We start from the raw sequence: 144,179 nt of genomic DNA, 5'->3' as shown, positions 1-144,179 counted from the left end.
AAATGAGACACGCACAAAAGTCAAGCAATCCAGAGATTAATATCCTGCAGTTGCATTAGTAGTTTGATAGATTTTAAACCCAAAAGGGACCATTAGAATTTATAATCTGACCTCCTGTATATCAAAGGCAATAAAATTCTCTGCTAGATTGAAGAGCATAAATTTAGACATATTTCACATACATAGTATTTTGGATGGCAGCCTAAATTATTAAATCTATGTCTAGGTATACAGTGTGTTCAAATGCACACCCAATAGCATAGAAAGTTGCCCTTTGTTTGCATAATGTACTAAAAAATCATTCTACCAGATGAATAGGGCGGTAGAAATAAGTGAGGTTCTAACTGCTAAAGAGCCCCTGACATAATCTCGAGAGGAGAATAATTACACATCTAAGTTAAAAAAAAATCAGATTGCAGAATCTATTGGTCCTTTGAAAAGTAACTGTAAATGGTCCTCATTTATCCCAGAGATCTGTTCCTTGGGTGTGTTAAATACACAGCTGTGGGAGAAGGAACTTGCCGAAGGTGGGTGAATGCGTAAAACTTTCCATTCCACCTCATGCATCATTATCACAGTCATTAACTGCATTCTGATTGCAGAATCTTTTTTGTTGATGCTGCATGAGCCAAATATTGACTTCTCTTCCTTTTGTAGTGCATATTCATTGATTACCGATAAAGTAGTAATAGGCCCTGACCTGTGACTGTGAGCTATACAGAGGCTGTCCAGATAGGCTACATAACCCCTTCACAGTGAAGTGATCATGGGTCACGAACGTTACTATGCCCTTCTTCCCTCTCCCCTTCCCACCACTACCCACAGCTGTTTCCTGGTCCACCCTTGTTGAAAACAGAAGTTAAACACAGGGAAAACCCACACTGTCTTCATATTAAAGCCAGACTTTGATCTCATTACTCTGCAGTAAATCTAGAGAAATTCTATCATCTTCAGTGTAACTACTTGAGATTTACAGAGGAATGACTAATATCAGAACCTGTCCATAGGACCGGATCCAAAGCCACCTCAAGTCAATGGAAAGACCCCTAATGAAGTGATAGTATATATTTCCACCATGCAGTGTGTTTTCTATGGGACTACAGTGTATTATAATACAATAAAGGGTTACATATTTTGAAAAGCCTTATCACACATTATGAGATCATCTTCTCTGTTTCCTATTTGTTGAAAATGAGATGATGTGACTTTTCATTGAATAACTGTTAGCCACAGAGAAGTGGCACTGCATATGGCAATAGCCTAACAGCTCTGTCCTATGGAATTTCTATATCTCTTTTCTTTCATCCAGTCTGAGCACAAAATTCTGTTCTCAGGGCCACTAGCAGATCTGAACGCCAATGTTCTCGTACATGTGCAAGTCTGCCATTGAGGTCAATGGAAGTTCCATCCGGGAACACAGTATCACAGTTCTGATCTTTTCTGTGTAACTGACAACAGAGTTTTGCTTTATAAACAATCAAATAAAGAGTGAAACTGCAGTACATTTTATTAGTTTTATTTTAAAATATTTATATATTTAAAATATTTTGATGAAAAATCCCTCTCACACAATCAAACTGCAGCTGGATTTTTTTAAAACAACTGGGTTAAGTTTATGACCAATAATAATTTGTAGTTATTCAGTCTATATTATGATAAGCGTAATTAAATCTCATATTCAAGGTATAAGTTGCCATCAGGTCTGGAAGCAATTTTTCTCCTATGTGCCTTATTGTACAACTGACTGGTGCACGATGAGTTATTTTTGCCATGCTCTGAAGCTTCAGGCACTGAACAGTGCTGGAGGCAGGATAACAGATTTGAGATCAATTTTTGACACATTTGCTAAGTCTTAATTCACACTCATGCATTTTTATTGGCGACTGGCTAAATAAAAATAATTTTCACAGCCTGAAGGCCTGATATGCCCTCCAGTCATCCACCTGCACAAGTCAGTAGATTCACTTTTGTGTTCCCTTAAAGAGGGAGCAGAATAGCAAGTTGCAGAACTGACAGGGTGTTCTTGAAACATTACTTTATTACTGCTGTGAGTTTTCTTGTGAAAAACCATCAGAACTGCACAAGAATAATGGGGGGGGGGAGTAATTAGTATCTATAGCAGAGGTGGGCAAACTACAGCCCACAGGACCGTCCTGCCTGGTCCTTGAGCTCCTGGCCGGGCGGCAGAGCTGCGAGCTCCTGCTGCTCTGAGCTGCATGGTAAGGGGATGGGCGAGGGGGGTTGGATAAGGGGCAGAGGGTCCCGGGGGGCAGTAACGGGACAGGGAGCAGGGGATGGTTGGATGGGGTGGAGGTTCTGGGGGGGGCAGTCAGGGGGAAAGGGAGCGGGGGGGCGGTTGGATACGCGTGGGAGTCCCGGGGTGGGGGGGCTGTCAGGAGGAAGGGGTGTGGATAGGGGTCGGAGCAGTCAGGGGACGGGGGGGGTTGGAGAGGGGGTGGGATCCCAGGGGGGCTGTAGGCGCGGGGGTGTAAATAGGGGTTGGGGCAGTCAGGTGACAGGGAGCAGGGAGGGTTGGATAAGGGGTAGGGTTCCGGGGGGGGCAGTTAGGAGACAAAGAGCAGGGGGGGTTGGATGGCTTAAGGGTTCTGAGGGGGGCAGTCAGAGGGCAGGAAGTGGGAGGGGGAGGATAGGGGGCGGGGGCCAGGCTGTTTGGGGGGGCACAGCCTTCCCCACCCGGGCCTCCATACAGTTTTGCACCCCGATGTGGCCCTCAGGCCAAAAAGTTTGCCTACCCCTGGTCTATAGTGCTTTGCACATGTAAAGAAAGAAGCTGGGTTAGAACACTCAGTCCTTGGTCCAGCAGCTGATAATACAGGAGGCTGGAATTACATAAATAGAAGAAGTTAAGTCTCCACAAACATCCTTAGATTGGTCTCATGTTCTGATCACTCGAAAAAGTGTGCTGCCCCTACGTTTTTGCCCTGAGTAGAGAAGAGCTCAAGTTTAAACACCTGGGGTCTTTGTCACAAAAAGGGGTTTTGCAGCCTTCTGTAATAGAATGTTACGTATTTTTTTCCAAGGACAATAGGGTGTTTTTCACACCTGATTCAGTATTTAAAACAGGGGATAGGTATGGATGTGGGTTACCTTTGGGGACACAGTGCCATAGCTGCATATTATAATGGAAGTACTAGCAGCCACCCATGCAGTTCCCTTAGGTTAACATTCAAGATTCATAGATTCCAATGCCAGAAGAGACCACTGTGATCATCTAGTCTCATAGGTGCCAAGTTTCTAATCTGCCAGGGAATGCTCTCCCCTGGCTCTGCCCAAGCCCCACCCTCACTCCACCCTTTTAATCAAGGCCTCACCCCCACCACGCTTCTTCCAACCCCCGCTCCTCCCTCACTTCTTCCTGCCCCATCAAGTTCTGCCCCCTCCGCCAAGTGCGCTGCGCCCTCGCTCCTTCTCCCTCCCCCAGTGCCTTCTGAAGCCACAAAACAGCTGATCCGCGGCAAGCGATAGGCACTGGGAGGGAAGGGGATGTGCTGATGGGCAGGGCCCGTGGGTGGGCAGGAGGCGTTGGGGAGAGGGGGAGGTTCTGGTAGGGAGGCTGCCGGTGGGTGCTCAGCACCCACCATTTTTTTCCTGTGAGTGCTCAAGCCCCGGAGCACCCACAGGGTTGGTGCCTATATCGAGTCTGACCTCCAGTATTGTACAGGCCATAAACTTCTCTAAAATAATTCCTCTAGCATATCTTTTAGAAAAACATCCAATCTTGATTTTAAAATTGTGAGTGATGGAGAATCCACCATGACCCTTAGTAGTGTTCCAATAATTAATTACTCTCACTGTTAAAAATGTATGCCTTATTTCCAGGCTGAATTTCTCTAGCTTTAACGTCCAGCCATTGCTTTGTGTTATAGCTATCTCTGCTAGACTGAGGAGCCCATTCTTAAATATTTGTTCCCCATGTAGATACTTGGAGACTGTAATTACCTCACCCCTTAACCTTCTCTTTGTTAAATTCAATAGATTAAGCTCCATGAGTCTATCATTATAAGGCACGTTTTCTAATCCTTTAATGATTTTCATGTCTCTTCTCACCAATTTATCCATTTCCTTCTTGAGTTGTACCAGAACTGGACACAGTATTCCTGCAGCAGATACACCAGTGCCAAATACAGAGGTAAAATAACCGCTTTGCTACTGTACTCCAGATTCCCCTGTTTATGCTGTTTTATGCTGTTTATGCTGATCACATTAGCTGTTTTGGCCACAGTATCACACTGGGAGCTCATGTTCAGCTGATTATCCACCACAGCCCCAAATCTTTTTCAGAGTGACTCCTTTCCAGGATAAAGTCTCCCATCCTGTAAATATGGCCTAAATTCTTCATTCATACTTTTATATTTAGTCATATTAAAACCATATTGCTTGCTTGCGGCTCAGTTTACCAAATGATCTAGATCACTCTGAATCAGTAATCTGTCCTTTTCGCTAGTTACCATTCCCCCAATTTATGTCATCTGCAAACTTCATCAGTGATGATTTTATGTTCTCTTTCAGGTCACTGATCAAAATGGCAAATAGTATAGGGCCAAGAACGGATCCCTGTGAGACTCCAAAGAGGACATAATCACACTGTTCCTTGAACCAGGTTTCAGACAGCAAATTTCAAAGGGATTCTTCCATTCACAGGAGCTTTGACTAAGCCAAAAATGAAGTGTATATCTCATGTGGTGCAAATGCTGTAGCAATGCACTTTCCAAATCAGGGGCTGTAAAGGGCGAGGGACCTGCTTTCACAGACCTCCATCTGATGGCTGTTCAGGGGGGACTATGTGAAATGAGTTCGGTGATCTCAGTCTAGTTCCGTCTGGATGAATGTTGACAGAATAAGTCCCATCCACTACCACTCTGTTGGCAGTATCAGGATAGAGGCCAATGATTGAACGAGTGTAAAGAATTCACTACCCTCTTCCCCTCAGGGGCAGATCCTCTGGTTCAGGACTAAGGCACGCCGGTGCAGCAGTCTGCACTGCTATTGTTTGGGCATTAGTTGTTAGGAGGCTAGACAGAGAACGTCAATCTAGCATCAATCCCGAGCCCTGAATTCACATGAAAAGACTAATTTAAATTAATTTATATAATTTTTTCTTTGGAGCCTCCTGCCACTAAATAATAAATTATTTTAAAGTGCTCTGGAGATGAAAAGAAATCTCTAAATGTCACATACTATTTGTCATCATAAATATTAAATCATTAAATATAGTAAAGGTACATTCCACCTCTGTTTTTATTTTGATATACTTTGATTTATTCAGTCTGGGCCCATCCATTGTTCTGGCTGATATACAATTAATACAAAACACAAACATTCACTTTAACAAATATTGGCAGGGGCAGGAAGGAAAAGGTGCCATTCCTCACACATTCAACCCACACCATTAGTAAAGACTGGAGGCAAATCAATAGGAAATGCAGCAGGTCAACAGACTTGAGATTCCATAGTGGGGAATCAAATTCAGTACCAAGGATCCTTCAGTGAAAATACTCTGGCAGCACCTTTCCTCATTATTAACTCCTCCCATGCTTTAGTCAGATACAACACCTCAGCTGATCTCAGCTGAATGGGCTTAATTCTGATCTCCCCTTTACCCATGTGAATTAGGAGTAATTTAACTGAAGTCAATGGAATTACATCAGTATGTGAGCTCAGAATTGAATCTAATACATTTCTGACTGTTTCATTAAGAAGATGCCAGCACCATTGTGCTATACCACTGTTTACATATGAATGGCATTTCTCAATGAAAATTTTCTTTTTATATAATTGATTTCAAAACAGAAAGTCCAGTTTCATACAGCAACTGTAATATGGTTTTCTCTCAGCTAACTATCTATAGCACTGTTGCTGATTTAAGAGCCATGGCTATGCTTTTAATGCACATTTTTGATCATGTCTTGTGAAGAGTAGTACATACATAAAACATAATGTGAGTGTCTCTGGCTATTTACTATGCTTACTATGCTAAAAGTATATTATGGATATACTTTTAATGAGCTAGTCCCTAAAGTGAGTGCTGTCTATCATGGCAGCTGCAGCCTTATGTAGGACAGGATCTAATTTTAATGTTATATTTTTCATATGAATTTAGTTCTTGTGGTAGGTGCCAGCTGACAACTACGTTGGCTGAAATCCTCTGTTTATCCTTAGAACAGATACAGTACAGATAATGGCAATGCAAGCTTCTGCCCACCACCAGGCCTATGAATGACCTGGAAGAGCCATTCCTAATGCTGAAACTTTATTCAAGCTCTGTGCCCATTTAATCCATGACTCTGATGGGGTTTCCAAACAGAATGCCAGTTGTTACTGCTGACTTTTCTGATATGAACACCTGCCTCTGAGGAAACAAAATGAAACAACCTGATACATTTCACAAAGGATATCCAGGGCCTGATCCAAAGCCCACTGGAAGGACCTCCATTGACTTCAGTGAGCTGTGGAGCAGGCCCCAAGTGATAACACACTAGATGCTCACATCATTCAGAGAATTATGGCCAAAATTTTCTAACTTGATGACCAAAGTTAGAAATCCAAATCCATGGCAGTATTGCCAATCCTAAGCATTTCAAAATCATGAGTCTGGCCCCCAAAATAATGACATTCCAATAAAACTAGTACATGTGGCATTCTTTTTCTTTTCTTTTTGGTTCTGAGCCTTTAGGTCAGTGGTGGGCAAACATTTTGGCCTGAGGGCTGCATCTGGGTATGGAAATTGTATGGCGGGTCATGAATGCCCAGTGGGGGAGGGAGACTCTATGGGGTATAGCAGGAGGGGCTCTATAAGGGATGTTACCGAGGTGGGGGGACAGGGGACTCATGGGGTGTGGTGGGATGTGGTTTGGGGGGGGCAGGGGGGTTCTACAGGGGCAGTACCAGGGACTTCTAGAGACCCTGCTGGCAGGCACACCAAGGCAGCCATACCAGGCACCGCCACGGGCAGAGGCACCCTAGCTGGGACGGGTACGGCCCCTGGGCGGTTTCAAGGCTCTTGAGGGTGGGGCCGGGAGGGGATTGGGAACACTACTGCGTGGGGGAGAAGCTGCCGTGAAGTCGCACCTGCGCAGTGTGGCTCTGCGTGCTGGAAGATGGTGCTCATCAAGGGAACTGTGAGGCAGGGGCTGGGGAGCACGGGTGGGCTGAGCGGAGCAGAGCAACCCTCTGACCCCACTCCCTGGTGGGAGCTCGAGGGCCAGATAAAAACGTCTGATGGCCCGGAAGCGGCCCGCGGGCCGTAATTTGCCCACCCTTGCTTTAAGTTGAACTTGGGTCAGATTTTCAAACTTTCCTCTGCAACCATGAGGGCTATAAACTTACTTTAAAAAAAAGCTGAGATTCTCACATACTCAGATGCCTCCAGAAGCTGAGGCTTTAAGAAACACACCAAATACTGCAAGACTCATGATAAAATCACAAGAGTAAGCAACACTATAAAAATAACCATGAAAAAATTCATAAACTTGAACTGTAAAATATCTCTGGAACTTTGCAAAAACTTGATCTCCTTGAAGCTCACCTGTTCCTATTGTTAACATTGTATTTAGTGCATTAGCCCTGCTCCTCCACTTTCATTTCTAAAAGACAGTGAGACCGTTTGGTATACTTCAGATGTCAGTGTGGATTAAGCTGTGCCAGGAAAGATGTACATCTGAACTGGCAGAGATTAAATAATTGACACAGACATAAAAGCTTTCTGTGTGAATGCTTTCACATGACATTTTTTAGAAATCCAGTCCTGTTTAATGCTTTCCAGTACTACCATATGTGCCCATTAGGAACATGCCAGATCCTTGCTTGAATACTATTTCATGCTGATTTTTGGCAGGTTAATGGAGAAACAGTGAATTCAGTAGTGTACTTCATCATGGGCACAATCATACCATTGCACCTACCATGTATACTAAAGAGGGTTTTCCACTGACCTTTTTATTAGTGCAATATAGTGCAGGCTTCTTGAAACCTTTACTCACTTGCTGTCATGTATCTCTGCAACTCTCCTTCTTCCTGTTTCACTTGTGAGGACACTGTGGTTTCTTAACTTGAAAGCAGAAGATCTGCTGGAAATGCCATTGATTTTTTACTTTTAATGATTTAAACATCTTAACAGCTGTTTTGCCTGAAAGTTAATTGCTTTCCATATCAGCCCAGGAGTTTTTGCAAGCAAATTACTAAATGCATTTTAATAATAAAGATTTCTTCAGGAATTACTGTTCAAATGCAGGATAATTTATCCTTCAATACTGATTAATTAATGAAAATTTCTTAAACAACTGCATAAAAAAGAGAAAAGTCTAACTATCATTATATAATCTATTTGGATCTAATCCTGAGCCTAAGAAAGTAAATCAAATTATTTTAATTGGTCACATTCTGCCACTCCTGTAGCAGGTTGCACCTTGAGTAAGTGTATCAGAGTCTGGCTCTACATTATTAACAACGATTATTATTCAGTATTGATATAGTAGAGGTCCCATCATTGTAGGTGCACTAAAAACACATAGGAAGACACTGGCCCTGCTCTGATGACCTTAAAATCTAAGAGGACAAGAGACATACATTTAGTAGGAGAGATATAGTCAACAGATATACAAGTTTTTATATACATTTAGTTTTGTTTTTGTAAGTATACAGATATAAATATTCAACTGCCCTTCAACCTGCCTAATTTCTTAAAAGAGTGGTTGCAGAAGTGGGTCTGGAGGATGAATTTGAAGAAGATGGTAGTGGCCTTCTCGATGAGTTCAGGTTGGACATAAGAGGTAGTATGGAAGAACATCCTGAGCCAGTTACTGAGAAGTGTACACAAGAAGGCCTTCAAGGTTGGCACTGGAGTGAAAGGATGAAGGAAATAAACAAGAGATAAATCAGGAAACGTGAGTTGTGGAGAGTCTCAAAAGTGAAAACACACAAGTTTAAATTTGAAAAGTGGAAAAGGAGTCATTCAAAGAGCAAGGGTGATGCGGTGAGAATAACAGGCAAGGAAAATTATTTTAGCAGCTGTGTTTTGAATGGACTGGCAGGAGGCAGTGTGTATGCATGTGCAGTAGTAGGAAGGACAGAGAGAAGACGGGTGAAGTAATCAAGATGGGAGATGAAGAAGATGAGAGCTTTAGATGTCTAGTCAGAGAGAAAGAAAGGAACAGATGTCAGAAATGTCATATAATTTATAAATGCATGATAAATACTCTTGGGTTGTTTATTAACATTAAACATTTTATGCTAGCATTATAATAAATATATTTGATTGGGCTGAGCAAATGTTATGTTGAAAAGACATATACAAAGCTCTACAGTTCCAGGATACATTAGTATCTTCTAATAACACAGCATCTATAATGGTGAAGGATTTCTTCAGAAACTGTTTCATAGAAGACACAGATATGTATAAGTACATTTCCTTCTGCTGTCCCCTTTTGAAAAGACATTGTAAAGGTTGACATGCCCCAAATTTTGCCTAGTTTTTAAATGCAATATTCTCCCTTATGCTGCCTTCTTTATCCATGAATTGTAGTAATATCAAAACAAAAGGGTTGAAGAAATCCTTAATCCACAGTTACACAAGTAGGGGACCACACAACCCCTTCTCCCCTTCCCTTTCCCCACAAAACAACAACAAAAGCCAGGCATTGGTATTCTCTGCCACTATGAGCCCCAAGAACAGAAGCAACATTTCCACTCCATACCACCTCCTGTTCTATCTGCCCTGTCCTTATGAGCATATAGGGCTTTCACATTGTCTAGAAACTTGCTCTCTCAAGCAGAAGTCTTCCAGTTTCCTACTGTAACCACTAGACCACATCCCACCTGCATACTCTACTCACTTTCTTGACACAGACACTCTACACTACACTGAGACTGGGGTTTTTATGCTTATCTATTTACATGATGCACTTTTTCCTGGAATATAACTACAGCAGAACCTCAGAGTTACAAACACCAGAGTTACAAACTGATCAGTCAACCACACACCTCATGTGGAACCAGAAGTATGCAATCAGGCAGCAGCAGAGACAAAAAAAAAAGAAAAGGCAAATACAGTATTTGTACTGTATTAAATGTGAACTAAATGTGAACTAAAATAATAAAGGGAAAGCAGAATTTTTTTTCTACACAGTAAAGTTTCAAAGTTGTATTAAGTCAGTGGTCAGTTGTAAACTTTTGAAAGAACAACCACAACGTTTTGTTCACAGTTATGAACATTTCAGAGTTACGTAAAACCTCCACTCCCAAGGTGTTCGTAACTTTGAGGTTCTCCCATACATGCAATCTGTCAGTCAAATGCACACCAACCTGTAGGACAAAAATCATACTGAGATTTGTAATTATACTGTCCAAAGTAAATAATACATCAATCAAATGAAATTTGTTCAGAGAAAAATTTACCTATGTTTAAATCTGAGGGAAGGAGATAACAAATACCTTGCAGTAACTGGTTTCAGAGTAGCAGCCGTGTTAGTCTGTATTAGCAAAAAGAAAAGGAGTACTTGTGGCACCTTAGAGACTAACAAATTTATTTGAGCATAAGCTTTCATGAGCTACAGCTCACTTCATCGGATGCATTCAGATGCATTTTCCACCGAATGCTGTAGCTCACGAAAGCTTATGCTCTAATACATTTGTTAGTCTCTAAGGTGCCACAAGTACTCCTTTTCTTTCTTGCAGTAACTGTGGACTTTCTAAATATTTTGTCTGTGTGGAGCCCACTCTAGGTACGCATGCGCATCATGCACACAAGAGCAGAATCTTTGAACAGCAGGTTCTATTGTCCTGCACCCAGGGGCAGATTAGGGTTTTGTGGGGCCCCTGGGCCAGAGGAAGTGGGGACCCCTCTCCACCCCTTCGGCCTGCAGTCCCCCGCGGCCCCCTTCCCAGCACCCCTGCCAGGGAAATGGGATTGGGGCATGGGGGCTTGCCTCACTCCAACTGTCTGGCGCTCCAGCCGGGGAGCGGGGTCAGGGCACAGGGAGCAGCTAGAGTGCTGAGCAAGCGGAACAGGGTAGGCCCCTGAACTCCGACCCCACTTCCCAGCTGAAGCGCTAGGCAGGAGAAGCGAGGCAAGCCCCCGCGCCACAACCCTTTTCCCCAGCTGAAGTGCTGGGCGGGCAGGCAGAGCAAGGCAAGCCCCCGTACTCCGACCTCACTCCTCAGCAGGAACACTGGGTGGGTGGAGCAGGTCGGAGTCTGGGGACGCCCATTTTTTCGGGGCCCCCCAAATTGATCGGCGCTCGTGGGCACGCCCCATTGGCCCAGTGGCTGATCCGCCATTGCCTGCACCCTGCATGCCACCATGTGTTAGTATACAGGCTTGTTTGTTAGCCTGAGATAGAATTCTGCAATGTATACTGCAGTGGTTAAGGGGGCACAGACCCACAAAGCACAGCCACTAATTGTCACATGTAAGTAATGTAGGCCCTCCACTACAGTGTGACAGTAACCCGTACCCAACCTTATTGGGCGCACCATTTTGGGGAGTCTCACATACTAATTAAAATATACATGCAGTATGTCCGTACGAGGAAAGGTGCAGGACACTGTACAGGGCAATAGGGCAAATGAATTATTGACACATTCCATCTTGATACCTGGCCATATCAGGAAATGTCCTGCCATATGTTCTATGCTTTTCCCGGGATACCAGAAAAAAAGGGGTGGAGTGTTAGTATACAGGCTTGTCTGTCAGCCTGAGATAGAATTTTGAGTTTGACTTTTTGATACTCTTATATCTTATACTAATGTGTAAACAAAGGAAAAAGACACTGTGTGTTACATCTGCCCACAGCAGATGGGGTGAAGGGAGATAAGAGATGGAACTAAAGTGTTACAGGGTATGGTGGGAGTATAATATATGAGCATACACTGGAAGACTGCCTCACTCGTCTCTCAAAACAAGGTCAAGCAACCAGTCAGGAGGGACAAGAGGGAATTGGGGGGAAGGTATAAAACATTAAAAGGCTAAAGAAATGGCTGTCCCTCACCGTAGCACTCCTCACCCCGCCCATGGGATACAACAGAGGTGGGACTCAAGACCCTCCAAAATGGAAAATGACCATAAGTTGTAAGGGGTGGGACCGAGGGCTGCATTGCAGGTATATTTGGGCTGGCTAAGAAAGAGGAAAAGGGAAATGGAAATGGGGGGTGGAATGGAGACACAGGACAAGGCTCTGCAGTGTCAGAGCTGGGAAGGGGGGATACCGGTTAAACGCTCTGCGGAATTAGAGCTGGGAATAGGACACTGGGAAACAAGACTCTGCGGCGTCAGAGTTATGAGACACATGTTTGCTGGAAATTAATTCCAATAAACATCACACTGCCCGTACTTCAGACTTCTGGTCTTCTGTTTTCTGTCTGCGTGACAAGAACCAGGGGAGAAGATGAAGGGAAAGCCCTCTAACACCATGCCCTCCCACCCAAGGGTATAAAGGGTGGAGCAACGACAACCTTCCCTCAGTTCCCTCACTAATTCAAAATCTCAGAAAATGAAGACTCAACAAGAGACTCTAGAGATCCAAGGACCAGATACCTGTAAAACTGGTCTCTGGTTTCTTGCTAATTGGGGCAAGTACAGCAGTGGTCTGCCAGAGGTCTTTCAATGGCTCTAAAATGCCTTTCTTTACAGATATTGCTAACCGGCTTGGAGTAGAGGATATTGAATAATTGATGTGTCTTTTCCTCGTCACTGAAGACTCCATCTTTGGAGTGTTAGCAATTTGAGACAGCAGCTCCTGAAAGAACTGATATAGGGTGGAAGAGTCTGCCTTGTCAGAAAATGATGATGAGTTTTAGGAAGAAGGGTACTAGTCCAGTGGTTTGGGACCCATCTGTTCTAAATCCCCATCCCTAAAAGCTTTTGTGGGATGTCTTGAAACTGAGACTTGTGTTTTTCTAGGTAGCATAAGATGGCTTATTATTTATTTGTATTGCAACCGTACCGAGGATCCCAATTACAGGCCAGGGCCCACTGTGCTAGGTGCTGTACAAATACAGAACACAAAGACAGTCCTTGTCTGTACCATACAGTGTGTGTATGTGTACACTCAGAGGTTTATTTTACATGTCCTGTACCTGAATGGCGATTGCAACAGTACTTTCCTCATCTACGGCTATTCTACACTACATCTTATGTCTGCAGAACTTATGTCACTTAGGGATGTGAATAAACCACCCCCCTGCATGACATAAGTTACACAGACCTAAGCACCAGTGTGGACAGCGCTATGTTGGCAGGATAGTTTTATTATGCCGATGCAGCGCTGTACATGTAGACATGCCCTAAACTACCCAAGAGACACAGCTTTTGTGTAATTCTTTGTGCTGCTACCAATCTCTCCTAGAAGAAACCACTGTTATTTGAAGTCAATGAAAGCCAAAGGCATTGAAAAATAAGTGACAAACACATAAAGTTGCACTCAGCCAATTCACAGTTCTGAATAAACATGATGAAACATCTGATTCAAAACAGAGAGGGCTGTTTGCCCCCAGGTGCCTCCACTGCCAGTAGTCCTGGATTTTTAATATAACATTATAGTGTTCTGTGTTGAATATTGTTGAATAAGTAAAAAAAAAGCAAAAAAAACCCCCAAAGGGAATCACCAAATACAAAGGAACAGTAAGATAAATATGGCAGGGGAAGTTAATAAAACGAATAAATAATAGGCAAGAATGCTAAACAGTAAAAGAAAGTTTGGATTGCTCAAACATAGTAATTCCTGAGTCTACAAAAATCACACTTCCTAAATTTCTACTCTGCGAGACACCAGAAATGCAAATCAGCAGCTGCATCACATCCTCTATCTTTACATAAACCGCATGAGAGCAACTACTCAAATCAGTCTGTGAGAAGGCTCTTCCACAGCTGCCTAGCCCAAGGCGAGTAGGTGAAAATAATATTGAGACAGGCATTACATATTTTTAATGTACTGCAAAGCTGCAAGGAGTTTATTGTATGTCTCCACAGCCACAGAGGTCCCCAAATACTGTATATGGAACCACATACCAGTAAAGGAGTCAGCAATCTTTAGCAATTAAATATTTGTCATTGTGCACTGGCAATGAAATGCAAGATAGATATACTGGGAAGATTAGACTGGATAAGAGTGAAGTATTTCATATATTATTCCTAAAATATAACATATTATAGTAACATACTTTTTCAACCAAACTTGACAAAGCACCTTACAAACTCTAAGGAATTATGCTTCTGAACATTCCTGAAAGGACATTATTAGCCCTGTTTTACAGGTGGGAAAACAGGCAAAGAGAAATTAAATGATCTGCCTGTGATCATAAAGTATCTCTGGCTAAGATGGGAGCACAATCTAGCTCTGACTCCCAACTCTGTGCTTTAATCACGGTACTATATGTTTCCTCTCTACTTATCTTATCTATCTTAATTTAATGCTGCTGCCCTTAGTATTACACTAGTTTTGGACCCTATGTATTCATATCATAACAAAATAGATGTTTTCCCTGTATCAATCTCTACTAAAAAAAACCCACAATAATTCTGTTTTCTGGTATTAACTATTCATTTTCTCTGTCTTAATTGTACAATATTCTGAATTACAATTAACATAGCCATGCAATCAACAACCCTTTTTGTTGCTCTTCTATCAATCTTAAAATATTTTTTAAATCTCCATTTGTGGTATTCTGTGTTATAATATCATTGGAGGAGGAGCTGGGTCCCGTATTAGACTGATTCAGAATCTAGAAGACTGTGTAGATCAGCAATCTTATTATTATGAATATATTATCATCATCTATTGAAGTATGTCTTTGGGGAAAAAACCGTAAGCCAGTGTAGAAATACTGGCTGAACAGAAATAATAATAAGCTTGTTTGTCTAAGTAGTTGAATAAACTTCTTTGCTTACATGGAAAATCAAACACTCATGATTTGGAGAAAGAGTGCGTTCTCTCAGGAGAGGGTGAAAGGAATACTGTGTCCAGTGTAACCATTATATATGTTGGCACAAATGGGTCACATTTAGCCTCAGTCCACCCTCACTGAGTTCTAAAATCAGTATTGCCACATTGTGTTCTAAAGTGTACTAAAATCTCCTTCAATGACACTTGTAATACCCAAACTAACTGCAGGCCAGATCCTGCTTGCCCCCCTGAAAACAATGGAACTTCTGCCATGAGAAAGGCAAACAGGATGGCTGTGCCCTCTCCCCCAATCTTTATTCTAAAGTAGGCATGTGACATTCACTCTGACACAGGCATAAAATTTTCAAAAGAAAGCCATGCAACAATGAATAAAAGAACATAAAGGTTGTAAATCCCTGGTCAGACCTAGTTTAATGATGGAATCCTATGAAGTCAGCAGCATCCATTGGAATAACTAGACTTCATAGTAAGGTAGTATTTAAATCAGTGGTTTTCAAACTTTTTTTCTGGGGACCCAGCTGAAGAAAATTGTTGATGCCCATGACCCAACAGAGCTGGGGATGAGGGGAGGGGCTCAGGGCTGGGCCAGAGGGTTGGGGTGCAGGGGTGAGGGCTGTGGGGGCGGGGCCGGGAATGAGGGGTTTAGGATGTGCGAGGGGCCTCTGAGCTGGGGCACGGGGTTGGGGTGCAGGAGGGGGCCATGGCTCTGGGCTGGGAGTTCAGGCTCTGGGGTGGGGCTGGGATCAGGAGTTTGGGGTGCAGGAAGGGGTTCTGGGTTTGGGGGGGCTCAGGGCTGGGGCAGGGGATTGGTGCATGGTGTTTGGGCACTGACTTACCTCTGGCGGCTCCTGGTCAGTGGCACAGCCAGGGTGGAAAGGCAGGCTTCCCACCTGTCCTCGCACTGCAGACCATGCTGCACCTGAAGCAGCCAGCAGCAGGTCCAGCTCCTAAGCGGACCGCTCCGCGCAGCTCTCACCCGCAGGCACCGCCCCCCCCCAGCTCCCATTGGCTGGCAACCGGACAATGGGAGTGCGGATCTGATGCTCAGGGTGGGAGCAGTGTGCACAGAGACCCATGGCCCCCCGCCTAGAAGCTGGACCCGCTGCAGACCGCTTCCGGGACGCAGCGCGGTGATGGAGCAGGTAGGCTCTAGCCTGCCTTAGCTGGGCAGCACCGTCGACAGGACTTTCAAAATCCCCGTCGGCGGTGCTGACCAGAGCAACCCAGTGCCTTACATGCTGCAACCCAGTACTGGGTTGTGACCCACACTTTGAAAAATGCTGTACTAGGTCATTTGATAATAGTTGTCACAGTTCAGGGCAACTGCACCTCCATTTCCCTAAGAGGTCTGTTCTCAGGCTTCCTGCTCCCCTGGCTGTCACCTCTCTTGGGTGGAAACATGCTTCTCTCTCCCTTCTTACCATAATATCTACAGGCTGAACAGTTCCCTGCCTTCACTGTGTTATTCTCAGCAGAGACAGACTACCCAAGCAGACAAGGCTTGCTTTCTCTTCAGAGGCAGTTAAACAGTGTGACTGCTCAGTTATAGTTACTACACAGTTCATTTTATGCAAGCCTATTTTATTTTTAAGGTAAAAAGCACTGCAGAGAACACATATTTAAAACAATAAAAGAACCTACATGCATGCTAATAAGCTTACCAGAGATCATCCCAACCTTAACTTGGACTTTGGCCAGAGCATGGGGCTTCAAGTTCATCACAGCCTCAGTGCAGAACCAGACATCTCATGGGGCCTTGATAGGTAAGTCCTTCCAAACTAAGAACTTGGCCCTCCATGGATCCTATGGAGGTCCTGTCCTGGAGTCTACAGGAATGGGGTTCTGTCCATTTACTGGATCAGGAAAGAGGCCATAAGCCTATTTAAAACCAGGCTATTTATCCAAAAATCCTTTCTTTGTCTGTAGGTCCCTGAAGAAACCAATCTGAACTAGTACATGCAACCCTCATCACGGGGTGGCTTAAAAGGGGCTGACAACCAGAGGAATTACATTAGCATCCCCCTCCTCCTATAGAAATTTCATACAATTACACAATAACACATAAATAATTACATTTTAATAAAATGTATCCCAAAGGTATTAAAACTAGTTCAATAATATTTAACTGAATCAGTAAATTTTCCCTTAATTTCATAAGGTTTGTTCAGGAGCAAGACACTGTCAGTCTGTCACAACAATATCTTGAACTGGATCTGCCACACTCCTGTATGATACAATTTTTATTAGATTTCACCAGTAACTGTAAGTAAATCTAAGAGAATTTCACATATTTTGTAACTAGTGAAAATAATGCAAATAATATCACAAATAGTTCTACTCTTCACATATAACATACATTAAAACTGTCAAGACTTCAGTTTCTGGGACTTTCCGGGCTTTTCACAGCTTTTTTTTTTCCTTCCTTTCTTTAGAGCAGAACTTTTGTTCTGCCTTTATTTAGAAGACAAGTTGACAAAGACAAACCAACAATAACTTGTGTCTGAAAAATTAATTATATTCTATTTTTCATTAGAAGATACTGATTTGAATTACATTTGTATCAAGGTGGGTTTAAAAATTATATTCCAGTCAACAAGACCAAATGCCTAATGAAAATGTATGGTTATTTCTTTACATCATAAATTAAAAGCTCAATCATGTAAGTCCTGCTCCATGAAAAATCATTACTTTCAAAAGTAGTCTCTTTGAAGATAATAATATGGCTTATATGAGGACCGATTACTCTCCCATCTAAATCAATGGGAAGGTTCAATTAAGCATTACGTTAGTGAAACATACGAACCTCCTACTGAAATCTATCTAAGTTCGGTCCACAGAGGGCTTGCAGGATTCAGCTTTAACATCTTATAGATCAGGAGTTCTCAACCTTTTTTCTTTCTGAAGCCCCTCCAAACATGCTATCAAAACTCCATGGCCCAGTTGTGCCACAACTGTTTTTCTGCATATAAAAGCCAGGGCCGCCATTAAGGGGTAGCAAGCAGGGTAATTGCCAGAGCTCCATGCCACAGGGGAGACCACAAAGCTAAGTTTCTCAGGCTTCGGCTTCAGCCCTGGATGGTGGGACTCGGGACCCCTGGCGCAACAGGGCTTTAGCTTTCTGCCCTGGGCCGTAGCAAATCTAACACTCGCCATGCTTGATGGACCCCCTGAAACTTGTCAACTCCAGTTGAGGCCTAATCGGAGCGGAGTAGAGTGGAAGAATTACTTCTCCTGTCTTGTTTACAACAATCCTGCTAATAAATCCCAGAAAGATGTTCGCTTTTTTTGCAACAGTGTTACATTGTTGACTCATATTTAGCTTGTGATCCACTATGACCCCCAGATCCCTTTCCACAGCACTCCTTCCTAGGCAGCCATTTCCCATTTTGTATGTGTGCAACTGATTGTTCCTTCCTACGTGGAGTACTTTGCATTTGTCCTTATTGAATTTCATCCTATTTACTTCAGACCTTTTCTCCAGTTTGTCCAGATCATTTTGAATTATAATCCTATCCTCCAAAGCATTTGCAACCCCTCCCAGCTTGGTATCATCTGCAAACTTTATAAGTGTACTCTCTATGCCATTATCTAAATCACTGATGAAGATAGTGAACAGAACCAGACCCAGAACTGATCCTGTGGGACCCCACTCGCTATGCCCTTCCAGCATGACTGTGAACTACTGATAACTACTCTCTGGGAACAGTTTTCCAACCAGTTATGCACCCGCCTTATAGTAGCTCCATTTAGGTTGCATTTCCCTAGTTTGTTTATGAGAAGGTCATGCCAGACAGTATCAAAAGCTTTACTAAAGTCAAAATATACCACGTCTACTGCTTTCCCCCTATCCACAAGGCTTGTTACCCTGTCAAAGAAAGCTATCAGGTTGGTTTGACATGATTTGTTCTTGACAAATAAATCCTGACCGTTACTTATCACCTTATTAACTTCAAGATGTTTGCAAATGCTTGATGTCTAGTTGGCAGCTGGTATCAAGCAGAGTGCCCCAGGGGTCTTTCCTGGGGCTGGTTTTGTTCAACATCTTCATTAGTGATCTGGATGATGGGATGGATTGCACACTCAGCAAGTTTGAGGATGACACTAAACTGGGGAGAGAGGTAGATAAGCTGGAGGATAGGGATAGGGTCTACAGTGACTTAGACAAATTGAAGGATTGGGCCAAAAGCAATCTGATGAGGTTCAACAAGGACAAGTGCAGAGTCCTGCACTTAGGACAGAAGAACCATAGAATATCAGGGTTAGAAGGGACCTCAGGAGGTCATCCATTCCAACCCCCTGCTCAAAGCAGGACCAATCCCCAATTTTTGCTCCAGACCCCTAAATGGCCCCCTCAAGGATTGAACTCACAACCCTTGGTTTAGCAGGCCAATACTCGAACCTTTGAGCTATTCCTCCCTACAGGCTGGGGATCAACTGGCTAAGCAGCAGTTCTGCAGAAAAGGATATGGGGATTAGAGTGGATGAGAAACTGGATATGAGCCAACAGTGTGCCCTTGTTGCCAAGAAGCCTAACAGTATATTGGGCTGCATTAGTAGAAGCATTGCCAGCAGATCGAGGGAAGTGATTATTCCCCTCTATTTGGCACTGGTGACGCCATATCTGGAGTACTGCGTCCAGTTTTGGACCCCCACTACAGAAAGGATGAGGACAAATTGGAGAGTCCAGCGGAGGGCAACGAAAATGATCAGGGGGCTGGGGCACATGACTTATGAGGAGAGGCTGAGGGAACTGGGCTTGTTTAGTCTGCAGAAGAGAAGAGTGAGGAGGGATTTGATAGCAGCCTTCAACTACCTGAAGGGGGGTTCCAAAGAGGATGGAGCTAGGCTGTTCTCAGTGGTGGCAGGTGACAGAACAAGGAGCAATGGTCTCAAGTTGCAGTGGGGGAGGTCTAGGTTGGATATTAGGAAACACTATTTCACTAGGAGGGTGGTGAAGCACTGGAATGGGTTACCTAGGGGAGTAGTGGAATCTCCATCCTTAGAGGTTTTTAAGGCCCAGCTTGACAAAAGCCCTGGCTGGGATGATTTAGTTGGGGTTGGTGCTTCTTTGAGCAGGGAGTTGGACTAGATGACATCCTGAGGTCTCTTCCAACCCTAATCTTCTATGATTCTATGAAACTGATTGCTTAATTATTTGCCCCAAATGTGACCCCTAGTACTTTGCAACTTCCACACCTCCAAATTGTTCAATGCGGAAACCACCGATACTTTGCAGATCCCCACAATGTTAAATTTATTTTTCTGAATAATGTGACACTAACAAAAGCAAAATCTTCCACTTGGGAAAGGAGAAACACAAGACTGCAAAGATACTGCATGTGCATCTGCATCAACAACAATCATATCAGATGAAATAATCAATTGTGTGTTGACTTTATTTTCTTATTTATTATGTGTGGCTTTTCTCTCCTTTTAAAAGTGTATTTAAGTTAGACATCTAGGCCCTGATCCTGCAAGCTGCTCTGCATGGGCAGACTCCTGCACTTATGTGGAGCCCCACTGAATTCAACAAAACTTTGCAGAGGCTAAGTGGTCCACCTGCAAGGAACAGCTCACAGGATAGGATCCCTATATAGCTGCCCAACACTAAGCACCTGCCTGTTTTATATTTATAAGAACCATATTTGTTTAGTGATTTCTGATATTTTTTCTGAACTTGCTGTCTTTCTTTTTGAACCAGAAAAGGACTGAGTTTCACTCGAAAATGGGTAGAATTTCAATTGAAATGAAGTTCATTTCCAAGCCAAGATACATATGCAACATAAATATGTGAAGCTGCATTTCTTGATGCAGCAACATTGAAGAGTAAAACAGAATTACAGGAAATTGTCAAGAAAAATACAGCAAAACAAACTCACTCTTTTCCTGAGACCTAGTAGTTGCGTTTCTGCTGCATGTTACATCAAATAAACAGCCAGGAGAGAACACACACATGAAGAGAAAGACAGAATGAAAAAGCTACTGAGAACTGTAGAAAAGTTACCCTGAGTGGAAACTGAAAAAGACAGAAAAAAAAGATACAGAGGTAGAAGGAGAAACTGGAGCAAAGGAAACAGTGAAAGATCAATAGCCATAGGTGAAGCCTGAAATAATTAATTCTGTTCTTTCACACATCATACATAACATTTGTTTTGCACCTTTTTTCTGTTTATCTACAGAACAGATTCAGTGTAAGCTATCTCTTCTATATAGATTTTTATACTGAGCTCATCACAGTAGTATCTGAGTGCTTTCCCTGTACTGCATTAGGTAACATGATTAACATCTGTCATGTGCTATTTGTTGTTTCACTCTCTCCCCAGAGAAAGAAGCTTGTGCAGCGGAGTGTCTTTGTTTTAGTAGTTTGTCTTTTTTTTAAATATAAATATACCTGTTGCTATGTGTTTTTTTTAAGAAGGCAAGGTTAAAGAAATGTGCCTCACACTTCAAGCAGAAGGGGGTGATGTTTGTGATGGTCCTTATTCCTGGAGGAGTTCATTCCAGTCTTAGACCTCCCTCAGAGAAAGTTCTGTCCCCCACACAGACGAAATTCACTGTTGAAAGTTCCACTGTGCCATAGGAGTGCAGTTGTCAGCCACAGTCTTAATCTAAGAGCTTTAGATGGTCTGTTAGATATGCTGGGCCCAGGCCCTCAACCACTTTGAAGATAACTATTGAGACCTTTAACTTAATTTGAAATACTTTGGGAAGCCAGTGCAGTGAGCAGAAGACAGATTTGATATGTTTGTGGTAGCCTTTGTTGCTGAGGAGATGCAGTGCAGCATTCTCAATAAACTGGAGTTTCCTAAGTGCTGAAGGCTTCATGCCCATATACACTGAATTCCTGTAATCCATCTGAGAGGTGACAAAGGCCTGAATAACTGAGGCCAGGTCTTCATTTGCCAGGATGAGACAGAGTTGCTAGCCAAGCAGAGATGGTAGGAAGCTTTTCTATACTGTCCACAAAAGTAGCTCATGTCTAGAACTTAGGGTATAGTTCAGTCTTCCTGTTCACTTAAACCTTGACCTCTTTGCTGAGATTGCCAAATATGGTGGTAGTTTTTATGGTGCAGACACCTGTCGCTTAGAGGTTAGGCTGAGATCAATAACATATTTCACTTGAAAGGAGTATGGGACAGTACCAACTGTAAGCCGATTGCAATCTGGGCTGGATTCATACCAGCAACCCAGAAGTAAAGGACTCATTGGACCAGATCCTTAAGTGATGTAAATTGTTGCAGTGCCATTGAAGTCAATGAAATGACACAGTTATACACCAGCTGAGAATCTGGGTCCATATCCTATTCCACATCCACTGAGACATCCAAGCCCAGATCTTCCAAGGTATTTAGGCACCTAGCTCCTATTGAAATCAATGTAGTTAGGCACCTAAATACCTTTGAGGATCTGGGCCCCAGTCTAGCACATTTATGTCTTTTATCCTCAATTAATATGTCAGGTGTGAGGGAAACTTGTAAACCTGTCCCAAACTGAATGTCCCTTTTAGAATGGTTTGCTATACAATTCAAATTACATTAGGAAACATATGGAGCTGGATCCTGACAGTTTCAACAGAGTCCTGAGTTTGTTTTCTCTGTTTCACAATAGAGAAAAAGAAACATTATTCTTCAGTGCTGGATACAAAAGCTTTGTTGGAAGACTCAGCCATGCTTACTTTTCATGTATTCCATCGAGCCATATGGCTCTCAAATAAGAAAAATGTGCTCCTCTGCTGAGAAATGGAAGAAAGAAAATCATAAGCCACCGTTGTTGTGGTAAAACTTCAGAAACAAGATGTTATTTCAGGTTATTTGGTTCTCACAAATTTTTGGGTGGCCTCGAAGTGCGACCACACACTCTTGCTGGTGGCCACTCTGAGGAACCCATCTCTTTATTCCTGCCTCCTGCAGCCCTTCAGTAAGAGCCTGGGGAAGATGGGTCAGGAACTCATCAGCTGCCTGCAGAGTTCCAGGTTCCCCATTCCCCAGCCAGGTGGAAGCGGGGGAGCTGCCCAGGGGAGTGCCCCAGTGACTGAATGCTGCAGCTGCCTCCATTGACAAGAGCTGCCTCCGGCACCACACACACCAGCCCCACATGTCTGTAGAGATGCTGCCTGGAGCCTCCAAGGAGGCTGCATGGTGCAGGGCGCTGACCTCTGTTGGCGCTGCCAGCACAAACACCAAGGTGACACATCTCTCTGCACGTGGTAACAGTTATTCAGGAGCAACAGCTGAGCGCAGCAGGAGGAGCTGTTGCTTTGCCCCCCACTTTCCCAATCTCTGCCCTTGCTTTGGAGGCTTTCATGGCCACAAAAAAATGTGCTGGTGGCCCTATGTGACCACGGTGGCTACATTTGAGAAACACTGATCTACTGGAATGCAAACCAGAGAATTAAAGAAAATTTGATTCCTATTCATAAACTGATAGGCAATAATTTCACCCCCAAGCACCATATTTGTGTTATGTCATAACACATTTCCAGGAACTGTCTAACTTTTTAGAACAGTGTGGGTAAGGAAGATCCTTTTTCTCATCATTTACAAATCCAGCCCTCAAAACTAAACTTATGCCTTTTTTCTTTGGTTTCTTATATAAGGGTTTTTAAAAATACTATTTTTGTTTCTTTTTCAATGCTTGAATGTATTGCTTTATTGACACCAGTGTAATCAAGAGCAGGATTTGGTCCTGTCTGCTTTGCTCACTGGATTGTTATAGCTTAATATCTATGTGCTAAACACAGAATGATCACATCTCACATCCTATTAAAATTGTATCTTTTTTTAATAATGTATTCAACCCTCTAAAATATGGGTATCTACATTTGGGGTCTTACTTCATGAGAATGTTTGTAACCATCAATCTGGCTTCATAGCTTTTCTTTTGCCTGATGAAATGACCACTTGTGGCCAAGACATATATTAGTATATATTTAATATATGTGATTTTAGATTATAAGCTCTTGAAACTGGGACAGTGTTTTTCCTTTTTGGGGTGCTACTGTAATAAAAATAATATATTATTAATATATACAAATAAAATATAATACATTAATAATATGAGGATTGCAAAAATGTTTATAGCCATTCACTAAGCAAACTCACAGAACAGCCAAAGGAAGTAGAATTATTCCCATTTTACCTATGGCTAAACCAAGGCATAAAGAGGCTAAGTGATTCTCCAAGATCACAGTACAAATGGCTGGCAGAACTAGGAATAGAGCCCAGAACTTCTACCTCTGACTATGGTGCTCTAGCTATTAGACCACACTTAACATAAGCAAACCAAGTAATACAGACTGTTCTGCTAAAAGAGACAATTACATGTACAAAAAATGGAGACCAAGAATGTGGCAAAAATGCATTTCCAGAGCAGGGTATGCACTGCACTGCTCTTCAGCACCCTTTACTGGCTGATTCATGAATTATCAAGATAGTACATTCAAAGCCAGCCAAGCACTGTTTTCTACTACATAAGAAGCTGTAAAATGCAATTACGGTAACTAAATGCAGGTAGCTGGACGTGAAAAATAGAGCAAATGGTTGTTTAGAATAAAAAGATCAGTTAGACCATCTGAGCCTGATTGCTAGGACCTATAAAGGAAAATACTATTCTGGTTCCTAGTTCATTTAGAACGTTTAGGTCCTCATATTGGATTTTTTTTTAAATATAAGACTGTAATAGATTCATTATAGTAATTATGTACAATATATGTATATATTTCACATATATACATACTTTGTATTGTATAATATATATATATATATATAACTTGTACATATTCTTAATATTGTATATTGCACTTTTCTTCAACAAGCACATAAACTAACCAAGAAATTATTTAATAATAATAACATCATTTTTCATTCTTCGTTGTTTCCAAGTTCTTTACAAACTGATAAATTCTATATAGGCATCACCACTGAAATTCTGCCAGCTCTGGGATTAATGTGGCAGCTGCTTAACACAGAACAGCAAAACAGCACAAATTAGGACAGGATGCGAAGAAATATATCAGGCCAGATTTGCATTGGATGTAAACTGGCATAACCAATGGAGTTATGGTGCTTCACACCAGTTCAGAATGTGACCCATTATATTTACTTTAAACTATTTTAGGATTTTATATGGCAGGAGAAATTTGGATAGGCAGAATGTAACTACCAAAATAGGAATTTTGACAGGACTTTGGAGTTAATGTCCCTATTCTTATTAAAAGTGCCCAGGGATTGTTAACAACCACAAGTGGTTAGGACCTCAGTTTCATTTTTCATCTGAAAGATAGATTCATTACAGGATTCATGTATGTGGGACACTTCTTTCAAATAGTCATTTAAGAAAAAGGTTGCTACAGCCCTTTGTAATTGCAAATGTATCAATACCATTAATGATGTTATTCTCTAAGAAATATTAAAGATATTTTTGTAGATCTTTATTGAATTAATAGAAAAAATCCTCTCAGGAATTTTAGGGGAAGTGTATTAACTTGCAAGATATATTCAATTTTACCAAAAACCTAAAGTCTTGGTTTTTTTTAAATGTAACTACATGCTGGGTTGGGGAGGAATTTTATGTAGATGCCTAGCTAAGAAAGAAAGTGATGCTCTTTAAGACAGAGGTGTGCAATAAGTGAAGACTCTTTACAAACTTATATATAGGTCATATACAATACATTACATAAGCTACACAACAGCAGTAGCAACATATCTTAAGCCTGCTGGAGAGCATGTTGCATAACAGGAAATTTGGAGAGTTTCTAAGGAAAGTCTTCGTGCCCAGTGTCTAGGCTGTTGTAGCCAGTCTTCTTAGGCAGATCCAACATAAAAGGTTTCTTTTGCTGGCTGAGAGACTCACATAAGCCGCTCACTCAGCACAAGAATTGTGCCAGATCCACCCTTCTCAGCGCTGTCGGTTGAGAAAACACTGGAACATGCCATCATATGGAGAGTGTAGCCTTCAACCCAAGCGTCAGAAGGCTTTTGCATAGATATTGGATATTTTAGTAAGCATTGAGAAAAGTCTGTATAATAATCACTGCAAGGACAGTTGCATTGATCATGCCACCTGGGCTTCTTTACTAGACTTTACTAAACTGTCTTTGGCAGCCAGACCAGCATTCTATTAAGTCTTTTTTTCCCCTGTATAAGAACTTAAACTTTCAATATATTGCATTTTATTTCACTAGTAACCCCCAGCATTTAATCTTATACTGCAACATCCAAACATACTGCAACATTACCTTAGAGAGGAAGGATGGTCTCACAGTTAAGGCATTGGACTGGGACTCGGAAGATCTGGAGTTTACACCTAGGTCTGCCACAGACTTCCTTTGTGACTTGGGCAAATTACTTAATCCCTCTGGGCCAGGTTCCAGCTCTTTTGTGCTGCTAAAAGGACCACAATGGCCTTATGGGGAATACTCCCAGTGCAGGAGCAGCATAGGACTGGCATATGCAGCCTTTTCCGGGCAGGAAGGGTATTTGCTAAACATGACCTGTGCTTTGGTAATGCTGTGCTGTGCAGCAGTCTGGGTCAGGCTGTTGTCAGTTAGGGCAGTGCCTTGGAGTTTTATATTATGTGTCACTCCTTTAGGTATAATTCATGTTAATGTACAAAGTTCATTGTTGTATGTTTACATTTTGTTTGTATTAGAAATAACATTTTAACTAAAAATAATCCACTGAATCATTACTACTATCCTAACACAGAACAAACAACTGAAAGGACTGGAACTTCTATGTTGTGTATTCCTATTTAGTACTGCTTTCCTTCATGTCAGAATGGCTAAGAGCATGATTTTCCTGCAGGGAAAGTCCCTGTGAGACCTGAGGCTGACAAGAAGGAAGCTGAGCCTCCTTTCCATGTGGGAAGGAGAGGATCACACACAGAGTGTACCTTCCATGCACAGATCTCTATGGTATAATCAAGACCTAAGTGTTTTGTGCAAAGCTCCCCTTGAAATTAATGGTGGTTACGTACACAGAACCTGAGAAGACCAGACCTCTACATGTAATTGAACAAAATACTGTTCTTTTCAATCAAGAGAAACATATTATTTTTTGTTGAGGAATTACACATACAAGAAGTGTGGAAAAGGAATGCCATAAGCAAGCACTTATTGTCTACATCACAGGTTCTTGAACTGTGATCAGCAGACCACCAGTGGTCCATGAGCTCCATTCAAGTGGTCTGTGGAAAGTTCCTTCCAAGGTGCGCACCTGGGCGGCCACACAAGAGAATGAAGGGCCGTCCACCTAATTAGTGGAGCCACGCAGGCGAGAAGATGCACATGTAAAGTGAGGTGGTGGCCTTGGGGAGAATAGAGGGTATGTGGGAGGGGGAAGTGGGGTGAAGTGGGGGAAATAGGAGGTAGGGAGGGTAAGAAGAGGGTAGGGGGAATTTGGGACATGCAAGGTTGCGGCAGCCAGAGAAAGAGGCAACTTTTTCCAGCGCCGGGGCTGTGGCTTCCGGGAAGAGAACCCCCTCCTTCCCAGCCCTGGCTCAGTAGCTGCTACGGCGGGGGAGAGAGGACGAGACCCCGCCATCCTTCCCAGCCCAGCTCAGTGGCTTGCATGGTTGGGGAGAGACTACTGATATTAAAATATGAGCTGTGTGCTTTTATTTGTAGAACAAAAACACATTAATTATTATTTGGGTTTTTTTATATAGCACTTTTATCCAAAGCGCTTTACAATAGTTAGCTAATGGTACAAACTACATTTAGAAAGATCATTAAGTGGTCTGCCAAGACCCTCAGCAATTTTCAAGCGGTCCATGGAAAAAAAAGTTTGAGAACCACTGGTCTACATTATCTGCCATGGCAATTGGCACAGCTCCATCTAATGAGAAATCTCACGCATTATTACTGAAGACAACATTATAACTTAATTTCACCACGCAGAGAACATGAAAAGCCTAATAAATGCTTTTCACACTCATTCATATTTCCAAAACCTGTTTCACTTCTATGTGAGAAAAAGTCTCCCAACTAAATTAAAACCACAGCCCACAACCTTAATGACTAGCCAAAAAGCGGAAAATACACAGTAAAACTGGAAACTTATACAGTATTTGTATTGTAGCAAAGCTAGTCTCTAGATATACCACAAGCATATTATGGGAAATTAGATGTCAATTAAAATCAGACAAACCTGGAAATTCAATATAAAACTCTTGATTCATTCTGCTCCCATTGAAATCAATAACAAAACTCCCATTGACATCATTGAAGACAATATTGGACCAAAAATTCTTCAAACCCAAGAGATTATAAAGCTATGATTTTAACCTACATATTGGTAGTGCGACATATATATAATATAATCTAATATTAAAACATTATGTGACCATACAAGCTATAAAAGCAGCTTCCAGATGTGCTTTATCATGGGCCATGACACCATATCGCTGTAAGTTTCCAGAGCTTTTGGTAATAAAAACAAAATTGAAAAAAGAAAAAGATTGGTATCTGTACATTTTAATTGGATATTTTATTCCTCCTCCATTACATTTTTGAAATGAAAAATTATACCAAGCTGCAGCCATGAATTTTGGGTAAGTGCTAAGAAAACAAGAAGGCTGGTGTTGGAAACTCCAGCTGGTCGCCAAGCTGTAGATTTCTGTAGTACCTGCCTGCTGTGATGCCTGCTTTTGTCTTATCATTTAACAAATTGTTGCAGGGGGGGAGAGGGGGAGGAAGAGAGATTGTTGTTGTTTTGAAAAAGCAGCCACTAGTTCTTGGCTATTCCTCATATCTCCACTGGCTGGGGTAAAATTCATTACAAACCCAGTTTCTTCTCTACAAACCCAAGTAAATGGGTTTTGTGAAGAGAACTACTTAGAGGCTGGAGGGGACTGGAATACATTCCCCAATCTGAAAGCAGAGCACAAAACATCTCTGCAATCTTTACACTGACTTTATTCCAACATCTGGGTTGTGATAGGGCCTATAATCCCCACACAACCACTACTCAAGGGTTCATGGAAATCAGGGGTCACATCCTTCACTGCCTTGTAGCTTGCACCTTGTACCCACTTGCACCTGGTTAAATTGGGGAAAAACATATATTCTGGTTTGGTATCATTTTACTCCCTCGCTTTACACAGGTATATATGACTGTCCAAAGGTAGTAGAGCAGTGGTTCCCAAACTTGTTCTGCCACTTGTGCAGGGAAAGCCCCTGGCTGCTCCAGGCCAATTGGAGCTGCTGGAAGTGGTGTGGGCTAAGGGACGTACTGGCCACCGCTTCCAGCAGCTCCCATTGGCCTGGAGCACCAAACTGCAGCCAGTGGGAGCCACAATCGGCCAAACCTGCGGACACCACAGGTAAACAAACCAGCCCGGCCCGCTAGGGGCTTTTCTTGCACAAGCAGCAGAACAAGTTTGGGAACCACTGCAGTAGAGAATAGCTGTCCAGATTTCCTTGTGGTGGCTTCTGTGAAGTTGGCACAGAGCCTCATTCTGCTGCAACCAGGGAACAAAAGGTCCCTTGGCTAATCCACTGTGCAGCAGTCCAACATCTGTAGTAGGTGCTCTCCAGCCCTGGCCATTTCCGATGCTTCATAGCACTGGTTTTCAATCTTTTTTTATTTGCGGACCCCTAAAAAATTTCGAATGGAGATGCAGAACCCTTTGGAAATCTTAGACACAGTCTGAGGACCCCCAGGTGTCCACAGACGACAGGTTGAAAAAAGCTGTTCTACAACCTTTCCCGGACCCTTCAGACATAGTCTGCAGACCCCGAGGGGTCCACGAACTAAAGGTTGAAAATCACTGCTCCAGAAGAAAGAAAAGAAAAACAAAATATATCGGGGGGGAAAATTCCTTCCTGACCCCTACAAGTGACTGGCTGAAGCCCTGCAGCATGATATTTTAGGACCTTAAGATATGAGACTAAGAATAAACAGTTTATCAGGGCATTACATTAAACAGGATTTCAGCATGAACCTGGAACTTTCCAGGCAAAGATGCTCTGAGGCCTATCATCTAAGGCCTAGCTCTAAGGGCTTTTCCAGTTTCATACCCCCAAATCAATATAATCGAGAAAATACTCTCTAAGTAAATCTACAGAGCCTGTTACAATACTATAAGGACCTCTAAGAATTTTATTTGCTTGCTCCTGGAACTTTTTAAATCAAAAGATGATCCCATACCTAAAGTGATTCAATTGCATGATCTATTGTTAGACCAGTGCCCCGAAACTATTGCATATAATTGTTTTTGCTCCATTTAGATACAAAATTAATAATTTTAGATTGCTTTTTGAGAATAAATTTGCTTAATCTCTTTTTTAGACCTACACATTATATTTGGCAATTAATCATTAGTATTTGGCTTGTGTAGATTCCCCAAAAATACCAGTAATGTTTGTCCTTTGCATATAGTACATTATAGTTTTAGAGAGTGATGCTCTCCCAATTGCAGCCGGTGGGAATGGGACCCTTTTTAGTTTCTAATTTGTTTGCTAGTTTTCCCCTTTAATATGACAGCCATTACTGAATGCCATTATATAAGACAATGCAATGAAAGTATAAAAAAAGGATCCAATCCAAAGATTTCAAAGTGCTTTCCAAAGGTTAATGTTTTAAGTGTCAAAGCACCCATAGAATGAAGGGAAGTATTATCTCTATTTTAAAGATGAGGAAATTGAGTCACAAAGACGTTAAGTGACTTGCCAAGGCTTCGTAGCATGTAAATGGCAGTGCAAGACATAGCAACAAGATCTCCTGAATTCCAATACTGTACATACATTAATTATTAGATATGCTTTCTATCTACAACAAAAAGGAAGCTTGCTTATCATACTTGTTTGTTCCTCCTTACATACTAATGATATCATCATCCTGCACCATAATGACATTTGAACAAATTCATGACACCACTCTTTGATGCCATAATGCAAGCAGCTTGGTCCCCACACAACCTTTTTCCAGATACTACAGTGACTGGCGTTGATCCAACTCCTAAAATTGATTTCAATTATTTTTTAAAAAAAATATGTATCACTAAATGCTCCAACATCTGGATACAGGGCTGGGGACTGAGTGGTAACCAGCAAAAAAAAGGGGGGGGGGCAGAAATGCTTCACCATTGCTTACCGTTAACAAGGTGGTCATATCATAACAGTAAAGGCTATTTAGAACTAGGTAGGAAGATTACACAGTAATGCATTACAGGGAGTTAAAATATGTTCAGCTTCAACCCATCTTTTTGCTTTGCTGCTTGTGGAATGCAACAAAGAAAAGGAAGGCCTAGTGTATTTCTTGCTGATCCCATTTCTTCATTAAAATCCTGATTTAACTTCAAGACATATTTTTGAAAACCATACTAACCTGTACATGCTGAGGCAAACTTTATTCACTCATGTGTTGCAACACTGTCACACTAATTCTCTTGCAAGGCTGGCGGGATAAACTCCTTCTGTATGAGGCTGTGTCTGCATGTCACATCACAAGGTGAGGAACTAGTGTCAGATTAGCAAATTTCATCAAAGTCACATCATATTCTAATAATCCTTTGGATTTCTACAGCACCTTTACCGCAAGGATCTCAGAGCATTTCATAATGGTAGATGCACTGAGTCCCCTAGCACCAGTGTGAGGAGGGGGGGGACTATTATCGTCCCCACTTTTCAGTTAGGGAAACTGAGGCAGGGGGCAGCGACGTGATTCAGCCAGGGTTACCCAGAGCTGGGCACTGACCTGCTGTCCCCCAGGCCTGGGAGTTGCTCACTAGAAGCCGGCACGCGGTTCACTCAGCCCAAGCTTGGTTTTGAGGCTACAAAGCAGTGCTGGGGCCAGGACAGGAGCCCACCCAGGCAAAGGAGGCCGGGCGGGGGCGTGGCAAAGTCGCCCTCGGCCCCTCTCCTGGTGCCGGGGCCCCAGCTCGCCCCTGGCGCGGCGCCGGACTCCCGCGCGCCCCTCGGGATTCCCTGCGTGCCCGCGAGGCCAGGCCCGTGCGCTCTCTCGGGATGACTAGCCGGGGGCCGCTGCCTCCCGGAGGGAAGCCGAGAGCCCGCCGGCCGCATCGCAGGGTTTCAGCTCTGACCAAGCAGCTGATGTAGAGAAAGAGAGAGGAGGGAAAGTCCTGGCCACACGGTGCGCCTCCGGCTATAAAAGCCGCTGCCGCCAGCCGGCCCCAGCAGCGCTCCAGCACCACCTCAGCCAGTCCGCATGGCGAAGCGCGCCGGCCCCGACTGCCCCCGTGAGTGACCCGTGCCCCGCAGCGGCCGGGCCTGGGAGCGCAAGGACCCCGCCAGCAGGGGGCGCACGCCGAGGCCTCGCGCGCTCTGCGCTGCGAAGGGCTACGGGTCGGGGGCCGGGTCGCGGCGAAGGGGGGGGCGGGCAGCGCGCAGGGAAGGGGGCGCGGAGGGGGCACGCGCAGCCCCTTGCCCGGGGGTAGCGGGCTCCCGGGCTAACGCGCGGCCCTTGTCTGTCGCAGGTGGCTGGCTCCTGGTGACTCTCCTCTGCCTCGGCCTGCCAGACCTGGCAGCGACCTCGCCGCTGCCCTCCTCGTGGCCCACTCTGAGTGACCGCCTCAGTGTTTCTAAATCCCTGGTCACCGCCGCGAGGGAAGCGCTGCGCCAGCTGAAGGTTTGTCTTTCGTGCTCCGCGCCTCCCGTCGCTTCTGGTGACGAGGTGTCACTCGTTAAGCAAAGCTGCTTGTCTTCAATATTTATAGCTAAATAAGCCCCAGTAAAACAAGGCCTGCAAGGGGTAAGTCAGTTCCTGGGACTAGCTCCTGAGCAAGAAGTGGAAGCGGTGTCCAATATACAAACTAACGGCACCAGGAGTTGCTATGAAATGTTTCTTTTCCAAAGGGGAGGCAAATGTAGCTTCTTTGCCGCTCTTTCTGCATTTGTTTGGCCACATTCACAGTTTTGCGCAGGGGAGGAAGAATGGGACTTGTAGGGGTGCATAATCCAACCCTAGATAGAAGGGATGGGAGTTCAGGAAATGCAGGTTCTGCTGGCAGCTAGATGCGCTCAATTTGACTTGGGCAAATTGCTCAGGCACCATTTATAGTACAAATCTAACTGTGCCATTGCACATTTGTCTGATGTGGCTAGGTTAAGGAGTCCCATCTACACAACAAATAACAAAGCAGGCTAGAACATGGATTATGTCCCTGACCACGAGTTGGGAGTTTTTGATATGTAGTGCACAGAAGGATCAAGGACTCATCTTCATGTTGTCTCATTTTTAAAACAGGGAAAGTAATACATACCTACCTCCTAGGGGTGTTGTGTTTATCAATGTGTGTAAGAGAGTGTCTGAGATATTCAGATGGAAGGAGCTGTGGGAGGTTTTATTTCTATGAGAGAAGGCATCCTTTTTCTAAAGCAGCCAGATGGTGCCCATTCCCAAACTGTGTGTAGCCTTACATCTCTGGCTTTTCAGAAATGCATGCATATTTGTTTTTCTTTTCTTTTCTTTTCTTTTCTTTTCTTTTCTTTTCTTTTCTTTTGCTTCAGCTAATCAAATTTCTGTGTCTCTGTTTTTACCCATATTAATCGTTTGGTATTTCCAGAGAATGGTAGTAATTTGTCCTTAATTTCCATACCTTTTTTTCTTGCTTGTTATTTCATACTTACCTTTCATTTGTGCGTCCAATCCTTTTTATTAATTATTAGTATTGTTCTATCTAATTGTTGCCTGAAATGAAGCTTCATCTGTCATCTTCCACTGGTGCAGGATTTAAATCAACTGGGACAAATTCGGGGGTGATAGATATGGTAGTATAAATTACTTGTTGGTAAGCAGAACACAATACAGGGATTGACTCCAGCCATCCTCCTTCAGTACTTCTTGGTGGTTTCTTTATTTTTTCTTTTCTGGGACAGTTTATTTGGGAATTTCACACAACAGCCTAAGATTCTGGGGTTGTTTTTTTTTAAAAGAACAAATAGATTCAGGTTAAGGCAAAGAGATGGTCTGCATCACATATCCAGTATTATGCTCAGTATAATGCATCCGATGAAGTGAGCTGTAGCTCACGAAAGCTTATGCTCTAATAAATTTGTTAGTCTGTAAGGTGCCACAAGTACTCCTTTTCTTTTTGCGAATACAGACTAACACGGCTGCTACTCTGAAACCAGTATTATGCTCAGTAAAAGTTAACCTAAATAGGTACTTTAAGCTTAGTTACAATTAATAAAGAAAATACCTTTCATTTTCTCATGAGAACTTTCTACCCTTAAATTCTTTGTCTTCCAGGTTGAGTGACCCTCTGTCACAGAGAATTTCCCTCTGATCTGTGTCCTGCTAGTGTTTGCTTTTACTTTTTCCTTACCTGTACTGTTTGAGATATTTTTTCCAACCCCTGTTCAATTTGGTTAATTCATATATAGTCACTAAGTCCTGTAAAACATGCCATCAACTAGGCAATTAGGTAGTGTGTTGGCTGCTGGTTAAAGAATTCAAACAGCCCAGCATGAAAGTATCCTCTCACATTATCTCTTTCTAAGAATTGTATGGGTTCTGGAGGAATCCTTTTCTCTGCCATGTCTTTTAGTTATATCTGTCTCTCTTCTTTTTATTGTCTCTCACTGGCACAGTTGAACTGGTAGTAGTGCTAAGGGGAATCTGTTTCTAAAATTCCCCATAGGGAATATGCATAGGCATAGCCTTAGGGTGAGAGAGGAGAAGAAACTAAATAGTTCCATCACCTCAGTGAGACAAAGTGCCACTGATGTTTGGCCACAAGACAATGCCACTTGTCCATTTGAATGTTATTTGTCTTTCTCTTTTTTAAAAAAGTAATCATGTTTTAAATTGTAAGTTTGTGGTATATAATGTTCCGAGTGCAGATTCATCCTCTTAAAATGATGTAGAATGTTAACATAATGGAGACAATGTAATCCAGTGTGACACATACAAAATATAAATCTAAACAACCCTTTCTCCCAGTGAAAATGATGGCAAAATTTCCTTTGACATTAGCTTCATAACTTGGATATTTGCTTGTTGGTTAAAGGCATAAAGATATATAAAGAGGATGTTGAAGCACCTTCAGTTGCCATAAATCACCTACTATCCAATATATTTCTGCTTATAAACATGCCCTGCAGCATTATGGGCAATGATTCAAACAATGTCCCCTTTGTTTACATAGGAGCGTGGCATGCTAGGATTTGAATGTACCCTTGAAGAGGTTGATCTTGAAGATATCACTAAGAATAAAATCAACACAATTAAGGCTTGTATGCCAGAAGAGTCTAAGGTATTGCAATAAATAAAAAATCAAGTTTCATCACCTTTATATGGAACCATCATGTAATTCATCATATTGATACAGAATGATCACATTCATGTCTGGTGTCTTTGATTTTCAGACTGAAAATTGTCCTGCACTGGAAAGATCTGATTTTGATAAGGTAAATTGCCAGTCTCTCAAAAGAGCAAATCATGTGCTTTTTGTTTGTCTGTAAGCATCTAACAGCACTCTCCAATATTTCTTAATCCTTGTACCTTCTACAGATTGAGTGCATGCAAGGTATCAATGAAGACCTGAAGGCTTACAAGGCAGAGTTCAAGAATTTCAGTAACCAGGAGATGCTGGCCAACGTTATTGACAAAATGATACAGGTCTGTTTTCCTTTCAGTTGCCTAAAAGATTATATGATTTCTATCATAAATGGAGCCCTGTTCTATGTGTTTCTTTCTGTAGTTAGCCAAATAATAAGTTACTCTTGAATCTGATCATTTAAAATCTTGATTATGATTTTTTCTTAACATTTTTTCTTAAATTCTTAAAATTTCTCATCTCTGTATAAATGAGGTCTTACTTTGATACTGTATATTACTGTATTAAAAAGTGATTCCCTTTCAGTGATGTAGTAAACATACCAGTAGTTAATTTTCTGTCTTTTTAATAGGTTTCAGAGTAGCAGCCGTGTTAGTCTGTATTCGCAAAAAGAAAAGGAGTACTTGTGGCACCTTAGAGACTAACAAATTTATTAGAGCATAAGCTTTCGTGAGCTACAGCTCACTTCATCGGATGCATTTGGTGGACCACTTCATGCATCCGATGAAGTGAGCTGTAGCTCACGAAAGCTTATGCTCTAATAAATTTGTTAGTCTCTAAGGTGCCACAAGTACTCCTTTTCTTTTTGTCTTTTTAATGGTATCCTACTTTGTCTCCCATTCCTACCATGAAATGTAGTGTAGGTGAGAGATAAGACTGTATTTTGGTAAATAATTAATATGTATTGATAAGAAATAGGGAACACATGTAACATGGTTCTTAACAAATTCTAATAGCTGGTAGCAATCGTGTCCCTACTTTAAAATAATTGCCTTTTTATTAACATAGTGTATCTAGGTACACTGGAGATTCTAAAGTTGTCAAATGCAATGGATTTAATTATTTGTAAACCACAGCTCCCCCTGATTATCCTTTAAGGCCCAAACCTGTATTCCTTGGCAGGGAAAAACTATTTACATCATTGGGAATGTTTGCTTGCATAAGAAATACAGGTTTGGGCCCTAACTATATGAAAGATATTATTACTATCATAGTTTACCTTTTCATAAAAGATTTTATTTTTAATAATTTAAATTAAAAAAATTAAGCTAATTTTTTGCATATTCAAAGACTGATGTATATTTCTACCTTAAACATGGTTAAATTGTCTGACCAACCCACTTTTTTTTTTTTTTAAAGGCTGTGAAAATTAACAATGTAAGTGTGGAGCAACCATCTACAAACAGAGGATCAGCCTCTTTCAAAGAGAGAATGAGGTTATGTAGTGTTCTCCATGCTTTCACAATTCGCACTGTGACCATAGCCAAGATGCTGAACTACCTGAATTCTCCTGGAAGCTCATCATAGTCACTGAAATCTGGAATCACTTTCTATAAAACATTGAATTAAAGCTATTTTAAGTATCAGGAAAATATATATTAGGTTCTACTTACTGCAAGACCTCTGTGTGTAGAATTCTCACTGGAGTCATAGAAACTTGTACACACAGAGGGCTTCCAGGATTTGGACCTGAATTTAAGAATACAGTAATACTTCTACAAAAACGTTTCTAAGCACAATAATATTCTACAATATTTTTCATTACCCAAGTTGTCTTGAGCAAATTACTATCAGTGTCTCTTAAGCTAAGATGTTACATTTCTACATTTCTAGAAAAAATAAGCTATATCAACATGTTCTCAACCTACCAAACACTCAGGTGTAATTTATTTATCTTAAATTATTTATTTATACATTTGTAAGTTTTTATAAAATTATTATATAAATTGAAACCTATTTATAACATTCCTGACTTATTTATTACTTATTGTTTAATAAATTTATAATCTCTATAATTAACTTTGGTCTTTTTCTTATTTGTGAATTAAAATCAATCTAAAAGGGATACTGTCACATTAGCAATTGTTTTTTAAAATATATTTATATATTTGCTTGTAAACAGTACATCACTGGTAACACCCAAGTACTGGGGAAAAAAATCTAATTTCGTTTTCTCGATATTGGATGTATATTCTCAGAGAAGACAATGAAAGTAGGATATTCTGTCTACTTCATAAATCGTTTCCAGTCACTATAATAGATTCACAGGGTGAAATCCTGGTCTCACTGAAGTCAATGGCAAAAATATTCTATATAATTTATATTATTTCACCATGATTCAACAATTTCCATCCCACCATCAACCTCAGCCTAGACCAATCCACACAAGCGGTCCATTTCCTGGACACTACTGTGCTAATAAGCGATGGTAACATAAACACCATCCTATACCGGAAACCTACTGACCGCATACTTACCTATATGCCTCCAGCTTCCATCCAGGACACACCACACGATCCATTGTCTACAGCCAAGCTCTACAATACAACCGCATTTAATCCAATTCCTCAGACAGAGACAAACACCTACAAGCATTCTTACAACTGTAATACCCATCTGCTAAAGTGAAGAAACAGATTGACAGAGCCAGAAGAGTACCCAGAAGTCACCTACTACAGGACAGGCCCAACAAAGAAAATAACAGAACTCCACTAGCCTTCAACCCCCAACTCCACCTTCAGCCCCCAACTAAAACCTCTCCAGCGCATCATCAAAGATTTACAACCTATCCTGAACAATGATCCCTCACTCTCACAGACCTTGGGAGACAGACCAGTCCCCGCTTACAGACAGCCCCCCAACCTGAAGCAAATACTCTCTAGCAACCACATAACAAAAACACTAACCCACAAACCTATCCTTGCAACAAAGCCCAATGCCAACTCTGTCCACATATTTATTCAAGTGACACCATCATAGGACCTAATCACATTAGCCACGCCATCAGGGGCTCGTTCACCTGCACATCTACCAATGTGATATATGCCATCATGTGCCAGCAATGCCCCTCTGAAATGTACATTGGCCAAACCAGAGAGTCTCTACGCAAAAGAATAAATAGACACAAATCTGACATCAGGAATCATAACATTCAAAAACCAGTAGGAGAATACTTCAACCTCTCTGGCCATTCAGTAAAAGATTTAAGGGTGGCAATTTTGCAACAGAAAAGCTTCAAAAACAGATTCCAGTGAGAAACTGCTAAGTCTGAATTAATATGCAAACTAGATACCATTAACTTGGGTTTGAATAGAGACTGAGAGTGGCTGGGTCATTACACATATTGAATCTATTTCCCTTTGTTAAGTATCTTCACTCCTTCTTGTCAACTGTCTAAATGGGCCATCTTGATTATCACTACAAAAGTTTTTTTCTCCTGATAATAGCTCATCTTAACTAATTAGCCTCTCAAAGTTTGTATGGTAACTTCCAACTTATCTGTATGTATATATATATATCTTCTTACTATATGTTCCATTCTATGCATCCGATGAAGTGGGCTATAGCCCATGAAAGCTTATGCTCTAATAAATTTGTTAGTCTCTAAGGTGCCACAAGTACTCCTGTTCTTTTTATTATATAGTAAATATTTAAGAGCAGAAGGGACCATTGTGATGTAGTTTAACCTGCATAATAGAAGAGGGCATAGAATTTAGCCTAGTAAGTCATGTAATTTGCCAATGGAACTAAAGTGTATTTTTTTTTAAAAAGGCATTGGTTTGGATTTAAAGAATCCAAGTGATGGAGAATTGACCACATCTCTGGGTAATCTGTTCCAATGGTTCTTTATAGTCACTGTTTAAAATGCACATTTGATTTCCTGTTTGAACTTCAGATATTGTCAAGCTCTCAGGCCCTAGTACAGTGCCCCAATGTTTAGGCTGCAAATGCCATTGGGGAATTTTAATTCATTTTGGGGGGCGGGGAGGGGAAGGAACTAAATAATATTAATAATAATAATAATAGAAGCATTTATGTTGAACTTAGTTATGGTATCAACTTGTTTTTGATTTTAATCAAACCTAAAGTTTGAGTCAGTTTTCAGCTGACAATGTTTCATTACAGAATTGCAATCAAGGATTTACCTCTCTCTCTGAAGAGGTCTAATTCTTGTTCCCTCTGCATCTGAGTCTGGCCATTTACTGCTCTTCCCTGTCAGGGGGAAGGTAGAAGGGGACACGCATTGATGCCACAGAAAAGACATTCTTATTGATCTAAGTTTCAGGGAATTGAAGTTGCAGAGAAACTCCTGCTTGGCTCCAAGGTGGAGCATGTTCAGTGCAGATGGATTCTTCCAAGAATTTAGCAGCCAAACTCTAAGTCTGTACTGAGCATGTGTGAAATGTGCTATTTCAAATGCTTATAAGTAGGCCAAATTTGAGGTGTTTTTTGTTCACAGAACTGCAACAGGCCCATCCCTGACACCATATTGACACCACTTGCCAAATTTCAAGTCCCCGCTCCACAGCATGGTGATGCTACAGCTTGTAAATGAAATGATTATAAGAATTTTTCTAATGTGGGCAAAACAACATATTTTCTCCTACTGTCGTTCTTGGAAAAGGATGAGCCATTTTTGCTGCAACCTTCCAAAAAACAACAAAAAAATTATTCTTACAGACACCTGGCATGACATGTTTCAGCTGAAACAATTACAGTTTGGCAAGATTATGAACATCTGAAAACAGTCTCATAATGGCAAGTGTCAGACAACCTTGGCAATCCTGAGCCCCCATGATGCTCCAACTTGTGCCAGAGCCGAAGCAGAGAATCAGGGATGCACACCCAGTTCCCTGGCAGTCCTCACACTTTGTGGCACCCAGCAGAAGATGGACACAGTATAGAATATGCCCCAATATTTGTTATAAGAAAAGGAGTACTTGTGGCACCTTAGAGACTAACAAATTTATCTGAGCATAAGTGAGCTGTAGCTCACGAAAGCTTATGCTCAAATAAATTTGTTAGTCTCTAAGGTGCCACAAGTACTCCTTTTCTTTTGGCGAATACAGACTAACATGGCTGCTACTCTGAAACCTGTCAATATTTGTTATGTGTTTCAATCCTAGAGGGACTCTTTTTGCTTAGACACCCAAATGATGGGTAAAATAGTCTTTCATCTAAATTTTTTTAAAAAAATGTGTTTGTTTGGACTAGTCAAATTGTTCAGCATTAGTATAACAGGGGGTCCAAATCTGATTTTTGTCATGCTGCTATGATGGAAATGAAGGTCCTTTCTATGACTAACTCACTAGGTACATAGTGTTTACTTACTAATGGTTTTACGTATTCCTTTAGTATCACATGAATATTAAATAGATAAAATATGTTGTATTGTATTTCCAGTGTTTTTCTTCATATGACACTTATGTATGCCATAGCTACTCAAAATACACATACTATGGGTGGGAGGAAAAGCCCATTGTCTTCAATGTGGCCAGGATTTCACCCTGTGTATTTAATACTTAAATACATATTTAATACTATAACGAAGTCTGAAAGGCATGTTATTTAATTAGGCACATTTAGCTAATTAATTAGCTAATTAGTCTAATTAAAAGCTGATACCAGGTAATCCCCTCTGAGTGGGATGTAGCCTGCTGTGTTACTAATCTTAAATATGGAGAAAGACAATACCCTTCTTTTAACCACTGAAAGAGATCCCCTAATACCAGAGATGGACAGATTATTCTTTACACCTACCTACAAAAAGCTTCTTCCGACATTCATCAGTCAGGAACAGAGTTGGCTTCATGATACAGTGTGAAGGAAATTTTTGGATACATTACTACCAGTGCCCCAGTGCTGCCACTATTATAGTCCCCAAAGTTACAGTGTTTACAGCACTTGCTGCTGGCGCTACTGCATAATTTTGGTGCATAAGGCTCCCGATGACATGATCACGCTATGGCTGGATATGGTATAAAGATGGGAGGAAGTCAAAGTTTTGTACCTTCACAGTCTCCCTGAGAACTTGATATTTAACATAATAATTGAAAAGCAGATCTGATTTATTTATAACCAGAAATCCAGTACCTACTTTCCATTTTTATATCAACATTTTAATATCATTTCATGAAAGAAATTAACTGTTTTTATAAAATCTTAGAATGCTCAATAAACATTTATAAATAATAAATATTTTTATAAAAAAATTCACGAGAAATGTCTGTTACTGTCACACTCTCTCTCTCATATAAATGAAGGAATCTCCTCTCTGATTCTAATTAGGTAGCACTTGGCCAAACAGATAGCCCCACTGGAGCCATCTTAAATGATCCAGTGTGGTAACATTTGGAGGTTAAATATACACAGATTAGATTTTTCAAAATAATTTCAGTTAACAGCTGGTTTAAAAAACTTAATTAAAAAAACATTAAAAAAAATATGAATATACCTTAGAGCAACTTTGAAACTGCTTTTTCCACCAATTTCTAGGGGGACTTAAATTGTCTCAGCCCTAATTTGCCTCAGAAGAATAAGGAATCCTTCATGTTTGACTCATTTTTTCTTCTTATAGTTTAGATTCTGATCCTGCAATGAGATGCACACAGGCATACTCCCTGTACACACGCTGTGCTCCATTGTAGGATCGGGGCCTGAACCATCTTTGCAATTAGATGGAGTAGGTCCATATTTTTGAGGGTGTGTTACATTCATCAATAAGGTAGGAAGCACACAATGACCCAAGAAAATAAAGTATAATATTTCCCAAATAAAACAATTTTCTAAAGTGCCTTCCCAAAATGTTATGGCTTTATGTAATCACAGAAAAACAGACAATAAGTGGTAATTTAACGCACTGCAAAAATTAAATATATTAGCTGTGATATCAGTGGCTGCAGAATTTCCTGAAGTGTGTTTTCTGATTGGTCTCATATATGTGGAGGCACAGAGTCAAGAGTGATTTATCACTACAGAGCCAGATGAAGACAAGCCCTTAAAAAGCAACTTTGGAACATATAAACAGCAGCTTAACCAACAATAAGGACATGCATTGTCAGGTGAAAATCTGATCAAAATGACTCTCCTTCATGTGGGCTCATCAGTGCTCAGCCATTGATCTTGGCTGTAACCAAGAAAACAGAGAAATCTACCACCATCCAAAAAGCTCAAAGAAGAGAACCAAAAGTAATGTACATGATTTAAGGAACTCCCATTGAACAGAGAGACAGCAAGGTCTAAAGGTGGGAGGGCTTGAAGTTCCCCTCATGTATCTCTCTCCTCACTCATTCCACTGGAGGGAACAGGGTTTCTCCACACACACAGAAGAGGCTACAGGACAAGTCTTTGAGCCCCATGTATTTCAAAGAGGTCCAGGGGAGGGTGACCACTGCCACACAGTTGCTGAACTCCATTCATGCATGGCATGATTAACACTGTGGTTCCTGTCTGTGCATGGATATTGGGGGCATAACCTCTATTGATCATGTCTATTCTATATGAATATTCAGTGCATCCTGACTAGACTTTGACTGCTGTGTCCTAGTATTCATTGGATTAGGTATAAAACCTGGGCTGATTCTACACAATTGATGGTTTCAAAGTCCTGGTCTAGAATGTGGAGGGGATATTCCAGGACTTTACAGAAAGTTCTTCAGAAAACTGGAACAAGGCACACAGTAAACTAACACACCTAACACAAAAAAAGGTTATGGGCAAGATCCAGAAAAACTCATAGTTAGTGGACATAGCACTATAGAGATACATATTTTCAGAAGGCTGAGAACAGATTTATAAGATCAGCATGAATACGAAGACCCCTAAACAGAAGAATGTATATAAGCGTAAGTAGGATTTCATCTAACAGTGAACTGGTAGAGGGCTGAAAAGATGAACGCTGATATAAGATCAGATTGTGATATAATTTAAATTATATTTTATTTGTGGAATAAAATATTAAAAACTCAAAATTTCATTGCAGATATAGGTATTTCTCAGTTTTTATTCCTATTTTAAAAAGCACACATAACAGTACACATTCAAAGGCAGACAATACAGAGATATCCACAGGAGCCCTTAAAACTAGACCACAATCTTGCCTGCAAGGAAGCATTTCTGTATTATAGATAACAGTATTTTTAAAACTTAAGAACCTATAAATGTGTTTCCTGTTTGCTGAGTTATCTATTGGCCTTTTGCTTTTCTGCATCCTTTAGTAAATTTTTTATATCTAGCCTATACACCTGTCATTTTAACGTTCAATTTAAGTTAAAAACAGTAAAAAAAAACATTTAATTTTACACTGATTATAATACAACAAAAATCTATACAACATACAAACTCAACTTATAAGAAATGTGTGAACACCTAGACACGTGGAGCCAACACGGCCCTGAGAGACAAAAGTTAAAACTGCCTTTAGTATGTATTGGTGCTACATTGAAACTAATGTTTCACCTTTGAATAAACATAAGACCAGCCTAGCAAAGAGGCGGTATACACAAACACACAAAATGATCATGTAATTGCATTACCATGAAGGGTTTATGCACCATGTACATGGCAACCCATCCTGAGCCTCTGAATGTATGTATAGAGAAATGTTTTGTACCCAGTGAAATTGGCACTATTGTTTTATAGGTGAAGATGAGAGGTACATTAATGAGTCCCCCAAGCCATATCTAATCTCTGTGGAAATCACCCATGGAACTGGATAAAAGTGCTTAATATTGTCAAATAGTTGGAAAGGGTGAGCTGTTTTCAAGGGTGGGTTAATATAGCTCTGCAATTCACATAAGTTGCTCAGCACCTAGCAGGAATGGTTCAAAGGAGACAGGAAGTCAGTGGGAGATTCAAATTGCATTAGGATTGCTGCTTCAGTGTCAACTATATTGTTAATTGACTGGTATCCAAACATTTGAATAATTACTCCTGAAAACGTTAAATTCATTTACATTGGCGCAAAATTCAATTTACACTCTTTCCCAAAATAATGTTTTGTCTAATCTTTTCCAAAGATTGTTTATGGCTTGTGTCTTCATAACTGGTCTCCTGAATTCCAAACTGTAGAAAGAGTCCACAATTAAATCACATTTAAACAGTATGAAAAGTTTAAACCATATGCAGCTGAATGTCCCTGAGAGTTCTCCTTTTAGCTGTTTCTCCATGAACTCATGTCTGCTCCAAAAAACCTGAAGAAATGAATACACATATGTATATATTAGTTGGCCTCTAGGTGCTACTGCAGTAGAATTGTTAAATAATAAAATAAAATAATAATAGTAATAAATGTACATATAAATCTTATATGACACTGTACAGATATAATTTTAAGCTAATTTTACCCTTCAGAAAGACTTTCCCTGGATCAGTTTAGGCCCCAATTTTCCAAACAGCCCTGCACATGCTTGACTTTACAAACATGAGTAGTCCCATTGAAATCAAAGTGCATAAAGTTAAGTACATACAAAAGTGTTTGCACGATCAAGGCCGCTATAAGCCTTGAGTAAAGGTGCACCTTCAATGTTACTAAAATATCTAGGAACAAAGGTACAGGCATTTCTGCAATGAGCTCCATAATAAAAAAAAAAGATTTTGCTTGGGTTTATAAGGGTGGTTGATTTTAACTGACATGGAGCTATACCAACTGTTCTAAGTATTAGTCACTCCAAAATATTTTTTCGAAAAGCAAGTATAAAATACTATAAATATAAAGTAGAATGAAAAACACTTGAATCAACATTAAGGGGGGAAAACTTCATGTTTTATTTACACAATAAAAATATATATTAGGATGTCTAGTGAATTCTCTGATACTGAAACCAGAAGCATGTCTGAAACACAACCACATAATGAAGCATAAAGAAAAGTTGATGTGTACCTTCCAGTATCTGTATTATTTCATATGACACATGATCCTTGAGACTGTCATACAAATTTTGCGCAGTTCCATTACTCTTTTCACCTTTCCTCCACTTCTCCAACATCAGGAATTTATGAACATTAACCTCTTCTTCTTTTGCCTGAATCTGCTGAATATCTTTCATTTCTAACTTAAGACATTCAATGGCAATTTCTTTCCAGTCTTTACCCATCTTCTTTGCAAGAGTCATCAGTTGCTGATCAGTTAACGTAGTTTTAGCTTTAGTTCCATCTAAAAAACACACAGGATACAAATCAGCTGCAACAAAGAGACATACGACGAAGGTGATCATATTAGTTAGTGAGCGGAAGCTGCATCTTCACTTCATTTATTGATGCTGCTATAATGCTGACTAATGAAAACTGTACTGACTTACTAGCTTACCAGGCAGTACAGGAACTGACAAGACAAGCAAAATAAGCGTCAGGAGTGATGAAAAGTCACCTGAAGAAGAAGTGCAAAATGTCCTAGGTTGCAAACATATCTTAAATTTAGTCTTTGTGCCCAGGACTTGAAAATTTTTTCTGATCGTAAACAGCTACTTGTCTAGTGGAAAAAATCCACAAGTCTGAAACATCTAGATATGCTGTTATACAGAATACCCAGATACTTCAGATGCATATGCAGCATTAAACTGAAAGCCAAATTCCTTCAATCACCTGAAAAATGCAGGTATCTAACATAACAGTCTATCTTAAAGTGTGCTACTCCTTACAGATAACAATGATTATTATACCCTTGTAATAATTACTTTAGTAAGAAGTCACAACTTGCATGATTATATCTGTCTAGTCAGAACCTCAATGGTCTAATTAGATTTCTCTTTCAATGGATCTTTTTATAAAATACTGTAAATGAAGTTTTGAAATGACTAAATAGCACCTTCTAGTGGCTAAAAGCCACCACAGAGAAATACAGAGAGAGCCTATCATTGACATGCAAATGAAACACTAACCCAGGAACCTATCCTTGCAACAAAGCCTGTTGCCAACTCTGTCCACATATCAATTCAAGGGACATCATAGGACCTAATCACATCAGCCACACCATCAGAGGCTCATTCACCTGCACATCTACCAATGTGATATATGCCATCATGTGCCAGCAATGCCCCTCTGCCATGTACATTGGCCAAACCGGACAATCTCTATGCAAAAGAATAAATGGACACAAATCAGACGTCAAGAATTATAACATTCAAAAAACAGTCAGAGAACACTTCAACCTCCCTGGTCACTCAATTTCAGACCTAAAAGTCGCAATTCTCCAACAAAAAAACTTCAGAAACAGACTCCAACGAGAAACTGCAGAATTGGAATTAATTTGCAAACTGGACACCATTAAATTAGGCTTGAATAAAGACTGTGAGTGGATGGGTCATTACACAAAGTAAAAACTATTTCTCCATGCTAATTTTTCCCCTACTGTTACTCAGACCTTCTTGCCAACTGTTTGAAATGGGACATCCTGATTATCACTACAAAAGGTTTTTTTTCCTCCTGCTGATAAGAGCCCAACTTGATTAGTCTCGTTACAGTTGGTATGGCAACACTCATTTTTTCATGTTCTCTGTGTGTACATATCTTCCTACTGTATTTTCCACTGCATGCATCCAATAAAATGGGTTTTAGCTCACAAAAGCTTAAATAAATAAGCTTAAATAAAACCCAAATAAATTTGTTAGTCTCTAAGGTGCCACAAGTACTCCTCGGTTTTTTTGCTGATTCTTTCTGCATTTCTTGAATATCACCTTATTCAGACATTACCATTATTTTCTTTGGATGAGCTGACCATGCAAAAATAGGTACTGGAAGCAAAAGATGTATCCCTTTCCTGGATAGAATTCAAACACTGTAAAGCAGGGGTTAAAAATGTAATGTAAAGTTCTGGGCTAAAACTTTATATATATGAAATTGTAAACAGAAACTGTATCCAAATGTACAATTTTAAATATTGTAAGTCTACTGTAATATGATACTCCTCTGTATGACATTTTGGTGATTAACCCCAGCATGTCTATAATTTCTCAGAGTAACCATTAGGAAAGCCAGCAAGGCTGAACTTTTAGCAATATGTTTGGAAGAAAAATAAAGCAAAGGTTCTTAGAGGCATCTAGAATTATCTGTGCAACCTGTTATCTGTTAGCATATCCAGTAGCAGCAGGTACATCTGATATTGGAACGTATTGAATTAAGGCCCTAATTCAGCAAAGTACATAAGCATGTGCTTGAGTCCCATTGACTTCTCAATAATTGCTGCTGGGTGCTGAGCACTTCCCAGAATGGGAGCTGAACTTTGAGAAGATCCAGTCCCAGTCATCAGGTGGAGAGTTCTTCTGGAAAAAAAATCCAGCACTATAGCAAAAATTCTTCAAAAGCAGCTCTTTTGTCTTGATGTATGCACTCACCTAATTTATATCATCAACCTGTGGTCATACAAGCAAACATTTGTTCCTACAAATGAGGTATATTGATGCCTTCTGCATCCACAAATGCAGGTTTCTGTCCCCATAAATTCTGTGGTCAGATTTGTGGAGGCCAATTTAACATTTAGCCCTAAGAAATAAATAAACAGTATAAAATGAACCATAAACAAATATTTTTGAATCACACAAAAATTCTCTACCTGAAATATCTCTACCCTTTAGCCTTTTATTATAAAATTCTTCATCAGAAAGGCTGTTGCTTGATTTCCGTCTTCTGTTTCCTAAGGAGTAGATGACAACTGATTTTACTTTTTTGTACCATATATTCTTCTCCTGTGCTAAATCAGCATGTACTGAAACAGAGTGGCCTCTCTCCAGTGCAGAGGGGGTTTACTTCCCTTGAAAGGCAGAGCTAGGGTTGCCAATTTTGGTTGGACATATTCCTTGAGGCTTCATCACATGACATAATCTTTAATTTGCTAGGCGCAGCTCACTGTGTCCCACCCTCCCTGGAAGTGCAGGAGCAGGGCAGGAAGTATAAGAGTAGGGCCCTGCAGCTCAGTTCGGCTGGACCAGAGAACGAGGCAGACAGCTCTCTCAGAGAGCTGAGCCCCTCCGTGAGGTCCAGGACCAGTTGCAACCTACTGCCCCAGAAGATAGAAGATACTGGGGAGAGACTGGAGCAAGGGGGTTGGACTAGATGATCTCCTGAGGTCCCTTCCAACCCTGATATTCTATGATTCTAAGGGCCTCCCAACTGCAAGCCTGCAAGCCACAGCTGGGCTGCAACCAAGTGACACCCACAGGAACTGGTAGGAAGTTGCCCAGCGAAACCAGACATTGGTCCAGTTGGGCTGCTGGACTGCAAAGCAGCAACCGCCCGCTTCCCTGCTGAGCCCCTGGTGGGATTGCCTTTCACTGCTAGGCTCCTGGGCTGGGACCTGGTGGATCAGGATGGGCATGGGTCCCCTTTCCCCACCCCACTCTCGGGAGCTGGCTGGGCATGAAACCTTAGGCCTGAGCCAGTAACTGTTGCTCAGAACACATCCTAAAGGGACCTGAGACCAGAGACTGTTTGGTGGTTGCCTGCCCCAGCCAGGAGGCCGAGGGCGATAGACTTTTTCATTGATCAACCCCCACACTCCAATTGGGGTTGCCAACTTTGTAATATTTAAAAAACAGACACTCCAGCAGGAGGGCCAGAACTGCCCCTCCTCTTCCCCCTGAGGCCCCACCCCTGCCCCGAGGCCCGCCTCATTCGCTTCTCTTCCCTCCATTGCTCACTGCTGTTTCCCTCTTCCGCACACTCCCCTCTGTCCAGGTCAGGAGGACTTGCCTGTGGAGCCAGGGCTGGGAGCTGCAGTCTCCCAGCATAGGTAGGAGGCAGCCCCAGCTGAGTAGGAACTGGCACAGGCATAGGCGCTGACTCTGTAAGTGCTCCGGGGCTGGAGCCACCCAGCGGCAGCCAAGTTCCCCTCTCCCCCGCCCTTCCGCCTCCCACGCTCCCCAGTGTGCCATATCCCCTCCCACTCCCTCCCAGCGCTTCCCACCCCTCCGCCCCTGCCGCCTAACAGGCAGAGGGGAAGTCGGCGCCTATGGGCGCAGGTGATGACCCAGCACCTCCCCACCTCTCCTGCCCACAGTAACCAGACTTTGGGTGTCTAGTCAGTACATTTGAACAGACATTGTCAGGTCCTTTTTTCTACCAAACTTTCTGATTAAAACTGGACACCTGGCAACCCTAACTCCGCAGGGCCGGAGTCACAGACTGTTGCTGTGCACTCCAACCAGGGACTGGGGACCCCTGCTAATGGGCAGTGTGCTGGGCCCCCCAGTAGAGATGGGAAGTGCTAATAGGGCAGTTACATGGTTGCAAGTCAGGCCATCCTGACAAACATACTGACTCCCCAACGCTGCTGGAAGGGGGTGCAATAACCCCAAGAGGGAGGAAGTTTACACAGCACAACCAAGTTGTAAAGAATAGAAATAATGTAGTACCCACTTTTCATTTAAATAACTTACTGACTGTTTTTCTTTTCTGCTCATTCTTGTTCTGGTCATGTAGGATCCAGTCACCTGTTAAAATATAAATGTTTTCTGGAGTAAATGAAAGGCACTACAATAATTCTCACTGCTAATCCACAAATCCAATAATTCTCACACAGAAAAATTATTAGTCTCTTCCGCTGCTCAGCAAAGATTTAACAGTAGGGTACTGTAATGAGATATCATTTTGCTATGATTTTGTTACTTTTATCAAATATTTCACAGCATGTATAATATGATGTATTATCTTTAATAATTAGAACTCCAAAATAAATTAAAACAGTCTACTCTGCAATGTGAAATTCTTTCAATTTTTACTGTTTGGTCAGTTGATAAACAGCCTGATCCAAATCCATGGAAGTTAAGATTTAACTCTTGGCTAATTCTGACCATCTTCTAACAGGTTCTCAGTCATTAGTGTAAATAAGTAAGGTTCTACTATAGTGTTATGTCATTCTAAATCATCACAACATGATATTTACATAACATTCATGAACCAAATCTTTTTTGAAACACAGTTCCCAAATATCCTAGTATCTATTCCTTTCTGTATTGATTTCATTACCGAGATTCATTCACATCCCTACAGACTTTCATAATGAATAGCAGTTTCTTAGAAAATCTATCTACTTGGGTAAAACAGGGAACAAACATTTTGGAAAATGATGAAGTACAATATTACTATCATTATTGTTATATCACTAGATCTAAAGTCATAAAACTCTGTATTGTATAAATATTTATTTTACATTGATTGTTGGGCATCTTTCAGTCGTGGTTATCTGAAAATTTGGGTAATATTAGCTATACAAATAAACAAATAAATAAATATTTTGCAGGGTAAAGTTTCACCATGTACCATAAATTAAATCAGAGTACTCAATGCTCTACTTCTAGTGTTTTAGGTAAATTCATATTTATACTATGCTCATGTAAATATATATTCAGGCCTTTGCTCTTTTTCAAATGTATATTATACATATATTATTAACCAAATGGAAAATATATTTTGCCGTTCTCATTTCTGAGGTTGTAATGATGTTACGCTCTCATAACTGCACTTCTACTGCAGCACATGCGTAAACCCACAAATAAAAGTTATAAAATGTTGAGATATTTTATATTATATATAATATTTAAATTAATATAAATTACATTACATTTTCCACTATTCCCTGCCTCTGTCCTAGCCACAAGGATCGCAGCTGCCTTCTCCTAGTGTTTTGGCACTTTCAGCTCCAGATCTGGTGACCTCAATGGAAGCAGAATTTGACCCAAACTTGCACAAGTTTTCAACAGAAACAAACTATAGCTCAGTCAAACACAAAAAATACTCACATTCTCTTAGTTTTGCTTTCCAGACAATTTCTTCAGACTCAAGTTCAATCAAAGATAATGTAAACTCCATAGGTTGCTCCAAGTAGACTTCAATATAACTTTTTAATTTTAAGAGAGAGCCATCAACAAATTCAATTTCCTAAAAATGTAAATCAGTTTTTTAAAAAAGCTGAAACATGTACTGTAAGCATTAAAATAGCTTAAATATAAAAAGGCAGCTTTCGGAAAAGCTGTGGCATAGATCTGGAGTGTAATCCTGGCAGCAATGAAGCCAACAGGAAGTTTGCCAGTGATTTCATGTGGGGCCCGGATTCACCCCTATAGTTTTAGAGTTTCTAAAGGTATAGCTTTCCTGTAATGATAACAAACAAATGTGCTAGAATTCATTTACACTGATGCATGCCATGAATTTATGAGGAGTATAAATGATAAAACCTGTATTTTTCACAAAATGTTTGCAGCTGAGCTGTGATATGCACATTGACAGTCCAATTATGTATTCATATTGAACATACCTCAGGAGTTATTTCAGCTTCTGACTCACTAATTAATCTGTATCTCTTTCCATTTTGTAGGCGTTTTAGACAAACCGGGGGCTTGTCAATTTTGATGAATTTCTTATCAGAATGTTTTACTGATTTCGAGATATCCTAAAATTTAAAAATACATTTACTTGATACTCATCCTGGTCTACAAATTAAAGAATTTCATAAACAGTGATGTGCTTCTAAACTTCTTTCTGGTTTTCTCTATCCCCAGTTTTATTAATGGATGGTGATGCTTTTCCTTGGAAAGTAAGTGGTAAAATCAAACATTTACAGATCATGGGATATATTCTCACTCATAGCTGGACAGGTTTATGTGCCCAAGGCACCCAGATCCCTCCCCAATCAGATTTTGCTGGAGCCTTACCCTGTGCAGATCAGTAAGCCACTGCATTCGGATTCTCAAATAAATTTGTTAGTCTCTAAGGTGCCACAAGTACTCCTTTTCTTTTTGCATTCAGATGATATCTCATTATGCAAATAATGACTGTGATTGTCTACAGGGCTTTTTTTAAAGTGCTACTCACAACTTTTATTTCTGCTCATTACTAATAATCCTTTTTACCACATACGTGCCTTTCCACACAACAAGCCTTACAAAAAGCAATATACAAATTTACAAAAGCATTCATTAGCAAAAAACCACCAGAGAAACATTCTTCTACCTTCTCTAGTTTCATTGAACTCTATCCTCTGAGGTGCTGACCACTTTCCACTGCCCATGAGAAAACTTCCCCATGGGAAATGAGGGTGCACAATTCTTTGCAGGACTGAGTTCTAATTGTCGACATGTTGACTTCATATTTAGCCTCCTCTGAATAAAGCAAGGAGCAGACCTATTGTTAGCCCCCTGCAAACAGCATCACAATGCCGACTGGATCAGAGTGAGTCCTGCCCAGTATCTATTCTTCAGTAACTTTCAAATATCATTCTCTCACTATTATGTTACACAGGGCAGCTTAAAAGTCAATTTGGTCACAAACAATGAAAATGAATGACGGAGTATGAGCTAATCTGGGAGTTGAACCATTCTGGTCCTCATCCTGATCCTGCACGCCCTCCATGCATGGAATTCCCAATGACTCCTAGACCCCTGCATGTGAGATACTCTATTAGAAGATCAGGTTTCAGAGTAGCAGCCGTGTTAGTCTGTATCCACAAAAAGAAAAGGAGTACTTGTGGCACCTTAGAGATTAACAAATTTATTTGAGCATAAGCTTTCATGAGCTGCATGCATCCGATAAAGTGAGCTGTAGCTCAAGAAAGCTTATGCTCAAATAAATTTGTTAGTCTCTAAGGTGCCACAAGTACTCCTTTTGTTTTTTAGTGGAAGATAGACTCTCTATGTCTACAACATCATGGCCACATTATAAATTTAATGTACATCAGATATGAGGCCTAAACTACTTGATAATGTCAACATTTTAATGATCAACATTTGGGCATATTTATATTGAATTTGAGTACTTTCCACTGGTAAGTTAAAAAAACATACTGTACCTTTATAAATGAATCATTATTTGTTGCTACATACACACGAAATGATAAGGAAGGGTGATTATTGACAACTTTGTATAAAATTACAGCCCCATTGTACTGTACTGGCTCTTGCGTTTGAATAACCGGTCCTACTGGAGAGAAAGAACTCACATGCCATTTGACATGCGTCACTGAATGATCAACGGAAGGCTCAAATGCTGGACCAGTACTTTTGATATGTAAAACTTTGAACGTCATGTCAGACTCATGATCTGCAAAGAGATACCAAAACATTAGCATTTCTTATAATGAATAGTAATAGATAGCTACATTTGTTAAACTCAATATACAGTACTTACCATTTAGGCTGAGGGAATGTGGGAATTGAATGGAAGTAAGAACAGAGGCTGAGTCACAACTGACATCAAATATAGGGCCACCGACTATCCATGGTTTTTTAACATAATCAGCATATTTGCTCCAAGACAACACAGAATATTTGATTACAGCAGCCTTGGTTACATCGAAAATCAAGCCTGTAACAGTACATTGGTAAGTTCCCTCTGCCTCCAGCTTCAACCTGTATTGGACAAATGTGACAAATACAGTTTAACTTTCATTATATATTAAATATCACATAATGTGATTTGTTTAAAGGTGGTTCATATGAGATAAATTATTTTTTAAAAATGACTCTTTCTTTGAGGTTTTCTCCCCACCAAGAACAGCATGGAAAATAGCATATAAAATCTTTTTATTTAATTTTTTTTTTAAATTAAGCCTAGGCTTCTTTGTTTGTTTTTTTAGCGTGTCAGCTAAATGAATGCAGGAATGGAGGAAGTCCAAACCAGTGCAGAGCTTGATACACAGGTAAAGTGGAGAGCTGCTACCTGCACTAGGGGCTCAAACCAACTCCTATTGACTTCAGTGGATGTTGGACCAGACCTTAGCTGAAGTTTCTCAGGGTCACAGCAGCTCGGAGGGTGATTCCCCATGCAGGCAGGCAGACACATACTAGTTCTGTTCAAGCTATTGTGCTAAAATAGAAGTGTGGACAGGGTGGCACAGACAGCTAGCTCGAGCTGCCACTCTTGCCACCGCATTTTTAGCACGCTAGCTCAAGCAGACCTAGCACATCTGTCTGCCCATGCTGGGAAACGCCCTCCCAGCTGCTATATAGATATAACCTGAGTGATATTCAGAACTAATCCAAAGTAAAGCACATTACAGTAATCCAATCCAGAGGTGAGAAATGCATGAATAACTGTGGCAGACATTCAAATGGAAAGTACACAACCGTCTAGACAAGTTCAGGTGGAAAAAAGGGAATTACAGAACAAGACACCTTACAGAAGCCTCGGACTTAAGCACATGCTTAACTTTAATTACTTCAATGAGACTGCTCACATACTTCAAGTTAAATTTTGCTGGATTGGTCCCAGAAGCTAGTGCTGATGAGAGTAATGAACTGTTTATTTTTAATGGATTTTGAGACGTCTTCACTTACAATTATAAACATGTTACTGAGCAGGACACATACAATAAATTAATCGCTTATGTAATTCAGATGAAGATAGAAGCACTCTGAGCTGGACAATGTAAACATCCACCAATTACATTAAACAATACCTACCAAAATTGTCCTCTGGAAAGTCTTCTGGGGGTCACTTGCTCTTTCTGGTTCTATATTTATAAATGAATAAATTTGGTGAAGCACAAATTTTGCAGAATTACAATTTGCAAAATACTAACACAAATTCTCATGTGGATTTTAAAAACGTACGTGTTCAGTCTTGACATGTTCACAGCGAAATTGACTATTAGCCTCTAAATGAAAAAAATAGAGGTAAAAATCAACTCTTTAAAATGAAAAATTATTAAAAATTGTAAGATGAACAATTTCAACAAGATCCATTCATATCTGATTCAACAGGTGGCAGCAATTCATTCTTTTCCAATTTTTCATCTATAAAAAAGATTACTTCTATAAAATACACATTTCATACACAATTATTTATAATGAACTATACTCAAGTTGAAACAGGCCTCAGTCAAAGCTTTTGCATAAAATAAAGCTGAGGATGATCTTTTTTAATAACCTTCCATCAGCTCTAAACATTCTAACCTCCCTTTCATTCTAGTTTTTTCCACTGCTTAATCCAGTGATATTTTGCAGAAATACGCCATATATCAAATCCGTCAAACCTCTGGGCAAATTTCTGCTCACAGGTGCACTGGCACAACCCCACTGACTTCAACTGCCTACACAAAAGAAATGAAGCTACTATTCCCTTCCTTCATCAGCAACCTCATCTCCTTTATTTCAATTCACATAATAGAATCAGACCCATGAGATTCATAAAGTCTGATTTAAATGTAAATAAAAATAAAAACTCTTTCATCAATACTGTATTTCTGTCTTCACTGTCCAAGGCACATGGTAACCTATGTTTAAGTGTTGTCTTTCCGTTAACTCTTGTGGTTCAACCTCAAATTGTTAGCATAGATGCAGAAATCACTGGGTTAAATATATGGTCTGTGTCATGCAAGAGGAGAGATTAGATGATCAAAATGGTCCCTTATGGCCTTCATATTTAAGAATGTATGAAATAATGGATAAATTTCAGGGTTCTATGAAGGTAAGCACAAAGACTCTTATCATAATGTGTATGCATAAGAGGGCATGGTCCGCCTTAATTCTAACATCTCCTAATTTTCCAGTGTTTGCCTTTACAAACTTAATATTCTTTTCACATAGGTTTTTTGTGTGTAATATTTTTAGATTTTCAAGAACAGAAATTGGAATCAGCAGGTGGAATCATACTGACCCCTACATGTTCATCAGTAGGATAGGAACCTTTAGATCTACAGCACAGACCCTTGCCATTGAGTTAACAGAGTAACAGATAGCTGTAGTAGGCTGTCATCTTTTAGGGATCAGCAGCAGATGGGGATCAGACACACACTTTGTCAACGGGTTTCCCAGGTATTTCCTGACAGCAGAGAAATGCTATGAGGAGTCACAGAAGTCATAGATCCTTTCGCTCTTGTTCCCCACAAACGTGACCCCTTCTGCCCATGCCCCCTCCAGTCTGTCCCTATGCCAGTTCTGCTTCTCCCCTCAGCTCCCCACCCCAGTTTCCTACATACCCCACACAGCTCTTCACCCCAATTCCATTGCCTTGTCTATCCAGTCCCAGTCTCCACCCCTCTAGGCTCCTCATCCCAGTTCCAGTCACCTTGTCCAGCCAGCCCCAATCTTCCAACCCTGGTCTTCTTTTCCCACTACCCTTGCCCAGCTATTCCAATTCCCACCACTACTGGCTCTTTGTCTGACCTCAATCCCCCATCCCCTTTCAGGAAACCCATTGGAAAAGTGTGTGAACCCATGAACGCAGCCAGCTGCTCTGGCACCACAGCAGCCTCTGGTAGGCAAAAGGCAGAACTGCAGCACTTCTGGGGTGAATGTATTTTCTGTGGGGGAAAAAAAATTGATGCCCAGTGCTTTAGAACTCCCCCAGAAGTAGAAGTTTATCACAGCACCATGCCGCAGAGCCAGGTTCAGACAGAGTAGGGCATGCTAGAGGGTCATAGATTGGGGCATTGGCTCAGGAGCTAGTGGAGTGACAACATTGAGCCTGGGGATGGAGGAGAGGGGCTACAGAGACCCATGGGGATGGGGAGTGCAGGGACGGGGGCAGATGTGACTGACTGAATGGGAGAGGCTTGGGATCAGTCAGGGTCTGCATGGGGGAGGCTTCCCAACTCCCTAACAATCCCCCTTCCCCCCAAAAAGCTTCTCACACCTACACCCAACATCCTTCAGGTTCACTCCTAGGCTCCTTCCCCCTCCCTCAGCTCCTTGGATACCCCTGACTCCCCCAAGCCTTTGCACTACTTCTGACAGTGCAGGAAATACAGTTCTGTATTGTAATTTAAATGAATTACTCAAAGTTCTGCATTAATATGCATAGTAAGAAATCTATGTAAAAAAAAATTACCAGAATCTTTTTTTTTGGTCGTATTGTTACAGACATACTCACTGACAGATATTTTGAAATTAAATACCGAAATAATTGGAACTGACATGATTATATTGTGTTATTTTGACAAATACAATATGCAAAATTTTGCAGAATTTTCAAATATTGTGTGCAGAATTTTTTGTGTGTGTGCAGAATTCCCCCAGGAGGAGGAGATGGAATCTTCAGAGAATTTAATTGCCAAATTTTAACAAATCTCTACTGAGCATGTGTGAAGTGAGATTTTTAAAGGCTTATAACTTGGCCAAATTCAGACACTCTTTTAAATAGATGACAAAAATCATATCCCTGACACCAGGGTAATTCTCCCATGCCAAATTTCAAGTCCCAGCTCCAAACCATACATGCATTAGAGCAGTGGTTCTCAAACTTTATTTATTGCCGACCACTTGAGAATTGCTGCAGTTCTCGGAGGACCACTTAATGATCTTTCCAAATGTTGTTTGTACCGTTAGCTAACTATTGTAAAGCACTTTGGATAAAAGCTCTATATAAAAAAACCCTTAATAATAATAATTTTTTTGTTCTACAATAAAAGCACACAACTCATATTTTAATATCAGTAGTCTTACCTTTCTAATGGGATGGATGTGCCTTCTCTCCCCTGCCGCAGCAGCCCCCAAGCTGGAGCTGGGAAGGAGGGCTGTCTCTCCCTGGCAGCTGTTGCTCTGGAGCTGGAGAAAGTCACCTCTTTCTCTGGCTGCCACAGCCCTGCACGTCCCAAATGCCCCCCAACCCCTCTTCTCACTCCACTGCCCCCTCCCACCTACCCCCTTATATCCCCCAAGGCCACCACCTCACCTCACATTTGTGTCTTCTCCAGGGTTCAGGCACCTAATCAGAAGTTCTCAAACTGTGGTCCATGGACCACCAGTAGTCCGCAAACTCCTTTCAGGTCGTCCGCGGATAGTTCCCTCTAAGGTACGTGCCTGGGCGGCCACACATGAGAGAATGAAGAGCGTGCAAATAATTAGTGGAGCCACGCCTGCACAGCTCCACTAATTAGTTGCCTGGACCCTGGAGAGACGCACATGTGAGGTGAGGTGGTGGCCTTGGGGGGAATAGGGGATAGGTGGAAGGGGGCAGTGGGGTGAGAAGAGGGAGTGGGGTGAATTTGGGACGTGCAGGGCTATGGCGGCCAGAGAAAGAGGTGACTTTCCCCAGCTCCTGGGCTATGGCTGCCAAGGAGAGATGGCCCTCCTTCCCAGCCCTAGCTCAGGGGCTGCTACGGTGGAGAAGAGAGGGAGAGACCCCACTCCTTCCTAGCCCCAGCTAAGGGGCTGCCGCAGCAGGGGAGAGAGGGCACATCCATCGCATTAGAAAGGTAAGACTACTGATATTAAAATATGAGTGGTATGTTTTTATTTGTAGAACAAAAAAAAATTAATTATTATTAAAGTTTTTTTGTATATAGTGCTTTTATCCAAAGCGCTTTACAATAGTTAGCTAACAGTACAAACAACATTTGGAAAGATCATTAAGTGGTCTGCTGAGACCCTCAGCAATTTTGAAGTGGTCTGCAAAAAAAAAACTTTGGGAACCACTGCAGTAGAGCTTCTCAATGAAATGGATGTAAGAATTTTTCTCTTTAAATATGGGGAAAACAATGTATTTTTCCCTAATATTGTTTTTGGAAATGGATGGACCATTTTTGCTGAAACTTTGCAAAAAGCTTCAACACTCAGCATGGAACATATCAGTCTGAATCATTAAAGTTTGGCAATGTCATAAGCAACTGAAAACAGGGTTTTTTAATGGGAAGTGTCAGGCTACCTTAACTATAGGTGGCACTACCAGCTCTACCTATAATATGCACCACTGACCTGATTCTGCAGCCTTTAATCATGGTGAGTAATGTATACTCACATTAGTAGTGCCAGCAGAAAAGGTTGCAGAATCAGGCTGTGAGAGTCTTTAATTACATGGGTTTCAGAGTAGCAGCCGTGTTAGTCTGTATTCGCAAAAAGAAAAGGAGTACTTGTGGCACCTTAGAGACTAACAAATTTATTAGAGCATAAGCTTTCGTGAGCTACAGCTCACTTCATCGGATGCATTTGGTGGAAAAAACAGAGGAGAGATTTATATACACACACACAGAGAACATGAAACAATGGGTTTATCATACACACTGTAAGGAGAGTGATCACTTAAGATAAGCCTTCACCAACAGCAGGGGGGGGAAGGAGGAAAACCTTTCATGGTGACAAGCAGGTAGGCTAATTCCAGCAGTTAACAAGAATATCAGAGGAACAGTGGGGGGTGGGGTGGGAGGGAGAAATACCATGGGGAAATAGTTTTACTTTGTGTAATGACTCATCCATTCCCAGTCTCTATTCAAGCCTAAGTTAATTGTATCCAGTTTGCAAATTAATTCCAATTCAGCAGTCTCTCGTTGGAGTCTGTTTTTGAAGCTTTTTTGTTGAAGTATAGCCACTCTTAGGTCTGTGATCGAGTGACCAGAGAGATTGAAGTGTTCTCCAACTGGTTTTTGAATGTTATAATTCTTGACGTCTGATTTGTGTCCATTCATTCTTTTACGTAGAGACTGTCCAGTTTGGCCAATGTACATGGCAGAGGGGCATTGCTGGCACATGATGGCATATATCACATTGGTAGATGCACAGGTGAACGAGCCTCTGATGGTGTGGCTGATGTGATTAGGCCCTATGATGGTATCCCCTGAATAGATATGTGGACAGAGTTGGCAACGGGCTTTGTTGCAAGGATAGGTTCCTGGGTTAGTGGTTCTGTTGTGTGGTGTGTGGTTGCTGGTGAGTATTTGCTTCAGATTGGGGGGCTGTCTGTAAGCAAGGACTGGTCTGTCTCCCAAGATCTGAGAGAGCGATGGCTCGTCCTTCAGGATAGGTTGTAGATCCTTGATGATGCGTTGGAGGGGTTTTAGTTGGGGGCTGAAGGTGATGGCTAGTGGCGTTCTGTTGTTTTCTTTGTTGGGCCTGTCCTGTAGTAGGTGACTTCTGGGTACTCTTCTGGCTCTGTCAATCTGTTTCTTCACTTCAGCAGGTGGGTACTGTAGTTGTAGGAATGCATGATAGAGATCTTGTAGGTGTTTGTCTCTGTCTGAGGGGTTGGAGCAAATGCGGTTATATCGTAGCGCTTGGCTGTAGACAATGGATCGAGTGGTATGATCTGGATGAAAGCTAGAGGCATGTAGGTAGGAATAGCGGTCAGTAGGTTTCCGATATAGGGTGGTGTTTATGTGACCATCACTTATTAGCACCGTAGTGTCCAGGAAGTGGATCTCTTGTGTGGACTGGTCCAGGCTGAGGTTGATGGTGGGATGGAAATTGTTGAAATCATGGTGGAATTCCTCAAGAGCTTCTTTTCCATGGGTCCAGATGATGAAGATGTCATCAATGTAGCGCAAGTAGAGTAGGGGCATTAGGGAACGAGAGCTGAGGAAGCGTTGTTCTAAGTCAGCCATAAAAATGTTGGCATACTGTGGGGCCATGCGGGTACCCATCGTAGTGCCGCTGATTTGAAGGTATACATTGTCACCAAATGTGAAATAGTTATGGGTCAGGACAAAGTCACAAAGTTCTGCCACCAGGTTAGCCGTGACAGTATCGGGGATACTGTTCCTGATGGCTTGTAGTCCATCTTTGTGTGGAATGTTGGTGTAGAGGGCTTCTACATCCATAGTGGCTAGGATGGTGTTTTTAGGAAGATCACCAATGGACTGTAGTTTCCTCAGGAAATCGGTGGTGTCTCGAAGATAGCTGGGAGTGCTGGTAACGAAGGGCCTGAGGAGGGAGTCTACATAGCCAGACAATCCTGCTGTCAGGGTGCCAATGCCTGAGATGATGGGGCGTCCAGGATTTCCAGGTTTATGGATCTTGGGTAGCAGATAGAATACCCCAGGTCCTGGCTCCAGGGGTGTGTCTGTGCGGATTTGTTCTTGTGCTTTTTCAGGGAGTTTCTTGAGCAAATGCTGTAGTTTCTTTTGGTAACTCTCAGTAACTCTCAGCAAATACTCACCAGCAACCACACACCACACAACAGAACCACTAACCCAGGAACCTATCCTTGCAACAAAGCCCGTTGCCAACTCTGTCCACATATCTATTCAGGGGATACCATCATAGGGCCTAATCACATCAGCCACACCATCAGAGGCTCGTTCACCTGTGCATCTACCAATGTGATATATGCCATCATGTGCCAGCAATGCCCCTCTGCCATGTACATTGGCCAAACTGGACAGTCTCTACGTAAAAGAATGAATGGACACAAATCAGACGTCAAGAATTATAACATTCAAAAACCAGTTGGAGAACACTTCAATCTCTCTGGTCACTCGATCACAGACCTAAGAGTGGCTATACTTCAACAAAAAAGCTTCAAAAACAGACTCCAACGAGAGACTGCTGAATTGGAATTAATTTGCAAACTGGATACAATTAACTTAGGCTTGAATAGAGACTGGGAATGGATGAGTCATTACACAAAGTAAAACTATTTCCCCATGGTATTTCTCCCTCCCACCCCACCCCCCACTGTTCCTCTGATATTCTTGTTAACTGCTGGAATTAGCCTACCTGCTTGTCACCATGAAAGGTTTTCCTCCTTCCCCCCCCTGCTGTTGGTGATGGCTTATCTTAAGTGATCACTCTCCTTACAGTGTGTATGATAAACCCATTGTTTCATGTTCTCTGTGTGTGTGTATATAAATCTCTCCTCTGTTTTTTCCACCAAATGCATCCGATGAAGTGAGCTGTAGCTCACGAAAGCTTATGCTCTAATAAATTTGTTAGTCTCTAAGGTGCCACAAGTACTCCTTTAATTACATGATCACACTATCTTAAGGGAGGTGTGTGTGACATGCTGTTATACTATGTTATCTGAAAAACAATATGTGAACACATAATTCAAGGCTGTGAGTTGTATCCATTCTTGAGTAAACTCTATTTTACCTGAGATTAGTTTTCCCCATAGCTATTTGCAATGCTTACATGCAAGGGAGTACAGTAACTTTGGTATTTCCTGAATTTAGGGTTCATAACTCTGCAACTTTAAAATTGCATTAAGAAAGTATTTTTGAATGTACTTATTTATAAATACACGGTATGAGTGCGTAAGACCATATAATATAAATTCTTAACTGGGCTCTTTATTAATTTGGGGAGGGATTAACAGGAATAAATTCTTGACAAATAGACTATGCTACACATTGTATCAACACTCATTCATTTGGTTGCTCTTGCATCCCATTTCCCCCTATAAATTATTGTAAGAATCACTTATGGAACTTGTCCTTTTATGGAAACAGAAATAAGAACAAATATATATATATATATAACAAATATATATATACTCACCTGTTTTTCTTATATCTGCCTCCTCAGTATCTGCAGACAAAAAGCCTTCTAATTATTTAAATACAAATTAAATTATCAACATTTATGAAATATAAATAGACTGCTGGTAATATAACACACATACTTCAAAACATGCATGCCTTTCACTAATAGCAATCACTTCCTGCAATTCTTTTTCTGTTCATCCTGTTTTGCCACTTTTGCTGCCAATTTTTAAGTGTATTTATGACCTCTTGTTGCTAAGGACAACTACTGTGATACAAAAAATGATTTCAACAAGTATTGTGTCTAGAATAAAAGAACTTTAGCCTTTTTTTATTACTTCTCTGTGTAAATCCTTACTCATGAATGACCATGAGAATAATTTGAGCACATAAAATATTATTCAGCTTCTCAGTATCTAATCACTGAACTGATCATGGTAAACAACTGGTTTGAAATTATTTACATAAACAGTAGTGTTTTAATCATTTAAAATCAACCTAAAAGCTTAAATGAGTGCAATGAAATACAGATATTGCAACATAATACTCACCTGACTCACTTTCAGAGCTACTTTCAGAGTTATTTTCAGAACTGTCATCTCCTTAATAAAATTACATCCCATTAGCCATGGTAATAATTAAGTAACTTCATGGATAAGCAAAACGTAAATTTAGATATGCAAGCAGATTAGCTGGGCAACAAGTTATACACATAAGAGAGAGAGAGAGAAATACAGCGACCCTTATTGAGGGGGCTTTTTTGCTGGAAGTATACAACACCAATGCTCCAGAATCTGCACGGGCTTCCTATTGGTTTATGAGTAGAGTTTAAGATGTTGGTTATGACATATAAAGCCCTGAATGGTTTGGGACCTTCCTACCTGAGAGACCACCTCTAGCCCCATAACATAAAGCCCCCATGTCAGCAATCTAAGCTATGGCTGGCCCACAGCAGGCATAGTGGGGAAAGATTTCCATGAATCCTCTCCCCACGCTAGCATATCTGCACAGACCAGCCATGATTTGATCCATAGACAGTGAATGTGTTGCAAAAAGGTTTCATTACCTTACATTTAAAAGTGTAAGCTGAAAAGAAAACACTGGTAAGAAAAAAACACAATTTGAGGAGTTAGCATAAAAATGATACCACAAGCTTACTCTATCAAAACATCATAAATTCCTCCCTTTATTTACATAACACCTCAGTGACATGACAGACCTTATTTAGGTGCCTTTAAAAAGGATCAGAACGGTAGGTCAAGCCTGTTCTATGAAGTTTGGTGTTGACCAAAATGTAAAATATCCCAGATTCAAAGAAGAGAGTATTATTTGGATTATCTGCTTGCAGTTTTCAATGGATTCTTCAATAAGACTTAAAGCTTTAGTAAGAATAGTACTTTTCTGCTTACCTGATTTACACTCTTGAGCTGAGTCATCCTCTTTAGTACCGTAACTTTCTACTTTAGAAAAAGAAATACAGCAGGGGATTAAACATGTATGTTTCACAAGAAAAATGAAAGAATGGATAATGTTTTCAAATACATACAAACAGTTAAAGTCCATAAGCCTAGACCAGTGGATCTCAACCTATTCTTATGCAGCCCATAGTGTTGGGAACCAAAGCGCCCCCCCACCAAAAATGCCCCCAGACCCCTATGCGCAGCGCCTCCTGCACAGAGCCCCCTCCACAGAGTGCGGCCAGGTGTGGAGCTCAGGCTGAGGGACCAGGCGGCAGCCCCAGACCACGGATCCTGCGGGGCTGGCTGGCAGCCCTGACCTCCTCACCACGTCAGGCTGGGCAGCCTGGACACCGCTGTGCTGGTCAGCCAGGCGGCCAGGAACCCAGACCCCGCTGCACAGGCCCGGTGGCCTTTAGCACACAGCTAAAAACATACATATAAGAACATAAGAACGGTCATACTGGGTCAGAACAAAAATCCGTCTAGCCCAGTATCCTGTCTTCCAACAGTGGCCAATGCCAGGTGCCCCAGAGGGAATGAACAGAACATGTAATCATCAAGTGATCGAACCCCTGTCGCCCATTTCTAGCTTCTGGCAAACGGAGGCTAGGGACACCATCCCTACCCATCCTGGCTAATAGCCATTGATGGACCTATCCTCCATGAACTTATCTAGTTCTTTTTTGAATCCTGTTAGTCTTGGCCTTCATAACTCCTCTGGCAGAGTTCCACAGGGTGACTTTGCACTGTGTGAAGGAATACTTCCTTTTGTTTGTTTTAAACATGCTTCCTATAAATTTCATTTGGTGATCCCTAGTTCTTGTGTTATGAGAAGGAGAAATTTAATTATATTATGGTCACTATTACCAAGCAGTCCAGCTATATTCACCTCTTGGACCAGATCCTGTGCTCCACTTAGGACCTAATCAAGAATTACCTCGCCTCTTGTGGGTTCCAGGACTAGCTGCTCCAAGAAGCAGTCATTTAAGGTGTCAAGAAACTATCTCTGCATCCCATCCAGAGATGACATGTACCCAGTCAATATGTTTGAGCATAAGCTTTCGTGAGCTACAGCTCTCTTCATAGGATGCATTCAGTGGAAAATACAGTGTACATAATACATAAATACATAAAGCTTATGCTCAAATAAATTTGTTAGTCTCTAAGGTGCCACAAGTACTCCTTTTCTTTTTTGCGAATACAGACTAATACGGCTGCTACTCTGAAACCAGTCAATATGGGGATAGTTGAAATCCCCCATTATTGTTGAGTTTTTTATTTTAATAGCCTCCCTAATCTCCCTGAGCATTTAACAGTCACTATCACTATTCGTTGTCAGGTGGGTGGTAATATATACCTACTGCTATATTCTTATTATTCGAGCATGGAGTTACCATCCACAGAGATTCTATGGTACAGTTTGGATCATTTAAGACCTTTACTTCATTTGATTCTATGTTTTCTTTCACATATAATGCCACACGCCCCACCAGCACAACCTATTCTGTCCTTCCGATATATTTTGTACCCTGGTATTACTGTGTTCCATTGATTATCCTCACTCCACCAAGTTTCTGTGATGCCTATTATATCAATATCCTCATTTAATATGAGGCACTCTAGTTCACCCATCTTATTATTTAGACTCCTAGCATTTGTATATAAGAACTTTTAAAAAAAGATGAAATGGAATGGGACTCTTTTTCATTTGACTGTTTCTTATCAGATCCTACCCATATTTTATTTTCTTCCATCCTCTCCTCCTTACTAGGACATAGAGAATCTCCATTAATAGATCCTCCTCTAAGGGATGTCTCTGTCCAAACCACATGCACCTTCACACCTGTCGGCTTTCCACGAGCCCTTAATTTAAAAACTGCTCTACGACCATTTAAATTTTAAGTGCCAGCAATCTGATTCCATTTTGGTTTAGGTAGAGCCCATCCTTCCTGTATAGGTTCCCCCTTTCCCCAAAGTTTCCCCAGTTCCTAATACATCTAAACCCCTCCTCCCTACACCATCGTCTCATCCATATATTGAGACACTGCAGTTCTGCCTGTCTAACTGTCCCTGCGTGTGGAACTGAAAGCATTTCAGAGAATGCTACCATGGAAGTCTTGGACTTTAACCTCTTACCTAGCAGCCTAAATTTGGCCTCCAGGACCTCTCTCCTATCCTTCCCTATGTCATTGGTACCTGCATGTACCACGTCCCCCAGCTCCTCCCCAGCACTACACATAAGTCTATCTAGATGTTTTGAGAGATCTGCCACCTCGGCACCCGGCAGGCAAGTCACCATGTGGTTCTCCCAGTCATCGCAAACCCAGCTATTTATGTTTCTAATGTCGAATCCCCCATAACCATTACCTGTCTCTTCCTAATAACTGGAGTTCCCTCCCCTGGAGACATGTCATCAGTGTGAGAGGATACGCCACAACGTCATATGGAAGGAGGGTCCCTCCCAACTATGGGATCATTTCCCTCTGCTCCAGTTGGATGTTCTCCTTCCCTGAGACTTTCATCCTCCTCAACAGCACGGAAGCTGTCAGACGGGGGTGGGATCGTTCTACTGTGTCCCAGAAAGTCTCAGCTATGTACCTCTGTCTCCCTTAGCTCCTCCAGTTCAGCCACTCTGGTCTCCAAAGCCCATACTCGGTCTCCAAGGACCAGGAGCTCCTTGAACCAAACACACACATATGCCATCTGCCTATAGGGCACGTAATCATACATGCTGCATTGGGTGCAATAAACTGGATACCCCCACTCTGTTGCTGGACTTCTGCCTGCATTCTCTTTTTACTCCTGCAGCTTGTTCCTTTGTTGATATTTTGTTTTTATCAGGGGGTGTTTTTGGCTTTAAGTTTAAAGAATGTTAAGTGTATCTAGTCCCGTCCCCCTCCCCCGACTCTCCCTCTAAACTTCCTCACAAAACTCCCGTTAGCCGCTCCTGTTCGCTAGCTAGGTCGCAGCTGTGTGCTAATTGGGCTGCACTAGCGGGCTGCATACTCAATAGCTTCTGCAGGCCAAACTCACTGCACACACCATGGGCTTCTTGCACCCCTTTTCTTGCACCCTCCCATCCCCTTCTATTTCAGGGAGTCCTTACCACTCTCCCCACTTATTCCAAGGACTTTGTGTCCCCATTCCTCCTTCCCCAATGGGCCAGAGGCTGTGTGACCCCCATTGCCTCCTCCCTCATGCCATGGCTACCAAGTTGAGTGTAGGATTTGCTTAGCTAGTCCAGTTATATTGGTCTTATTTTTTTTAGATGTCTTTTTTGCCATTATCTGGCAAAAACTTAAACCTCATGAATGTTTCTGTCAACTTTATTATAAAGTAGCACTACGTTGCTCAGTTATTATAATTATTATAATTTATCATTTGTATTGTGGTAGCACCCAGGAGCACCAGTCATGGACCAGGACCATGGACAGCTAGGTGAAAAATTAAATCCACGTAAATTTAAGATTCTTTAGTCTAAACACAAACTGTTTCCTCTTCAAAGATTTTATATATATCAGAGAGAGAGAGAACTTGTCCATTTCTAAATGTGAATGGAAGTGTAAAAGTAGTGATTTCTTTATTTAGAAAATTATTATTACTCTACATAATTCTCTGATTAACTTAGATCAAAACAAAACAAAACACCTCCACAACTTTGGTAAGATAGAGCTGTAAATATATTTACAAATATATTATGAGAAGAAAGCCTGATTAGAATGTTATAGTTATAAAAATAACCAGTGTTTGAAAACCTGAATATGCTAAATTAAAGTTCCATAAATAATTTTAACTCGGATCCTATATCATATATGTATGATTTGCCAAAAGATGGGAATACATGATAGCATAATCTTACATAAAGTAGCCAAATATCCTGTTTTACCAAGACAGTCCTGGTTTTTCAAATTATATCCTAGTGTCCCAAGAACTTCTTCTGGGCCACCCAAAATGTTCTGGCTTTTCATTTCATCAGTCAAAATGCTTTGTTTTTTTTAATAACTACAAAATGTTTCTTCAATAATAAGCTCTGTGTTTACCAGGAACAGTATTCATTGTGATGAACAGTTTGGAGTTCAGACAAATGTTAACTGACTTTATGAAAATCAATCTTTTGCTCAAAATGGTTATTAATGACACTAGTCCATTGTTTAATGACAAACTTATTCATAACACTGGATTACTGAAAAACAACCTCCCACTTGAGAAATACATGTTGCTGCTGAGTTAAGAGCTGGCAGTAGCAACATCAGCACACATTAAAAAAGAGTGCACTTTTATAGGAGTTTTTTAACCCTAAAAAATTGGTCACAAAAGTGTCCCAGTTTTTGTTTTGGAAAGTATGGCATCTTTCATCCTATGGATTGGTGTGTGTTTAAAGGAGGGAATGTGGGCACACATCATGCCTCTTTTGTTACAGCATCTAACCATAACGGGATCAGCTGGCTCATGATATTTGGGAAGAGTAAACCTATGGCTGAATTACTGACATGATTTGACAGTAAATTCCTATTTCCTTCTCTCCCAGACTCCATAACTTAGTAATTAATTATGCTGCTGTCCTTGTTATTATAACTCTACCTATTACTTTTTCCTCTCATAAAGATAATTAGTCTCAAGGAACAACTAAAAACAATCAAGAAGTTAAAAGCTTCCATTTGTGACTTCAGTTATTTTGAGACTTTCTCTTAGTTCTCCAGGAAGCAGAGAATTTGGCTGTTGCCTTCAATTTACCCTTGTAAATTGATACTTATTGAACTAACTTCACTCTCCTTTTAAAGACTTCTTCACTATTGAATATACCCTTCAAAATTCTGCCTATCCAGTGGCTTAAGGAAAGCATAACATTATGCTACCAGAAAATCCAAGGTTTGTAACCAGTAGCAAATTTGGGGCTCTCAATTCTAGGTGCTGAAGATCAGTGAGAAGCAGCTGTGACATATTACAGCTGCAGGAGAGAGAGGAAAGGTTGTGGTCATCCACTCTGTCACCATGCCTGCCACTAGTGAACAGGGAAGGTGATGCATAATCACCTAGAATCATTCTGGAGGAGGTCACTCACTCTTCTTTCATAGCCAGACAACTTGTGCCATGACAACAGAATTACTGATTCCCCTATTCATAACCATAGTACATCCAAAAAAGAGAGGAAGCTATTCAGAGATTCCAAGCCCAGAAGGGACCATTGTGATCATCTAGTCTGACTTCTTGTATAACATAGGCCATAGAACTGGGCTATAGGGGGGTAAAATGAAGATGTGCATTAAACAAAGGAACTTAGTTGACACTGGGGTTATTAAGAGCATACAAGAATTTAGATGTATAAGAGCATCTGTATAGATCATCCTGTCTTTATTGTAGCTATCATAATTTCAAGCAATATCTGTCATAGTTTCTTTTTACACATTTACTGTAACTGAAATTGTAAGGGCACTACAGGTCAAATTCAGTCATACCTTATCTCACACAAAACACCCATTAACTGCAGTATTTGGCATTATATGAATAATCCATGCTTTAAATGTGATACACAGAAGTTAGACAAAGCCATCATACTGAATTATAAATGCATGATTACCTTTCCTCTAATCATGATATTTTTATACATTTATAAATAACATGAAAGGAATACATGATGGATCTGAGAAAAATATAAATGATAGAAAACAAACAAAACCCCACAAATTTGTATTCATGAGACTAATGGGATACAAAATAAACGTAGTTTGGTTAATCAGATTGACATTCAAGTTCAACAGATTTGATAATCCACTAACAAATCCATTTGAAACTACTGTATATTTTGAAAAGTTACTGTACCTTTTGCTTCTATAGAGGAAACATCATCACCACTGGAAGACAAAATGATTGGTACGTCAGTAATATATGTTAACATTTTGCCATATTCTGTTACTACAACCAACAAGTGACCAGTCTACAACATGGTATTTAAGAAGAAATATTTTTTAAATATAAACCAAAAATCAAAATGAAAAATAACTAGCTAAATACCCTGAAAATCTGAAGAGTAATTCTGATGTAGGGCTTGATCCTACACACCCTCACAGAATAGTTTAGCCTCCTCTGGGCTGTAAAACTTTGTTCTAATTCTGGTCGTGGGCTTGGTGTCGGGTGGCTGGGTAGTGTTTAGTACCCTGTGACATCAGATTCGATGATCTGGTGGTCCCATCTGGCCTTACATGTAATGACTCTGTGCATAGTCTCACTGGGGAAATGCTTTCATAAGTAAGGTCTATTCTTGTGAGAAAGGATTTGCAGGATCAGACATAAAGACAATAGAAAGAACTACTAGTTTAGGTGTTGACTATTATGAAGAGAAAAAAGTATAAAGGATTATTAAGTAATCCAATCCATGTCAAAAATACTTCAGTGCTTTAATAATAACTTTCATAGTATAAAAATTTTCTTTAAAAATTTATTTTTACTGAAACATTATGAATCTGCGTAGAAAATGGCAGAATGTAGCTATCTTATAATATAATCGGAAAAGCCAACTCAGAACACAATATCATTATTTGTTGGGGTATCCAAAGGACAGCAAATGTATTATAAACTAAGACCCCCAATCCTGCAAACACTCAAACATATGTTTAACCTTAAGCACGTGAGTAGACCCATTAACTTCAACAGAACGACTCACTTACCTTCAATTAAACTATTTAAGCATGAGCACAAGAGTTTGCAGGTCCAGGGTTTAAGACACATGAGTAACTTTATGCATGTGAGTAGACTCACTAAACTCACTATAAGAACTCTCACATATAAAGTTAGAGAGACAAGGTGGCTGAGATAATATCTTTTATTGGACCAACTTCTCTTGGTAAAAGAGACAAGCTTTCAAGCTTACACAGAGATGTTATCTCACCAACCTTGTCTCTGTAATATCCTGGAACCAACAGGGCTACAACACTGCAAGCAACATATCAAGCTATTCATATAGATGAGTGTTTGCAGTATCAGAGTCTAAAGCTATGTTACCTTTACAATGCTTTATTTGGTATCCATATTTCTACACCCCAGTAAGTTCAAAATACATTAAAATCACATGAAATGTAATGAAATGATGAAGACCATTTAAAAGTACAAACATTTTTAAAGTGTTTGTTTCAAGCTCCTTAAGAGTCGAACAAGTAGCACTTCCCCATTAAGCAACTCCATGCACTATAATCCTGACTTTCAATGTGTATCCTATCAAAAACCTGGGGTGAAATTCTGGCTCCACTGAAATTAGTGGCAAAACTCTCACAAGGCCTTTTTGCTCAGACTTCCAATTATATGAAAATACGTAATATGGACGTATTAGATGGGGATTAAAAACTCAATTTTATGTATAACCTAAGAAACGAAGGCAAAAAAATTTTTAAGTGACTAGTGATGTAAAGTGTCTGAATTTGTGTATGTTCAATCCAAGATACCGCAAAGGGGCATGATTTTGCACTTTCTGAAAACCAGGACCATTTATGGTGTCTCAAGTTGAGTTGGGCCAGGTCTCTGAAGATGAAAAGCCAGTGAATGAATTTATTGTGTGACACAGCGATTCAAAATGTAAGAAAATACAAGGCAATACTAATATCTGGCAACCCAGTGCCAAACTATATAATCATCATCAAATTCTCCTCCCAGTAACACTAGTACAATGCCCCTAGTACTGTGAGGAAAACCTTTCATCTAGGCATAAAGTAAATCCTCACTGTAATCAGACAGATTGATGGTCTGAAGTTCATTTTTCTTTTCTTTTTCTTTATACTTAACACATTTTCTTTCCTTTAATTTCAACCATTAATTAGAACTTCTTGATCTATTATATATTATCAAACAACAGGTGTTTTAATTTCCATATTCACATCTAATTAACTTGACAATCTGCCTTTTTCCTATTGTTTTCTTATACTATTAATCAATAACATATGAATTATCATTAACACTATTTAATACCTTGTTCATAAACCTACTCTACTGTATAATTTCTTCTCATTAATTCCTTGTATTACTTCAGTCCAAGCTATGTTAGTATCTCTTCCTCAGTTTCTGGAGTGGTAAGGAAATAAAGGAAGGGAAGGCAATATAGAGAGAGACTTGATGTCTTGAACTGTTGTTTCCTTTGATAGCACTTACCTAAGTCTTGTAATGTGGTGCCATTTTATTTTTGTCTTTTTACAATCACTGCTTGCAACATAGCTCAGTAACAGAACCGGTCAATTTTTTAAATTTGAAAATAGCTTTGAAGAATGGCCTATTTTTCAAAAAGAAAATTTTCATGGAAAATTTGCATTTTGTTTGAAATTTTTCAGGTTTTGATTTTTCATTTTCCTTCTTTCCCCCTTCTCTTCCTGTTGTGTTCCTTATTCTAATTTTTTCACTATAAATAAAAATGGGGAGTAGAAGAAAAACGGGGAAAAGAAGAAGGAGAGAAATAGGTTCGGGGAAACAAGAAACCAAACCCCAAATTTTTTCTGGGAAAATGTCAAAACAAAGGATTTTTTAAAAATTGCAAAAACAATTAATATTTTTGACCTGCTTTACCCAGTATATATTTAAAAGAGTAAGACACACAAAAGCAAACTGATGTATTAACACTATGAAAACAGTACTGTATGGGCACTGGTTTGTTCACAGTGTGCCTCACAGTGAATTTTGTGTTCAAATATCAGAGAAACATACAATCACACTGGCTCCCTTATAGATAGTGCTACAGCATGAAACAACTCTCTGATTATGCAAATTTAAGGCTGAAAAACCTCAACAGTGTTCCGTTAATTCTGAGAGTTTAATTAAAGTAGAGTATACACGGATTTCCCTGCCCCAATGTGTTCATTAAGCTCTCTGCATTCTGCTAATCAATACCTGCCATTGTTGATTTTTAGGCTTGGCTCATTAAGATATTTTGGAAGAACAACTGTGTTGCTTTTGTTATTGCACCAAATGACAAATATTATCAACAATTGTTAAGAAACCCCAAACTCACATGTGGGCCTGATTCCATGCTGCAAATCACAAGGAGAAAACCAATGAACAAGTGCTTGCACAAGGCTATCATGCCTGTGTGTGTGATTGGGATGTTTCAAGGTTCAAGCAGAGAGACTCCATTTATGGGCTACCCAAAAATTATCTATCACACATCAGTTTCTTACCCTCCAGACCAAGAGTACTTGCCCTGACGCAGGGAAGTCTGAAACTCCTGCATTTCCCTCCACAACTGCTTGAGATAAACCAAATCTTCAGTTATAGGGGACCTGGCGAAGGATGTGTCCAATCCTTGCAGTTGTTCTAAGTATTTTTACAGCTACAGAGTCATCAATCTTATAGTTTTGCACGGTTGTCTTAACAGCTTGTACTGGTCTTGGGATCCCTCTATAGCTTCAATATCAATTTGTCTAACTGCCAAATACACTTGATGGACCTTGACATAGGATTCCCTAACACTACAGACTTGGCAGCCTTGCTCAGCTGATCTTGTGACATAGGTAGAGCCTTGTGAAACTATTTTTATTTTTTTTATAAATTTTTATTTTGGGGGGATTTTTTTGTCCTTGTGTAACCCACACACCTCCTGGCGTGGTGTTCTGTCCCATCTAGTGGCACCAAGACTACTTAAAAAGAGAGATAAAACAAGTCTGCTGTACAGGCTTAGCTAACAAGCATTGGCTTTTAGCTAATGAGGTAGATGCTCATGCACTAAGCTCCAGAGATCCCTGGTTCAATCCTGCCTGCCAATGACTGGGGTCTGTCGGTGTTACACTTACGTTTTACAAATTTTATCCACTCAGGAGCTCATCCTGCTGCGGGGTGACTTTTTTTCCTTTTATAGGTTGTTTTTTGTTTTATTTAGCATTATTGAATATTTGCAAAAAACATGGAGCTCTAGACATGGGTGTACATCACAAAGCTTTCTTTGAATTTGTTTTTTAAGCTGCTATAGTTGGAAGATCAATTTTCCAGCATTTGGGGTCTGATCCAATTCTTAGTAAAGTCAATGGGAGTTTCAAAACTCCCAACACAGTCAATATGAGTCTCTCCATTGACTTCAGGGGGAGTTGGATCAGGACCTTGGTAAATTTTTTTAAACTAAGTACTGATAAAGTAACTAGAGCTGGGTGGGAAATGGTTTTGTCAAGCTGTGAGAATTTTCTAGATTTTGAAAAAAATTTGTCTCACAAATCAGAATGAAATGTCACAATCTCAAAAATTTTTACAAACCAATAGTCCAAAAATAAATTTCTGATCAGGTCAAATCAAAATGTTTCATTTCAGTTCTAACCTTTCTCTATTTTTAACCTTTTTTAAAAAAAATATAAATGTAAAATCAAGTCACTTCAAAGGAAAAAATGAAACTTTTCAAAAATGTCAAAACAAGATGTTTCAACAATTCCAAATGTTTGATATTCAATTTTTTTTAAATTGGGTGATTTGTCAAAACCAACCCTTTCCCAGAAACAGTTTTGGTTTCAATGAATTAGCATTTTCCTACAAAAAATGTTACTGCTGAAAATTCCTTACTACCTGTAAAAGTAAGCTCCTAAGTATAACAGTCAAAGTGCTTTTTCAGGCACAAGAGCTATGCACAGACTTATATCTTAAGTTGCAGAGCACAATACCCCTTTTACTAATTATTCCACTTGAACTCTACTGGGAATCCATGCAAATCAACTACAGAAGAAGACAAAAAGCACAAAAATTCATGCAGAGCAACTAGAGGAGTCAGAAAGCATAAGACAACGGAAGGAATTAAGATTTTGGTTTCAAGGAGAAAGACCTCAAGGTAAAACTGGCCTGCCAAATTTGTTCCATCTTCTCCCTTGTGCGTCACTACCCTGCACTTTATAGATATGCCCACTGAAAGCAATCAACATACTCTCTTCTTGTAATAATATCATGTGGTATGTGGGTAGGTTGAAACATCATTATTTGCTGGATCTGTAATAAAACAATGCCAGTTTACCTACCAAAAAACCCACCAACTCAACCCAGCTAATTTAAGAATATAACTACAGGTAAGTTCCTTAACCAGTCAACTTATAATGTGTCAAGACAGAATTTACCTCTTATATGATTAATTTATTCCCAGCAGTAATAACATGAAATTTAAATATGTTGCTATATATCTGATTACTTGCAGGATCTATTTTTTATTAATTACACAAATGTGTTTAGATTACTTTCATGTTCCTTTTACACGCTTCACATACTAAAGAGGGATGACAGATTTAAAGCTGCTGATCACAATATCACAATCACAATATATAACTAATCAGACCAATTCTTAAACAATTTTTGTCTAAGTAAGGAATAAAAATTAGGCTCTTGTAATTAAGTTACACATATCCCTTAATGTTGTAGAGATAAGACTAAAAATTAACAAGGTCTGTTAATGTACAACCAGATAGTACAATATGCCTTTATGCCACTTTCTGTTTGCAGCCAATCTTGGTATATGCCAGTTACTATTTATAGTTAATGGTAGGCATTAAAAACAGTGCATCGCTATATATACAATTGCTAGCTGTTCCTTCCCAATTGTAACCTGTCTCCTCAAAAAAACAAATGTAGGCTTCTTCCAGTCATTGAGGTTTTTGGAAAATTGCATCAACATACAAAATTTAATTCTTATTACTCAAAGCATGCCTGATACATATATGTCTGATATGCCTCTGTAATGCAAATGTGTGCAATATTTTGTGTTATACTCAGAGTGCAAGAAACTGAGAAACTAAAATGATTGACCAACTATTTTTAAGATAACTATAAGTAAAGAGAAGTTCAATTTGTGCTGAACTTATTAAAAATCCACATCCTATCCAATATAATCAATATCATAATGGATACTGGTTTCTTTAAAAAGCAAGGGACAATCTAAACCACAGGCTCTCCTCCTTCCTCAGTTACTGCTGCCAGGGACTTTCTGCTTTGTTGCAGTGGTCGTCCATGAAAGAGAATACTGTTTTCCATGGGCCGTTCTTTTTCTAAGTATTTAGACAGTGCAATAGGAACCATACTTGCAATGCTGTCTTTTAATTGTTAGTTAAGAAGATAATCAAAATGCCACACTATATGTCACTAAAACTACTATTTTACTGGTGCAGAAAAAACAAAGACAGTTCCTAAGAAGCACAAAAAGAGTGTTATCCCAAGAGAGCAAAAAGCCTGAGGAAGCAGCTGGAATGGAGTAGGCAATTCAGATTTTCAATTCAATTTTCCAAGGAATTACCATTGTTTAAAAAAACCACACTATTATTAATTAATTATTAATTATTATTAAATATTTGTTTATTGGTAGTAATAGCAGCTGAAGTAGTGAGCATTTATACAGCACCACAAAAAGAGGTGGTAACTGAAGCCACGGAAGGAGAGAAGGCTTTGGGAAAAAACAAAGGGAAAGAGGAGAAGGGGACTCAGAACAAAGCCTGGGCGTGTTAATGTCCGCAGATTTCTCTGACCCTTTTCAACCTGTGTTTAAGCCAAGGTATGGCTCAGAGATTGTGCACCACTGAAACCAGCACAATCTCCTTCCAGCAATGCACAAAGATGAGACACCCACATGACTTTTCCAATCTATTCGCTGACTTAATACTTCTAACCATGAGGTAGTGTTGATGCATTTGCAGATGTTAGCAGGGCTAAATGGAGTTGCTTTTAAGGGACTCTATTCATTTCTCTTTGCAACGACCTTGCTGTTTTTACAAGATGACTGTTCATCAGCCTCAGGTACTCTCATTTATAGGGTTCAACAAAGGTCTATGTTGTCATCTCTTCATTCTACTATTCACCCTAAAATGCTGCTGGGGAAAGAGTGAGATATTTAGGTTGCTGTATCCATCAATACACAGATGACACAGAGCTCCATGTTTCAGAGTAGCAGCCGTGTTAGTCTGTATTCGCAAAAAGAAAAGGAGTATTTGTGGCACCTTAGAGACTAACAAATTTATTAGAGCATAAGCTTTCGTGAGCTACAGCTCACTTCATCGGATGCAAGTGAGCTGTAGCTCACGAAAGCTTATGCTCTAATAAATTTGTTAGTCTCTAAGGTGCCACAAGAGCTCCATGTGTCTCTCTTGTCAAAACCAGGTCTTTTAGTAGTAACTCAGCTTTCCCAGTGTCCAGTTGAGATGAGAGCACAAGCCTGTTCTGGAGAACTCAGGAAACATTTAGAGAAAATGGCAGATTGACTATTAATGTGTCACTTCTACTATCACTGAAGTTCACAGTTCAGAAGTTTTATTGGATTTTGAGAGGCTTTTGGACATCCAAATAACAATGGTAGTCCTGTTGTTTTTTTCCATTGACTTCACTTGCCAAGGAATTCCTCCTGGAACTAGCTAGCCATTATCTACCTAGCCACTAACACCCATGTTTTTGTCTCACAGAGATTGCATTATTGCAAAGCACTCTACAGAGGACTCCACATGAATAACATTTGGAAAACTGAGGTAGTGCAGAATGCAGTGGCTTGCTTACTCAGAGGTGTTTCATGTAAAGAGATCACACCTTTGCTCTGGATATTTCACTGGCTCCCAACTCATTTCTGGGTACAATTTAAGGTGTTGGTATTGACCTATGAGTCTTTTATGGTTTCATTTCTAAGTATCTAATAGGAATAAGTTGCTTTAACTTGCAGCTGAGATCAACTGGGCATCATTTGCTGAAGATCTCTAGAATTACTAGCTTAAATTGGTGACAGGGTATTCTCAACAGAGGGCCCTCATCTCTGTAATTCACTTCCCCCTTTGGTCTGGCAAAGCCCACATTTTTTAACCTGCCAGACAAACTGCAAGGATCATCTAATCACTCAAGGCTTTCCTGAAAAGAGTAGGTTAAGCAGGGAAAGATAGTCTTTTACTAAAAAGAAAAGGAGTAGTTGTGGCACCTTAGAGACTAACAAATTTATTTGAGCATAAGCTTTCGTGAGCTACAGCACACGGCTGCTTCTCTGAAAACAGTCTTTTAATGTAATTTTTTGACATTTTCTTAATATAGATTACTATTGTTATTAATCTCATATAGTAAGGGTGTTTATGTTACGTGCCAGGTTAGCCACACAGAGACAGAGGCCAAATGGACACTAGCAACAACAAATTAATTGTTAAAAAAAAAAAGAAAGGTACATTGTCTCCAGCACTAGGGAAAGATGTGCTACAGTATTCTTCACACAAAGCCACCTATTGACTAAACATTGTAATGCAATTTCAACTTTCCAACTCTCTCCCTTTTAATTTTTCTTTTCTGCATTTTAACAATTTTAAAACGAGAAAACTATTTTTCTAAAATAACTTTAAATCTAAACAAATTTTGGTCTGTTACTCATCCCTAAATCATACTGTTTGTTTAACTATGCAGCCAGAACAGGTAACAAGGTGGTGACTAGTCTGCCTTTTGTTTGCAACAGCTTTCTCTGGGAGGTGTGGAACAGGTGAATCTTCTGCTCCTGGTTCTGCATCTGCAATTTGTAGTTTGCTCAGTTTTGACTGTTGAATCAACAAACTGAAGATATTGACGGTTTTGTTGAAAGCCCCACTGTCTATCTCAACAGTGTACGATTTGGTTGTAATGCTTCCAGACCAGGTCCCAGCTCATGCCAAGACTCACTGAACACTGACAAATGCATAGCTGAAAACCAGTCTGGCTTAGCTGTAGGTTAATATGGTTAAAACAGATATTAGTGTTATAAGAATGTGTTTAGACTTTATGAAATGCTTGGAGGATGCTGCAGGCATTAATCTGACTTATAATATCAGTATCCCACAGTATAAAGTTATATTAAGTGTCTGTATTGTAAACCTCTGTAATTGTAATAATGACAGGTTTCAGAGTAGCAGCCGTGTTAGTCTGTATTCGCAAAAAGAAAAGGAGTACTTGTGGCACCTTAGAGACTAACAAATTTATTAGAGCATAAGCTTTCGTGAGCTACAGCTCATCCGATGAAGTGAGCTGTAGCTCACGAAAGCTTATGCTCTAATAAATTTGTTAGTCTCTAAGATGCCACAAGTACTCCTTTTCTCTGTAATTGTGTAACTCACCAAACAGGAAACGAAGCATTAATTAAAGTGCTCATCCTGCACACAAGATGGCCCACTGAAGGCTAATGAGACATTGCATAGCATCAAAGGACAGAGACCTACTCGATGGCATTCCTAACTCAGTCCAGGAAGGGGGGGCATTTGCATAAACTCATCCCAGCAGCTTGGATTTTGAGGTGAAGGGGATAAAGATCCATGACAAGGAGAAACGGGGTCTCTTTATGCTGTCTCGACTCTGAGGGCAAAGATTCCTAAACATAAGCAAGAGATCCCCATGCTGCTTGGCAGGGGTCAGCCCTAGGACATATAGAGCCGCTTATTATAGAAGTTTATATTACCTTTTAAAATCTGAGACTGCAACTCATTTGTGTGTATGTTTCCTGTTTTAATCCTGTAAACAACTCATTTCCTTTTCCTAGTTAATAAACTTTAGATTATTACAGGACTGGCTACAGGCATTGTAATTGGTTTGAGATATGAGTATAATTGATCTGGGATAAGTGACTGGCTCTTTCTGTTGATAAGGGTAGAAGTTTCCTGTCAGTTATCAGTTTAAAGGAACTCAATCCACAAAGATATCTGTAGAAGTTCTTATATGCCCATACATTTGCCAGGCACTCCTTTTAAAACTGTGCATATTCTTTTTCTGTTTGTAAGTGCATAAGAACAGAATGCACCACCAAGGCCATAGCTACTGGAACCAGTACAAACCATTGAGAGTTTGTTTACATCGTAGAACATTAAAAGTAGACCAGTTGAAATCACTTCTTTTACCTTTTTGAAGGAAGTCTCTGGATTTTGTACCCAAAGCCAGGATGTACTGGACCTTAATATTTTATCAGAGGTTTTGTCACTGTAGAAAGATCTTGCAGGTATCAGGCAAGATAATTTACCATCCCCAGTATGTATCTCACTTCTGGTACATTCAATTCTCTAACTGCTTTTACTTTCTCAAGGGTAGGACTAATTCCATCTTTGGTTACTGTTTGTCCCAAAAATTCAATTTGACATAGGTGGAAAACAAACTTATCTTTATTTAGCTTGAGTACAGACTCACTGATTAAGCTCAGAACTTTATTGAGGGTTTTGTTATGTTCTCCCATTGATGACCTGTATACTAAAATGTCATCCCTAAAAATGACAACCCCATTTATGTTCTTAAGTAGCTCTGCCATCTTTCTTTGCAAAATTTCAGAAGCGCTGGTAATCACAAAAGGTAATCTTTGAAAGCAAAATCTCCCAAACAGCATAATGAATGTAGTCAGTTTAGCACTCTCTTTGGCTAAAGGAATTTGCCAGAAACCACTTGAGGCATCTAGCTTGAAGAATACAGTAGCTCCTGCCACTTAGGGAGGAATTCTTCTAGTTTTGGGAGGATATATTTTTCTATCACTACTGATTCATTAAGTCTTTTATGATCCACACAGATTTGTATATTCCCATTTAAACTCAGAACAGGTACTATCGTATACTATGTAGTGGGCTCAGCAATTTTCTCAATTATATCATTCTTTTCCATTCTCTTTAACTAGTTTCTACTTTATGAAGTAATGGGATAGAAATGATGCAGGGCATATGTATGCTATATGGTTCAGCACTGTCTCTTAAGATGCTTTCTACTGGATCTCCTTTTAAAAGTCCAATATCACCGAATATTCCATCAACTTCTTCCACTTTTCTCACTAGACCCATCATGGCAACCACACTAAGAGTATGCAAAAAGGAAAGGAGTACTTAAGAGACTAACAAATTTATTTGAGCATAAGCTTTTGTGAGCTACAGCTCACTTCACGATGAAGTGAGCTGTAGCTCACGAAAGCTTATGCTCAAATAAATTTGTTAGTCTCTAAGGTGCCACAAGTACTCCTTTCCTTTTTGTGGATACAGACTAACACGGCTGCTACTCTGAAACCTGTCACTAAGAGTATGGAGATAGTCAGCCTCCAATACTCTAATCACATATACATTAAAATTAAAGCTTTTGTCTTTGTCTATTGTTTCTGAGGAAAATTGTCCAATGCAATTCAAAATACCTCTGGGGCAATTTAGGCCAGTATCTGTTCTTTTCAGCTCCATGACTGTAAGTCCCTTCTGATATGACTGTTACATCTGCATCCGAATCTATTTGAAAATGAAGAGTCTTTCCACAAATATTCAGTTTCACCCTCCAGGCAGGCTCATTACATGTGATTGATCCAAGACAAAATCGCTCTTGATTCACAAGATATGTCTACACAGCACAGTGAGTCTCAAAGCCTGGGTTGACAGACTCAGGTTTGTAGACTCACACTACCGCAGTAAAAACAGCTATGCAGAAGTTCTGGCTCAGACTGAAGCTTGGGCTCTGAAACCCACCCTCTAGGCTTCAGCCCAAGCCCAAACATCTACATGGGCAATTCTCAAACTGTGGGTCAGGTCCTCAAAGTGGGTCATGACCCCATTTAATGGGGTCGCCAGGGCCAGCATTAGACTTGCTGGGACCCAGGGCTGAAACTTCTACCTCCACCCGAGGCAGCGGGGTTTGGGCTGCAGCCCCCACTCTCTCCACCCAGGGCTGAGGGGTTTGGGCTCTGCCACCCCCGCCCCTCTCCCCTGGGTCATGTAGTAACGTTGTTGTCAGAAGGGGGTTGCTGTGCAATAAGTTTGAGAACCCCGATCTACCCAGCTATTTTTAGAGCCATAGCATGGGCTCTGCAAACCCAAGTCTGTCAACCTGGGCTCTGAGACTCACTGATGCTCGCTGTGTAGATGTACTTCTCATACTGCCGTTATGTGGCAGACAGTGGCAAAATGCCCAGTTTTTGTGGATTTACAGCATTTGGCTGCTTTAGCAGAGCAATCACCTCTTGGACTGTGATCTTTTCCACATCTTGTGGATCTAGTCTGAAAAGTGTTAGATTTTGCCTGGGGCTTACCCTACATTGCTTTGAGAACTTATTACAATTTCTTTTTGCAATTGTGTTATGTCTCCTATAGTGATTCTGTTTGTAAGTCACTTCGTCTAGGTTACTTTCTGGTGGCCACTGGTCTCTATTTTTATTTTTAATCATTTCCAGATGTCTTGCCATTTCTATTGCTGTGTGAAGGGTTAAATCTCTCTTCACCTGCAGTTTCTCTGAAAGTCCCTGATCTCAAATGCCAATCACTACTGTCTCTAACGTTCTCTTCACTTTTTGTCTTCAAAGTCAGAGTTTTCTGACATACCATACAAGCTTCTCATAAAAGAATCCAGACTCCTCACATTTTTGGACATGCTGGTAGAAACATGCTCACTCATAAACCACATTACAGTGAGGTATAAAAAGCTCATGAACTTAGCCAGCAGCACAGCATAATTGTTCTTGTGGGTCTCCTCTCCAAAGGTAAAGGATTTAAAGATATGATCAGCTTTCCTGCCCATGACCATAGACTACAGAACTATATTGCACCTCTCCACTCTTCTCGTGGAGTTTAGTTGTGATGCGGAAAGAATGCAAACTGTTCCTTCCAATCAGGCCAGTCCGATGGTCTGTTGAAACTGAAGCTCTCTGGTGCATGGAACTTTGGCAGTTTGACAAAATTCTGCAGTGTCTATTGTTTGTCTTCTGACACCGTGTCAGGTTAGTCATGCAGAGGCAAAATGGACATTAGCAATAATAAATTTACTGTAAAAAAAGGATTGTAGACTGTCCGCAGCACTCTTCACACCGCATCACTACACATTATAATGGAATTTAAACTTTCCATCACAATATGCAAGTAGATAACTCAGAAAAATAAATGGCAGGATCAATGTAAAATTTGATACATGAGTATTTTATTGAAAATGTGTCAATGCCCATAACATTGCAACTGGCCTCCAGTCTTTTCTCAAAGCAACTCAGCAAAAACGTTCTAAGTACAAATAAACATTTTTCTGTAATAAGCAGCTTTCAAACTTTAAACTCTAAGTTATTTCTGTAGTGGAATGATAAACAGGTAAATGAGGCTGTAGAATTGACTTTAGTTTTATCTTCACACTAAGCAGAAAAGTGCTAGAACATGGATTGCTGACACTTTCTGCTTGCGCTTTTATTAGCAAAGAAGCTGCTGTTAGATAAATCCTGAGAGCCCGGAGAGAGGCTATATAGTCAGTGGTGGCCTTTTTCATCTCAAGATGCCACAAGACCCACTATTTTCATTCCCTTCCTGCCTCTCCTCTCTCATCCAGGCCTGTGTTTGGAATTCAGTTCATCAGGACTACTTGCTGCTACTTCTGCTTATCTGATGCAATGGGTACAAATAACCTGGGCAATAAATACTGGGCATTTAGCTACAATCATTAGTAGTTCCCCAGCAGCTCGTATACTTACCTTGATTCTTTAATACAAGGTAAAACTGTTTCTTCCTAGGATTTTCAAGGTGGTCAATGGGGTTTTCACATTTTGCTACCCATCAACTACTACTGACATACAATCGAGACTCTGAGCATTGGTTTTACTAAATAAGATCTAATCTTCATTGGAACGTTTCTATTCTTTGCTTTTTTATTTTCTCCCCACCTCCTTTCAGTTGAACAGTAATATGCCCAAGTGAAAAAGAAAAAATTGAGATGCAACTCAAGATAATGGACTGTTACCCAAGACCAGCCATTTACTATCTAGAGGAAAGGGATTTTAAGACATAATTATTATGGGGCAACTCATGTATCTCAGCGCAATAAATGAACAATAGGATTATTATTCAGAACCTCTGGCTGCTACTAGAACAGAAACTGAAACCGTTTTGCAGATAAACAGTCGTTTAGGCTTTGCAGGCAAAGCCAAATGTTTATGCACTCATTTTAATGTTTTTTCAAGAATTTTTCTGTGAATGTTTTCTTTAAATCAGAAAATGAAAAATAAATATTTAGATCAGAAACTTCATCCGGTTCTGCACTATGTTTGTGCACTTCATCTCAGAAGATAAAGATCTGAATTTCTGAAAAAATTAACTTTGACAAAGTGAAGTAGAAACACCTGTCCCTGTCCCCCACCTCCCCCTGTTATTATATCTTAGATCCATCACTTTAGGATCTGCGCATCTATCTTGCAATAAGAAAAGGAGTACTTGTGGCACCTTAGAGATTAACAAATTTATTTGAGCATAGGCTTTCGTGAGCTACAGCTCACGAAAGCTTATGCTCTAATATATTTGTTAGTCTCTAAGGTGCCACAAGTACTCCTTTTCTTTTTGCGAATACAGACTAACGCGGTTGCTACTCTGAAACCTATCTTGCAATAATGAGTGTATCTGTCTCCTCTGGTAGGGAAGTGCAATTATCCCCATTTTACACATGGGAAACTGAGGCAAGGGGTATATTAAATGACCTGCCCAAGATCATAGGGGAAATCTTGGGCGGAGGGGGAGGCAGTTCCCCGTGGGATGCAAGCCGTGGCTCTGGGCAGGCAGGCCGGGCCCATGCGCAGAACCTGCCACCAGCCCCTTCCTTCCACTCGCGGTAGCCTCGAGCAGGGCTTGTCCATCTCTCCCTTGCAGGCTGGTACCCGAGACGGGTGGAGGCATCGCTCTGTCTCGAGGCCTCCACTTCCCCCTCCGCCGGCTTCCCGGGGTTGCAGTGCAGGAGGGAGCTGGTCACGGTCCGCCCGGGCACCCGCCCCCGGGGATCTCAGCGTGCGTGGCCTCCCGGGCCCGTGCCCAGCAATGGCGCCCTTTGTTGTCCCCGTGAGGCGGCCGCTCCCTGCCCCATCCCATCCCGGCGGCCGCCCCGGCTTGCCGCGCACCGGCCCGACTCAGCCCGCCTCCCCCTGCGGCAGAGGCCGCCCAGGCCCGGAGAGCGCGGCGCTTTGTCCCTGGTACCCAGGCTCCCGCCCCAGATTCCCGCGGCCGGGAGCAGCAGGGCTGCCCGTCCCCGGGCAGCCAGGTGCGCCCCGCGACCGGCCCCCGCCGCACGCCCAGCCCCAGGACTCCGCTGCACCGCGCGCCCTGGACCCCGCCGCACGCCCAGCCCCAGGACCCGCCTGCTCACCTGCCCTGCACATCCTGACACTCCTGGCCGCTAGTCATCGTGGCCGGGCCCGGGCAGCAGCGGGCGCGAACGGCTCGCCCAGGCTGTCGAGGCTGCGGTGACAGGCGCCGCGCGGCTGCACGCCTCAGCGCGGGAGAGGTGGGGGGGGGGCGGGGATGGGAAAAAAACAACGGAAGCCTCTGGTGGGGAAGCGGCCGGGTCCTCTACCGCGGGGAACGCGCCTGCGCCGCCGGGCTGCTGCTGCTCCTTCGGCAGCGACCCGGCGCCTCCCGCCCGCAGCGCCGCGGGAGAGGGAAGAGCTGCTGCAGTGGGAGACTGGCCAGGGCCCCAGAGTGGGGGGGGGGGAATCCCCGCCAAGGAGATGGCAGCGCCAGCAGGAGGGAGCCGCTGAGCAGAAGCGCATCCACCGCCAAACGCAGGGCAGAGCCCAGTGTCTCAGCTCCTGGTGCTCCATCGCCCCTACGCTGTCCGGGGCAGGGAGCAGCAATCCCAGCACGGCTGGCGAGCGCAGGGCTAGGACTCAACAAATCAGGGTTCTGGTGCTGGCACTGCGTGCGGGGGAGACCTTGGGCACGTTGCTTCAGTTTCCCTATCTGTGGACTGGGTATAATGAGCCCAACCTCCTTTGTAAAGCACATTGACATCTACTGATGAAAAGCCTTATATAAGAATTAGGTTTCAGAGTAGCAGCCGTGTTAGTCTGTATTCGCAAAAAGAAAAGGAGTACTTGTGGCACCTTAGAGACTAACAAATTTATTAGAGCATAAGCTTTCGTGAGCTACATCCGATGAAGTGAGCTGTAGCTCACGAAAGCTTATGCTCTAATAAATTTGTTAGTCTCTAAGGTGCCACAAGTACTCCTTTTCTTTTTATAAGAATTAGGTGTTACTGTATTATAGGTACTTATATGGCCCCATTACTGTAATACAGGGGTGGGCAAACTTTTTCGCCTGAGGGCCACATCTGGGTGGGAAATTGTATGCAGGACCATGAATGTAGGGTTGGGGTGTAGGAGGGAGTGTGGGGTGCAAGAAGGCTCAGGGCAAAGGGTTGGGATGCAGGAGGGGTGTGGAGTGTGGAAGGGGGCTCAGGGCAGGGGGGGTGGGGTGCAGCAGGAGTCTTAAGGAGGTTAGGAGGCTCACGGCAGGGGTTTGGGGTGCGGGCTTCAGCCCGGCACTGCTTACCTCGAGCAGCTCCGGGGTGGCTGCAGGGCTAAGGCAGGCTCCCTGCCTGCCCTGGCCCTGCACCACTCCCACAAGTGTCCAGCATGTCTGACAGTGTCTCCTGGGGGTGGGGTGGGGCAGGCGCCTCTGCCACACACTGCCCTCACCTGCGGGTACAACCCCTGAAGCTCCCATTGGCCGCAGTTCCCTGTTCCCGGCCAATGGGTGCTGCGGGCGAAGCCCTCTGTCCCCCCCTTTCCTAGGGGCTGCAGGGACGTGGTGCCAGCCACTTCCAGGAGTGGCACGGGGCCAGGGCAGGCAGTGAGCCTGCTGTAGCCCCGCTGCGCCACAGGGCTGATAATCCCGCGGGCCGGATTGAAAGCCCGGATGGGCCGTAGTTTGTCCTCCCATGCTGTAGTACCTGAGCCAGTGCTCCAGTCCTATAAAAAAAAAGTGTCAGAATGCTGTTCCCAAAAAAGCACCAGAACAGCCTTCCAGAGCATTCCACCATGACTTGAGTCCTGATCTGAGCACTTCATAATCTTCAGTTTATTTATCCTCACACCACTACTGAGGCAGAGTAGTTCCATTTTACAGATGGGGGAATTGAGGCACAGAGAGACTAAGTGACTTGCTCAAGCTAGGGTAGAAAGTTTGTGACAGGGCGAAAACAGAACAGAGGTCTCTTAAGGGCCATAGGCCCTTCCTTCTCTTCAACCTAGCACAGTGTGAATGCTACCTGTAGCCCAGTGGGCCAGCTTACCTCTATTATATTCACTGTTTTGCATTATATTTTGAATTTGCTTTTTTATATTCAGCAGTAATGCAAGGAACTTACAGGCTTGTATCCTGCAATATCTTGGCTTCAGCAGTTAGCATAAGGCTTGAGGCCTACAAACTTTGGCATAGATAAGTTTTGGGGAACAGGAAGTAGAATGTAAGGAAGAATTTTGTTCATAATGACATCAGCCAGCCACAGAACATGAATTGACACCAGCTTCTGGGAGGGTTTGGACGGAACAAGAGTGCCATGGCAACGAATTGACGGATATGATAATGGCATGAAATCATAAACACACTAAGTTATAGAAGAAGGACACCTTAACATTTGTAAGGGGAGGAAATACAAATAAGGAAGAGGGGAGAAACCCCTGCTGACTATGCATTAGACATGGTAATGTCAGCGTAATATATTATAAAAGTCACATCTCAGGGCAGTAGAGGGAGAGAGATGTAGCTCTGGGAGGGACCAGAATGATGGCCACTAGTGAAGGTGATGGTGATGCAGGGCTGGCCTTACAATCAGTCGAACTGAGGCAGCCGCCTCAGGTGCCAGATTGGGGGGAGGGGGGCACCACTAGGACCTAGAGTGTAGAAAATTGTGTCTGCTGCTGGTGCATATATATTCTCTCTACTCGAGATGTACAGAGATGGTGGAGTGCTGTGCCGGAGGAATGAGGGCACAAGAGACATAACAGGCAGGCAGGAGAAAAGGTGAGAGGGAATAACAGAAAGCAGCAGGAGCTGCAGGGAGAGAAAGGAGGAGGAGTCTCTTATGTACCTCTCTAGCACCCCAGGAGCCTGGACTGATTAACATCAGCTTCACAGGGAGCTGCCTGTTTCCTGCTGCTTCCCTGAACCCACTTGAGGAGAACAGGCAGTCAACTGAAGTAGTAGGAGCCAGTTAGGCCCTTAGGATGCTGATATCTTCCCTCACTCAGGCCCTGCTACCAGCCTGCTTATTTGTCACCTTCAATTGAGTGTTGAGAGCCAATATAGCTGGCACATAACAGCAGTCATGAGTGAAAGAAGAAAACGCCCTCTGGGGCAGCATTCAGAAAAAGAAAAAAAGCAAAGGAATCTTTTCTATCTAAGCAGAAAGGAGCTCTCCTGAGATATATAGATACAAATGTTCACAGTGAGCCTTCCAGCCCCAGTCAGGATGTGAGTGGTGAGGAGATGCCTGATCTTCCAGTTAGTCAGAGTGCAGGTGACCTGGCAGCTACTGCAGCATCCATATCTTCATCTCAAATGGATACAACCATACACATTCCTGAAGAAAAGTGTAGATCAGAGAAGACTGGTGGAGCGCAAGAAACAGCTGCTGCTGAGTTTAGTTCCTTAAGTCTAGATGATCCAGGACTGTGGACCCACTTGAGCAGTAGCCTGAGGGACTTCCTTGTACTGCATGGGCCACAGCAAGTGAAAAACTTCATGTTCCCCAAAGACAATGAAAATAGAAGTTTCCATCCAACACATTACTGGCGTGAAATTCCCAATGGTGACAAAGTGAAGAAGCTATCGCTTATGTACTCAAAAACCGAGAATGCTGCATACTGTTTTTGTTGCACTCTTCCAGTCTAAAGTTCCAGCCACATTGGGTTCTACAGGAACAAAGGACTGGAAAAATCTGGCTAGAAATCTGGCATACCATGAGAAGGCAGCAAATCACCAGAGAGCATTCCATAGGTGGAAAGAGCTTGAGATGAGACTAAGGTTAAAGGCCACCATAGATGATCAGCATCAAGAGAAGATTGCATCAGAGTCTCTTTACTGGCAAAATGTTCTGAAAAGGCTCACTGCCATTGTGAGAGTGCTTGCTACCCAAAACCTAGCACTATGTGGCACTTCAGATTAGCTGTATGTGCCAAACAATGGAAACTTCCTTAAAATTGTGGAGCTGATGGCTGAGTTTGATGCTGTACTCCAGGAGCACCTAAGAAGAGTCACCACCCAAGAAATGTGCACACACCACTACCTTGGAAAAACAATTCAAAATGAGATCATACAGTTACTGGCAACAAAAGTCAAACAGAAGATTGTGGCAGATCTGAAGTCAGCAAGATATTACTCTGTTATTCTGCACTGCACACCTGACATCAGCCATATGGAACAAATTACTTTAATGGTGCGTTTTGTAACAACAACAGAACCTAGTGAAAATGTCCTGCAATAGTGACTGTCAGAGAGCATTTTCTAGAATTTATTGACATTGATGATACTACAGGAGCTGATGTGACAAATGTGCTTCTTAAAAAGCTGGAAGATACGGGAATTGCGATAGCTGACATGAGGGGCCAGGGCTATGATAATGATGCCAACATGAGAGGAAAGAACAGAGGATTGCAGACACAGATCCGAGAGTTAAACCCTCGAGCTTTTTTTGTCCCATGCAGTGCTCATTCATGAACTTAGTGGTCAGTGATGCAGCATCAGCTTCTAGTGAGGCTGCTGAATTTTTTAATGTAATTCAAAGCATCTATGTATTTTTCTCTGCATCAAGTCATCAATGCCAAATTTTGAAGCAACATCTGGGAACATCATCTCTGACACTGAAACCACTGAGTGCCACACAATGGGAAAGTCGAGTGGAGGCGATAAAGCCGATCAAACACCAAATTGGGAAGATAGATGATGCTATAGTTGCCATTATGGAGAGTAATGCTATGACAGGAACTGTTCATGGAAGAACAGTGGCAGAGGGAAATGGAAGCACCAGAAACATACATAACTTCAAATTTCTATGTGGCTTAGTGTTGTGGCATGACATACTGTTTGAAATAAATGTTGTAAGCAAGAGACTCCAAGGTGTTGACCTTGATATATCTGGAGCAATGGAACAACTGGAAAAAGCAAAGCCATACCTACAGTCTTATCGGTCAGATGATGAATTTCAAAACATTCTGAAGAGTGCACAGAAGTTGGCAGAGGAACTTCACCCTGAAGCTATTTTCCCACCCATTCAAGAATACAAGAGTCAACGAAGAAGACAACATTTTGATTACGAGGCACGGAATAATCCCATAAGAGACCCCAAACAACAAAGTTGAATTCTTTAACCAGGTGCTAGCTTGTGCAATACAGTCAGTTGAGGAACGTCTCATGCAGCTCAAGGAACACACCAGTATATTTGGGATGTTGTATGATATTCCAAAACTCCTCACTATACCTGAAGAAGACCTACACCAGCAATGCAGGGCACTAGAGACAGTGTTGACACATGATGACATGCACAATATTGATTCAAGTGATTTAGGTGACAAATTGAAAGCCCTTTCAAGATACATTTCAGCAGGATCAACTCCAAAGGTTGTTCTGGAATATATGTGCACAAATAAGATGATCACCCTCTTTCCAAATGCTTTTGTTGCTCTGTGCATACTTCTAACACTTCCTGTAACAGCTGCCAGTGGAGAACGCAGCTTCTCCAAGCTGAAGTTAATAAAAACACATTTACACTCCACAATGACATAGGAGAGGCTGGTTGGCCTTGCAACCATCTCAATAGAGCATGAGCTGGCCCCGACTGTGGACCTTCAGCAGGAAGCAGTTCAAATCTTTGCAACCAAGAAGGCATGGAAAGCACCACTTTGATTATTCAAACCGATAAAAATGCCAGTGTTTACTATGCAGACAAGAAAAATAACATTTGCTCTTCAGGCGTTTGAAAGTTAAGTGTTACTTAAAATTTTTGAACAAGGCATTTTAAGTTGTTAGTTCTCCTTTATTGGGGTAGGTAGCAGAGCAGTATCATGAGAGGAGTAGAACAGGAAGAAGTTAGAATTGACACCTTTCAAAGTTTTGGCCCAAGCGAGGGGGCATGGGGGCATTATTTGAGCTCCCTGCCAAAATGTTGTGGGCCGGCCCTGCAGTGATGAGGAAGAGAATGGCTAATGTTTTAGGTTGTTCTGCAAGGAATGGTATGGATGTTCAGATGTACATTCTGTATTATCTCTATCTACCTTACTGAGTTAGAGTGTGTGAGACTTTGCTAAATGTATTAATGTATTATATTTGTAAATATAAAAAAGTTCCTATAGTGTGAGTGTTGCACCTGTGCACATTGGGGTTCCCAACTATATAATAATTTTAATAATACTGGAACAAGAACCTGTCTACTCTTAAAGTGATAACTGAGAATTCTTATTAATAATCTATAGATTAGGCTACATACCAGACTTCAGTCTGGGGAAAGTTACCAAACTGAGGCAGAGTGAAGAGAAGAGCAGTACGCTAGAGAGAGCTGATGTGCCAGAAATATTAAGAGACAAGACTGAATCAACATTTTCTGTTTAAAACCAGCTTTTTGTCCTTTGAAAGAGTTTTGCAATATCGTTAGTTTCCTGCCCACAAATTTGTCAATTTTATTATTCATTTTGTCACTTCCACAGTTTAGGTGCTTGGACTTTCTAATAGTAGTGAAAGCGCGAGCAGACATTAAAAGCTGCACCTACTGCATACATTGGAGAAGTCTGGAACAGAGCAGAGTTAAAATGGATTAACTGTACAGGATGCAACATGTTTCTGAAGACCTTGGCATGTATATTTGTTTTACTAAAAAAAATAGAGGGAACTTAACTTTTCCTAGATGTAATAGTGTATTCATTACCTCTTTGCTTATAGAAATTAGAGAAGGAAAAATCTCCTTAAAATATGTAATCTGGCTCTCTCCCAGCCAATGTAGAATTGTTGTCTACACAATATTTTCTAAGATTTTTCCAGTCTAGTTTTCAATGTCCTAATTTTCAGCCTAAATTTTCCCTTCATCTATTTAATCCCATTATCTCTAGTTATACTCCCATTGACTTTGCTAATGGCAAGATTGTAGCCTGGCCTACATGCCCATGCAGGGGAGTAAAACTTCCCCTTAAGATTCTGAATAGCATCCTCCAAGTTTGGGTCCAGCCATGTAGGGGAAGCTGGTACCATCCAATTATTATTTCCCCATTTCACACAAGTGGGCAGAGAGAAGTGGAAGTGAATGGAGCACTACTATGAACTATTTTGAAAACACTCGTATATGTTCAATAAACTACATACTGTTTTCATATTTGTTTTTACAGGGCTACCATAAAGATTTGTGAGCTCAACACGTTCTCACTATTTTCAACCCCATTCATTCAAAAGTCATTATACAGAAAACTTTTTTTGAAATTAAAAATATGCTAGTAAACCATACTGAAACCAATCAAGCCCCTCTGGATTTACATGGATCTGACTAACTTCTAGTATCTTAAAGTATCCCTTTATCTTTTGCATGCAGAGGGCCAAAACTGTGCTCTCAGTTACATCAATAGAAATTTTGGGTGTTCCAAGATTACATGATATGACCAAAAGGAGGTAAAAATTTCCATTGACTTAGGGTTACCATACGTCCATATTTTCCCGGACATGCCCGGCTTTTTGGTTCTTAAATCGCCGTCCAGGAGGAATTTTTAAATATCTAAAAAGTCCGGGATTTTGCCATTATTATTTTTCCCTAAAGAAGAGTTGATCATTCAAGAAAGAGAGTGAATGTTAATCGTTCGAGAAAGCAAGTGAATGTTGATCACTCAAGAGAGTGCCCACTTTTTCCCCCTAGCTCCCAGCGCTTGCACCGCGAAACAGCTGTTTCGCACAACTGGGAAGGAGGGGGAGGAGGGGGAACGCGGTGCGCTCAGGGGAGGAGGCAGGGCTGGGGCGGGGATTTGGGGAAGGGGTCCAATGGGGCCGGGAGGGGGCGGAGTTGGGGCAGAGACTTTGAGGAAGGGGTTGAAATAGGGGCAGGGAAGGGGTGGAGTTGGGGCAGGGAGGGGGCGTGAGCAAATACCCCCCCATGGAGTGTCCTCTTTTTTGAATGTTCAAATATGGTAACCCTAATTGACTTCTGGTCCCTAGTAATTTATTATATGTAGAAGCAGAAAACCTTCTATCTAAAAGGGAATGGTAAAAACAGAGGCCACCACACATGTTGGTAACTTATGCAGCTTCTGCATCTGTGTGTATTATAAGAAAGACTTCCTCCCCACCCAAAAAAATCAAACAAACAAAAACCCCTGCATTAAAAGAAAATTAAGGTTGCAAAGTCAACCACTCAAAAATAGGAAATGCCAGAATTAAGGTTGCCCCAGGAAAACTTAGTTCACCCACATCATGTGTCTGTAGTATGATACAGTCTTTAATTACATGATCCCTTGCTATTTTTTCCACAACACCCCTACTGGTGCATGGGCAGCCTTAATTCTGTTTTTTTCTAAGTTTAGAGTGTTTGACTTTGCAACCTTAATGTTCTTTTAAGAGAGATTTTTAAATGTAATTTTCTCTTATTTTTTTAAACTTAAAAAATAAAAATGGCATGTTGATATGGGAGATTGTGAGTGACTCCATCTTGTATCCCTGGCCTCTATTTGGAATAAAAAAGAGTCACTCCACCATTAGATGGAAGCTACAGGTCACACTGCATTAAAAAATATAGAATTGGCAGGAAAACCAAAGTGGCAGGAAAAGTAAACGATTCAGCAGATCATACAACTGTGAAATAAATAAATATGGTAAATAACAGTCATTGGTAAAACTAGAACTGGTGGTTATGATGTCCTGTCTAAAAATAGAATTGAAAAATGGTATAAAGGTTGGTGGCTTCTATGGTGGCAGTACTATCGTGACAGACTCTAGCCAGAGAAACAGATTCATCCGACCGCAGCTGGTACGCCTCACCTAACGGGGTGAGATTTTACTTACTTGCTGTAATTCTAGCCGGGGACCATATATTTAGGTCCTATTGTAGTTTTCAATAAATTGTTAAAACCACTTTTCTCAAACTTGACTGAATTGTTCTGGGGGAAGGGCAGTTCATAACAATTTCAAATTATATTGACACCCCCATCCTGGATCATCAGCAGTGTTAGGCTCTTAAGATTCACAGCATGGTCCTCAACCACTTGAGCTAACAGAGTATCTGATAGGAGTAGAAAGCTGTAATCCCTCCTCATCCCAAATGGTTAAAGTTTGGCAAGACAACTGAAAACAGGGTCTTAAAATAGAAAGTGTTGGGCAAACTTGATTATCAGCATCACTCCCTGTGCTTCCATAAGTCATCTGAATACTAGGCTTAAACAAAATAGGTATGTATCTTATTACAAAGAGACATTATGATTTGTAATAAAATTTTATCTGAATTAAAACATACTATACTTATTTTTTGTTGTTGCTTGTAGGAGAAACTTGTTGCTCCAGGGCAGTAATACATGCACTGACAAGTGTACTTTATACTTGGGTTACATGTATATAGTTCCTTGAGCTCTGAGTTTAACCCTGTATGATGATGGAAAACATGAATGAAAGGCTTGGTGTTCTACCATTCTGCAGGGAAATGTAATTTCAACTTTCATTGGAGAGATGGCTACAGTAGAAGTCTAGTTTTTGTTTGTATCAACCTTATTTATTGGTTCTCTGCTGCTGAATATTCTAATTCTCATGTTGTCAAGGAAATTTGTTCCTTTTTCCCCAGGTATGGTATTTGTACTGCTTGGTACACAGAGATTACTACAAGTTAATATTTGAATAATGTATACTGATACTGAGATCCTATTTCCCTTTTTTTCTCCCAGGGCAATAAAGCAGAGGCTTGCATGCCAAGGAGCAGAACAGCTGTTAAACAGATTGGCATAATTAATAATAAAGTATTCAAACTCCTCTCTTTAGGATGACACTGGCCCTTTAAAAGGGAGCAGAACCAATGTTCTCTGACTGGACAGCTGACTGCACTGGAGCTTTAAAAGAGGGGACCTGGACTTAAAGAGAGACCTATCTACCCACACACCTACTGAGGAGAAGGCCGAGAAAATGAACATGAGGGTCTTGCTGTCTGGAAATAGAGACCCCCAAAGCACTAGGACTGTCATAGTATCCTGAGAGGGAGGCAGCGGAAACCTGAGAACTAAAGGAGGAATAAATCCTGGGAGCTGTAGTCCAGGAGGGTTGGGGAACTGTGTGTTGATTTGACCTAAGTCTGGATAATGAATTGCATAAAAGAGACTATGGGCATAACAGTGGGTATCAGTGAAGAAGCCCTACCTTGTTAAATTATTAGCTGAATTCTGGCTTGAGGGAGAGAATGCAGGACAGGGCCGGATTAAGGCATAAACTAATTAAGATACAGCTTAGGGCTTCGCAGTATGAGAGGCCTCCAAAAAAAGAAAAAATTGACTCCATTTCAAATGTTATCAAAATCAGTTGATAAAGGAGATATGGGAAAAAGAAGATTCTCTCTAAATATAGACATTTTTGTTCAAATATGATAAAAATATACATATCTGGCAACACAAATATCCTTACCCTATCCTTACCCTTCACTAATTGTTTATTATTGACAGGCGGGAGGCCAGGGCTGAGGGAAAAAAAAGATAATTTGCATTTATAAAATTAGTATTTCTACAAGTAAGTCTGCTATCAGTCTCCTCAGGCAGCATTTTGTTGGCCAGCTGCTACTGGTAAAATTCTGACCTTGCCTTCATAATTTATTTCAGATAAATAAATACATAATCTCATTGCCGATAAAATTGGGAAAATGTGAGGTCAGAGATGGCAGTGTCGAGAAGCAATACTGCTAAGCTCATACTTGTATGGGACTAGTCCTAGGAATGATGTCATGTAAAGCGTCCCCCTTGGCTGGTAATAGCCAGAAGGCTGTCATCTTTTGTTTATGGTCCAGCACACTCAATCGTATAGTGCCTTCGCTCCTGTTTTTCTTCATTTTCTTAAGTATTAGTCTGTTCGTTCTTCTTTTGATCTGTACATACATACAATTGTGTATTTTAGTGCACATGCCACTTTTTGCTTCATGCGCTAGCCATGCTTCACATGATTGAGTTTGCAGGTCATTGTCTTATGGACTTGGGTTGAGTGATCTTGAGGATGATAAATTTGTGTTGGCTTCCCTCCGTCAGTTTCGGGAACCTTCACAGTAAATGTCAGAGAGTGCTGACAAAAGGATAAATAGAGAGTTTGAGAGAAGTGAAGGAAGATATACATATATATCAAAATATTCTGAGTACTTGGTGAGTAAGTTATTTCAAACTATGTGCATATGTGATTTATAGGCTATTAAAGCCTATAACTCAAGATTAATTAGTGGTCCGGGAGTGGGGGGGAAATCAGATGCTAGAGAAGTGAATGCAAAGAGAGATGTCTACCTAGAAAATGCTGGAAGAAAAGCTATCTGCCCTAAGCAATCTGTGCATTGAAAGTGACAAACTCCGTAGTTTATCATTTGAGGACATCATCAATGTCTTTGCTCTCCAAAAACCATGAAAGAAAGTGTTTTAAATTTCACTGTTAAAATTAATGTGATATGGAAACAGTTACTGCAGGTTGTACTGTTTCCATTAAGTAAGCTGGTCTGTGTAACTGTAACTACTTTTGTGTTGCTGAAGATATAAACTTTCATATCTACTAATTAAGAAACCATAGATGAAAATATGTTAATTTGAAACTATTTTATAATGCAAACAGACATATTGCAAGACGTGTTTTAGTTAGATTATTATTCTATTTTTACAACTTTGTCTTTGTATGTATGCCAATATAAAGTGTTCGTGTTTATATATTCAATGTCCTTTCTGTGAAAATAAAAAAAAATGTATGGTATGGGGTCTCTTATACTTGACATAGTTTAGGGCCTCAGAATGTGAAAATCCGGCCCTGATGGACGAGCATGTGGTATGGAGGACAGGAATGAGCCATAAGAGTGTAGAATTAATTCAGCTAGTCGTAGATAGGGGTGGGGTGGGGGAGGGAGTAGTGAGTGAATAATTGGTGAAGAGAACAGAGGGAGTTAGGGAAATGGAAGCAAGAGACATGAACATGGTGAAATAAAGTAGTGAGAGAGGATTAAGGATGTGGAAAAGAAAGGAGAAAGCAGAGTGGGGATGGAGACAAAGAGGGGTAAATAAGATGAGAAATAATGAAAGAATGTAAGGGAAGAAAGGGAAGAAGGATGGTGGAGACAGGGGAAAGGGAAATCAGACATTTAATAAAACCAAGGTTGAAAAGTGGAAACAGGAGGGAAAACAGACAAGACTGAAGGAAAGAGAAGGAAATACATAGTGTCACAGATCTAGTTGATTGCTGCCTGTTGAACACTCACCAGAATGCCATGAGGGAACCCACCGCACTGGGCCCCCTTAAGCCTCCATATTCTGAATAGATCCAGACACTACTGATGCCTTGGAGTCTCTAGGAACACTGTTGGGGTGAACATCCTCTGTCTAGCATCTCCTCTTGAGAGTTGAGACTCTGCAGTCCAACTGCCTGCTCCCTGGGACCTGTGCTGACCCCTCAGAATCCCTCTTGGCTTAAACACACCCTCTCCCAGAACTCCAGCTGCACAGGCACTCTAGGTTTATAGCTTACCTCTTCAGAGGTACCCGATAATGTAAGCCAACAGACACACAGATAGATTTGGCACCTGATTTTAAAATATTGTTGCTCTTCAGTTAACAGCATAAGAGATACACAGATCTAGACAAAATAAACACACTTGTACACATTTCTCTGCCTCTGATTCCTCACCACTCTGAAAAGTTCTCTGGGGTTGGACAGAGCTGTCCAGGATCTGCCTCTCCAGTTTATGACTTCCCTTCAGAAACATGGAGCTCTAGGTCAGCTAGTTTTATCTGACTTTATCTGGTCTGCAGTTAAACAGGAAAGCCTGCAAAAGCCTGCCAATCTCTTCCCCTCTCCTGCCCAAAGCTGCTTATTCCTGTCTCTGTGAATCTCTTTAGTTTATATGTTCCCCTACGAACACCTTGTTTCTTTTTTCACCCTCCACTGACTGCTCCCTGCAGACATGTAGGAGAAGTAGTTTCTCTCAACTCCACCAAACCTCCAATGTATCAATCAGCATATGCCGTACAGTCATTAAAGTTAATGACGCTCCACTGTTCCTCATCTGGTAGGTACATGCTTCAGCCCATGTCACTATCTAATGGGTTCCACATTCATATGAAGTCATTCACCAATATAGCAATTATATAACAACTTCAACACATCAACCAGAATTCATAAGCTGTACAGAAAGATTTTCCGAACTGTCACACCTTACCCCTGAGATGGTACCATTGAAGTCAGTGGGACTACTTGCAAAGCAAGATGCTACACAACACGAGTAAGGGCATCAGAATTTATCCCTTAAACTCTATTTTCAAATTAATTTACTAATTAATGTTAAAAAGTCAGAATTAATAATAATGAAAGAAGGAAATATGAATTCACCTCATTAACATTGGGGAAAACAGTATTGCCACATTAACAGATGTTTCATATAGGGAAAAACATTTACAAACAGCTTAAACAAAGAGACAGGAGTGGAGGGTCACAAGTTCTTTGTGATTTATTGGACTGAGCTCAATAAGTAAGCAGCAAAGGAAAGAACTGAGTACTATAAATGAGGATGTTATACCTGACAAGATCAATTATCTCTATTCTGTAGCCAGCAAAGCTCTGGTAATGCATTTAGATAAAACCTTGCCAAGGTGCTATAACTGCATTCATATAGACTCTAAGGCCAGAAGGGACCACTGTGATCATCTAGTCTGACCTCCAGTATAGTTCAGGCCATAGCACTTTCCCAAAATAATTCCTCCAGCAGATCTTTTAGAAAAACATCCAATCTAGATTTTAAAATTGTGAGTGATGGAGAATCAACCATGACCCTTGGTAGTGTTCCAATGCTTATCTACTCTCACCATTAAAAATGTATGTCTTATTTCCAAGCTGAATTTGTTTAGTTTCAGCTTCCAGTCATTAGTTCGTGTTATAGTGTCTGCTAGATTGAAGAACCCGTTATTAAATATTTGTTCCCCATGTATGTACTTATAGACTGTAATCAAATCATCCCTTAACCTTCACTTTGTTAAGCTCAATAGATTGAGATCCTTCGTTCTATCACTATAAGGCATGTTTTCTAATCCTTTAATGTTCTCATGGCTCTTCTCGGAACCCTGTCCAATTTATCATCATCCTTCTTGAATTGTGTACATCAGAATTGGACACAGTATTCCAGCAGGGGTCACACCAGTGCCAAATACAGAAATAAAATAATCTCTGTACTCCTACCCAAAATTCTCCTGTTTATGCATACCAGGATCTCATTAGCTCTTTTGTCCACAGCATCACATTGGGAGCTCATGTTCAGCTGATTATCCACCACAAACCCCAAATCTTTTTCAGAAAGTCACTGCTTCCCAGGATAGAGTCTCCCATCCTGGAAGTATGGTCTATGTTCTTTGTTCCCAGGTGTATACATTTACATTTAGATGTAGTAAAACACATATTGTTTGCTTGCGTTCAGTTTACCAATCTAGATAACTTTGAATCAGTGACCTGTCCTCTTCACTATTTACCACTCCCCCAATTTTTGTGTCATGTGCAAACTTTATCAGTGATGATTTTATGTTTTCTTCCAGATCATCGATACATATGTTAAATAGTGCAGGCCAAGATCCGATCACTGCTGGGACACTGCTAAAAACAGACCTGCTTGATGCCGATTCCCCTTTTACAGTTACAATTTAGAAATCTATCAGTTATTTATTTTCATTACTTTAAGAAAACTAATACAATTTTATGACAAATAATAAAATGTTAGTAAACAAATCTACTATAACTTCCTTATATTTATAGAGCTCTTTGTTTATAATAAGTGGGCATATATTATATATTGTAGAGTGTATGTGTGTGTGTGTGTGTGTGTGCATCCCAAAATATGATAAATTGCAGAGGCATGTCATAAGCTGCATTTATGTACCTTTGACCTCATCTTCATTCTGCCCACAGAATAAGGAATCCAATCAAATATAGGTGCACAGTCTTTCATGGGGTCTCTGCAGTACTCTAGTACTAGTTTTTATCTCCAGATAGGTCCTGATAGGCAAGCGCTGCAGGTACTTCAGCTTCTAAGGGTATGTCTGCACTGCAATGACATACCTGTGGCTGGACCAGATTGCAAGGCTATAAAATTGCAGTGTAGACATCAGGCTTGGACTTGAGGGTACCAGAGCCTGGGCTTCAGCCTGAGACTAAATGTCTACACTGCAATTTTATAGCCCCAAGTCAGTTGCAGGTGTTTTCTTGCCATATAGATGCACCTTAAGAGTCTATAGGGCCTAATATTTGGGGTTCCAACAGTACACTCCTCCCAACGGCCTTGTCTATGTGACCCATTCATCTCAACTGTCCTGAGTCCTCACAGCTGGTGACCTCTCATCCCCTCGAGCAGGCAGAAAAGATCCACAGCATATTCACCAGTCTTACTCTCACCCTCAGACACATTTCATTATGATGGAAATTTGTAAAAACACCTACATTCTAAGAAGAATTGGACACAGGAGTGAGCAGAGATAGAATATTAGCATAGTCATATAGCACTTTAAAACCAAGGCTTTTGATACATTTTACACATATTCGCTAATTAATATGCCTTCACAACACTCCTCCAAGGTGAATATTATTTATTTCCGTTGTACAGGCTGAGCAACTGAGGCTTGCCCAGAGTCACACTTGGCAACTCTGTGACAGAGCTGGGAATAGAAGCCAGGTGTCCTAACTCCCTGGCGTGAATCACAAAACTATCCCTTCTCCTTTACATTAATCCATAAGTGATGACTACTGACCCTCGTTCACTGACAGTTCTAGGGCTGAATTTGGCCCAGAAAATGCTGGCACACATACTTACTCCAGCATTAGTGAGTTAGCTGCCTACAACCAAGAGTCAATTATGACATCCTACATGTTCTTCAACGTATTTTGTCAGAAACCTGGACTGTGAGCTCTCTAGTGGAGTTAACTTTTTGTTACTTGTTTGTACAGTACCTAGAGCTATAGGACCCTAATGCTTTAGTAAAACATGCAGGCACAATAAATAAATGAATAAATAAATAGTCTATAATCTCAGAAAATCCACATCTCCTCTCAAGAAAAAAAAACAAAGTCCTCTGAAATCCATCACAATGATTGGGCTACAATTAATGTTTACAAAATATCTATGGAGGGGGAAATATGCATGGAGCACATCAAAAATAAAACTGCATTTTAATAAGAAAGAAACATTAGCAAAGTCATACACAAGGATTTGGTTTTGTAATAAATAAAAAAGACTACTAACTTACCAAGGGAATCCCCTGCATCCAACCACCCTAGCCACCAGAGCTTAAATACAGCCAGAGCCATCCAGAGTGGAGCTCTGGTAAATATTTTCAAATCCGCGGAAGCATCACCACCACCCACTGTGGGGCTAAAGCCCCAAGCCCTGGTGGCCATACCAACCCCACCCCCACCCCGTGGGGCTAAAGCCCCAAGCTCCAGCGACCGCACCAAGCCCCCCACCCCACAGCCCTAGATCCCAGAGTTCCAGAGTCCCGAAGGTGGGAAGAGCATGGGGAGCTCCGGGAAATAATCTGTGAGAATTTAAAACCCACAATCACTTGTACCAATGAGTTTAGTTTAAAAACAAGAAGAACTCAGGATCCCCCAGCTCAAAGAAATAAACACAGATAATAGTTTGTATGTCAATTTTCTGCAAGTGAAAATAAATGTTACCAACATATTATGAAAAGTAAATATTTTTAAAAAGCAAGAAGGTAGCACGAAAGAAAGGGAAGGAAAGGAAATACATAATGTAGTGGCTTTTTGTGGTTTTGTTTAAAAAAAAATCAGCCTTTGAAGACTCATGGAAGGTTTATCTTATAGCAGAACTAAAGGATACTGTCAGCATTTCCTGTTTTCAGGGATTCTCAGCTGTAAAGGAGACAACTTCCTTATTAGGTATTGTTCGGTAATGTTCTGAAACACTACAGTTCACAAGAGTGTTACCACAATGTTTGGGGCAATTGCAATAATATTGTAGTGTTTTTGTAATACTTTCTTCCAGGCTGAAACATGCTGTTTTAAGTAGTATAACCAATACTTCTTTGAGTTATATGCTTCCTCTGTACTATTAAAGACAAAAATATCCACTTACTTCTATTAAAGACCTCAATTCAGCAAAGCAGTTAATCATTCTTTGACAGGGTAACAGGCCTTGTAGATATGGGGGAAGCGATACATGTGGTATATCTTGACTTTAGTAAAGCTTTTGATATTGTTGTGCGTGACCTTCGTAAGTTTTGAAGCATGAGGCTTAACATTCCTTCCAAATTTTTGTTAATTATGATAATTTTGAATATTCTTAATAGTCATATAAATGTCCAATCCCTTTTTGAATCTTGCTAAATTCTTGGCTTTATTGACTTCTTGTGACAATGACTTCCACAGTTCAGTTACACATTGTATAAGAAAAAAGAACAGGAGTACTTGTGGCACCTTAGAGACTAACAAATTTATTTGAGCATAAGCTTTCGTGGGCTACAGCCCACTTCATCAGACACATGCAGTGGAAAATACAGTAGGACGATTTTATATACACAGAGAAAATGAAACAATGGGTGTTACCGTATGGTTATTGCATAGTTACCGCATGGTAACACCCTTTGTTTCATGTTCTGTGTATATAAAATCGTCCTACTGTATTTTCCACTGCATGCATCCGATGAAGTGGGCTGTAGCCCACGAAAGCTTATGCTCAAATAAATTTGTTAGTCTCTAAGGTGCCACAAGTACTGTTCTTTTTGCGGATACAGACTAACACCTGTCATTGAAAAGAAAGTATTTCCTCTTATCAGCTTTGAATTTGCCACCTTTACTTATATTGAAAGTCCCCTTCTCTAGACCATTCATTATTTTAGATACTAATGTCCCCTCTCTTTTCCAAGGTAAAGAATTTTCAATCTCTTTTCATATGAGAGTTTTCCATGTCTTTGATCATTCTTGTCATTCTTGTTACCCGTCTCTAAACCCTCTCTAATTCAGCAATACCCTTTCTGAGATGGGGTGTCCAAAATTGCATGCACAGTATTCCAGTTGAGGCCAAAACATTGTGTTTTATAAAGCCGTTATAATATTCTATGTATTTTTCTCCAGAGCTCTGCATGGAGCAGCCTGAAGGACTGGGGACTAAAGCTGCACAATATTTTCAATTATAGCCCCTCTTATCACATATTCAATCACTGATTTGTCTGAAGCGTTGCATGCTTGGTAGTTTCTATTCAAGAATGACTTTTTAAAGGTGAGCTCTATCCCTTCAGCTGGTTCTGGGTCAGGGTAAGAAATAAATACACTTTCCTGATTTTAAAATATTGTAACCACACTTCTTTTTTATTTTGGTCAACACTACATCAAGAAACAGTTTGAAAGGCTGAGGTTTGAAAGCTGAAACTTGACATGTAGATGGACCTTAAGGAGGAGAAAAGACTACAATTCTGCGTGGCTCATATCTGAGCTGAGCATGAGGTCAAAGAGGATACTTTCTTGCATAAGCTATAAGCTCTCTGGTTGGGCTATATGTTTTTAAACATATATCACAAAATATATAGGATAAATATGATTGGAGTTAGCAACTCTGTAGGAATTTTCAGCCAGACTAGTATTAGTCATGGTAACTCCACTGATGTCAATAGAGCTATGCCAATTTACACCAGTGAAAATCTGAATTCTTAATATTTGCAAAAGACATTCAAAGTAAAAGGAAAACAGTTTCTTTCATAAAGTTTGGAACAGAGTGAAAGAAAAACTAGATGATTAGAATGGTCCCTTCTGACCTTAGTATCTATGAATCTATGAATCTAAAAAAATCTGCAACCATTTCACTCAGCTGAGCATTTGAAAAGTCTACAGATAACAAGGCTGTTAGCAAGAATAAATGGAAAATTAATACTCTAAATAACTAAATAATAATAACTAAAGAAATGTTAATTGTTTTACACAGTGTCATCATTACAGAACTAGTTGCTTCTTTATCCTAGGGTTGCCAATTTTGGTTGAACATATTCCTGGAGGTTTCATCATGACATAATTTTTAATTAAAGACCATCTGTAATTTCCGGAGACTGGAGGACAATCCTGGAAGGTTGGCAACCCTAATTTATCCCATTTTTGGCCTCTCTAAGCACATCTCAGGCCCTCATGCCTTTACCTACCACAGAGCAAAATTTTACAAATCTCCTACTCAAAGACTGGGCCCTGGGCTACAGTATCCTGTGCATCAACAATTCTTACCCAATTTGGGCATCTGCAGTTCTTCCTTTCAGGAGTCTGACCAATCATATACAGGGATCAGACAGCCTTCTTAACATAAATGTTTTGTTTATTTTAGCAGTCGGAACAAAGCATTTGATGGGTGGGAGGAAAGGATTTTTAAGCAGCAGTCTACATGCAAGTCTATGTTCCTAGTAACCCCCTTCTCCTTTCCATGTTGCTCAGGAGCAGGCAAATCTCTCCTGTAGCCTAGGCACCTTCCATAATTAAGGATAATGGAGATCCTGGGGGCATGACAAGCTCAGATGGGCAATTAGGTGGGAATCCTCTAGTCACCCCTGTGCAGTAGTCTTCTTATATGAATATTTATAGTTGGTGGTACCTTTACTTGGACAGGCACTGTATACACTTGTGTGTGTGTGCCTCAGTTGCCACTAGGAATAAAAAAAATATATAATAGCTCTTACACCAGCAAACATCTACAATAGAAACCACACAACTCTACTTAAGTTATCCTAGAAAAATACAATGGAAAATGCAACAGATTGATATAGGTTAAATTGTTACAACCATACAAGGTCAGTAAGTGGTGCTGAAGTGGTTCAGCTAAGCAGACGGAGCTTTCAAAAGCAACTTACACCTAACCAATACTCTTAGCACTGCACGCACATCCACCTCATCCTTGAGTGTGCACTGTCCCTTAGGGTTATAGTCCTGGGCCCTCTCTTGCATTAACATGCTGATGAGCAGGAGCTCAGGCCAAGTCTGGCAAAGGCAGTCCAGGTGAAACAAAGAGGAGTGAAGCAATTTTGTATTGGGCACAGTACTAACTGGAAATGACAGTTGTTGTCGTAGGGTAAGTCTACACTATAGACCCATATTTGGTATAACTACATTGCTCGGGTTTATACGGGACCTAACCCCCTGTGTAGACAGCACTATGTCGACGGGAGAGCTTCTGTCGACATAGCTAATGCCTCTCAGGGAGGTGGATTAACTATGCTGGCAGGAGCAGTACTCCCATTGGTGCAGGTGTTTCTAAAGCTAAACGCTGCATGTGAAGACAAGCCCTCAGAAAGCTATAGCTCCTGATTCTGACATTTTTCTTCTTCAACTTAATATAGCCACACCGAATCATAACAGTGCCTCTTCAACTCAGCGAGAATAGCCCTGAATAACTCTCTCTCTCTCTCTCTTCAGTCATCTGTGAGCCTGCCTTTGTTATATTTTCTGTTGCCTCCTGTAATTATTTGAGTTCCTGGGCTCAGTGGATCCTCCCCGTAGGCTGGGGGAGGTTCCTTTAGCTGTGGGCAGGCTTACGCCGGCCAACCTCCCTGGAACCCAAGAGGACTAACAAGCAGCCAACTGCAGCACGGTCTTAATCCTGGGCATGTCTTTAACCCCAGCAAATCAACCCCAGGGTTCTGTCACAACTTTTCCTTGGCCAGTCAGACCCCAAAGGGAGCAACTACCCTCAGTTCTAGCTCCCAGCCTAAAATGGAGCCAGTCACCACCACTGCAGAAGCCTCTCCCCAGGAAGCACATTCCAGTTCCCGAGAGTGCCCACCACTGCATCATGGGATCTGTATTCCATCAAAGCCAGTATACAATATACAGAGGTCTGTCTAATCAGATCATCTCTGCTAGGGTACAGAAGCTCCTCAAACGGGGCCCACACTTAGGGTCATACTGTCTTTTGATGGTGACCCAGGCAGACCTAGTTTCTCGAGACACCAGCAGGGAACTCTTGTGTGTCAGTCTGGTTCCCAACAAATGGCTCTCTGAGAGAGTGTCCCTCTTTAAGCCCTTGATGCAGTTATTTGTTCCTCAATATTTGTAAGTCTTTTCCTTTCCTGGTCAAAACCAGTTCTGTAGGTTGGCTGAAGCTGGAGGCAAAATTATCAACACTAATGGGTCTCATTTTGTTCCTTAACAACTCGAGTGTTTGTGAAAGCTCGCTATCTGGAGCCATTCTTTCCTTCTTGCCTGTTTTTCTACACAGCCTGCTATCGAGCTAAACCAATATATTCATACAGTAAACATCTCAATAGCCAGGCCAACATATAGAATTCATAAATTATCACAAGGCAGTTCCAAATCCATCATACATTGTTTTTAAAGGTACCTCAAGGCTATAAATATTTTCCTAAAAATGCCAGAACTAAGTCCAAAACCTGCATGTTTAAGTCTTTTAATTTAGAAGGCCTCATCCACCACCAATTTCAGTTTTACACCAATGAAATTACTTGCTTCAGTAGACTTATAAAACCATTAAACTGCAATAAAGCAGAGGTGAATCAGGACCAGAATCTAGTAAAATCCCTTAGTAAATATCCTTACTCATTAACATTTTTCTTTCAAAAGGCAGCACTCAAAACTAAAGATGTTTTATGGTCAGATTTAATGGCATTTGTTCATTATAGACTGCTAGTTCTTGGAATAAAGATATACGTATGATAGTTGTACAGGGATCTTGGTTCCTGGAATTGGCCTAAGGAAAACCCACATTTAATCACACCTAAAATATACTACTCCTATCTCCCCCCCTCTAAATAAAGCATTGGATTATTAATAGTAATTTCTGTCAATAAATGTATTAGCTAGGATATTTATAGAAAGCAATCAAAGGAAACAAAGAAAACTGTTGCAAATGTGTTTTAATATTCACATGTATATTCACAGAAACATTTCTATAGCACTCCCAAAGATTCAGTTTCTAAAAATATCTTAGATTATTGGAGCTGTAATATTATACTTTCCTATATTTAAGATGCTTGTTTACATTTTTCTCTTTGCTTACTTTGAATAGATAAACTGGACAGGTCAGTTAGGCAATAAGCAGAAAGTATTTCTGTTTTCCATATACTATCAGAATGCTACAGCATATCTGTTTCCAGCATTGTCTGGGGATTATTTAAATTTTTTTAAAAAAAGTAAACAAAAAACTATGTATTTGAGTTTATTAAAAGAATACTTATTCAAATATTTTCAAAAATATAAATATATTTGTATTTATAATGGAGTTTGTAAAACCCTTCTTAACCAAATTTAAAATTTGAGCCTAAACTATCTGTTTGATACAATATGTTACAATATCTTCTCTAATCTTTTTGGACACAAAGCTAAGATCCTTTCATTTGAACAAGTGAGTCATTGTACTTTAAATGTGACTCATTTGCAATTAACTAAAGATCTGCATTAACTATTTGCAATATATGAGTCAATTATAGAAAGTATAATCTAGCTAATCTTCCTAATATATCATACACTTAAAATCCCTGTCAAGCAGCATATATTTTAACTATTTTGGTAAATTCCTGAAGTGCTAGCCCTGTCATTCTTACTGTACTATACAATTAGGTTCTCCTGGAGTTCTTGTTTCTTGAATTAGGCAAGATCTTAATGCAGCTAAAAAGTACTTTATTTATCTATAGTACTGTAAATAATCACTTCACCAGCAAAGAAATAGTGATCAACTGTAGTGCAGTCAGTTTCCAATTGCTATAGCTTTCTTATTTGTATTGTTACACAACATGGTTGTGCATGTTAATTTGAGGTGAACTGTGACCAAAATAGTTTCTTACAAAGACTTTTGTTTACATTATTTTTTGAGTTATCTGATACCAGCTTTCAGCTTATTATGGCTGAATACACTAAGGAGTCGATTCTGCCCTCTATCATGGGACAATACACTTGTTAAAGAGCAAATTCTATCCTATTGGGTATTCTAGTTTAAAGAGAATGATTCAATTTTATTGTGCCTTTCTTCCATTGTGTCTCTGCCACATTAAATTTCTTTTATCAATAAATAATGCTATGGGGGAAAGTGTAGGTGCATAAGGAACCTAGGTGGTTTTGTTGTAGTAAAAATAAATGACTATCCTTCAATCCAAAAAGCTCAGCACTAGCCCTTGGAAATTGTTTGTAGGTCCTGACATGTAGTTCTGCCTATGCTCCAGCCAGTTGTGTGTGATGTTGCTGATATAGTCACATGATGCTGTATGCCCAGTTTTGCTTCTCCTTATGAAAGCCATTGATCACCTAAATCAGTGAAGGAGCTTATAAAAAGCCATGTTACATACTTAAGACAATTTTCAGGTGTACGCCAGCATTTAACTTTTGAATAACTAGCCCCAATGGTGTTCAAGATGAAGCTCCACAAACACAATGGAGAGATCACTGACTTTGTTTGAAACAGGCAGCACTTAGGCTAATAATATTGGAACCTGTAACCCATGTTGACAAGTCACACCCATGGTTGCACCCAAGGAGGTGGGAGGTATTGGGTGCACATCCTGGAAAATTTGAGGCATTTGTAAAGTGAATCTTTCAGTTTTCAGTTCAGCTAAACAGCCAGAACCTTGGCCTTAGCTCCCGTCAGACAACCTCTCTTCTCCCAACAGGTGGTCTCCTTAACTGCCACTGTCTTCTTTCAGGGAGACCCAGTGACCTGCATCTTCAGGGAGGAGCTGTAGGCTAGTTCCCACCTTGGGTGTCTTCAGCAGGAATTTCACACACTCCCATCTGTGGTTTGGAGGACAAAAGACAACACCACTCTTTTCATGAGGGGGACTCCAAGGTTCTCTCTTGTTCGTCTACAGCAGTGGTTCTCAACCTATTTATCATTGTGGGCTGCATATGTGAATCACAATGTTTTATCTGGGCCCCAGATTGAGAACCACAGCACTGAACACCACCCCCCCGCAGCCCATATACCCAGCACCTTCCACCCAAGACTCCTTAGAATGGGGCCAGGAGGAGAGCCATGGGTGGGGTGCCAGGAAGCAGCCCCAGATCCTGGCTGCTGTGGGGTCAGCTGGTAGCTCTGCCCACCACCCCAGGCTGGGCAGCCTGGATCCCATTGCACTGGGTGGCCGGCAGCTGGGAAACTGGATCCTGCCGCACAGACCCAGTGGCCTTTAGCACACAGCTAAGTATGTACATATAAGAACATAAGAACAGCCATACTGTGTCAGACCAAAGGTTGATCTAGCCCAGTATCCTGTCTTCCGACAGTGGCCAATGCCAGGTGCCCCAGAGAGAATGAACAGAACAGGTAATCATCAAGTCATCCATCCCCTGTCACCCATTCCTAGCTTCTGGCAAACAGAGGCTAGGGACACCATCCATGCCCATCCTGGCTAATAGCCATTGATGGACCTATCCTCCATGAACTTATCTAGTTCTTTTTTAAACCCTGTTATAGTCTTGGCCTTTACAACGTCCTCTGGCAAAGAGTTCCACAAGTTGACTGTGCAGTGTGTGAAGAAATACTTCCTTTTGTTTGTTTTAAACCTGCTGCCTATTAATTTCATTTGGTGACCCCAAGTTCTTGTTTTATGAGAAGGAGTAAATAACATTTATGTACTTTCTCCACACCACTCATGATTTTATAGACCTCTATCATATCCTCCCTTAGTCATCTCTTCTCCAAGATGGAAAGTTCCAGTCTTCTTAATCTCTCTTTATATGGCAGCCATTCCATACCCCTAATCATTTTTATTGCCCTTTTCTGAAACTTTTCCCAATTCCAATATATCTTTTTTGAGATGGGGCAATCACATCTGCACGCAATATTCAAGTGTGGGTGTACCATGGATTTATATAGAGTCAATATGATATTTTCTGTCTTATTATTTCTTGAGGGGTAGCAGCTAATTTAGACCCCATCATTTTATATGTATAGTTGGGGTGATGTTTTCCAATGTGCGTCACTTTGCATTTATCAGCATTGAATTTCATCTGCCATTTTGTTGCCCAGTTACCCAATTTTTTTGAGATCCTTTCGTAGCTCTTCGCAGTCTGCTTGGGCCTTAACTATCTTGAGTAGTTTTGTATCATCTGCAAATTTTGTCACCTTACTGTTTACCCCTTTTCCAGATAAATTATGAATATGTTGAATGGGGCTGGTCCAAATACAGACCCCTGGAGGACACTATTATTTACCACTCTCAATTCTGAAAACTGACCATTTATACCTACCCTTTGTTTCCTATTTTTTAACCAATTACCAGTCCCTGAGAGGACCTTCCCTCTTATCCTGGGACAGCTTACTTTGCTTAAGAGCCTCTGGCAGAGGTGAAAGTAAGCCAGTGCCAGACCAGACTGGCTTCCCCAGGCTGGTGCTTTAAAGGGCCCCGGGCTCCATGCAGCTGCCAGAGCCCCGGCCCTTTAAAGTGTCCTCCGAGCCCCGCTGCTGGAGCCCCTGGGGTAGCAGCAGCAGGGTTCCGGCGCTGATTTAAAGGGCATGGGGCTCTGGCTGCTGCGGGGAGCCCTGCACCCTTTAAAGCACCCTGGGCCCTTTAAAGTGCCACCCAAGCCCTGCTGCTGGAGCCCCGGGGTAGCGGCGGCAGGGCTCTGGTGGTGATTTAAAGGGTCCAGAGCTCTGCTGCGGTAGCGGCGACCAAAGCCCAGGGCCCTTTAAATCACCCCTGAGCCCCGGGGCTCCCAGCTGCCTCTGCAGCTGGTAGCTCCGGGGGTGATTTAAAGGCCCCAGGGTTCCCAGCCTCAGCTGGATCCTGGGGCCTTTAAATCTTGATTTAAAGGGCCCGGGTATTTAAAGGCCCCGCCTCTTCTGGTTGAGACCATGCCTCTTCCGGTCGAGGCCACGCCCCCTGCTCAGGACTCTGGAGTACCAGTAAATTCTCTAAGTTACTTAAGTTACCTCTGGCCTTTGGTGAGGGATCTTGTCAAAGGCTTTCTGAAAAATCTAAGTACACTATATGCACTGGATTCCCCTTGTCCACATGCTTGCTGACCCCGTCAAAGAATTCTAGTAGATTGGCGAGGCATGATTTCCTTTTACAAAAAGCATATTGACTTTTCTCCCAACAAATTATGTTCATCTATATGTCTGACAATTTTGTTCTTTACTATAGTTTCGACAAGTTTTCCTAGTACTGAAGTCAGGCTTACCAGCCTGTAATTGACGGGATCACCTCTGGAGCCCTTTTTAAAAACTACGGTCACATTAGCTATCCTTCATTTGGTACAGAAGTTGATTTAAATGACAGTCGTTCTATAATTTCACATTTGAGTTCCCTCAGAACTCTTGGGTGAATACCATCTGGTCCTGGTGACTTATTACTGTTTAGTTTATCAGTTTGTTCCAAAACCTCCTCAATCTGGGACAGTTCCTGAGATTTGTCACCTAAAAAGAATGGCTCAGGTATGGGAATCTCCCTCACATCCTCAGCAGTGAAGACTAATTAAAACAATTCATTTAGTTTCTCCACAATGATCTTATTGTCCTTGAGTGCTCCTTTAGCATCTCGATCATCCAGTGGCCCCACTGTTGTTTAGCAGGCTTCCTGCTTCTGATGTACTTAAAAAGAAATAGCTATTACTTTTTGAGTCTTTGACTAGCTGTTCTTCAGATTCTTTTTTTGGCCTTCCTAATTATATTTTTACACTTCATTTGCCAGAGTTTATGCTCCTTTCTATTTTCCTCACTAGGATTTAACTTCCACTTTTTAAAAGGATGACTTTTTGTCTCTCACTGCTTCTTTTACTTTCTTGGTTAGCCACACTTTTTGGTTCGCTTGGCTAGGCATTTTTTTGGTTCTCTTGGTTAGGCACTTTTTTGGTTCTCTTAGGCACTCACTTGGTTAGGCACTTTTTTGGTTCTCTTACTACGTTTTTTAATATGGGGTATATATTTGGGTTGAGCCTCTATTATAGTGTCTTTAAAACGTTTCCATACAGCTTGCAGGGATTTCACTTTTGTGTGCCTTTTAATTTCTGTTTAACTAACTTCCTCATTTTTGTGTAGTTCATGTTTCTGAAATAAAATGCTATAGTGGTGATCTGCTGTGGTGTTTTCCACACCACAGGGATTTTAAATTTAATTATATTATGATCACTATTACCAAGGGGTTCAGCTATATTCACCTCTTGGACCAGATCCTGTGCTCCACTTGAGACTAATCAAGAATTGCTTCTCCTCTTGTGGGTTCCAGAACTATCTGCTCCAAGAAGCAGTCATTGAAGGTGTCAAGAAATTTTATCTCTGCATCCCGTCCTGAGGTGACATGTACCCAGTCAATATGGGGATAGTTGAAATCCCCCATTATTATTGAGTTTTTTATTTTAATAGCCTCTCTAATATCCCTGAGCATTTCAGAGTCACTAGCACCATCTTGGTCAAGTGGTCAGTAATATATCCCTACTGCTATATTCTTATTATTAGAGCATGGAATTACTATCCATAGAGATTTTATGGTACACTTTGCTTCATTTAAGATTTTTACTTCATTTGATTCTATGCTCTCTTTCACATATATTGCTACTCCCCCACCAGCACAACCTGTTCTGTTCTTCCAATATATTTTGTACCCTGGTATTATCCTCATTCCACCAAGATTCTGTGATGCCTATTATATCAATATCCTCATTTAATACAAGGCACTCTAGTTCACCCATCTTATTTAAACTCCAAGAATTTGTATATAAGCACTTTAAAATCTTGTCGCTTTTTAGCTGTCTGCCATGACATGATGAAATTGAATGGGACTCTTTTTCATTTGACTGTATCTCTTCAGATCCAACTCATATTTTATCATCTTCCATCTTCTCCTCCTTACTAGGACATAGAGAATCTCCATGAATAGATCTTCCCCTAAGGAATGTCTCTGTCCAAACCACGTGCTCCTCAGCATCTGTCAGCTTTTCCCCAGCCCTTAGTTTAAAAACTGCTCTACAACCTTTTTAATTTTAATAGCCAACAATCTGGTTCCATTTTCGTTTAGGTGGAGTCCATCCTTCCTGTATAGGCTCCTCCTTTCCCCAAAGTTTCCTCTGTTCCTAATAAATCTAAACTCCTCCTCCCTACACCATTGTCTCATCCATATATTGAGACCCTGCAGTTCTGCCTATCTGTCCATGCAGGGCTGTCCTTACCCATATGCAAAGCACTCAGCTGCATAGGGCACTAGGAAATTTGGGGCACCTGGTGCCCTGCGCAGCTGCATGCTGCTCCAGCCGCTGCTACAGCTCTTCCCCAGGTCCCTGCCCTTGCTCTGCTCTGCCCCTGCCCCACCTCTTCCCAACCCAGCTCCGCCCCAGCCCCGCTCTGCCCCCACTCCCCTGAAGCCTGCAGCCAGGCCCGACCCTGCACTCACCGGTAAGTAGAGCAACCTGGCCCCAGCTTACTCCACTCCCCTGGCTCCCACCCGTGCCACCGTCAAGTGCTGGGGGGGGGGGGGGCGGTTCCCCGCTCCCCCCAAGCCTGGGAGCCAGGGGAGCAGAGTAGCCTGGGGCCCCAGGCCTCCACAGGCGGGAGCGGGGAGAGCTGGCCCCAGGCCTCTGCAGGGGTGTTGTGTGGGGTCCCAGGCTTCCGTGGGGGATGGGGGTTGGCCACTTCCTGTGGGAAGTGTAGTAACCTGGCCCCAGCCTGCTCCACTCCCCTGGCTCCCCGGCTTGGAGGGCCGGGGGAACTGCCCCACAGCACTCACTGGCGATGCAGCTGAGAGCCAGGGGAGCAGAGCAGGCTGAGGCTGGGTCACTCCACTTCCAGCAGGACCCCACGGAGGCCTGGGACCAGCCCCTCCCCATCCTGTGGAGGCCTGGGGCCAGCCACCAGCACTCTCCCCCGTGGCGGCCTGGGGCCCCACACAGCCCCCCCCCATGAGTGGGGGGGGGCTGCATAAGGCACCAAAATAGCTAGGGACAGCCCTGTGCCCATGTACTTGGAACTGGCAGCATTTCAGAGAACGCTACCAGGAAGTCCTTAACTTCAATCTCTTATAAAGCACCCTCAATTTGGCCTCCAAGACCTCTCTCCTATCCTTCCCTATGTCACTGGTACCTACATGTCCCACGACCACCAGCTTCTCCCCAGCACTACACATAAGTCTATCTAGATCGAATTCCCCATAACCGTTACCTGTCTCTTCCTAATAACTGGAGTTCCTTCCCCGGAGAGATGTGGTCAGATTGTGTGCCAGTTTATGGTTCCTGTTTCTTTAGGACAATTGTGGCAAGCAGTAAGGGGGTTAGCTCTTTTGTTAATCTCATTAATTTAAATTAATTCTTGAGGCAGAGTTTTAACTTGGGAACCAACTTGCTGGTGTTTGGGCTGATATTGCTGAAAGAGAAAATTGCTTGCATATCATTTGTGACCACCTCTGTCCCAGGACTGGTGGGTTTGTAAATAGAATAAGTTACATTAAGAATATAACCCCAGGCCATATCATTGATTTCTTTTCCAGTGGGAAAGAGACCTCGAAGACCCCGACATCTGTTAGTACTTGACAGAAGGTCACCAATATATACTCACTTATAGTGAGCTCATGACCATGGCATTTAATTACCAAAAATTCACAGTACTGATTTTCCTGACTGTCATTTTACAGGGTTTGAGACCGTGGCTGGCTTTTAGAGTTTAATTAGAATTACAACCTGTATAGCAAACCACAAGCGTAGTTTAAAATCCCATTTTTTCATTTTTTCTTGCATATAATTATGCAGCCTCATGCTCAAAATTTTGCTTCCCTAGATGGAAGTGATAGGAGAAAATGATCCTTAAATCTACATAATATCATCTTCCCCCTGTTATTTCCTGTCCACTAGCCTCACTTTCTTTCTATTTCTCCTTCCCTTTCATCCCAACTTTGCTTTGATCTTTTTGTCTTTTTTCTCCTCTCTTCTAGCGTTTCTTGGTCCTTTTTGCAGAGCAATGCAAATTTTCAGGAAAGCTCTAATCTACTCTCCCTTTGAGAATATCAAAGAACAGCAAAAAATGCTGAGTGCATTAGTGAGGGAAGCTCTGCAGGCAGTGAGAAGGTCAAACAGAGCAAAGCTGAGCAGACTTGTTTATATAGATAGGTGTGCACTGGAAAGCCAATGTGCAATAAAAGATGCTGAAAAAACAGGGAGCAATGTCTGAAAACTAGAGACCTGGCAATTAGAAAGGCGGGGGAGGGGGTCGGGGGGAGTCTCCCTGTGACAAGTTTCACTTGTATTATGGCCCAATGATGCCATGGGGTGGTTGCTGCAAAGCCCTCTGCCTGAAGAACATCTGGTATACCCACTGGGCATTCTCCACATAGGGGATCTATGCAGGATTATGTGCTCATTGGTTCAGATGAAACAGTCTCACTAGGCAGCTATATGCATCTGTAGCACCTAAATACCTTCAAAAATCTGGCCCTTGGAAGCTAGTTTTAAACATGTTCTCATCAGTCAGCACTGCACATGGCTCAGTATTGTGAAATAACTTAGCTCTTTGTGCTGTAGTTCCAAAGAACCGTTTTCATTCTTAAATCTAGTGAAATTCAGCCTGGATGGCTTCAAAAGGTCATCTCAGTGTATTAATCAGAGTGGAGTTTGCTACACTGAACACCTCAGAATCAGAATGAATTGAGAAATAGGACTGTTCTACTAAGAATGTTTCTTTTAAGGCATATGGTGTTAGAATACACACATATGCACTCACTTGTAATGCTATAGTAAGTCTGTCAGCATCTCCATTTTGCAGCCTTTGGCTAACAGTTTTGTAGCTCTGATGCACAAATTTGATCTAGACTAAAAAATAAAAATGTTTGTCTCAACCCAGTAGCAATTTTTTTATTTTATTTATTATTTTAAAACATATTTTACTTTAATCATTTTAGCTATTTTGAAATTACAAGAGGAAAAAACAATGTGACGATTTCTGGCTTTAGAAGCACTCCTCTGCTTTTAAATAAAATTGTTCTTTTAAATTAAATTTTTGCAGGATGCTATCCTATGATGTGGGAATTAAAAAAAAACATGGTTAGTATAAAACTTAGAAAAACCACTACTGCATATAAGGCACACAGTATTAATGTGTCATCAAAAATTTCACAAGGCTGTATAGTACAGAGGATCCTTCACACACACAATCTGTGACTACGTATTGATTCAATATATCCTAAAATGCCTAAGGTATCTTTGGAGAATATTTTATTAGTAATCTACATTTTACGGCTTTCCTAAATCTGTAGTGTAATCAGATTTAGCCCAATGTGGGGGGGAATATTGTCAATTTGTCAGGCACCTAAGGGCTGTATTTAACATCTTATCCTGTGAAGTGCTGGGCTCCCTCAACTCTTTTCAATGAGTTTTGAAGATTCTCAACTCCATACACGATAAGAGCCTTTATTTTCATGAAGTGACGCACATTACAGCTGTCCTCTGTTTAAAAAAGAAGTGGCCCATGAGATAGTTTCCCTGATCCTGCAAACACTTGTTTGTGCTTCATTTTAAGCAAGTGAGCAGTCCCACTACAGCCAAAAGTGTTTAACCATTTACAGAATTGGTACCAAAATACCCCAGCACGCAATGTTCCATTCTGATACAAATGGCTTTCCTCTTGGAAGAAGATGGGATATTTCATGTTCAGACACATAGTTTCCATGGAATCTGTATCAGTATTAAACACTGAAAAAAAAAAAAGAGGAGTACTTGTGGCTCCTTAGAGACTAACAAATTTATTAGAGCATAAGCTTCCGTAGGCAACAGCCCACTTCATCGGATGCATAGAATGGAACATATAGTAAGAAGAGATATATATACATACAGAGAAGGTGGAAGTTGCCATACAAACTGTAAGAGGCTAATTAATTAAGATGAGCTATTATCAGCAGGAGAAAAAAAACTTTTGTAGTGATAATCAAGATGGTTCATTTGGACAGTTGACAAGAAGGTGTGAGGATACTTAACATAGGGAAATAGATTCGATATGTGTAATGACCCAGCCACTCCCAGTCTCTATTCAAACCTAAGTTAATGATATCTAGTTTGCATATTAATTCAGGCTTAGCAGTTTCTCATTGGAGTCTGTTTCTGAAGCTTTTCTGTTGCAAAATTGCCACCCTTAATCTTTTACTGAATGGTCAGAGAGGTTGAAGTATTCTCCTACCGATTTTTGAATGTTATGATTCCTGATGTCAGATTTGTGTCCATTTATTCTTTTGCATAGAAAATCTCTGGTTTGGCCAATGTACATGGCAGAGAGACATTGCTGGCACATGATGGCATATATCACATTGGTAGATGTGCCGGTGAACGAGCTCCTGATGGCATGGCTAATGTGATTAGGTCCTATGATGGTGTCACTTGAATAAATATGTGGACAGAGTTGGCATCGGGCTTTGTTGCAAGGATAGGTGCCTGGGTTAGTGTTTTTGTTGTGTGGTTGCTAGAGAGTATTTGCTTCAGGTTGGGGAGCTGTCTATAAGTGAGGACTAGTCTGTCTCCCAAGATCTGTGAGAATTAGGGATCGTCCTTCAGAATAGGTTGTAAATCTTTGATGATGCGCTGAAGAGGTTTTAGTTGGGGGCTGAAGGTGATGGCTAACGGCGTTCTGTTATTTTTCTTTGTTGGGCCTATCCTGTAGTAGGTGACTTCTGGGTACTCTTCTGACTCTGTCAATCTGTTTCTTCACTTCAGCAGGTGGGTATTGTAGTTTTAAGAATGCTTGATAGAGATCTTGTAGGTGTATGTCTCTGCCTGAGGGATTGGAACAAATGCGGTTGTATCTTAGAGCTTGGCTATAGACAATGGATCGTGTGGTGTGTCCTGGATGGAAGCTGGAGGCATGTAGGTAAGTATAGCGGTCAGTAGGTTTCCAGTATAGGGTGATGTTTATGTGACCATTGTTTATTAGCACAGTAGTGTCCAAGAAATGGACCGCTTGTGTGGATTGGTCTAGGCTGAGGTTGATGGTGGGATGGAAATTGTTGAAATCATGGTGGAATTCCTCAAGGGTTTTCTTTTCCATGGGTCCAGATGATGAAGATATCAATGTAGCACAAGTACAGTAGGGGTGTTAGGGGACGAGAGCTAAGGAAGCGTTTTAAGTCAGCCATCTAAGTCAGTCAGTCAGTATTAAACACTGTTGCATTTGGCTCTGAACTTGCACTATGGCTATCCTTGTGCTGCTAGGTACAAACTACAGGGTCATTGTCATTTTAAAAATCGTATTTAAGAAATAAAATGTCCTTCCCATACTATTAACCTGAGGAGGTATAAAAATTTTGTAAGAATTAAAAAAAATCAAATTTGTTTTTCCACAAGTATTGAAATTTTCTAGCTATAAAATTAATTTATCTCAGTATTAAAAATTATAATAGACTACTCAGTTTCACTTTTTGATTCTAAAGCCCTAGCACAATGCTGTAATGTTTGGGTTTCTAGCACTTCAAGAGAATGATAAAATCCAAACAGAAAACTATATTAATTCTTCCCCCCTCCACTCTCAAGACTATTGTTTTAGGAACTAAAAATGAGCAAAGATACAAGCAAAATATTCTTTGAGCATATTGTAATAAAAAAACTTTATGTTCGTGAACAAAATCTACCTTTTATTAGTATAATAAGCAAAGTGATTACATATCATAGTACTGACCTCCTGGGTTCATTATTCCAGTTTATAGGCTTCCTTAAGTGGGTACCTAATGAGGAAAAAGGAGGAAGGAAGACAGTATCAAGCAAAAAGAAAAGGAATACTTGTGGCACCTTAGAGACTAACAAATTTATTAGAGCATAAGCTTTCGTGAGCTACAGCTCACTTCATCGGATGCATCTGATGAAGTGAGCTGTAGCAAATGCATCCGATGAAGTGAGCTGTAGCTCACGAAAGCTTATGCTCTAATAAATTTGTTAATCTCTAAGGTGCCACAAGTACTCCTTTTCTTTTTGCGAATACAGACTAACACGGCTGCTACTCTGAAAAGTATCAAGCAAGAAAGAGTGAAAAGAGGAGTGCAGGAGAAAAAAAATAGAAAGACCACAGAATCCTGATGTTTCTCCCCCTGAAATCAATGGGAGTTTTGCTATTGGCTTTAATGGAAATTGAGGCACTCGGCTCCTCCTAGGATTGGGCTTCGTAAAAAGAGGTTAAAAAAGACAAAATGGCTGTCTGCGAAGAGTGGAGATACTTATTTGTAGGTGAGATTTATGGGCTATATGGCCAGTTTTTTCAAACTGGCATACTTAAAGTTAGGCACCTGCATCCACATTTAGACACCTAAATAAATGGTTTGAGTGCTAAACATCTGATGCTCGCTCCCAATGACTTCAGTGGAAGTAGGAAGAGGCACCTCCAGATGGTCTCCCTTCTTAAAGCTGGTTTTAAAAAAAATTGCTTGAATCTTTGAAAAATGCTCTGAATCTTTCTATTTATTTTTGCTTTTATAAAGCCTTGTTTTAACAAACCTAAATTTGGATATTAATGTGTTTACTAAGACACAAATGGGGAAAGTCATTGTTTCAGTGAACATCAAGACAAGCTGAAACTGCTCTATACAGATCAATACAGCACATATTAAATTTATTAAAAACTGGCTAACTTATAGATTTCAAAATTGTTATTGTTAGTCGGAAGTCATCAAATAGGGGAATTTTAATGTGGTCCCACATAAATTTGTACTTGGCCTACTGCTATTCAATATCCTCAAACTTTACCAGCAATGATAATATACTTTTTCAAATAATTTATAAAGATATTGAATAGCAGTGAGCCAAGAACAGATTCTTGTGGGAAGTGTAAAAACAACAATCACCACATAAAGATCAAATTCTTATGAATTCTGCATTTTCTGTGGCTGTGTGAAGTGCAGGATGTTGGGGGTAGATTTTTTGAAAGCAGACAAACATCACAAGAGCCAATGGCAAATGGAAGTTGAGGCTAGAAAAATTTATTCTGAAATTAAAGTGAACATTTTTAACAGTGAGGGTAATAATTCGTAACAACTTATCTAAGGATGTGGTGGATTCTTCATCAAATGGAATCTTTAAATCAAGACTGGATGACTTTCTAAAAAATATTATTTCACTCAACTAGAAGGTATGGGCTGGATGCAGAAACTACTGGGTAAATTTCTATGGCCTGTGTTATGAAGGTGGTCAGACTAGACTATCATAAGGTTCCATTCTGACCTTAAACTCTGTTAATAAGAAGTGAAAAATACCAGCTTACCAGAGAGGCAATGTCTACTGTACTTCCACAGGGAACCAAACTCATAGACTTTAAGACCAGAAGGGACCATCATTATTGTCTAGTCTGACCTCCTGCACATTTCAGGCCACAGAACCTCACACACACACACACTCCTGTTATAAACACTTAATCTCTGGCTGAGTTACAGAAATCCTCAAATAAATGGTTTAAAGACTTCATGTTCTTCACCATGTACACCAGTTTAAACCTGAAAGTGACCAATACCCCATGCTGCAGAGGAAGGCAAAAAAAAACAACACAGGGTCTCTGCCAGCCTGACCCGGGGGGAAATTCCTTACTGACACCCAAATATGGCGATCAGTTAGAACCTGGGCCTGTGGGCAAGACCCACCAGGTAGATAACCTGGAAAAGAATTCTCTCTAGTAACTCAAAGCCCTCTCTATCTAATGTCCTGTCTCCAACTTTTGGGGATTTTTGCTACTGGGCCACATGCCACTGTAAGCCATCCCATCATACCACCCACTCCATAAACTTATCAAGCTCAGTCTTGAAGCCAGGTAGGTTTTTTGCCCCCACTGCTCCCCTTAGAAGGCTGTTCCAGAACTTTACTTCTCTGGTGGTTAGAAACCTTTGCCTAGTTTTGAGCCTAAACTTGTTGATGGCGAGTTTATATCCATTTGTTCTTGTGTCCATGTTGACACTTAATGTAAATAACTCCTCTCCCTCACTGGTATTTATTCCTCTGATGTATTTATAGAGAGAACTTATCTCCTCTCAGCCTTCTTTTGGTTAGACTAAGCAAGCCAAGCTCTTTGAGTCTCCTCTCATAAGGTAGGTTTCCCATTCCTTAGATCATCCCAGTAGCCCTTCTCTGTACCCACTGCAGTTTGAATTCATCTTTCTTAAAGATGTGTGCAGTTCTGGTCTCCCAGTATTCCAGATGAAGTGTCACCAATGCCTTGTATAATGATACTAACATTTCCCTATCTCTACTCAAAATACCTCACCTGATGCATCCTAGGATTGCATTCACCTTTTTCACAGTTGCATCATATTGATGGCTCAGTCATTCTGTGATCAACCAATACACATAGGCCTTTCTGCTCCTCTGTCGCTTCCAACCGATAAGTCCCCAGCTTATAGCAAAAATTCTTCTTGTTAGTCCTTAAATACATGACCTTGCACTTTGCACTATTAAATTTCAACCCATTTCTATTACTCCAGTTTACAAAATCATCCAGATCTTCTAGTATGATATTCCAGTCCTCCTCCATGTTAGTAATACCTCCCAACTTTGTGTCATCTGCACATTTTATTAGCACATGCACTTCTAGTGCCAAAGTCGGTAATTAAAATGTCAAATAAAATAGGTTCCAAGACCAATTCCTGAGGAACTCCACTAGTAACCTCCCTCCAGCCTGACAGTTCACCTTTCAATATGACCTGTTGTAGTCTCCCCTTTAACCAGTTCCTTATCCACCCTTCAGTTCTCATATTGATTCCTATCTTCTCCAATTTAACAATTTAATTTCCATGTGGAACTGTATCAAATGCCTTATTGGAATCCAGATAGATTAGATTTGCATTTCCTTTGTCTTAAAAAAAAAAGTTATCTTCTCAAAGAAGGAGATCAGCTTGGTCTGGATCTATCTTTTGTAAAACCATGTTGTATTTTATCCCAATTACCGTTCACCTCTATGTCCTTAACTACTTTCTCTTTCAAAATTAAAAACTTTTAAAGTTTCCTTATCCTCCCTGATTTAAAAAAATTCACAGATTAGGAGAGCATTCAGAATGATCAGACACTGTTTTTAGCTAAGGCCTTGTCTACACTGCCGCTTACAGAGCTGAAATGTTCTTTGCTTAGGGGTGTGAAAAAACACACCCCTGAGCTATGCAAGTTTCAGCGCTGTAAAGTGGCAGTGTAGATAGTGCTACAGTGCTGGGAGTCGCACTCCCGGTGCTGGGAGCTATTCCCCTCATGGAGGTGGTTTTATTACAGCGCTAGGAGACATACCTTAAGGTGCCAACAGAGGAAAAGTAAAGTAAGAGGTAAGTTATTGTTTCCCTTCCCACCTTTTACTTCTCTTGTCTATTTGGATTACAAGCTCCTCAGGGAAGGGACTGTCTCTCATTGTGCTTTTGTACCATGCCTAGCACAATGTATCTTTGATCTTGGTTGGGCCCCCAAGGTGCTGCCATAGAAAATAATAATGCAGCAGGGCAGCAATGATTTAATTTCTATCCATGTCCAGGAGATGGCGATAATTCGTTACTACTCACAAGTTACATGTGGCTTCCACACATTTTTCTACTCAGTAATAGTCTTGTAAGTTTACATAGCAAACAGCATCAATATTCACTATTCCTTTAAGTTGCATCTGAAGTGGCATCAGGGTCACTGGTTTGTTGTGCAGGGCATTGCGTCAGAGATCAGGATATTGGGAAGCCATACAATCATAGGACAAGGCATAGTTTTCTATTTAAGGACATTTTAAAAATCTGCACATAGTATTTGCTTAGATTTTTGCCAAGTGGCTGAACCACATCAACAAAGCAAAACACCACTTTATTGATATGTTTATCAAATATTTACAAATTAAGTTCATTTATGAGGAAATATATAAAAAGATTTTTAAAGTAGGATGGATTCTTATTTCCTTAAAAAAAAAACATTTTGTAGTGGTGGCTAATAGCATCATGGCTAAAATCAATGTTCCATTTTATTTTATTTTAATCTTGTTAGATTGTTTAATCATACCTTAAAAATATTAATGGATCCCTTTCATCTGCAAGTTAAAAAGCTTGAAGTGTTCATGTTTTAAAAGTAATCATTCTGAAGAATGTTATAAACAAATACCTTTCAGATAAATTGGTTCTTATCTGAACAAATTAACATTCTACTTTAAAATAGAGAAAAATATTAAATAAATATTTTTAAAAAATATTTTATTTGGGTTTCTATTAATTTCCTTTTTTCTATTACAGTAAGTTCCCTCACATGAACACATCCTACTCAGCATTTGATGTGGCCACTTTATTCTTTTAGTTAATCTCTTAAATAAAAAAAAGTAATTTAAAGCTTAATTCCCTGCAAGTTGGCTCTAAAACCCAAGATACGCTGAGTCGCTCTAGATACAGAATAAAAATGCTATTTGAAATGTAAATTATTGATCTTATCGTACTCAGTACTGTTTCACCAGCACATGAAAAGGTGTTTAATGGTCACTTTTCATTAAGAAATGAAATCAGGTGCAATAAAAGTTTTATACTTGTTTGTTTTAAATAAAAGTTAACCATTCACCCCATTACTTGCTTGCTATTTGCTAAAAGACGGGAAGCACAATAGAGGAAAGCAGTTACCAGAGAAAAGACATTGAAAACAGCAAAGAGAAAAACAAGAAAAAAAAAAACAGAAGGGGACTGGTAGATACACTACAAGAGACAAAAAGCTTCAGGGGGGTGGGGGGGAAGAATCTGCCCTGCCAGAAACAGCAACTGTAGCCAAACAGGAAGTGCTGCCTTAAGACCAGTCAATTCAGGCACCAGGAAACAGCAGGAGTGATAGCAGAGGCCCAAGACACCTGATTGAAAGTGGGAAAACTGAAAATAAAAGGCAAAAATGAAAAGGTGGGGGGAAGGAGTGTTAAATATGTTAATATTTACAATCAAATATGTTCCTAAGTTGTATTTGTTTTTCTAACACACACACACACACACACCCGTTCCAGATTTGAATTTTAAACCACCAAGGAAATTCAGCTTCATCCTCTCTGCATTTCTACGTCCCCTCTCTTGTTTATTTTTGACACAGCTCCCCATCAGGCTTTCCCCCCCCCCCGAACTATAAACAGCCTATTTCCACCTCTATGCGTCTCTTCCCCCCCGGCCCCTGCTGTGTTTCCATTGAAAGTATTTCAATACATGGGCTGTGCACTTCTGAGGCTGTCATCTACACCAATGCATGAAGTGTACGTATAGATCTTAAATCTAATCTCTGGTCAGAGGTGGTCTTTTAAAACAAAAAGCAAACATATGGTACACCAATTAGAAGGGGACACTGGCTGGTTCAAGGGATTGGTAACGGGATAACTAGCCTTTTCCCCAGAGATCACTGATTTAAGTGCCAGAAGTTGTGGTATTGGGGACTGTACAGACAGAGTCTGGATGGCATGCTCTGAAGCTCTTATTGTAGTCATGCACAGCCACTTGGAAATAGACACAAAATAAAGCAGAACTCTTGCAAGCCCCTTAAGTACTGAATGATCACTGAACACCACAGTAGTGAGTGTAGTTGTAACCATTTGATGGCTATTTGGTGCCCTCACTGTCGTTTCCTGTGGAGTGGTGTCAACATAAGAATCACTGGCACCCATGCTCATAGTGTCCACAGAGGCCAAAGATCTGTACCTGGCCATTGAGCTTCCCTGTCACTCCTCAAGGTAGTTCCACTAGTAGGGTAAAGGCTCATTAGCAGGGCACTGGAAGGGGGGTGGGGTGGGGAGGAGCTGACACTGCTGATGCAGTACATGGTTTGTGGCTAGGTAAAGAACTTTGGGTAGCCTAGCACCTTCATACATACTAAATTTGGCCTTGAATTTTGCCCTCTCATTTGCCACTTTCTTTAAAATCTACCCCATCAAAACAGATGTGCCAAACTGACCACTTCCTTAAATGAGAATCTATAGACCTCTGGTACTTACACTGCTCCCATCACCACAGTATCGGGGCACCTCACAATTGTTAACATATTTATCCTCCCAACACCTATGTGAAGTAAGGCAATGCTATTATCCCCATTTTAGAGATGGGGAAGTGAGACACAGAGACTAGGTAACATGCCCAAGGTCACCCAGGCATGCAGTGGTGAAAGAGTTAATTGAACCTGGGCCACCTGAGTCTCAGGCTAGCACCCTCGCCACTCCCACATCCTTCCTCTCAGACCAGAGACTTACAGTGAACAAAGTACTTCCTACACTTCCTATTAATTTACATACTTTATTTCTGCAAACTTCTGGTATTCTCATGGTAACCCTCTTATTGAAATAGAATAATATAAAGGAACCATAAGAAACATCCATCCTCTTCTAGGGAGTGAGAGAGAACAAGGTTAGCACAGTTGTTATATGTTGCTGTTTTTTCTGATACAGGCACTTAAGAATTTCAGGGTATTACACAACTTGTTATTACTACACATTTAACAGACACTCCCTGCTGGTCTGCAAAAACATTTAACATCCTCATCTTGGATTCAAAGAGAAGGATGTCATCCTGAAAACATTTATACATATAGATTCCAGGAGTCTCTTGTCTGACCTGTCATGAGATTTAGACACTACAGGACTTCTCATTAAGATACTTCAGTGTGTGAAGATTCATTATGCAATAGCAAAGGAAGAGCACATGGAAGCCTGGCATGGTTAGAGTCCATCTAGCCATTAGTCAGGTGATATTTCAAGTCTCTTCATTTGTTATAGCAGACAAAAACAATGTCTACCCTCAACATGAGCAGCTAGTCAAAGTTTAGGGCCTTGGAGATGTTCCAGTTGGGAGTAGAAATTAGTAATAGGTATTTCTTTCACACAGTCTTGTTTGTTTGTACATTCCTTGTAAAGTCCTGCTTCTCCAAACGCAGGAGGAACCCAGAACAAAAGGAGCAGTTTCTTAGCATAAAGCTCCACACCTCTTTAGCCAACAGACTTAAAAGCTCTATCTCTAGCTTTTTTCCAGGGTCACACTGTGTCTGGGTTTCTTGCTTTTTGCCTCTCAGTTCTCTCCTCCCACACAGGTACCATGTGCATGCACACAAACAATATTCTGCAAAAGCCTGTTGCCCACTCACTCCAAACTCCTGGGTGAGTTCGCAAACCCTTTGGTCTTAGGTTGGGGGGCTTCTGATTAATTGATGGGTGTGTTCACACACCATCTCAGTGAGGTTTTAACTCACCAATAACAAGGCTTCACCCAGCTCATAATAACAACAACTGACTAGAATTGTGTTCATTGAAGCTACTCTCTGAATTTTCCACTTTCCCAGGACCAATGTTCTGGGTGCTAATGCAAACATTACAATGTTAAGCAAACAGTGTTTTGAAGCTTTGTGTACTTCAGTTATTATAAATCAATCTCTTGATTACTTGGGAGAATATTTGAGCTCACTCTAAAGGATCCTGAAGACCATGTGTGGCCAGAAACTGGGAATGGGGTGACAGAGGATGGATCACTTTGTGATTACCTGTTCTATTCATTCCCTCTGGGGCACCTGGCATTGGCCACTGTCAGAAGACAAGATACTGGGCCAGAAGGACCTTTAGTCTGGCTGTTCTTATGTGAAAGACTATAGAAAACGTACGTGTCATGGGGACTTCATGGGAAAGAAAAAGTTAACAGTTGGCTTTTAAAATTTTCCCCTTACAGAAGACTGTTTCAAATTCCTGAGGTTTTTCTGGCAGAAGAAATGTTTATTAGTGGATGATGAGTTTGTGATTTTTGTTTTCCTAGATTCCAGAAATCTTCCACATATATAAATGCAAGCCAAGGTTTGTCTAGGTGTAATGTCTCCTGACTGAGTAGAGCATTAATCATACCTCCTACAGATTCCATTCATTTGTGTAACTGAAGGTGAATATTGTATCTTTTAACAGCACTGAATTAAGAGTTTTGAAAAAGTTTAATTGCCCCTTTTTCAAAGAATTTCAATAGAATTTCAATAGTTCAAGTCTCAACTTATGAAGCACCAAAATTCAAATGAAAAGCAAATTTTAAAAACCCCAAAGATTTCCCTTTGGGAACCATCACATCTTCCACTGCCAGACTGGTTACTTGTTGCAGAGTTTTTTTTGTTTTTTTTTTGTTTGGTGTGGGGTTTTTTTTGGTTTTTTTTTAGTTCCAAGATCTTTATCAAAAACTCAGATTGAGTGACAGAGAAACACAGATACCGGACCACCCATTCCCAGCCGTTGGGCTCCTCAATCACAGCCCACACTGTACAGGATGGCCTGGCAAGATGCAAGTCCTACATACAAATCGGGCCCTCACCCTGGCACTGAGTCAAGGAGAGCAGCATGGGGGCCTCTTCCCCTTCCCATGGGGGTCGAGCCATGGCCAGAAATGCAGCCCCAGCTTAGCCCTGTGGCAGAGCACATGATCATCCTTGGAGATGCTGTTGCCAGTCTGTCCCAACCCTGCGATAAGCTCCCAGGAGCTGCACATTAGCTGGATGGCTGTGAGGCCCATGCCAGGGCCATGGGGGAGTGGGTGGCAGATAGACCCTGCCTCTCACCACTTGCCCCTCTTGCTCCTGTCCTTGGGGATGAAGTGCAGACATTTGGAGTCAATGCGCAGGATCCGCTTCAGCATCGCCTGCTCATGCCCATCCACTATGTCCTCCGAGAGCATCACTGCCAGACTGGTTACTTGTTGCAGTGTTGTAGCTATGTCAGTCCAAGGATATTAAAGAGACAAGGTGGGGGAGGTAATATCTTTTATTGGACCAATTTTTGTTAGTGAGAGAGACAAGCTTTCGAGAAGAGCTCTTTGTAAGCTCAAAAGCTTGTCTCTCTCAACAACAGAAGTTGGTCCAATAAAAGACTGGTTACTTGTCTTCCATCAAATTAAACTAGTTTATTTTTTAAAGATTAAAATAACTTCATATAGTTGTCAAAAGTGTATTAAAATCACCTTACCTTATACCTTAGTTCCTCCCATGTCACTGACACATTGGGCAATCCAGTTCCTCACTAGTTGTAGTATTTCTTCCCATGTGAAGCCAGCACATTCAATATCATCTGTCACTCTCTGCCAGTTCTTCTTTGGCCTTCCTCACTTTCTCTTTCTTCCCTCAGGTACCCAGTTCAATACTTGCTTACCACATCTTCCACTGTAAAAACAATATACATGTCCCAACCAGCTGAACCTTCTTTCTTTGATATTTTCTAACATGTCCTGCTCTGACAGCTCTCTTACTCTGGCATTTATTTTGTCTTTCCAAGAAGTGTGTAATATCTTCCTCAGGCATCTGTGATGGGCAGCCTCCAATTCATTTTTTTGTTAGCCACTGTCATCGGCCAAGTCTTTGCTCTGTACAGTAGCATGCTCAGTACAATCACATGGTATAACCTTACCTTTAGTTTGGTGTCGACACCTTTGACCATATGCCATTTATCCTTCCAAAAGTGATGTTTGCTTTTCCTAGTCCTCATATGAACATCTTTATTACAGCCATCTTCAAATGTCACCACACTCCCCTAATAGCAGACCATTTCTACCTGTTTGATTTCTTTTCCATCCACATACACCTTCATATCTGTTGTACTCCTACCTTCATCATTTTAGTTCTCTCTGCATCCTCTTTCAATCTAATTTTCACAATTTTCTCTGATGTAAGGGCAATCATTCCATTCCATGTCATATTTAGTAAAGCAATGTTGTCAGAAAAGTCAAGTTGTATAACTCATCTCTGCTTCAGTGCCCACTTAATCACCCAGTCTATTGCTAATGCAAAGAGGATTAGTGATGAACACCCTTGTCTAACTCCAGTCAAAATACCAAACCATTCACCAAGGCCTATATCCTATCTTACTGTGCATTTACTTCCATCATATACATTCCCTTTATGATGTTGATCAGCTGGTCTGGTATCCGACAGCTTTTAGCAATATTCCACATATTTTAAAATGCTATCCATTGTAATTGAAATTAAAATGATTAAACTGCCACAATCTTAACATTCTGACAATACAAGGCCCAGTGCTGCAAAACTTTCTTCATGGGAGACATCCTTACTTGTGTGAGTAGCCTTACTGAGTCTAGCCTACTTATATGAGCAAAGTTTTACAGGATCAGGTCAATAATTGAAGACATGTAAAGCACCAATCTGCATTTCAGATTTCTACAACAGCTGGAGACTACAGATGTTTCAATGGTAAATTCTATTACCGGTACTTATTGAAATATTTTTCTTAATTGGATTACCGTGAACTATAATTTATTTTAGAGAAATATATGTACATACAATATAGACACACTTTTAAGTAAATAATAAAGCTTACCTCATATAGCTCAGAAAGGTCATAGCGTTTTTGGTATTTAAAGGCTGAGTAGCAATTTGTCACAAATTGATTTGATTTCATCCTATGAAATAATCTGTGAAATGGCAACTCACACTGTGGGCTAGTTCATATCCTGACGATCCACCTGGAACAAGGGACAGCCTGTAGCCCCTTGCTCCAGAGTAGAAGTAGGCTGCATCGTTTGCTGTGGACCTTGTCTCCCCCTACAGATGGGTTCCGGTGTGCTACCTAGTGTGTTGGAGAAGGACAGCAAAGCCAAGGCTGTGCCCACTCACTCGCTGCCCACTCACACAGGAGGAAGAACTGCTGTCCATCCCCCATGCAGGATCTGGCACCACAGTAGTCAATGCAGGAGCATACTCTCCTGGATGACAGGCAGCAGGACTCTCAACAGTGCTTGAAGGGCTTGTTGATACACGTCTATTTTATTTTAACATAAAAACACACGAACGGCCATAATGGGTCAGACCAAAAGTCCATCTAGCTCAGTATCCTGTCTTCCAACAGTGGCCAATGCCAGGTGCCCCAGATGGAATGAACAGAGCAGGTTATCATCAAGTGATCCATCCCCTGTCGTCCATTCCCAGCTTCTGGCAAACAAAGGCTACGGACACCAGACCCGCCCATCCTGGCTAATGGATCTATCCTCCATGAACTTTTTTGAACCCTGTTATAGTCTTGGCCTTCACAATACCCTCTGGCAAAGAGTTCCACAGGTTCACTGTGGGTTTTGTGACGAAATACTTCCTTTTATTTGTTTTAAACCTGCTGCCTATTTTAGCTTCTCCAGTGTAGCGGCATCCGTGTAAAACACTGCAAAGGTGTAAACACACACCAGTGGTGTAAGAAGTGATTTACACACATGCAGTTTGTCTCAGTTTTGTCTCACTTTGTCTCTAGCTACATTACTGCAAAAACAATCAAAAAAACAAAACAAAAACACAGCTTAAATAGTATAGACCAGTGGCTCTCAACCTTTCCAGACTATGGTACCCCTTTTAGGAGTCTGATTTGTCTTGGGTACCCCCAAGTTTCACCTCACTTAAAAACTACTTGTTTACAAAATCAGACATAAAAATACAAAAGTGTCACAGCACACTATTACTGAAATATTTCTTAGTTTCTCATTTTTATCATATAATTATAAAATAAATACATTTGAATATAAATATTGTACTTATATTTCAGTGTATGGTATGGAGAAGAGTATAAACAAATCATTGTCTGTATGAAACTTTAGTTTGTATTGACTTTACTAGTGCTTTTTTATGTAGCCTGTTGTAAAACTAGGCAAATATCTAGATGAGTTGATGTACCCCCTGGAAGACCTCTGAGTACCCCTAGGGGTACACATACCCCTAGTTCAGAACCACTGGTATAGACAAGCCTTTAGAGACACCAGGACCACTGACAGTTATGGAGCTAACAAGGGCTAAGTACAATGTATTTAAACTTGCTAACAGCAGGGCTAAAAAAAAAAAAGTGCCCTAATGCTTGTCTTTGGAATATGTATAGCAACAGACATTATGCTTGCTGAGACTAATTAGCAAGTAAAAATTTTGCGGTATAGATGAGATCTATATGAGCTGCAGAAAAGCCAGCAACAGTAAGATGGACGGTGAATTTAGCAACAACCTAATAGGGTAGTGAGCAGTACAGATAATACAATAAAATGTATTATTATATTAAAGAAATATTGGCTTTATCAGTAACTATAAAATGTAGTCATAGCTGTCATATTTTTGTACAGCACCTAGCACAATGGGTGCTATTGTAATACAAATACATATTATAATAATACTAATAATATTGTACATTACAATAAAAATCTATTACTTCCATTTCCTAATCCTGGGCCCAAAACTAAACCAAAGGGAATTCACCAAATTCAATGGGACCAGGATCAGGGCCACTACATACAGAAGCAGAAATTGTACATCAAAAAAAATATTTTGCATGATGCACTTGTGACATCCAAGGCAAATCAGAAATTGACAGAGATGGATTAGAGTACTGACCTTAGTTAGGCACAGGGGAAAGTGTAAGCAAACTGCAATAAATGACTGCAGAGGAGATGATCATGGGGACAGATTCCTATTTTGCTTCACGCATGCGACTGGTGGCAAAGCAAACATGGAAATGCTCCCTGCACCCTTGTGCATGTCTGTGCATTGAAAACGATGGCAGGGTGGTACAGCAGGCACAGAAGATTCATGGTCTTGAAACATTTCACAAAAAGTTGAAAACAAAGGACCAGATTTTTAAAGGTATTTAAAGGTTTTTGCATTTCCCCTTACAGAATAGTGTAACTGTGCAATGATGTATATTTGAAGCTATATATTCTAAGACCTGGTCTGCACTTCTTTCTCCTAATTGCTCAGATGGCTATTGCACAGACTTCAAGAAAGAAGGTAAAATAGAAGGAGTGATTCTGCTCTCTGAAGGGAATTTTTGTGCACAGTTAATTATGGTTTCAATATTTTGTTCTATCAGCAGTTAGAATGTCAGGCAAAAGGCTGAGAAATTTCTATGCCTTTTATTGACATGCCTTGATTCAGGATCCTTATGGTTATATGCCAGCTCATCCAGATGTTACTAAAATAATAAAATACAATTAGATGGGTGGCTGATATATTGCAACTGAAAGTTAGCAATGCTATAGACCTCTGTCAATCCTACATACTTTTGCTCACTATGAAAAAGGATACATTTACAATATGAACTGTCACAATTTAGGCACAAATTATGTTAATTTAAACTAGTTTATTTAAACTGGTTAATGGGAACTATGTAGCTAATTCCCCAGGCACAATGCTGAATATTTGCCCTTTTACGCCTATGCACAGCACTTAAAAGTTTGCTTAAAATAAATCGAAAGATCACCCACATGGCTGTACATCAGGGTCTTGTGGAAAGATGGCAAAAAATAGTTAACCACAACAATGTTAGACCTAGTGTTTTCCTCTAGGAGTTACTGGCACTGAGCTGAAGGAAGGAAGAAGGCTGCTTATGACTGTTGCATTTGTTTGGCCTAGGTACATATATTTGCACAGGTGTGACTAATCCTGCGAGTACTTAATTAAACCCAGACAATGTCTTGCAATTTGTTTTGACCAAGTTGAAGTGATTAAGCAATAAAGCAAAACAAGATGTTTGTTATTGTAAGGATAACTAGTGAGGGCTTCCTGTTTACAAGGTAATAATTTTTTCCTGGGCTGAATAGACTGCAAGGCTGGAGGCCAACGTTATTTATGGCAAATAAACTCAAAGGTTAAAATAGAAATTTAAATAACCTTTTTTCTCTTCATTTTAGCTCCTCCCAACTGCAGCCTCTTCCCTCCCTTTGCTCTGACCCATGCAAAATAACAGCAATCTAATTGTGTTTGCATTATGTTTTGAGACAGAATTGGAAGGGACAGCTGCTGCAAATCTCAGAACTCTCTGATCTGGAGAGAAGGAAATAAGGGATCAGGAATAAGAAGAGAGAAGCAGGGAAATGAGTCAAAAGCCATTCAAAACAAACTTTCCCTTTTCTTTTTTTTCTTTTTTCCTAAAAATTTTGGAGGTTTTCTGTTACACAGAGAGGAAGAGAATGAGAAGCCAAGGCCCTGCTTCAGCAAAGCACATGTGTATATTTAAACATGAGAGTAGTACCATTAGAGTGGGACTATTTGTGTGCTTAAAGTTAAGCACAGGTTTAAATGCTTTGCTGGATCAAGGCCTAAAACAGAATTTTTGTTGCTGTAAAGCAACTTGAAAACTAAGGGCTTGGTCCTGAATAGTGGTAAGTACCCACAATTCCCCCTGAAATCAATTGATGAGCAGGGTATTCAACCTCTCTCTGAATCAGATCCTCTGAGTGCAGGTGCCAGTCAGAGCACAGAGATTAGCAACGGTCTAAAGAAATGTGCTTAGCACTATTATAAAGAAATAACTGTATAATGAGTATACAAATCACTGGACTCCAATTGGTTATTAACCATTATTAACCATTATTAACCAAGCATTATTAACCAATCTGAATATAAGCAATACTCCTGGGGGAATTCTGCACAAAAAAATTAAAAATTCTGCAACAAAAAAGTTAAAATTCTGTACACATTTTAAATTTCTGCAAAATTCTGCACAATTTGTCAAAATGACACAATATATTCACACCAATTTCAATTATTTTTATCATTTATTTCAAAATACCTGTCAGCAAGTAGGTCTGTAACAATACAGACAACAAAAAAGATTCAGGAAATGTTTTTTGACAAATAGATTCCTTACTAGGCATATTAATACATAACTCTGAATAATAATTCATTTAAACTACAATACACAACCATATTTCCTGCACCCTTCAGATGCTGTGCAAAGGCTTGGGAGGAGTCAGGGGTAAGAGAGAAGCTGAGGGAGAGGAAAGTAAATTGCTGGGAAGGAACCTGGGTGTGAACTTGGAGGAGTGTTGGGTATGGGAAAAGTATGGAACAGGTTTTTTTGAGGAGGCGGGGAGGGATTGTTAGGGTGCTTTCCCCATGCAGACCCTGGCTGACTCCTAGTCTCTCCCATTCAATCAGGAACATCTGCCTCTGTTCACATATGTCCCTCCACTCCCATTCAGACACCCACTTCCGCCATCCCCATGTGGCCCTTCACCCCTTTCCCTGTCCCCATGTGGCTCTGTACCCCCTCCTCAATCCCCATGTGGCTCTGTGCCCCCATCCAGCCACTCCCCTGTCCATATGTGTCCCTGTACCCCCTCCTCCCATCCCCATGTGGCCCAGCACCTCCCTCCCCTCTGTGGCCCTGTGCCTCCACTCCCGTTCAGCCCCTTCCCCAGTCTGTCCTACCCCACTAGCTCTTATAAGCCCCTCTCTGACCCCACAGCACCCCATGCTGTCTGTCTCCCCATAGCCCCTGTCTCCTAACCTGGCCTGACAAAGAAGGCAGGGTCTTTCTCTTCCCTTGCTGGCCGGGAGCTGCTGCTGTGTTCTATTGTCACAGTGCCCTCTGGTGGGAAAAAGGAAGAACTGCAGAAGTTGTTTTCTGCTGGGAGCTTCTGCTGTGCTTCTGTCACAGCACCCTCTGGGGGGCAGAAGGGAGAACTGCAGCAACATTTCAGCAGAAGCTTTTTTATGCACAAAAATTTAAAAATATGCACAGCTAATTAATTATGCACATGCAGTAGTGCAGAAATCTCCCAGGAATAAAGCAATCACACAGTGCAGTTAGAGAGATATAACTAAAAATATTTTTCATGGCTAAGGTATTATGAAGATGCAATATTTAAGCTGTATTTTCTGTGTGTGCATTTGTGAGATTTTCATTGCTTTTTGTTTCATAAGTTTACATTCAAGTTCCATTTAGCCCTTGTGCAAAAGGAGAAAACATGTACAGGGTTAAACATAAGGATGGGTCATAATATATATGGGGATGTTGGCCAGAACACTCATGTCATTGCCTATCCTTTCCAAAAAATGCCAAATACTTCACAGCAGGCTCTGATCTTGGCTTAAATATCTCATTTGAACTGCAGCACCATTAACACCTGAACAATAATACTTAACAGCTGGCATAGGGACAAGCCTATGTACTATTGTGAGACAAACACTCAACCTATATAACTGGACATACAGAACTTCCATTTAAGACAAAATTAGTAGCATTACTAATATTACCTTAGGGATTCACAAAGGAACTTAACTAAAGACTCATTGGAGCAGACGGACTGGACCCTGGGTCTCCCCCCGCTCCCCCCGCCAGTGCCCTAACCATCAGCCTGTAAGAGTTTTCTCACTTGCCCTCTCTCTCTGGCCCAATGACTAATTATTTAATCCACAGTGGAATGGTTTCAACAGGAGAGACTGATAACAGAATATCCCATAGGCGAGGGGTTAGAGCAGCCTCCTGTGAGGTAGGATTTGAATAAGGTACCTCCCTTCTCCCCATCAGGCAGAGGTGGGAAATTGAACCTCAATCTCCCACATCCCAGGTGACCACTGGGCTTAAAAAGTTATAAGGTTGGCACTGCCTCCTCCATTTTGGATGGGATCCAATCCAGTGGCATGCTTAGAGGCTGCCAACTGAATCAGGCCCCACATATATGAAATAGGCATTTTCTCACCTATTTTCCCCTGATTCATGAATTACTCTGAAGCTTAGTCTGGTGCCTAAGTCTGGGGTGTGGGCACCCAAGTGTTTCCTACCCATAGTGCCTCAGTCATGGACCAGCAGCCCATTGTGTTAGGTGCTGTACTAACAAAAAAGATAGTCTCTGCCCCAAGATGTTTACAAGCGAAGTATAAAACATGGGAAAACAGATGGATACAGAGAGATAGGTGCGAGTGGGGGGGGGGGAGGTAACAAAGAAACAATGAGACAATTCTTGTCTGCATCATTGGCAGTGGTACCAGCACAACAAAACCAAATGATTGAGTTTTGTTTTGTAGGCATCACTGCAAATGAGAGTTTTAAGGTGGACAATGAGATAACTTTGTGGATGTTTACAGGGAGCTCTTCCCAAGTATGAGGGGCAGCATGGAAGAAAGCATGAAGATGCTTATTTGAAAATTTTACAAGTGGGTGATGCAGGTTGGCAGCATGGGTTGATCAGAGGCAATAGTCAACATCTCAATAGTGAGAGAGGATATAGATAGGGTGGAGATTGACTATAAAGGGCCCTGAAAATGAAAGCGATCAGTTTTATTTGCTAAGATAGAGAAGTGGATCCAGTGGAGGAATGCAAAGAGAGGTGATATGTTTGCAGCAGCTTTTCTGAGTGGGTAGAAGTAGGCCAAGATTGCATTTGTCAAGTCCAGAGAAAAGGATGTTGCAGTAATCAAGAGTGTTGATGAGCATTGGCACCGACTATGTGGGTGCTTGGGGCTGGAGCCCCCATGGAAAAAAATAGTGGGTGTTCAGCACCCACCAGCCACAGCTGCTTGACAGAACCCACATTCAGCTGTTTGGCAGCACCCCCTAGTAGTGGTGGCTAGGGGAGGGGCTTGAAGGAGGAAAGAGAACAGCAAGCAGGCAAGGGCTTTGGGGAGTGGGGCAGACCAGGGGCGGAAGAGGTGGTGTGAGGATGGGGCTTTAGGGGAAGAGGTGGAGTAGGGGCAAGGCCTTGGGAGAGAGCAGGGGTGGAGCACCCCCAGGGAAAATAAAAACTCAGTGCCTATTTTGATGAGAGTTAGCTGTGTGGATGGATAGGAAAGGCCATATCTTAGAGACGTTATGCAGAAAGAATTTGCAAGATTTAGAGGGCATGGATTTGAGAACCTAGAGAGAGTTGAAGAGGACACCAAGGTTAGGGGCCTGAGTGACAGGCAGGATGGTGGTGTTGTCCACAATAATCAAGAAAGATGGTAATAGGGAGGATAAGCATAAGAATTCTGTTTTAGTCATGTTGAGCTTGAGCTGATAGCTAGATGGCCTGAGGAGATGTCAGACAGGATGAGATTTTTGTTTGGACAGGAGTCAGGTGTGGAATCCAGAGTTAGATAGAGTTGGTAGTGGACAAGATTACCCAAAGATAAAGTATAGTGGGAGAAGAGAAGAGGATCAAGGACAGAACTCTATGGAACCCTCACAGAAAAGTGGAGGAGATAGCAGAAATGAAGGAGGAGAGAATGAATTTGTAGCTGAGAAAGTCAGTCTGGTCATGGGATTTCCACCAGAGATGTTCTGCAGCCATTACTTTCAAACCAGAAACCCAGTATTCTACAGTTAATCACTACAAAACCCTCCCACCTTTTTTTAAAAAGCCATTTTTAATCTCAAAGTGCATATCAGAAGGTTAAGCATACACATCCAGTTTCCCTTTCTTTGCAGACTTGGGGCCTGTGATTCTTTGCCTTCTGTGCTCTGAACTTCGACTGATGTCTTCATATGTGAGTTGAAATTCACATCCCTTTGGCAAAGCAAGGGGCTGGTGAAAGAGTTTGGTATACAAGTTCATTTGCTAGAACACTCAAAGAAGCAAACACAAAGAAGAGCACAGATGCAGTAAAGTGAATTAATTTAAGAATTGGAAAATGAGCAGTTAAAAAAGTGTATCTATCACGTATTTATTTGCATATATGTTCCTAAAATACCTTATGTGGGGTACAGACCTCATTCTCCCTATTTTTTTTGTTTCCTACTATTACTTTCTGAAATTCGGGCATAATCCCCCCCCTCTATTTTTTTCCCCTTTCCAGACAGACATTATTTCACCTCTTGATGTTTGAGGTGACCTTGAGAAGCACGAACATAATCAACAGAGGCAACATGACTGCCAACGATTGGCCTAGCCAGCTGGGAACCACTCATTCTTATGGTTTCTGACTCATGCACTTTGTGTAGGCAGCAAAAAATTCTTAGAGAAAAAGGAATGGGAAAGAATCTGTTTCTATATTTAACCACAAATAATAGGAAGAGGCTGGGCTTTGGGGTTAAGTTGTAAATAACAGTGAAATTAAATCATCTCTTAGAAATTCATGACTATATTGTTACTGCCTCTTGAGAAAGTGCATGACAGACTGTGGTTTGGAAAATTTTTGCCCCCTGTAAAAAAATAGTTTTTTGATTACTCCCGACCACTGCAGTGATCTTTCCAACTGTTAACAGTTTGTTTTTTATTAACTTTTAGTTGCTAGTGCATTTTGATTTTAAGCATTTATATATTTAGCTGCTAATACACAAAACCACCAAATTTTTTTAGACACCCTCAAACCCCAGTTCAGCAAATCTGAAAGAAGTCTCACTGAAGCCAAGATGCTTGAAGTTAAGCATGTGTACGAGTGCTTCAGTGAATCAAGGTTATAATTCCCAGAATCATTTTTTAGAAATTAATGCAATTTAGGGTCTGAAAAGTGACATCTAGGTGAATCTTCATTATTGAATGAGAAGAAACTGCAGATGTGTCCATTATTTTTAATATTAACAGTCTCATCCAAAATTAAATCAACAGGAGTTTACCCTTTGACTTCCATGGGCCTTACATTGGGCCCTAACAGAGCTGTGGTTATAACAAGGGAGAAAATGATGATTAAATCTAACTTTTATATTCAGCAGGAGGAAGATTGAATATATTAACTATGGTGTAGCAATTGATTGAAATCTGGGAACTTTGACAACACCCTTACTATTGGTATAATTTCATTGCAATATTTCCACTTTTAATTTATTTGAATAAATTACATTTTGCTTCTGGACAACATCCAAACTTGTTAAGCAGAAGGAATGACCTACTCCGGGTAGGAATCACAATCATGCATCAGTACTTGAGTCTCTCTTGTTTAAACAGTCTACAAAAAATATTTGCTGGCAGTGGAGATTTTTGCACTGTGAGGTAATGGCTCTTTTTTACATATGCAGAGTCATCTTCTTGTTTCTTAAGAGTTTGAGTTGCAGTTGACTCTGAAATGTGCTTGCAAAGTATAAAGTAACTGCTTTCAAGTTTGTTTTTAATTCAAATAGTCTCATTTTTTCCACACTGAACAATGTGAAAAATCTAATTATAGATTTTCTTGTTTTATGATAGCTTCAGACAAAGGGAGAAGTGTCTTCAATTATGAAAGCATAAACACCTTCAAAATGACCATGTTTGACAAAATGTTTGGAGTCCTGTTGTGACAAGATATCAGCCTGCTCCTGTCTTTTCCAGAAAAACTTCTCAGAGACCTCCAGGTAAAACACCACCAGGTTTTCCTAATGGGAAGGAGCTCCAATCAATTCCCCAACACAACAGAGTAGAGTAAGCTGTCCACTACCCCAGCTTGCTTCCATGTAAACCTCCCTCAGACTTCCAAGGGTACTTCTGCCATAGGCCAGCACTTTATCCCCAGGGACACTATTCTCGTGCTTGCCCCTTGAACCAGCCAGTGGCTCATCAACTCCCTCCAGATCAGGGAGCAAATGGAAGCCATGTCCACCAGGCCACTCTGGTGTTTCTTCCCACCATTACAGGAAGGGTGGACAATTTATTTCCTTTGCTCTTTTCTTCAGTCCCAACCCAGCCACAAAACTCAGAAAAAACACGGTCCCTCTACAGGCAGTCTTTTTCATCCTTCCTTGACACTCACACTGAAAACATGTCATGGGTCAAGGCCCAGCCAGGGCTTCTCCGGGCTCTTCCTTCTTCTTCTCCATGCCCTTGGCAGCTTTATGCTCCCCAAGCTTCTCCCTAGTCCCAGTCCTCTCTGGGGTCAGCTCTCTTTCATGGGGAGGTCTGCGTCTGAACTTCTCTGTCAATTTTACCACTGTATTCAGAGTGATGGGTTGACGCCATTAACCCACACCCATATAATCTTGGCAAGGCTTTGGAGGAACTGCTCCAAAAGCAGAGTGTCCATGATCTTCTGCACCATTTGGGTATCTGATCTCAGCCACTTTCCACCCAAAAGTTGAAAGCCCAGCACCTCACCACCCCCCTTCCCTGTCCACCTCAGAATTTTTGGTGGTACTTCTCAGTACGATCTAGGATGGCCACCTTGACCCCTCATAGTTTCTGGACAGCTCATCATTCCAGGCCATACAGGCTACTTAAGCTTCTCTGGATAACTATGGGGCCAGCCTTAGGGCCCAGGTTTCCCATCACAGCCTGCACCCAGGGCCACCCTCTCAAAGGTGTCCTGGAATACATTAGCGTCTTCTGCCAGACCCATTTTACAGAGCCCCAGGGCTGAGGTCAATTGCCATTCCCTGCCACAGGACTCACCACTTTCTGCAATAGCTGCTGCTGCACATGGGCTTGTTTTCTGATGAAGTTCTGCAGGCTCTTTTGTTGCACCATCTGCTAGGCAGTCAACACTTGCCTCTCCAGGTGATGAGCCAGTTAGAAGCTTTGCAGAGTCTTCTGCAGCTCTTCTTGCTGTTTTACCAGCCACTGCAGGGTCTCCTTCACTGTCTAGGCTGCCAACCTCATGCTAACTAATAAATCTCCAACAGACCCCTACATGTGGCAGGAGCGTGCTCTGCTCCTGCCTCTTTCCAGACAAGAAATTCAGAAACTTTCTTCAGGTAGAACATCCAATGCAATACTTACAAAGTTCATTCCTACTACCTTTACAGATTGTGCATCAGCTTTAACAGGATGTTGTGGCTCTAAGGCTTCTGAACCCAGCAAGGGAGAGCCTGTAGCCTTGGTTCTACCAGCCTACAGCTCTTTCATTTTCTTTCTCTCCCCTTTGCATGCCCTTCCTGTGAATTCATACCTTCTGAGTTAATGAGGTAAGTAGCTTTTAACACTCTCCAGCCTATCCTCAATCTACCAAATTGGCACAGTCCCCATTTTCAAGTGTCAGTGGGATGACTAATTGAAGCTTCAGTGATCATATTGGTGGATCAACTGCTGTTGTCCAGCATTGTCACAACTCTTAAGAAAAATATAGTTTGATTACAGGAGCACTGTATATTTAAGCATAATAAAGGAAAGCATAGTAGATTTGGAGTCGGGACTCCTGGGTTCAGTTCTGTTTACAGTTTTCTCATTGACTTATGTGACTTTGGACAAATCATTCTGGCCCAGATGCACAAAGGTATTTAGGTGCCTAACTCCCACTTAAGTCAGTGAGAGTTAAGCCTCTAAATACCTTTGAAGATCTGGGCCTCCTGGGCCTTTTTCCCCCTCATCTTTCTTCTTTTCATAGCATACCCCAGGACCATTGGAAGCTATCAGCTGATGGGAAAGAAACCATTTTTGTCTATAAGGGTATACACAATGATTGATCCTGTAAATGGACATTAAACAAGTACACTGGAAAACAGTCTTGGGAAATGTCCACTGGAATGTTAACGGACCCAAAGGCAATTACCCTGGGCGCTATTAATTATTATTTCCATTTGCATATTAATACCATAAGTGTGCACGATGCTTTACAAAGACACATGCACCCACACTCTACATAAAACCACAGCAATACAGCCCATATGGCTGTATGCTCATTCTCTTAACAATCCAACAACAGAATTGTATTTAAATGGCATGCAATATAAAATGCTGTATTATAAAGTTAAGTGCTTGTATATGCTTCTGAAATAGATTTCAGCAGATAGATAATTTGTTCCTTAATTGCTATGAAGCAGCTCAAACACTGCAGAGTATATTTCTGCCATTAAACAGAATGCCATTAAAGCTGATAGGACCAAGGCTGTTTCAGACATGAAACATGAAATCTCATGTGGAGTAAGGCACTATTGATGTGGGGTGAATGAGGAGATCAGAATTGGATCCAAAGAAAGGAAACCCCTGGTTAATACTGTTTAAGTTAGACAGACATTTCTGGGAAAATGTATCAAAGAAAAGCCAGACATGAAGCATCGTAATACTAGAAAAATATTTAGTAATATTCTCCTGTGAGAATGAGATCAGTGTTACACTAATTCTACTAGTGGGAGGGATTAAGAGCAATATAAAACATACTGTTTTCTGCCAAGTCAACTCCTTTGAAACTATTCTAAAGATCTCAAAGTCAAATATTTAATGATTTGCTTACTTCAAAAGAATCAATTTGTTTCTTTAGTGTTCATTTTCAGGATCAATAAGTGGGTATCACCTATAGAACTAAAGAAACTGAACTTCTAAAGTACGTTCCTGTAAAGCACTCACCAAGGCCTCAGAGTTTATATGAGACTTTCAACAGACACAAAGTTGGTTCCTCACAAATTCTAAAAATAGTAGATTTCATGGTGGAGGAGGCTAAAATGCAGTGGCTAATAATCATTCATTCATGCTGTGCTACTCTGGGAATCTTTGGTGCACCAACTTATTATAACAGTTCTCCACTAGGAGCATTTCTGCTTGAATGCACTGTATTTCTAAAGAGTACATAAAAAAGTGTAATTATATACATTCTAGGCAGGGTCAGTTGTCAATATTCCCATCACAAAGCAATTACACTGCTTCTTGTTTACTCAAAAGAGACCCTGGATTAAACATCTATTTGAATTATTCAGTTGTTCTACATTAGGTTTCAGGGCTGAAATCCATTCTTACACTGGAGGGAAGTCTACAGTATTTCAAGGCTATGTGTTCCACAACGAACCTGAAGTTCAAATTAAATGGTGGCTGAAGTTTCTTCAGTGATGACAGTTCCTCATATCATGACAGGTTTCTAGTGGCACTGAACTAAATTTTGCTTGCAGTGGTCACGTAAAATGACCCCAACCAACAATTTAGCCTGCCCCTGTGGTCACCAGGAATTATGGTAATCTTCCACTTGATTGGCCAAATGCTGGAGGAAGTGAGATTGTAGGCTGTAACATAAAAAGGGAGGATGGTACATTGAAGCACTGATGTGGGATTGATGCACTGATGAGGATACCAGGAGATGTTCCTCCATAAGGTGTTTGGTTATTTCTTAGTTGTGAGCCTGTCAAAGCTACAATCACTAACAAACATAAATGGTTTGGAGAAGTCTCCAGCCACCAGGCAGAACTTGGGAATGGTGCAAAGTTCCTTGTGAATTTCTTGGGGTAGGGGGATGGGGAAGAAAGCAGGTTTACTGAGTAGGAGGATTGGCTCAGTCCTGCAAAACCTACTAGGCATAACCTTCACCTAGCTTTTGGCTGGCTGTTGTGGGGGAAAGATATTATTCATTTATTCTGATCCTAATTTCAGATAAAAAATCCAAAATGAATACAAATGCATTGTGCAAAAGCCAAATTTTACCTTAGTTTTGCCTTTTGAGGTAGAATTGGTACATGCCACAGTATCGTTTGGCTTGTCAGGTACCTTAGATTAGGGGAAGGCTGGTTCTTGCTGGGAATTACACTCCCATAGAGGGTATGTCTGCATTGGAGCTTGGGCAGATGTACATGCATTAGCTTCAATCAAACTAGCGTGCTGCTGTGGTGCTGGAACTAGCCACCCAGGTACATACATAGGGTCTCAGACAGGACTGTAGTCAGGGCAGCTAGCCCATCATGCCACTTGTGCCACTGTGGCTGCACTGATATTATTAACATGCTTGCTTGCTTGAAGCTAGTATGCCTACATCTACAAGAGCGGTAAATTAGCCAGTTCTTGTGTACACGTACCTGAAGGAGGAGGAGGGTACAAGCTCTCCCTATTCCATATGCAAATACTCTTGTTTTTATTTGCTTTTCAGATTCCTAGATTGTTCAGACTTAACCCATGCCCTAGTCCTTGATAAGTGAAGGACAGCATGCATCCAGTTTTTATCGTTTACTCGCAGCACCTAAACTATTGAAACTATTCTTCACTGAAGAAACTTCAGACATCTAAGGGAGTCAGCCAGTTGAAGACTCCATTGTGCTAGTACTGTACACACGTAGCAAATGACAGTCTTTGCCCCAAAAATACAGTCTAAAAGACATGAGACAACAGGTGGATGAAACAAAGAAGCAGGGGAAGGAGGACAGGAAACAAAACAGTAGGATGTTTTAGCATAAAATAGTTATGTACAGACAATGTGAGGCATTCCCATTTGTGAGGCAGTGACATTCTCACATTGCTTTAAAACAGCCAACACATGCTGTATAGGTCCAAAATTCTCCCCTTCCTAGGATTTGGTTTTATTAACAAGTGAACACAAAATAAATAAATTCCAACCCAAAGCTTGCCCCCAGGCTTGGCTATTCCTAGAACTTCTCCCTCAGGATTATTCAGCCCTAGATTTTTCTTCCCAGACAGCACTCCCACCTTCCTGTGTATTCAGGATGGATTAATTAAATGTAACACCTAGAGCGAGTCAGCACAGCTCAGATAGACCTCTCTAATTTAGCTATAAGGATGGGTCAGCAGAACAACCCAGCTTCCCTGTTATACCATCCCAGTCACCACTGAACCCATGTCTACACTAGAGAATTTCAGAAAAACAATTTCCAAGGATGCTGTGCTGGGCGGCACCAGGGGAATCGTAGTATAGACAAACTCTGTGTTGATCAGCATTTTGAGCCATTATACTATTACTTTAATACATGAATTCTACTGGGTCCGTTTGTACTTTTTTACATATCCTTTTGTACTTTTTTACATATCCTGCAGCAACTATCTGTAGGCATTGACTGGATATCTTCCTTTCAGACATCAAGGGGTAGCCATGTTAGTCTGTATCCACAAAAACAACAAGGAGTCCGGTGACACCTTAAAGACTAACAGATTTATTTGGGCATAAGCTTTCGTGGGTAAAAAACCCACTTCTTCAGATGCATGGAAAGAAAATTACAGAAGCAGGCATTATTATACTGACACATGAAGAGAAGGGTGTTAGCTCACAAGTGGAGAACCAGTATTGACTGGGCCAATTCGATCAGAGTGGATGTAGTCCACTCCCAATAATTGATGAGGAGGTGTGAATTCCAGGAGAGGCAAAGCTGCTTTTGTAG

The 144,179-nt window shown here is 41.0% G+C and overlaps 2 protein-coding genes and 3 long non-coding RNA genes across 25 annotated transcripts; 1 reads left to right on the top strand and 4 right to left on the bottom strand.

The window, feature by feature from the left end:
* The first annotated feature begins 28,458 nt into the window (after positions 1 to 28,458).
* Positions 28,459 to 37,264, top strand: IL12A (interleukin 12A). The gene is given in 7 exon segments (XM_043492611.1): positions 28,459 to 28,469; positions 30,970 to 31,022; positions 32,355 to 32,506; positions 35,028 to 35,135; positions 35,248 to 35,289; positions 35,393 to 35,500; positions 36,579 to 37,264. Coding segments are annotated over 7 exon segments (642 nt in total). The 3' UTR covers positions 36,747 to 37,264.
* Positions 37,265 to 43,203: 5,939 nt separating this feature from the next.
* LOC119861950 (NACHT, LRR and PYD domains-containing protein 1b allele 5-like) lies at positions 43,204 to 85,227 on the bottom strand. 21 transcript variants are annotated; one of them, XM_043491896.1, is made up of 16 exons: positions 84,816 to 85,110; positions 69,618 to 69,649; positions 63,747 to 63,797; positions 62,889 to 62,939; positions 62,354 to 62,383; positions 54,896 to 54,940; positions 54,758 to 54,801; positions 54,608 to 54,657; positions 53,334 to 53,554; positions 52,996 to 53,246; positions 51,466 to 51,600; positions 50,951 to 51,089; positions 49,589 to 49,642; positions 47,767 to 47,847; positions 45,100 to 45,372; positions 43,204 to 44,410 (listed from the first exon to the last, which is right to left on the bottom strand). In XM_043491896.1, the coding sequence occupies exons 1-16, from the start codon at positions 84,851 to 84,853 to the stop codon at positions 44,391 to 44,393; spliced, it is 1,515 nt and encodes a 504-aa protein (XP_043347831.1). In that variant the 5' UTR covers positions 84,854 to 85,110; the 3' UTR covers positions 43,204 to 44,390. The 21 variants fall into 21 exon arrangements, with proteins under 21 accessions (XP_043347831.1, XP_043347832.1, XP_043347833.1 ...); XM_043491897.1 differs by having other exon boundaries at positions 63,747 to 63,794; XM_043491898.1 differs by having other exon boundaries at positions 69,618 to 69,646.
* Positions 82,609 to 84,737, bottom strand: LOC122455680. Its single transcript, XR_006274073.1, has 2 exons — positions 84,057 to 84,737; positions 82,609 to 83,870 (listed from the first exon to the last, which is right to left on the bottom strand). It is a non-coding gene; the product is annotated as an uncharacterized LOC122455680 (long non-coding RNA).
* Positions 85,228 to 107,490: 22,263 nt separating the features above from the next.
* On the bottom strand, positions 107,491 to 127,434 carry LOC122455678. The gene is made up of 3 exons (XR_006274071.1): positions 126,732 to 127,434; positions 123,579 to 123,583; positions 107,491 to 107,501 (listed from the first exon to the last, which is right to left on the bottom strand). It is a non-coding gene; the product is annotated as an uncharacterized LOC122455678 (long non-coding RNA).
* A 5,920-nt stretch (positions 127,435 to 133,354) lies between these two features.
* Positions 133,355 to 143,117, bottom strand: LOC122455679. The gene is made up of 2 exons (XR_006274072.1): positions 143,071 to 143,117; positions 133,355 to 143,029 (listed from the first exon to the last, which is right to left on the bottom strand). It is a non-coding gene; the product is annotated as an uncharacterized LOC122455679 (long non-coding RNA).
* Between the last annotated feature and the right edge of the window lie 1,062 nt (positions 143,118 to 144,179).

The sequence above is a fragment of the Dermochelys coriacea genome, chromosome 9 (genome assembly GCF_009764565.3).
Source record: "Dermochelys coriacea isolate rDerCor1 chromosome 9, rDerCor1.pri.v4, whole genome shotgun sequence".
In the NCBI taxonomy this organism is placed as follows: domain Eukaryota; kingdom Metazoa; phylum Chordata; order Testudines; family Dermochelyidae; genus Dermochelys; species Dermochelys coriacea.
This window is presented reverse-complemented; position numbering and strand designations above follow the sequence as displayed.

Excerpts from the sequence above, each read along its gene's own strand:
- LOC119861950 (XM_043491893.1), bottom strand. The coding sequence starts at position 63,900 with ATGGACTTTAACTGTTTGTATGTATTTGAAAACATTATCCATTCTTTC. Across the intron at positions 53,247-53,333 it reads ACATTCCCTCAGCCTAAATG|ATCATGAGTCTGACATGACG; the intron begins GTAAGTACTGTA and ends ATCTCTTTGCAG. Across the intron at positions 44,411-45,099 it reads AATAATACAGATACTGGAAG|GTTTTTTGGAGCAGACATGA; the intron begins GTACACATCAAC and ends TCATTTCTTCAG.